General features: G+C 36.2%; 5 protein-coding genes and 2 pseudogenes across 7 annotated transcripts; 4 read left to right on the forward strand and 3 right to left on the reverse strand.

The window, feature by feature from the left end:
- Nucleotides 1-9138: 9138 nt before the first annotated feature.
- Nucleotides 9139-14700, forward strand: LOC129889390 (uncharacterized). The gene is made up of 8 exons (XM_055964669.1): nucleotides 9139-9302; nucleotides 9407-9490; nucleotides 10734-10814; nucleotides 11101-11240; nucleotides 11345-11459; nucleotides 11536-11611; nucleotides 13000-13062; nucleotides 13151-14700. The coding sequence occupies exons 1-8, from the start codon at nucleotides 9241-9243 to the stop codon at nucleotides 13223-13225; spliced, it is 696 nt and encodes a 231-aa protein (XP_055820644.1). The 5' UTR covers nucleotides 9139-9240; the 3' UTR covers nucleotides 13226-14700.
- Nucleotides 13763-14700, forward strand: LOC129889389 (probable CoA ligase CCL7; annotated as a pseudogene).
- Nucleotides 14701-15136: 436 nt separating this feature from the next.
- LOC129889391 (uncharacterized) lies at nucleotides 15137-27934 on the reverse strand. The gene is made up of 4 exons (XM_055964670.1): nucleotides 27682-27934; nucleotides 17792-17897; nucleotides 15640-15788; nucleotides 15137-15551 (listed from the first exon to the last, which is right to left on the reverse strand). Exons 1-4 carry the CDS (start codon nucleotides 27820-27822, stop codon nucleotides 15456-15458), a joined length of 492 nt encoding a protein of 163 aa, XP_055820645.1. The 5' UTR covers nucleotides 27823-27934; the 3' UTR covers nucleotides 15137-15455.
- An 18912-nt stretch (nucleotides 27935-46846) lies between these two features.
- LOC129889392 (psbP domain-containing protein 5, chloroplastic) lies at nucleotides 46847-56517 on the forward strand. 3 transcript variants are annotated; one of them, XM_055964673.1, is made up of 11 exons: nucleotides 46852-47013; nucleotides 47088-47245; nucleotides 49045-49153; nucleotides 49755-49804; nucleotides 50089-50156; nucleotides 50245-50343; nucleotides 50819-50878; nucleotides 50992-51054; nucleotides 51136-51190; nucleotides 54523-54572; nucleotides 55974-56517. In XM_055964673.1, exons 1-11 carry the CDS (start codon nucleotides 46937-46939, stop codon nucleotides 56070-56072), a joined length of 888 nt encoding a protein of 295 aa, XP_055820648.1. In that variant the 5' UTR covers nucleotides 46852-46936; the 3' UTR covers nucleotides 56073-56517. The 3 variants fall into 3 exon arrangements, with proteins under 3 accessions (XP_055820649.1, XP_055820646.1, XP_055820648.1); XM_055964671.1 differs by lacking the exon at nucleotides 54523-54572 and having other exon boundaries at nucleotides 46849-47013; XM_055964674.1 differs by lacking the exons at nucleotides 50089-50156; nucleotides 54523-54572 and having other exon boundaries at nucleotides 46847-47013; nucleotides 50249-50343.
- On the forward strand, nucleotides 51211-54515 carry LOC129889393 (uncharacterized; annotated as a pseudogene).
- A 6891-nt stretch (nucleotides 56518-63408) lies between the features above and the next one.
- LOC129889394 (protein TIC236, chloroplastic) lies at nucleotides 63409-113904 on the reverse strand. Its single transcript, XM_055964675.1, has 24 exons — nucleotides 113645-113904; nucleotides 110391-112588; nucleotides 109500-109698; nucleotides 109303-109362; nucleotides 108491-108595; nucleotides 108011-108151; nucleotides 107255-107317; nucleotides 105462-105692; nucleotides 105237-105320; nucleotides 96137-96294; nucleotides 94254-94782; nucleotides 92291-92458; nucleotides 92150-92209; nucleotides 88832-88954; nucleotides 87143-87418; nucleotides 86919-86984; nucleotides 86662-86793; nucleotides 85181-86005; nucleotides 84700-84980; nucleotides 82321-82577; nucleotides 80493-80731; nucleotides 80141-80332; nucleotides 79407-79679; nucleotides 63409-63890 (listed from the first exon to the last, which is right to left on the reverse strand). Exons 2-24 carry the CDS (start codon nucleotides 112481-112483, stop codon nucleotides 63744-63746), a joined length of 6702 nt encoding a protein of 2233 aa, XP_055820650.1. The 5' UTR covers nucleotides 112484-112588; nucleotides 113645-113904; the 3' UTR covers nucleotides 63409-63743.
- On the reverse strand, nucleotides 68113-70556 carry LOC129889395 (uncharacterized). Its single transcript, XM_055964676.1, has 4 exons — nucleotides 69730-70556; nucleotides 68939-69643; nucleotides 68739-68857; nucleotides 68113-68641 (listed from the first exon to the last, which is right to left on the reverse strand). Exons 1-4 carry the CDS (start codon nucleotides 70523-70525, stop codon nucleotides 68198-68200), a joined length of 2064 nt encoding a protein of 687 aa, XP_055820651.1. The 5' UTR covers nucleotides 70526-70556; the 3' UTR covers nucleotides 68113-68197.
- Nucleotides 113905-122659: the final 8755 nt, after the last annotated feature.

A 122659-nucleotide genomic window follows, 5' to 3' on the forward strand; every position in this document is an offset into this window, starting at 1 on the left:
AAAGAGAGAATGTAATAATTTTGGATCCCTACATTTATAGTAGGGAGAAAAAAGAGAGAATTAATATAGACTCCTAAAATATATGGAAAGAAGAATTAGAAAAAGACTTCTAATTATTATTTCCTCAACTATTATTTAATTTCATCAGATTATCGTAATTTTTTTATTTTATTTTTTCTTAAATAAATTAATAAATAAGGATACTAATTCCCCACAGACAAATGAAAATTTTCAATGCTCTCACCATTTAATAAAAAAAGAGAAGATATAATAATTTTGAATCCCTACATGTATAGTACGATGGAAAAATGACTAAATAGCTATTGTAGTTTTAATAAGATTCAAAAATAGCATAAAATAAATATGTATGTATGTATTTTTTTATGAGTTATATTTCTTAAATTCAACATAGGGTTTATATTAGACACAATAGTAATTTAACTAATTTTTTAATATATAAAAATATTCATTCAATTACTTTTCTAATATTTAGGACTTCAATTTTTAATGCAATTTAATAAAAAAATAACTGTCTACTTAATCTAAATTACTAGGATTATTTATGGTTGAATCAAAATTAAAGTCTAGCATATAAACAATTATGTGTACTATATAAGTTAAAGTTGGTAGCCTCCAATCAAATCCTGGTCATTAGGTTTGTAAAGTTCGAATATTGGGATATAAAGAGTAACATAAATTGGGAAACACCAATTCTGTTATAAATTAACTAACTTGAATGTTATAAATTAACTAACTTGACAATTTTATAAAGGAAGAAGAGCAAGAGAATATATATATATATATATATATATATAGAAAGTATTAATATAGAGAGAGTAATAGAAATTTTCTTCTATTTTTTTTGTGTACAATCATGCCAAAATCATGGAAATTTATAGAATGAAAAAGAGTTAGAAAGGAGAGGAAAAATTAGTGGAAAACTTGCCCACTATGTAGAAAATGACATCCAATTAACCTAACACTCTCTTGCCCACTATGCAGAAATGCAAGGTAAGACTGCGTACAATAGACCCTTGTGGTCGGGCCCTTCCCCGGACCCTGCGCATAGCGGGAGCTTAAGTGCACCGGGCTACCCTTCTCTTGCCCACTATGTAGAAAATGACATCCAATTAATCTTAACACTCCCCCTTGGATGTTCATGTGTAATGAAAAATTCTAGTAAAAGAATAAATATACATAGTTATTCTGAATATCCACAGATGTTGTGTCTCGTTCAAACCTTACTAGAAAAAACCCGGTGGGAAAAAGCCTAATTAAGGAAAAAGAGTACACACATCTGGTAATATGCCTTCGTTGCTGCCTCATTAAAAATCTTACCAGAAAAACCCGGTGGGATAAAACCTTGGCTAAGAAAAAAAGAGTACAGCGCGTATTTTGCTCCCCCTGATAAAAATATCACTTAACATCTCGAAGACGACGCATTCCAATTTTGTATCTCATTTTCTCAAAGGTTGAAGTTGGCAATGCCTTGATAAACATATCTGCTAAATTGTCACTTGAATGAATTTGTTGGACATCTATTTCACCCTTCTTTTGAAGATCATGAGTGAAAAAGAATTTTGGTGAAATATGTTTTGTTCTGTCTCCTTTGATGTATCCTCCCTTCAGTTGATCTATACATGCGGCATTGTCTTCATACAATATTGTTGGAGCGTCTTTTGTCAAAGAAAGGCCACATGTTTCTTGAATGTGTTGAGTTATTGATCTTAACCAAACACATTCTCGACTTGCTTCATGAATAGCTATTATCTCTTCATGATTTGAGGAAGTGGCAACCATAGTTTGCTTTGTTGAACGCCGTGATATAGCTGTACAGCCACATGTAAATAAATAGCCTGTCTGCGACCGACCTTTATAGGGATCAGATAAATATCCCGCATCTGCGTAACCGATCAATTGTGACGTGGAATCATTTGAGTAAAATAATCTCATATCAATAGTACCTCGAAGGTATCTGAATATATGCTTAATTCTATTCCAGTGTCTTCGTATTGGGGAAGAACTAAATCTTGCTAACAAGTTTACTGAGAAAGCTACATCTGGTCTAAAATTGTTGGCAAGATACATTAATGCACCAATTGCACTAAGGTATGGTATTTCAGCCCCAACAAGCTCTTTATCATTTTCATAAGGTCGAAATGGATCTTTATTAATATCAAGAGATCTCACAACCATTGGGGTACTCAATGGATGTGCTTTATCCATATAAAACCTCTTTAAAATATTTTCAGTATATGTTGATTGATGGACAAATACCCCATTTGTAAAATGTTCAATTTGTAGACCAAGACAAAATTTTATCTTTCCAAGTTCTTTCATTTCAAACTCTTTTTTCAGACATTTTACTACATTTGAAAGTTCTTCCGGAGTTCCAATAATATTCAAATCATCAATATATACTACTATTATGACAAATTCAGATACAGACCTTCTCATAAAGACACAAGGGCAAATTTGATCATTTTTATGTCCTTCTTTTAGCAAATATTCGCTAAGACGGTTGTACCACATTCGCCCTGATTGTTTCAACCTGTACAAGGATTTTTGAAGCTTTATTGAGCAATTGTCTCGAGAATCCTTGTATGCTTCAGGCACTTTGAACCCTTCGGGAATTTTTATAAAAATGTCATGGTCCAATGAGTCATATAAATAGGCAGTGACCACATCCATTAAGTGCATTTCAAGCTTTTCATGAACTGCTAAATTCATTAGATACCTAAAGGTAATTGCATCCACCACAGGAGAATATGTTTCCATATAGTCAATGCCAGGTCTTTGCGAAAAACCTTGGGCTACAAGTCGTGATTTATATCTTACGACTTGACCCTTTTCATTTCGTTTACTCATAAAAACCTATTTGTACCCTACTGGCTTGACACCTTCAGGTGTTCGGATTATTGATCCGAAAACTTTACATTTTTCAAGTAAAGTTAACTCTGCTTGAATTGCATCCTTCCATCTTGGCCAATCATTTCTCTGTCTGCATTCATCGACAGATTTTGGTTCAAGATCCTTATCTTGTTGCATTATTTTAATGGCAACATTATAAGCAAAAATATAATCGACCATAATATCATTTCGGTTCCACCATTTTCCTGTCGAGACATAACTTATTGAGATTTCTTCATTCTCATTATTTTCAGGTACTTGGACCTCCTTGGTGGTATCACCATTTGTTGAGTCTCTGGGTTCTTCTTGAGCACTCGCCTCCAAATTATGATCATCTTGATCATTTATTCCTTTCTTTTTTCGAGGATTTTTATCTTTGGAACCAAATGGTCTTCCACGTTTTAAGCGTGGCCTAGACTCATTTGCCTGAACAAGTTGTCCTACCGGGACATCAACTCAAACTTGAGCATTAGCAGTTGGGATATGCGATTTAGTAACCCGTGAAAGGTTAGTAAATACATCCGACAGTTGATTTGCAATATTCTGCAAATAAATCATCTTCTGAACTTCTTGCTCACATTGATTTGTTCGAGGATTTATGTGAGATAGTGACAATGAATTCCAATCTATCTCATTTTTCAACTGCTTATGTTCCTACCCCTAATGTTGGTATACTGATTCATCAAAATGACAATCAGCGAATCTTGCTGTAAATAAATCTCCAATCATAGGTTCCAAATATTTATAGTAGAAGAAGATTCATACCCAACATATATTCTCAACCTTCTTTGGGGACCCATCTTTGTGCGGTGCGGTGGAGCAATTGGGACATATACCGCACACCCAAATATTCTAGGATGGGATATATTTGGCTCCCTTCCAAACGCCAATTGTAATGGGGAAAATTTATGATAATTTGTTGGCCTTATGCGCACAAGTGCTGCTGCATGCAAAATAGCATGCCCCCATACTGAAATAGGAAGTTTTGTCCTCATTAGCAATGGTCTAGCTATCAATTAGAGGCGTTTAATCAATGATTCTGCTAGACCATTTTGAGTATGGACATGAGAGACTGGATGCTCAACTTTTATTCCAACCGACATACAATAATCATTAAATGATTGAGATATAAATTCACCAGCATTATCAAGACGAATTATCTTTATTGCATAATCTAGAAATTGTGCTCTTAACCTTATAATTTGAGCTAACAATCTTGCAAAAGTCATGTTATGAGTTGATAATAAGCACACATGTGACCATCTTGTAGATGCATCTATCAAAACCATATAATAATTAAATGGTCCACACGAAGAGTGAATTGGTCCACATATATCACCCTGTATACGTTCTAGAAACGCAAGAGATTCAATCCCAACCTTAGTTGCTGATGGTTTTGTAATGACCTTGAGGGTGATTTTCGAAAATTTGTACAAAACACGCGTGAACAGTAACACGCGTGAACAGTAACTTTTTGGGCAGAAAATGCCCCTTTCTTCCCATTTCAATATTTTTCATCATTTGTTTGAGTTCTTGAACTCCTTGAGGTGATTTGAGAAGAGATTTTCGAGGCAAAGTGTTGGGTAAGTGATTTTTGACCTAAAACCTTCCTTTTTCATTAAGTTTTTGATGATTTTAACTCTTAAATTTTAGTTTCAAACCCCAAAATCTTTGTTTCTTCCCTAATCCAAATTTAAGGAAAATTATGATTTCCAACTCATTTTGAGCTCTATTTTTATGGGTTTTTCAACCATGAGTTCCTTATTACCAATAGAATGGTATTGTTCAATAAATTTCCAGATTTGACCCTTTTCAAAAATAGTTAATTTTTGGACCATTTTACCCCCGGTTCCAAAACCTATCAATATGGGTGTCATTGGACTCCTTATGACGTGTATGTTTCATTGTTGATAGTGGGTTGTCATTTCGAGCGCTGAATTTGAGAGTTGTTATTCGAGTGCGGTTTCGACAATTGAGGTAGGTTTGGCTATCTTTCTTTGAGATTGAGATGGGGTAATTAGTCATTCATATGTTATAGACTTTGGGATGGGGTTGTAGTATGAGTTGAGAATGTTATATATATTGTGATGCCCATGGGGGGGCTTATTTATTAATGTGTTGCCGTGTGGGGGTTTATTCGTATTACATAGCCCGTGTGGGGGCCTTGTTTGTTATCTTATTTGCTTTGAGAGCATGTGATTTGTGATTTGCCTAAGAGAGAGGCTTGAGTATATTATTTGACTTGTGATGCCGCCTGAGAGATTGAGTTGGTTTTTTTTTTTAGCATACTTGAGTATTGAAATATTGTTGAGAAGGGTGAATATTTAAAAGAAAGTGTTTCCTTCCCGTTACTATTTATTGAGGGTGAATATCATGTGTAGGTTAAGTTTTGAGAACTTTGAACCTTATACCACATGTGAGTTGAATATTACTTCCATGCCATATGTGTTTTGATGCATTCATCCTCATTCATCATATCATGAAACATGGGAACTTGAGAAATATGGAAATTCTTTTTGAGAAAGAAAATGAAACACCTTTAAACCTTTGTATCTTGAGTCCCTGACCGAGGCAGTTTTCCGGCAGGGTAGTGAATACATTGTGATCTCAACCTTTGTATCTTGAGTCCCTGACCGAGGCGGTTTTCCAGCAGGATAGTGGATGCATTGTGATCCTTGACCACGAGGAGGTGGCAAGGATAATGAGATATTGTGATTGAGGTATATGGTCTGCGAGACCCCCATGGGCCCTGCTTGGTAGCACAGCTCAGCAGGTGTATACGACAGTCTGTGCGACAGTCTTGATTCCACCGTACCACCACATCATTGCATCATCATATTGCATTGCATTGCATTGATATTTGTACTGCTTGAATTATCTGGTTAATTGTGATTATGAGCTATTATTATGGGTTTACTTTACTCGCGTCAATATATATATAAACTGGCGGCACCGATGCCGAAGTGAGACTTTTCTGTATGCAGGTGGATGCGTTCCTTAGTTTATTTCATAGGTTTGATTAATTCCTTATACTCAGTCAGCTAAAACCTACTAAGTACATGTGAATTGTACTCACCCCTACTTCTGTGTCTCTTTTTGATGCAGATACTAGTCGGGGTACCCCACGTGGCAGTTAATATTCTAGCGGATTGTGTATTCTCAGATTAGTGGTGAGGTCCCAGAATTCGGATCGTCACTAGTCTATCTTTATTTTTCAGTCTTTTGTATCATTCAGAGACTTATGTTGTGTCTTCAGATTCGAACCTTGTATTAGATGCTCTTTATACTTATGACACCAAGTTTTGGGATAATTTCTTCATTGTTTTTTTTTCTTTTTATTTAAATCGTGGCATCACTTTCCCCTTTGGGAGTCTTGTATGAGTTTTATTTTAAGGGTTACACATCAGATTGGGTTTTGAGATGTGTGTCATCATGACCTCAGTTTTTGGGTCGTGATAGGTTTGATAATCAGTTTTCCTTGGGAACAAGCAACACAAGAGAATTCCTTAGATTGAAGAATTTTCTGATTCTTCAAAGTGTGTCCATGTGAATTCTCAACAATTCTGCGCATCATATTATAACCGAGATGGCCCAACCGATCATGCCAAATGATGAAATCATTAGAATCAGTAAACCTTTTATTTACAATGACATGTGATTCAACAGTACCAATATTTGTATGGGACAACCCAGAAGAAAGTGAAGGTAATTTTTCGTGCACAATTTTCTTCTCCATATTTATTGTAGTAATATAAAGGTATTCAACCTTTACTTCATTTGCAGTTTCAATACGATAGCCATTTTGGCGAATAACCTTGAAACTTAACAAGTTTCTTTGAGACATACTACAATACAATTCATTATCAATTTCCAATATCGTTCCTCCAGGTAGTAATAAGGACGTTTTTCCATAGCCTTCAATCAATTTTGTACTACCAGATATTGTATTGACATAGGCCTTTTTCATAATCAAATGACAGAAATATTTCTTTTCTTTTAATATCGTATGAGTTGTGGCACTATCCAAAAGGCACATATCTCCATTATTCATCTTGAATCCAATTGAAGTCTGAGAAATTTATTTATCTTCATAAAATAAAAATGCATTATAAGAAATAAAATAAGTAACAATATTGCTAGAAAAACATAAGTCCCCTTTTTTTTCTTAAAAGTTAAATTATGGTAATTTAGAATTTAAAAATTATATGATTCAATTATGATGAATGTTACAATAATTTAGTTTATGGAATTATATTGTAACCTAACGTACCAAATTATTAGAATAAGAATTAACAAACTGAGGTGTGACACGTTTATAATAAACATAATTTTATATAAATTAATAATTTACTAGTGAATTAGTTTAATGAACTTAGAATTCAAAATATTTATGGCAAAATATACTTATTAACCTTAAATAAATATTATACATAAGTATTCAAAATAAATATAAAATAAATAAAAATATAATATTATTCATCATGTATAGATAATTTATTTATTGGCAAAAATAATACAATCATTATATAATATTAATGTCTAAAACATTAACAAGAATAATCAATTAGTATAATGACATTAAATAAAGCGAATATTATTTTTAGTAACAATATGATATTAAGATTAAATAATAGCACACCAATAGTAATTAATTACAACATTGTAAAATAGCATAATGTAATAAATAATATACAATTATCATTAAAATGTGGCCCTGATTTTTTTTTAATACATAAACGTAAAAATACGATAATTCAATGTACATAAAAATGACAACATATTGAAAAACATGAAATTAAACATCAATTAAGATCCTTAAAAAAATCTTCAACCTTCAAATGAGTAATATCATTGAGGTCATTAAAATCATCATTCCTCAAAGCCAGATTTGCTTCAATATTATCATTATGCAAAGGTCTTGCCTCAACATTATTTTCGAACGTCAAGTGTGACTCTATCCGAGCATTAGAAGAAGAGACACCACCTTTATTTGCCTTTTTTGTGAAAGAATTTTGATAAATTCTTACAAAATACTCAGGCGTTCGACATTTATTTTTTTAGTGGCCTTTCATGCCACGATGATGACAGTTACTTCTTGAAGGGTCATTTTGAGAACTGATATTGTTCTCCCTTTTATGTTGACCACCACTACGACGATTATTATATCGTCTTCTGTCATTGTCACGCCACGCACATTATTGTGGTCATGATTTTTATTTTGTCTTCTTTCAGACTGGCCATGTGTTTTTACCATATTTGCCTCCGATAACGAAGCAGTTCCAGTGGGACGGGCTTCATAATTTTTCATTAAAAGGGCATTATGTTGCTCAGCCACCAGAAGGCATGAGATCAATTCAGAGTATTTTTTAAAACTTTTTTTACGGTATTATTGCTGTAATATTACATTAGAGGCATGAAAAGTAGTTATTATCTTTTCTAACATGTCCTCATCATTTATAGTTTCCCCACATAATTTTAATTGGAAGTTATTCTAAATACAACAGAATTATACTCAATTACAGTTTTAAAATCTTAAAACCGTAAGTGCATCCACTCATAACGAGCCATTGGCAATACCGTTGCCCTGAGGTAGTCATACCTCCCTTTTAAGTCTTTCCACAATTCAAGTGGATCTTTCACTATCAAGTATTTCATTTTCAGGTTTTCATCTAGATGATGACGAAGGAAAATTATAGCATTTGCTTTATTCTGACTTGATGCTGTATTTTCTTCAATTATAGCATTACCAAGACCCTTAGCGGTAAGGTGGATTTCAGCATCAAGTACCCATGACAAATAATTTTTGTCAGAAATATCAAGTGCCACAAATTCCAATTTTGACAAATTTGACATGATGAAAATTAATTTGAAAGTAACAAAGATAACTTAAAAATTAAATTTCTTTAATAGATATATCTAATATAGAAGTTAATTTTCTGAAAATTAGAGTTTCGTGCTGATAACGTGTTATAAATTAACTAACTTGAATGTTATAAATTAACTAACTTGACAATTTTATAAAGGAAGAAAAGCAAGAGAATATATATATATATATATATAAAGTATTAATATAGAGAGAGTAATAAAAATTTTCTTCTATTTTTTGTGTGTGTACATTCATGTCAAAATCATGGCAATTTATAGAATGAAAAAGAGTTAAAAAATAGACAAAAAATAATTAACCTAACACTTCCTTTGCCACTACGTAGAAAATGACATTCAATTAATCTTTGACAAATTCCACATTGAAGAAAAAGTGAAGAGAGAGATGGCTAGTGTTTCCCAAAAATATTAGGGATCATCTTGAGTTTCATATGAAGCCCAAATCCAATGCCTCGATACAAAGACGAGGCTCCTGCAGTCCGCGTATACACAGTTTGTGATGAATCCAAGTTCGTTTCGTTAACCCCACTTTTATCTCTCTCTCTCTCTCTTCTAAATTACTCCTTTCAATTCAAATTTATTTGATTATTTCATTATTTGGAGTTTTTCGCAGATATTTGATTGTGAAGAATGTTCCAGCATTGGGTTGTGCTGATCAGCTCTCTCAACTATTCTCCACTTATGGAGAAATTGAAGAGTACTCCTTTTCTCCCAATTTCTATAACAAAATATATTCTTGTGTATGGAGTGAGTATTTTGAAGAAACAGACTTGTCAAGAGATAATTTATCATTAATACCTAATTTACCCTTATTAAATGTAGTCATTGAATTTATTATATTGTAAAATTATCATTATGTTTATTTCTCCATAAGGTGTGCCAAGTTAATATTTCTCTTTGATGTTCAAAAGGTATTGTATTAATGTCCAGCAACCAGAAGGTGTTGTGGGGAATTTACAAGGGGTAGCTCCATTACATATTGTGTAATGAGCTCAAAAAATCTATCATGACCTCAGTATCATTTGCAATTGTCATGTTACACCCAAAAAAAAAAAAAACAGTTGGGATAAACATTTGTACTTTGTACTAACTACAAATATTGACCACCAAAGGTTATAGTGGAGTGATAAGTACTCCATCCTTAACCTGAGGTTTCAAGTTCTAGCCCGGGCTATGGAGTCGTCTTTGGTAAGGAGCGATATACCTCCAATGTTGGACTTTTTGGTGCGAGTCTAGATTAGTCAGGTCCCAAAGTGAGTAGCGGACACCGGGTGAGAAACCAAAAAAAAAAACACTACATATTCTTAATTGCTCTCAAAAATCCTTTCATTCCTTTCCTTCCAAATGGTCCACCATATTGCTGAAGGCAGAGTATTCCATGTTTTCATCTTTGTCTTCCCTAGACCTTTTGCAACTAATTGGGGATGTACTTGTATTTAAAACTTTTTGGCTTGTTTTCATCTTGATATACATAACTCAAGTTAACTGTGCCTTTTGTTTCCAAAGAGCATGTCATGTAAAAGTTAACAGAGATGTTACCTCAGCTAGTTCTATCTAAAACTTGGATCAAATTTTCTATATTCGAGAATTGGAGATTGAAAATGGAAGGTCAAAGAATAAAAATGAGAAATCCTTTTCAAAATGAAAGAGTTGAAAAAGTACGCACAAAGATAATAGAGGGACTAATACTGCATGTTGTTCTTTGTTCTCTATTTTGTTGTTTCATTTGCACTGAGGGGGGAAGACAGAGGGGATACCAATATATCTGCTTGCTGAAATTATGTATACGTTGCATCTTGTAGTTGTTAGCATTTTGCTTTACAAATAAACTTAGGGTGGTGATTGTACTTACCGATGCACAATTTGAAGATGAAGTTGGTGGTGTCAATAATGTCTTATAGCTTGTTACTTTCATCTTGACTGTTCTTCCGGTTTCTTAGATGTAAACCAATGGATGCTGAAGATTGTGAGCCATTTACGGACGTCTTCTGGATCAGGTTTTGCCGAGTTGACAATGCCAGGTGATTACAGTGTTCAGATCATAACCGTTATATCTAGAGATATTAATGAATATTTGTATTTTCTTTTATAGTATTGTGAAAGATTTCATTAGACTGCTACGAGAAAGGGCAAGATATATGTCTTGCCAGAGGACTCCAATACCTTTATAACACTATATAATTTTTTTGAAGGAACTAGTCCAGCATAGCATTATTTTCTGGACGATGGTTTCCATGCAATTTTCATGTACATGCACATTTTTTTAATGTTGCATCATGAGTGATGCTTACATATTCGCTACTCCAGGTTTGCCAAAAGGAAACTGGACGAGTCTGTTTTCCTAGGGAACAAGCTACAGGTCTCTTATGCACCTCAATTTGAGAGTCTGCATGAGACGAAGGAGAAGTTAGAAGCAAGGAGAAAGGAAGTTTTAGCACGATTAAACCGTAAGTACCTTGTCACAAAGTTAGAAATTACCTTGTCCAATGAGAAAAATTGTCTTTATTGTGTAGACCCCTAGTTTCTTATTTTGGAGTTGATGTCCTTTCAGCTGGAAGGCCAAAAGGATCTGCTACACATCGGTCAGATGTGATTGGTGAGCCGTCGATAACTTCCTCTCCAGCCCAGTTGAATTATACCGCACAATCAATTGGCTCTAATCATAGGTAGTTAAATACAGATGCTCTGAATTGACTTTTGAGTTTTATGTAGCAAAATAGATTAAAATCATTTTCATTGTAGGCAGAGCTCGAATTCTCAGTGTAACTCTGTTCATGACATACAGTGTTCTCCCATAACAATGGTTTCTTCAGACAAGGTTAGTCATAGCATAGCATATGTATTGCATTTATACCTCATATGATTTTGACTTATGGAAACTGATATTAAAATTATTATCAAATTCCATACTCAAGTTATGAAGCAGGTTAGTTGCCGAATAATCATTTTTCTGCAATGTTGAGTGTCTGATGGTTATAAATGTATCTATAAAAGTTAGGCAGATCTCCTTAGGCTGTGAAACTAGGAGACTTAGCACTCCTTAGTTCGCTTGTCATTGGTGGATTAACAAAAAGGCAAGAAGAATGCTGAAAGGGAGAAAAATCAACTGAAAATCTTTTGTGCTGTGTTCTTGGCAATATGGAAGCTGTAGACAGGTTTCAAGGGGTAGATTTTTCTGGCATGGATTGCAGTGACTTCAAATAAATACAAGATTTCTGTGCATAGCTTGTTAATTGCTTGATGGAGAATTACCATTAAAGAGATCATTAGTGATTGCTGGGATTGCACAAATTAGGAACTTTCATTGGTTGATCTGAACCTATGCCTGTGAGTTAAGCCTTGGGGCTCATAGAGTTGGTATCAAGGAGAGACTTAGGATTATTTAGATTGGGTATCATGTGGTTGCGCCTTATTTGAGTAAGCCTAATGGTCAATTAAGTGGGAGCCGGGAGGATAACCATAATCTCAGGTTCAAATTTCAGGAGACAAAAACACTAGGTGATTTCTTCCATTTGTTTAAGCCTTAGTAGACAGAGTTACTTAACTCTTGGTACCTGTTGGTGGTGAGAGGTAGCTGGTATCCCATGGAATTAGTCATGTGCGCAAGCCGGGCCGGACACCATGGTTATCAAAAAAGTATGGGTAAGCCTGCCTAGCTGGGTGGAGCTTGGATCCCATCATTTTGGGGTTAGTTAAATGCTTGTTTAGCTAGTGAGGGTCATGAAAGTTGGTTCATGAATGGTGTCAACTGTTCTAGTGCTACCTTATCTTCTTTTCTTTTATTCTCCCCTTCCAGTTCTCATGCAACAAATTATCGGGCAGAAAGGATCAATTGCTAATTTACCTAAGAGATATGACATTTTCCTTTATAGTATTTGCTCCTTTCTCATTCTACTTCTAGACATGAGGAACAACAAAGAGACCCTTAGAGAAGAGAGGGGAATAAACCTAGAGAAATAAGAAATTCTTTTTAAAATGATTATTCTGTTCTTCAGTTCAGTCAGGCCTCCACTTTCTAAATGGTCTAGTTGTAGAACTACCTTTTTTTACGAACTATCTGCGAGCAAAACTTGGTTTCAACTTTTCGTTGCAACTCTAGTTTGAACTCTATGTGCGTGAGTTTTGTTTACGTCATGCAGGTTATCAACACTTGGTTTTGAATTTCTGTAGAATGACTGTTTTTTCTCCCCTTTGGTATGATATCAGGAATACTTTCCTTCACAATCTATGAATCAAACTGTTAAGCTGGTCAGAGAGAAACTAAATAAGGTAACAATCATCACTCTTTTGACTTGCGATTTTGGATTTTAGATGTGCTTGTTTATTTTATTTGACAATTTATTCTGTTCTTCTTTAGATACAATCCAGTGTGGACCATTTAGAAGGTGAACCATCCAAGAGAAAACGTGTTGATAATAGGAGACGGATATAAATCCTATTCGGGTTTTGACAAGAGTATATGGCTATAGATTAGTATCCACCACCACCACCACCCCACCCCCAGAATATGTTTTCTTTCCTGTCAAAATCTTTCTATGGTTTCTTCCATTCAGAAACACCATCGCTTACTGGAAAACCAGCCCTTTTTGATGCTGAATCTGTAAACCAATACTTCTTCTGGGTTCTAGTCCATGGTGTCCAGAATCTCCTCTGACGACTTCACCAACTGGCCTTTGAGTATCAACTAAAACGATGCCGTTCTTATGTTTGCCTCCAAGTCTATCCAATTTCCCCCTTTGTTTCTTCAATGTTATTACCACAGATTCCATCACTATAACTGATAATGTTATGTATATAGTTTTCAGAATTTTCCATGCAAGTTAAAGATTGGAACCCAAAGCTTATTATCACTGTTCCTGAATTGCCTGATAAGGTCAATGGGTTTAATTTGCCTATTTTGCTTTCTGTCACCAGAAACATTCGAATTTGAGTGGCAACATTTACTGAGCTAGTTGATAAAGCAGGGTACATGAATTGTGATAACTGTGGGATAAAGCAAAGTGACATTGCAGCATTCTGTGTGTTGCCTATGTTTCATGTGTTTGGTCCTGTTATTTTTATGTATTCACAGTTGCAGAGGGCTAATACTGTTGTGTCTACGGATAAGTTTGATTTGGAAATGATTATATTGAGAGGTACAGGGTGATGCATTTATGGATTGTGTCTCAGTTGTTTTAGCATTCGCAAAGAATCCTGTGGTGAAGTATAATTTAACTTCATTGAAGCATGTTGGATCTGGTGCTGCACCTTTAGGGAAGGAAGTTGATGGAAGAATGCAATAAGAAATCCCCGCGCTGTTGTTGCTTAGGGATACGGTATAACAGAAACCTGTGAGATTGTTTCATCAGAGAGAATCAATACGTAGGCCCCAGACACAGGATCAGCAGGGACTCATAATTCCTGGGAACGGAAGTTCAAATAGTTAAGAGTTGATAAACTGAAGCCGTTTCCTCCTGGACAATTAGGGAAAATATGGGTGTGCACAAGGCAATTTCAACAATCCATACCGCAGATATTGGGTACTTTGATGAGGAAGGAATGTCCCATGTATTAGTTTGACAGGATCAAAGAGCTTATCAATTAAAAATGTATTCAGGTTGCACATGCAAAGCTTGGAGGTCTTGTGTTTTTCATCCCGAAATATTAGATGCTGTTGTTGTACCAATTTCTGATGCTGAGGCTGCTGAGATTCCAATTGTACCAATTTCTGATGCTGAGGCTGCTGAGATTCCAATTGATACATTGTTGGCTTGCCTAATACCCAGTGAATGAGCCAAGTATTGTAACAAGGGGATTCAAAGAAGTTAAAACAATGCCATATCTGAGATTTGAGCCTTTATTTATCTTATGTCAATGGGATTCGAAGTTCTACGTATGTATAAAAGATTATTTTTTTTACCCTATTTACATAGTATGTCTTGCTAATAATAATAAGGATTCAATTGAATTCCCTTGTACTCCGTCACTGCTAATATTGCGAGGTTGACAATCACAAACAGTGTTCCTAAGAGAATTAATTGAGAAGATCCGATCAAAACTATAAGATTTGCATAGTTTACTCTTGAGATTGTTAAATGCATATCCATTGATAGGAGATAGTTGCATAGACAGACAATATGATGTGAAAATGGGAAGAAACATGTATAGTAAAAGATTCACAATTGGAACTTGTAAATACCATAAGTATTGTTTATTTCACAAGGATATATCGCTATGTACTTGTAGAGATTTTCCTTGGTGTATTTTATGCTTTTTAATGAATGGCATAGAGTGGACCACGATGAGTTTCAACAGTATAATCTAGGCAACGAAAAAAGAGACAAAATACTTTACACACGACATCTTGACTCAATTTAGTCTTGATATAAAAAATGCAACATCTAAAATTGCAAAATTACGTGAAAGCTGGGCAGTGTTTTCGGCAGTGTTGAAAAGCAAGAAAGGCTATGCTGATTTCACCTCTACAAAGATAATTTAAACCAAAACTATGAAAACACATTTAAACGGTGAAAAGGTTAATGCAAAAGAAATCCTTATGTAACAGAGTGTTGGGGAATTCTCTTCACCAGTTGGTGTAGGGAGAGAATGTAGTAAGATGTCGTATAAGCCGCATTCCTCCCTCCCCCCATGCTTTAGTTGTAGCAGAGCAGCAAATATGTTTGTTAATCCTCCTTGTTGCTAGCTAGTCTTGCCCGGTGTCTAAGTTCAGCTTTTTTCCACCTAACAATCAAGTAACATAGTGAAAAGAGGGTATTAACCTGCAAGGAAGAAAAGTGTACAGATTAGAGAGTGAAAAACGATAGAAATAAAGAAAACAAAAAGATACGAATGACCAAAGATACTCACCAAGATTATTATTGCAATAACCAACAGAGGCCCAGACCAGAGAGTGGAAAGAAAAATGCCATGTGAATCAAAGTAATTCTGGCGTGCAAAGCTTTTCCAGTTTGCAGCTAATAGGCGATTAAGCCTCTCAGCACCATACACTCCTCCCACTGTATCATAAGGTAACTAAAAAGGTGAGGAAAGAGGGACATTTTCATACACTGCATTGCAAAAGATCAAACTTCTAACATGCAAGCTAGAAAGATGTTATCACTTCAGTTTCACAACACAAAGCTACTGGCATATGGAATGTAAGCTGCTACTCAACAGCCTGAAAACTTATGCTTTCAATTAAGCTCAATCATATGACTTCTCAATCTGAAAACTAAGACATACGTATTCTGCTAAACCCCAAAAAATAGAAGACCATGAAGACAAAATAGAGTAATGTCAAAAGTTTAGTTTTCTACCTAAAACTGAAGTTCTATGTGTCATTGTAAAAGGGGAAGGCTTGCAATCCATGTAGAAAGTTCGGACTGATTATTATGGTACTGTATTATGTCATTGAGCTTTAAGCGCAGAGCGCAAATAAAGTGTGGGCTTTAATGAAAAAAGGAGCAGAGGGAGAAAAAGATACAAATATATATGTTTAGTCCAAGACCAATAATTATAAACATGAAAGACAAATATATAACCAAAGAAATTTTAAAAAAAAGTATGATAAAGTGAAATATCAATTGCTTAGTGTCACTTCTTCAAAAGAGGTTCATTGAAAAGGAAAAGTTCGCCTTAGAACCTTGATGACCACACTGAAGCGCACATAAAGCGAGGCGAAGTGCTTAACACGTTTTGAGCCTTGCTTCAGGGCTTAAGAGCGATTAAAGCGCGCCTTTGACAACATTGATATACCCTTTTTAAAAAGTAATGCATACATACTCTCACTGTCTTACAAATGATGCATATATACCCTCACCGTCTAATAAATGGTGCATATATACCCTCCCGTCTAACAAATGGTGCATATTTTCGTTAACAAGCTTAATTAAAAGCAATCCTAAAATTGGTTGTTTAATTCCGAAAATTCACGTGGCTTTGAAAAATTACTTCACCCATTTTTTTTACCCCTCCAGACCCAAGCTAACTAAAAAAAAACTCAAACCCCTTTTTTATTCTGACCCGACCCAAACCCATTTTATGACTGGGCAGAAGAAGAATCGTTTTTGTTCCATTTGGATTGGGTCTGGGTCAGGTATGAAGGGGTATAAAATGGACAAGGTAATTTTTTAAAGCCACGTGACATTTTTGGAATTAAAAAACCACCTTTAGAATTTTTTTTAATTCAGTAAATATAGGTCTATTAATGAAAAGGGCAAATATGCACCATTTGTTAGACAACAAGGGTATATATGCACCACTTTTTTAACAAAGGTATATCTACGCTAAACCGTAAAGTTGAGGGGTATATTTGCCTCTTCTCTTCATGGAGACAAAATTATTCTACTTATTGCAATTTGGTGGCATGCACTTATAGGAAGAAATTGTTACGGGGAGCAGGCACAACTCTTTAGGCCCTTTATCGCATGAACTCTTCTGCAATTCTAGAAAATACATATCCAGCATTCTACATGTGTCAGACAGCCTAGAAGCAGTTAACCACTTGTTCCTAAATCCTTCATTCTTCAGTAGCCACAGATCTTTGGAACATGTTCCTTTCAGTTTTTGGAATTAATTGGACCCCACCCCAGAATATCAAAGATGCAGTTGGAAGCTGGTGCCAATGGAAAGTTGACAGCACCATCAAGAAGACCTGGCAGATGATTCCAGCATATATTTTTTGGCTTCTTTGTAAAGAGAGGAATCTCAGATATTTTATGGCATCTCAACTCCTAACAGTAGACTAAAATCCTTTTGCCTATTGAACCTTTTCAGTTGGAGCAATTTTATACCCTGTAAATGATGTTATTCCCCTTTATTTCATGAGCTCCCTATCTGTGGTTTAAAACCGTACTTTTACTTTCTGGTTTGTAGAGGAAGTTGTTGTATTAGAGTTTGACCATGATTTAATGTGTACTTACTTTGCATCTCCTTGATGCCAATTTAATACAACACTTGACTTCATAAAAAAAATCAACAAATATCAGAAACTGGATAACAGTAAATACGGTATACTTACGTGCAAAAAGGAATAAAAACATCTGGAAATTGATGTTCTTCCGAGACACAATACAAACTAGAAGAAACACGGCATGAAATGAAAGAAGACCTACCAACCAAGGTTCCTGCATAAAAAAAGGAAAATCATTAATAAGAAAAACAACCAAAAAAATTTGTCCAAGTCAAAATGCAAAACTCTCATATTTGACAAGCTCAAATCACATCATTTGTTTGCCAACGAGACCTCTTGCTCAAAATTTTAATACTAACGAATATATTTTGATAAGGCAATGATGTATGCAATGATGAACACGTTATCTCCTTTAAACATTACAATTTCAATTACCAAGCATATGCTAATATAGAGCTCTTAACTTCTTTCTAAAATTCTCCTTGTATTGCATTAGACAGCTGGCACCATCAACCACATGTCATATGACATCACTCCCCTTGAGGTTCAAGTAGAGATCTTAGAACCTCTTTCTCATCTTTAGTTTCAAAAGTGGAGGACCAAAAGCAAATTCAAAAAGTATGTAAAATGAAAAAAAAAAAAAGAAGAGGCATAACATGATTGGAACTAAGGCATAACATGATAGGAACTAAGGACCATATAGTAGAGGAAGAGATAACAGGATTGTAATGGAGAGAAAGGAACATATAACCAACTCTGGGTGACTGTAGTACCGAGGTAGCAAAATACTACTTAGCAAATTACAATTGAACCAATAGCCAAAGAATTTTCTTTAGAAGGTTTGCATAGCCTAGCATTAACACAGTACACCTTGCCAACAATATGCTTTGCCTGGCCTTTATCCAAGAAAATTCTTTAAACTATGGCAATCACATATGCTGGGATTTTTAATATTCTACACCAACTAAAGATCAACCTCTCATAATTAAAGAAAGAAAAAGTGGAATTTAGAAAGATGTTTTATTTCGCTGCACAATTTCACAAGGATGCAAGAATTCTGCCACTCTTCAACTGATACGGCTCCTTATATAGATGGAGTCCTACGTCAACACTGATCCAATTTGATTGAATCGGTACAAATATATTTAAAAGTTGTGAGCTAAATGTTTTGCTAAAAAGTAAAAACAACAGCTAGAATGCACCAGTAATGGCTAAATGGCCACTTATTTTGACATGGACTGTTAACATACCAACTACTAAAGACTACTAACTTTACATAGTGAAAAACTTCAATCATTACATGAAAGATACATCTCAAATGACAATTTATTTGTTGACACAATAATATAAGATTCCTGGAAATTCTGCACTAAGATAATGGATTGCACTTCAATAATGCATTAGGGCTGATGGGTGAAGTGGAAGGTGTAGATTGCTTGCTTGTGTATCCTTCATCTATCCACTATTCCTCCACATGGATCACTTTGAACAAAACTATTTTGCTTACCAAGCGGTGCCTACACAAGTTCTAACTTTTCATTATCATATAGGGACAAGATGAGTTCAACAGGAAGAGGCGACAAAAGGCCCAGAGATGACTAGTCACCCCAGTTAATGGTACTAGATAAGGCTCCGGTGTGTCTGCGAACATGGTATATGAAGGTCTGGGAAACCACGGAAAGGGAGTGGTGTTCAAACGTTTGGGATTTTTACGAAATCTCCTGTGTGTTGAGCCGCGCAAGGATGTGATAGAAGCTTTAGTCTACTTTTCAGATCTATGGAATAATGTCTTCCGTTTTGCTGATTTCGAACTCACCCCAACCTTGGAAGAAATAGGAGCATTCATTGGTAGGGGTAAAAACCTACACAAAGCAGAACCTATGATACCTAAGCATGTTAACAGTGAAAGATTTTTAGAACTGTTGCATATCAATAAAATTGAGATGGGCTGTCTTGATAATGGTTGGGTTCATTTGAATTTTCTTTACCAAAGGTATGGTCGGAGAGATGGATTCGAGCTGTTTGGAAAACAACTTCGCAACGGTGGGTGCCACATGACTTGGGAAGAGCATCGTTATGAAGCATTTGTAGTGGCTTTCTTGGGAATTATGGTGTTCCCAAAAAGGGAGGGAAAGATTGACATAAATTTGGCTGCAGTTCCTCCAGCTTTTGAGAAGAAGCCCAACATCACTCTCGTGCCAATGGTTTTGGCAGATATTTATCGTGCATTGACAAAGTGCAAGGAGGGATGGGATTACTTTGAAGGATGTAATACTTTATTGCAACCGTGGATGATGGAGCACATTCGTCATCATCCCTATGTTGTAGACTTCAAAGTGGAATGAAATGATTAAATTGGAGGCCACAAGTAAAGAATTAAAGTTCAGGCTTTCCTAAAGGGTATCGAAGCTTGGAAGATATATCTCAAGGAGCTGACTGCTGACAAAATTGTGTCTAATTATCATTGGTTTCCATCAGTAGAAGTGATCTACATGTCTTCCTTTCGACCGTTCATCCTCTTAATGGGTTTACGAGTTGTCAAGCCTTACGCACCACTTAGAGTCATGAGACAATTTGGTCAACGTCAGTTTATACCTCGAGTTGAAGATATGCGAGAATTTACGTATGAATTCTGCCACGACATCCCTCTTAGGAAGTTAGAAATATTCGAGATTTGGGGAGGATGTATACTCTCAAACCCCCATGACAGGGTGGGAAATCACGACAAGGGTGAGGTGGACTACTCATATTTAGAGTGGTTTCATGATCAGCCCCTCTGTAGGGTTATGCCAAAAAGGTCGGGAAAAAGAGCCATAGATCGAGAAGCAGAATTTGAGGTTGGAGTCAAACTAGCTCGACATCAGGTTGAAGAAAATTATCGGTCCACTCTGGATGGCCTAAGGAATGCTAGAGCAGAGTCGCCAGAGATGTCACACCCATTTTCGATGGATTTTTCCCAATTTAAGTGACTATTTTGAAAAGAATTGTTTTATTATTCAGAGTCGCCACGTGGAATTGAGTTTTGGTGTTCCAAGTCACCTTATTAAATCCCTAATCAAAAGGAAAATTGACTCTTTATTTTGTGGTCTGCGTACTAAAAATTTGGGGTAAGGAATTATGTTAACCGAGGGGAAGGTGTGAGGCACCCCTCGAGTTCCGTGGTTTTAGCACGGTCGCTTTTTTGACTTATATATGGCTAGAGATGTCACACTCCTTTTTCGACGGGTTTTTTTCTAATATAAGTGACTATTTTGACAACAACAACAACAACAACAACAACCCAGTGAAATCCCACATCGTAGGGTCTGGGGAGGGTAAAGTGTACGCAGACCTGACTCCTACCAATGTAGGACGGCTGTTTCCGAATAAGTGACTATTTTGAAAAGGAATTATTTTATTATTCAGAGTTATCACTTGAAATTGAGTTTTGGTGTTTCAAGTCACCTTATTAAATCCCTAATCAAAAGGAAAATTGACTCTTTATTTTGTGGTTTGCATACTAGAAATTTAGGGTAAGGAATTTTGTTAATCGAGGGAAAGGTGTGAGGCACTCCTCGAGTTCCGTGGCTTTAGCACGGTCTCTTTATTGACTTATATATGGCTTGAACCAATTTTAAATATATTATACTTGTTAACCTAAGAATAAAAAGTGCTACTTACCCGCTTTCTTTGATTTATTATAAACTAATTTAAAATTGTCTTCTTTTATTAGTGTGTGGTGTATTGGTAGCAGTGCCTTCCAACCTTGCCACGAATTATTTATTTGTATATGTGTAATCTAAAATTTGCTTAAAGCTCTTCATATCGTAATATTTTTCTATTATTATTATCGTCCTAATCATGCTCCTAATGTTTCAATTAAAGAAAAATAAATAACTATCAAAATTATTTGAAAACTCAAATCTTCTTTGTAAAAGTCAAAACTCAATTTCAAGTGGCGACTCTGAATAATAAAATAATTCTTTTCAAAATAGTCACTTAAATTGGAAAAAATCCATCGAAAAAGGGGTGTACATCTCTGGCGACTCTGCTCTAGCATTCCTTAGGCCATTACTTAGGCCATCCAGAGTGGACCGATAATTTTCTTCAACCTGGCGTCGAGCTAGTTTGACTCTAACCTCAAATTCTGCTTCTCGATCTATGGCTCTTTTTCCCGACCTTTCAGGCATAACATTAAGGGGGCTGATCATGAAACTACTCTAAATATGAGTAGTCCACCTCACCCTTGTCGCGATTCCCCACCCTGTCATGGGGGCTTGAGAGTATACATCCTCCCCAAATCTCGAATATTTCTGACTTCCTAAGAGGGATGTCGCCGCGAAATTCATACATAAATTCTCGCATATTTTCGGCAAAACCTATCGGTGGCCCCCTAAAGTTGGCACCAACCACTTAGACACCTCAACTAGGCTTTGTTCATTTTAGACACCTCAAGTAAGGCTCCGATGTGTCATTTTGACACTTTGTACTGACTTGGCACATTGCGTGTGCTGCACCCATTTTAAGCGCGTGAAGAGCGTTTTCTTAATTATTATTTTTTTCTATTCTTCTTCTTCATTTTTAGCATTCTTGTTCATCATTTGTTGTTGTTCTTCTGCAATAACAGTCTGGTTCAAATTCATTTTACAAAACACAATCTTTCTCCATTTTTTTCAACACCCATTTGCCCAAAACTCATAAAGAGGACCCAGACAGCCATAAGTAGAAAGACTCGAGGATTTGAACATCAAAGATCAGATCGACTTTTTACCATAGCAGTTCATTTTCTTGGTTCTTCTATTAACATCAATAGTACATAGAAAAAGAAAGTATTATCATCATCATCAAAAGAGTTGACTATAATGCATAGAGAGAATTCGCAACTATAATTGATTGAATTGGTAATCTGGGTAAAAAAAACAAGTTGGAAAACAAAGACCAAAGCGACAAGTACAATTAGTTTTCGACAGAAATGATTCATACTCGTAGTCGAGGCTTTCAATGGGGTTGTTTAAGGTTTGAATTCTTTAACAATTTCAAAGAAAATAATTTTAGATTTGTATTAGTCTTGCCGGAAAAAATGGAGGTTCGCCAGATTTTTTTGACCCAATTTGATTTATATTTTTAAATTAAATTCCCTTCTACTGCTGAAGAGTTGTTTGAGATCAAAATAATTAGTGAGTAATTTTAGATTTGTATTAATCTTGCCGGAAAAAATGGAGGTTCGTCGGATTTTTTTACCCAATTTGATTTATATTTTTAGATTAAATTTCCTTCTACTGCTGAAGAGTTGTTTGAGATCAAAATAATTAGTGAGTAATTTTAGATTTGTATTAATCTTGCCGGAAAAAATGGAGGTTTGTCGGATTTTATTCTCTATAGTGCATTTGGAAATAAAGACAAGCTTGATGAAATTTGAAAATCCTTATGGATGACTAATCAAAAAATGACTAGCAGAAATTATGTCTGCATACTCTCGTCATATCTCATGCTTCGACATATGAAGGAAGCCGGAGAAATTATCGATTAGTATAGAGAGAAAATAAACAATGCCGGTAAAGTAGTAATCTAGTTTTAAAATAGGGGTGGGTGGTGTTGGAAGATAGGGTGTGGGGGTGGGGGTTAATAGTTGCTAATTTTTATTTTTTAAAAAATTATTATTTGGATAAAAAAAATGTCACGTGTCATCAAATTATTGATCATTTTTTTCTATTCAATAGTCATTATTAGATAATTATTTTTGATATATATATATATATCACGTGTCTTTATTTAATTCGCTGCTTTTGACACGTTAGGAGAGTGCATTACACACACTTAATATATTTTGGTAATTGTCAAAAAAGTGTCAAAATGACACATCGAAGCCTTACTTGAGGTGTCTAAAATGAACAAAGCCTAATTGAGGTGTCTAAGTGAAAGTTGGTGCCAACTTCAGGGGGCCACCGATGGGTTTCGCCCATATTTTCAACTAGATCTATAAACTGACGTCGACCAAATTGTCTCATGACTCTAAGTGGTGCGTAAGGCTTGACACCTTGTAAACCCATTAGGACGATGAACGATCGAAAGGAAGACATGTATATCACTTCTTCTGATGGAAACCAATGATAATTCCACACAATTTTGTCAACAGTCACCTCCTTGAGAAATCTCTTCCAAGCTTTGATACCCTTTAGGAAAGCCTGATCTTTAATTCTTTCCTTGTGGCCCCCAATGTAATCATTCCATTCCACTTTGAAGTCAACAACATAGGGGTGATGACAAATGTACTCCATCATCCACAGTTGCAATAAAGTATTACATCCTTCAAAATAATCCCATCACTCCTTGCACTTTGTCAATGCACGATAAATATCTGCCAAAACCATTGGCACGAGAGTGATGTTGGGCTTCTTCTCAAAAGCTGGAGGAACTGCAGCCAAATTTATGTCAATCTTTTCCTCCCTTTTTGGGAGCACCATAATTCCCAAGAAAGCCACTACAAATGCTTCATAACGATGCTCTTTCTAAGTCATGTGGCACCCACCGTTGCGAAGTTGTTTTCCAAACAGCTCGAATCCATCTCTCCGACCATACCTTTGGTAAAGAAAATTCAAATGAACCCAACCATTATCAAGACAGCCCATCTCAATTTTATTGATATGCAACAGTTCTAAAAATCTTTCACTGCTAACATACTTAGGTATCATAGGTTCTCCTTGTGTAGGTTTTTACCCCTACCCATGAATGCTCCTATTTCTTCCAAGGTTAGGGTGAGTTCGAAATCAGCAAAACAGAAGACATTATTCAATGGATCCAAAAGGAGACTAAATCTTTTTTCACATCCCTGCACGGCTTAACATACAGGAGACTTCGTAAAAATCCCAAACGTTTGAACACCACTCCCTTTCCATGGTTTCCATACCTTCATACCATGTTTGCAGACATACCGAAGCCTTATCTAGTACCATAAACTGGGGTGACTGGTCATCTCTGGGCCTTTTGTAGCCTCTTCCTATAGAACTCATATTGTCCCTATATGATAATGAAAAATTAGAACTTGTCTAGGCACCGCTTGGTAAGCAAAATTTTGACACCTTCAATATTAAGAGAAATATTTTTAATTATTTATTATTATTATTTTTTGAAAGAGAGGTACTAATATAGTAATAATAAAATAATTCCTTTTCAAAATAGTCACTTAAATTGAAACACCAAAACTCAATTCCAAGTGGCAACTTTGAATAATAAAATAATTCTTTTTCAAAATAGTCACTTAAATTGGAGAAAAAAACGTCGAAAAAGGATTGTGACATCTCTAGCGACTCTGCTCTAGCATTCCTTAGGCCATTACTTAGGCCATCCAGAATGGATCGATAATTTTCTTCAAACTGACGTCGAGCTAGTTTGACTCTAACCTCAAATTCTGCTTCTTGATCTATGTCTCTTTCCCCAACCTTTCTGGCATAACCCTAAGGGGGGGCTGATCATGAAACAACTCTAAACATGAATAGTCCACCTCACCCTTGTCGCAATTCCCGCCCTGTCATGGGGGCTTGAGAGTATAACTCCTCCCCAAATCTTGAATATTTCTGACTTCCTAAGAGGGATGTCGCAGCAGAATTCATACATAAATTCTTGCATATCTTCATTTCGAGGTATGAACTGACGTCGACCAAATTGTCTCATGACTCCAAGTGGTGCGTAAGGCTGGACACCTCTTAAACCCATTAGGACGATGAACAGTCGAAAAGAAGACATGTATATCACTTCTTCTGATAGAAACCAATGATAATTCCACACAATATTGTCAGCAGTCAGCTCCTAGAGATATCTCTTCCAAGCTTTGATACCCTTTTGGGAAAGCCTGATCTTTAATTCTTTCCTTGAGGCGCCCAAAGTAATCAATCCTTCCCTTCTTTTATGCAATCAAGTCAAGCTAATTTTTTTTCTTTTTGCTGGTGACTTTCACTATGAAACCTATATGAGCAGGAGCGTGTCATCACTCTATTGGCAAGAATTTTCTTATGTTTGAGGTGGATTAGGTTCATGTGCATCTTGAAATATCAATTTTGATGCACAATATTCATTTAGGGCTTCTCTGACCCATTCTGCACAGAGATGGTCCGATGTGGAATAATACCAGCTTGCTAGATGACCTGGCCAAATTTCATTTTGTATGTACTTCTTTCCTGGAAGATGAACCTTTGCATTTTAGAATATTCTTCATAGTCCTTCAAGACTGAGCTCTTGTATATTAAAATATACTAGAACATGCTATGACACTGAACTTGCCACAAAACAACTAATTGGCCAATGGAACCAAAAGGTCATATAATTCTTTATTTCCCTGGTTGCCTGAAATGACAAATCCAATATTCTTTTGTATGAAGCCATAGGATAAAAGCCTATAACCATGGACTGAGTCTGTCAAAATGCTTGAATTTTTGCACTTGAATTCCATACACCCCCTATCACTGATGTTATTTATTCTAGTCATGGAAGTACTACGTAGGATGATGGATATAGCTGTTTTGGGAGGTTGCTTGAAGGGTTTCGACGCGGCGATAGTGGGTGCAGGGACAGTATCAGTGTTTCACCTATTATTCGCGGATGATACCTTGGTCTTTTGTGATGCAGATAAGACCCAGTTGGATATTTTAGGACAAGTTCTCACTTGGTTTCAGGCGGTGTTTGGCCATAAAATTAATTTGAGGAAGTGTGAGATTATTCATGTTGGGGAAGTGAATGACATCGGATTGCTCGCTTAAGTCAAGTCTTGAACTGTAGGGTTGAGGCTCTTCTGACTACATATCTTGGAGTACCGTTGGGCACGTCAAACAAGGATAATTAGGTGTGGGACTCGATTCTTCAGAGGGTCGAGAAGAGACTAGCAGGGTGCCAAAAAAGATATTTGTCCAAGGACGAAAAGGAAGTGCTTATCAAGAGTACTTCATCCAGCATCCCCACTTACTATATGTCTTTGTTTCATGCTCCAACTTTGATTACTGAAAAGTTGGAAGGAATTCAGAGAAATTTCCTATGGGATGCAGTGGATGGAGCAAGGAAATATCACCTGGTGTGGTGGGAGATGTCAGTGTCCTCTCTACTCTCCTTACACATTCTACCACCAACTCACTATAGCTCTCCTCTTTCTTTGATATTCTTCCATCAATTTGCATTCCTCACAATACAACACACGAAGAAATCAATCTTTGTCGTTGCTTTCTTGTACCACACTTTCTTCTAAACCTTCCTCATACTTCAATGCCGAATTCCTTATTCCTCTCCCATTACACATTCCATCTTCCCCATCATTCCCTCCATTTATTAGCATAAAGTTTATCACTTCCCCAATATTGTATGACCCTTCTAAAGGTGGAGAAGTTCTTTTTGATTTGAGATTTAAGAGAACCTAGCAAAGTGGGCCATTGCAGAATATCAAAGGTTGGTAGAATTGTTTCACAAACAATGTACTACACATGGTTTTCATGACGTACTACGATGAGGGGTGGGAAACAGTGGTGTATCTTTTGAGAAGTTCCTTTATGAGAAGCTTCTAGTAAAGGAGTTAGTTTCACAAGCCATCCCCCTCCACCGCCGCCGCCCCCAAACAAACAACAACTACTAAGCCTCAATCCCAAACAAGCTGGGATGTGAATCCTCATTAACCGTGTTTCACCGTTTAAGCTCAACACGCACACACACCCCTTCCCTCTCCGGCTGCCCCAAACAAAACAACAACTACTAAGCCTCAATCCCAATCAAGTTGGGATATGAATCCTCATTAACCACGTTTCACCATTACACCTCAATGACATACAGCACAGGCATTGCTGTAAGAAATCCATACCGGAGGACAACACAAAAAAAATGCAAAATACTGCAGACACAGAGTACTAGGCGCAACAGGAAAAGTCAAAAGTATAAAAAATTTCACAAAAATAATAACAGGGTCATAACAAAATCTGATTTTTACCAAGTTCTTAGCATTTGTAGAAGCTGGAAAGAAGGAAAAAAGGTAGAATTGGAAATACCGTCCAGTCAATGGCGTGGAAGAAACCGATGAAGTTATCATATGCTGGTCTAAGACTGGACCTCATATCTGCAGAGAATTTCTCAACGAGATCTGCCATTTGGTCCATATGTGAATTCAAAGCATTGCTTAATTCCTCCATTTTCGCCTCTCTAAATTCTTTGCTGCTTTGAGATCAAGAAAGTGCCGTCTCTTTCTCTCTTCTCCAAATCTTGACTGTAGCTCTACTGCTTATAGGGAGTATAGAATTGTTTGGACCTTTCTCTGTTATTGCTAAAACATCCCCCCTTTAATTTTGGAAATATTAAATTAACCCCATACTCTATTTTATTATACTCTATTTGACCCTTGGAACAGTTTCTCTATACACGTAAGGTTAACGTCAGCTTGTAACTTTACTTATGGATTATGTTGAATACGTTAGGCGTGTTTGGCTGCTGTATAAAGGCAAAGTTAATACATGAATACTATTAATTTTATACCATGTTTAGTTTTTATGTTTTCAATTTATACAATGTTTGGTTGGTGTGTTTTGAAATGTTGTATAAAAGTTATTTTTGTATTGATTTTATACGATTTTTGATTGATTTTTGTAATTCTACATAACTAATACTCACATAATTTATGAGAAAATTTATATATAATTTTATGCAAGGTAAAATGTGGAATAAGTGTTACACCTTAGAAATTTTTTGTCTTACTATGGCTATAGATGGTCTAACCGTGAGCTGAGATGGAGCCCACATAATGGAATTTTTATAAAAAAGGACATATGATAATTTATATAGATAATATATGTGAAGTTACACACAACTCAAGGAGGACCCTTGAGCCAAATTCATGTGTAAGCCCTCCAAAAAGATGTTTTTAAGTTACGTTTTTGGACAATCTGACTTGGGGAGACCATAACGCCATCATGGTTCGGGAATTTGGGAAACCTTATAAAATAAAAGTTGTAGATAATTGGATTATATTTCCAACCATAGGTTGTGGGAATTTATTCGATATCGGTATCAAGAGATATGACCGTTTTATTGAACAAAGGTGCTGACTGCGAATTTTTAATTCCAAATTTTAAAATGGCTCGACCTGTTTGCAAATTTCTATTAGTATAGAAATATTAGTCGAGATTAGGGATTAATTAACCATGGTTGGATTATTAAGTGGGAATTTGAGATTAATTAAGATGAATTAAGTTAATAGTGGGATGAAAAGTGATCCTCACTGCCACATGTTCAATTCTAATTTGCCCATGCTTTAGTAGGGGACAAGTAGGCCTCTTGGACAGCACATTTGGTCTTTTTATTGACTAAAATCTGCAGTCAATTCCTTTTTCAACTCTAGAAAGCTCTCCAAGAAGAGAGAAGCTCTCATATTCATCAAATGGAGCTAGAGAGAAGTGACGATAAAGAGAGACTGAGGGAGAGATTAAGGGGTCAAGGGTGGTGTTTTTCTTCAAGACCATGGCAGCAGCTACAGTGACGCGAAGCAGCCATGGAACAACCAAAAATCTTCATCCTTTCAAATCATCAAACTTCAGCAAACTAAGGAGCTAAGTATAAAGGTAAGACTTGAACATTTTCTATACGTTTTAGGGTGAGTCTGGACGTTTTGTGAATGTATAAACGTGAATTAGATGTATGAAATCATGTGTGTTGATGCTGAAATGTTGGTGAAACATTGGAGGCTGTTTTGGTATGAAAATGATAAATTAATTTTAATTAGTATTTGATTGTTATGAATATGAATTAAGTGATGAGAATAAAGAAAAGTAAATGGTTAAAGTTGAGGTTGATTTTGTTGTGGGCTGTTGTAGGAGTTAAATGATGTTAATGTACTTTTCTTGCACATAAGAAGGTGATGTTGTTAACATGTGGTTGCTGCTATGGCTCACAAAAACTGAAAGAAAAGTTAATACGACATAAGGTGTAAAATCGTATGTAGTCTCCTTGGTGTGTTCACAAGTCGTCGCAAGGTTTTGAGTCTCCTTATGTTGTTAATTAGGGGATATTTTGACATGTTATTGTTGTTCTTGTTGAGCTTGGAAGAGTAATGATAATTAAGATTCTATGTTGCATAATATGTTGGTTGGGCTGTTTTAGGATTGTTTCGATAAAACGTCAAGACTATGGATCATTAAGGATAATTGGAAGATATAGTAGTTGTATGTGGATTGGAATTTTTGTTGAGTGTTATGAATGTGGGATGCCTTAACGTACCAATAATGTTATAATGAAGATGTTAACTTGTGTTAAATGAAATTGGAAGCAAAAAAAACCCATGGTTAGTGTTGGTATTAAAATGGACAGATTTGAAGTTGTTTGAATTAGATTGGGTTGATTGTCGTATTGCTATTATTGTCATGAATTATGTGTTAAAAGTGAAGGGATTGTATATGTTAATGTTTGGGACATATTGGGGCTGTTCTAAACTAAAAATAATGGATGAACATTGATTAATGTGGTGGTTGTTATTGTTGCTTATTACAAAACAAAAATGAAAGCATACGACATGTCAAGTTGAAGTTGTAATTGATTTAAGGGCGGCTTATAGTGTATGGCTTTTTGTGTTAAATTGAAGTTATGATTATACATTGTATGGTTGATTGTTAGGCTGTTATAGATCACTTTAATAAGGTGTGATGGCTGCAACTTATTAGAAGTAATTTGATGGCATCATAGTCGTCATGTTGGTAATAAACGGAAGTTAAATATTATGTGGGTTGTTTGGAGTATTTTTGAATATCTTTTTGGATTGACTTGACATGGCATTTGAATGTGTCATTATTGATGTTTTTTGGTGATTGTATGACTGATTTGGAAAGTGGGGAAAGTGAGCAGTATAAGGGAGTTGTTGCCCAAAATTTTGTGTTTTGCAAACCCGTTTTTGGATGGTATTGCTATTAGTAATTTTAGCATAACTTCTTGTGTAAAGCTCCATTTTGAGTGATTAAAGATGTTTTGGAAATATATTTCATAGATCTAAAACTTTTATTTAGGATATAAAACCCAGTTTTTCTTTTATATACTCAAAAAATGATGATGAAGTTCAGGGGAGGTGCTGTCCAAATTTTCAGAAATAACCTACTAACGACGAAGTATGTTTTATGCTTCTCCATAGCCTAATCATAGTTCTTAACATATTAATATAGGTTGAGATCCTATAGGGCAGCATATACATGTTGTGTGCGGATAAATGCTAAAGGTATGTAAAGCCTATCCCTTCTTTCTTTTGGCATGATCCATATGAAATCAACGGACGACGAATGTATAAAATTTCATAGAAGCTCCTATTCTTAGAGACACTAGGATGGCTAATGTTCTTAATTCCTAGAAATTATATCATTATGAGAAAAGACATAGCTTGAGTAGAGTAGAGTGTTAACAAACAACCTATCATTAATGCAACAGTGTAATTTAAAATATCGTTTAAAATATATTTTATAATTTTGCAAGCATATGACAAGAAAAGTTGAGATGTAAAGATTTCAAGTAATTGAGCAAGGGCAACTTAATACCTTAGGTTTAGGTAGAGGGGAAAAGATGAGGGTATCTCTTAATCATATCCGCTTCCGCTTCCCATGTTGCACTTTCTATTTGTTGATTCCTCCAAAGAACTTTAACATATGCAACTTCTTTGTTCCTCAATCTCTTAACTTGCCGGTCCAAAATTTCCACAGGAACTTCTTCATAGGTCAAGTTTTCTTCAATATTCACTACTCCCATAGGTACAATGGAACTAGGATCACCCACACGTTTTTTCAACATAGATACGTGAAACACTGGATGAACCATAGCCATTTCCAATGGTAATTCCAACTCATATGCAACCTTACCAACACGCCTCACGATTCTATAAGGCCCTACATATCTAGGGCTCAATTTCCCTTTCTTGCCAAATCGAACCACACCTTTCATGGGTGAAACCTTCAGATACACCCAATCATCCACATTAAACTCAAGATCTCTTCTTCTAGTGTCAGAATAGGACTTTTGACGACTTTGAGCCGTCTTCAACCTTTCTCTAATGATCTTCACCTTCTTTAAAGCATCAAGTACCAAATCGGGGCCCAACAAGGTCATCTCGCCTACTTCAAACCAACCAACTGGTGATCTACATCGTCTCCCATACAAAGTCTCAAACGGCGCCATCTCAATACTTGAGTGGTAACTATTATTATAGGCAAACTCGATGAGAGGTAGATGATCATCCCAATTCCCTTTAAACTCTAACACACAAGCCTTTAACATATCCTCTAGTGTTTGAATCGTCCTTTCGGCTTGCCCATCCATTTGAGGATGGAATGTTGTGCTCAACTTTACCTTAGTACCGAGGCCTTTTTGAAATGATCTCCAGAAGTGTGAAGTGAATTGGGTACCACGATCCGAAATAATGGATAATGGCACACCATGCAACCTCACCAACTCTCGAATATACAACTTAGCATAGTCTTCAGCACTATAGGAAGTTTTAACCGGTAGGAAGTGAGCTGACTTAGTCATTCTATAAATAATTACCCAAATCGAGTCATGACGCTTCTGGGTATGAGGCAAACCCACTACAAAATCCATATTCACATCTTCCCACTTTCAAGTAGAGATTTCAATGTCTTGAGCTAGTCCACCCGGCCTTTGATGTTCGGCCTTCACTTGTTGGCAATTTTTACATTCAGACACAAACCTTGCTATGTCCTTCTTCATGCCACCCCACCAATACAACTCCTTTAAGTCTCGGTACATTTTCGTTGAACCGGGATGAATGGAGTATCTAGAATTATGAGCCTCCATCAAGATCAAACTCTTTAGGCCATCCACATCTGGAACACATATCCGACCTTGGTAGTATAGAACCCCATCTCCCCCTTGGGAAAAGACGTCTATCTTCTTTTCCTTTACCAACTTCTTTAACTCAATAAACTTTGGGTCAAGATCTTGCTTTGTTTTAACATCCACCACCAAAGAGGATTCAGACCTATTTTGAACAACCATACCCCCATCATTAGTACTACCCAACTTGACCCCTAATCTAGCCAATCGGTGAACATCTTTCACCAACTCCCTCTTCCTTTCATCCACATGGGCCACACTCTCCATAGACACTCTACTAAGTGCATCAGCAACCATATTGGCTTTACCCGGATGATAGTGCACACTCATGTCATAGTCCTTAAGAAGTTCTAGCCACCTCCTTTGCCTTAGATTAAGGTCCTTTTGGGTGAACACATATTGAAGACTTTTATGATCAGTATACACATCCATATGCACCCCATAGAGGTAATGCCTCCAAATCTTCAGAGCAAAAACAATGGCCGCCAATTCAAGGTCATGGGTAGGGTAGTTGCGCTCATGCACCTTTAATTGCCTAGAAGCATAGGTTATTACCTTGCCTTTTTGCATTAAGACACAACCTAAATCAATCTTTGAAGCATCACAATAAACTACAAACCCTTCTAATCCTTCTAGGAGAGTCAAAATAGGAGCAGAGGTAAGTCTATCTTTTAAGGTCTCGAAACTCTTCTCACACTCATCTGTCCATATGAATTTGGATTTCTTTTGGGTCAATTTTGTCATAGGAGATGAAATGGAAGAAAAGCTTTTGACGAACCTTCTATAGTACCCGGCTATACCTAAGAATCTCCTAATGTCTGAAAGAGATAATGGTCTAGGCAATTTTTGACTGCCTCTATTTTCTTAGGATCAATCTTGATTCCATCACCTGACACTACGTGACCAAGAAATGCTACCTCCTTTAACCAAAATTCACACTTACTAAATTTTGCAAATAATTATTTATCCCTCAATGTTTGAAGCACAACTCTCAAGTGATTTTTATGTTCTTCCTCACCCCGAGAGTAAATTAAAATATCATCAATGAAGACTACTACAAATGTATCAAGGTAAGGTTTCACACCCTATTCATCAAGTCCATAAACACCGCCGGTGCATTCGTCAACCCAAAACTCATCACCACAAACTCATAGTGACCATACCTTATTCGGAAGGCTGTTTTGGGAATGTCACACTCCCTTACCCGTAGTTGGTGGTAGTCGGACCGAAGGTCGACCTTAGAGAAGTGACTTGCCCCTTGTAATTGATCAAACAAGTCATCTATTCTAGGAAGTGGGTACTTGTTCTTAATGGTCATCTTATTTAATTGCCGGTAGTCTATGCACATTCGAAGTGACCCATCCTTCTTTCTTACAAATAGAACGGGAGCACCCCATGGCGAAATACTTGGTCTTATGAACTCCTTCTCTAACAAGTCCTTTAATTTTTCCTTCAGCTCTTTCAATTCTGCTGGGGCCATGCGGTAAGGAGAAATAGAGATAGGTTGGGTATCGGGGAGGAGATCGATACTAAAATCAACTTCCCTTTCGGGAAGGACACCGGGAAGGTCATCAGGAAAGACATCGGGGAATTTATTGACTATAGGAACTGACTCAAGAGAAGGACTTTTGGAGTTGACATCCCTAACCCTCACAATATGGTAAATACATCCCTTAGAAATCATTTTGCGAGCCTTAAGATAAGAAATAAACTGACCCTTCACCACCGAATCACGACCCTGCCATTCAATAACAGGCTCATTTGGAAATTGGAACTTTACTCGACGATTCCTACAATCTATGGAAGCATAAGATGCATGTAACCAATCCATCCCAAGAATGACATCGAAATCTATCATGTCAAGCTCAATGAGATCACAAGGAATAACTTTATGCAAGATAGACACAAGGCAACCCCTATAGACCTTTCTAGCAATAACTGACTCACCAATAGGGGTAGACACCAAATAAGGATCTAATAACATTTTAGGTAAAACATCAAATCTATTAGCAAGGAATGGAGTAACAAAAGATAAATTTGCACCCGGATCTAATAGTGCATACACATCAAAAGAAAAGACCTTTAACATACCGGTAATGACATTGGGTGCATCCTCAACCTCTTGTCTCCCATGCAAGGCATAAAAGCGGTTGGTGCGTTGGACACCTCCTTGGACTTGTTGACCATGAGCAATTTGTCCTTGAGTCCTACCACCACCATCTCTACAATCCTTAGCATGGTGGCCCAGCTTGCCACACTTAAAGCATGCATTGGAGCCGGCTAAGCATTCCCCTTTGTGAGTCCTTCCACACTTCTTGCAAGTGGGGAAAGTTTGAGTAGCAACATTCTCTCTTGGAATTATTGGTTTACCACTCTTGTCCTTGTTGAACTTTGGAGGAGGAGTATTGGTGGAACCTTGTCCCATAAATCGTTGCCCACCTTGGCCTTTGCCATTGTTACCATAATCGAACCTTTGAGGGTTAAACCCTCCACCATCCACTCTAGCCTTTTTGAACCCCCTTGATCTCTCTCTAAGCTTCTCTTCTTCAATTTGTTCTGCGTAAGTCATTAACCGAGAGATATCCATCTCCTTGACCAACATGGCCATTTTGCACTCCTTGGACACCAAGCTTGACACACCGGAAATAAACTTGCTCATTCTAGCTCTTGGGTCGGAGACCATGAAGGGAGCATACTTTGACAACTTAGTGAATTTGAGAGCATACTCCCTCACGCTCATACTTCCTTGACGGAGGTTGATGAACTCTTGGATTTTGGCCTCCCTTAGCTCCAATGGGAAGAAGCGGTCTAGAAAGGCACCTTTGAACTCTTCCCATCCTATCGACCCTATTTTTTCATCCCTCTCAACAATCCATTATTCGTACCACACTCGAGCCACACCTTTGAGTTGATAGGCCACTAGCTCAGCCTTCTCATTTGGTGGCACACCCATGATAGCCACAATCCGGTACACCTCATTAATGAACTCCATAGGATTCTCATCTAGTTTAGAACCATCGAACTCAGGCGGATTCATCCTTTAGAAATCCCGAATCCTAGAGGCTGGATTTTGCATTTGGAGAGGTGGAACACCTAGATTCCCTTAATTGGCTACGACTTGAGCTAACAAAGTAATAACACTATGAAACTCAGCATGGGTTACCCCATCCTCATGATGTTGGGCATTGGGAACCGGGGGAGTTTGGTCCTCATCGTCAACCCTTGCTCTTCGAGGTGGTCTTTCACGAGTCATTATCTAGAGCACACAAAATGGGTCGTTAGTTAAAGGAAAGCTTAGGATGCTCTAAGGCACGACATGAATTTGAAATAAGTGAAAAGTTTTCCTAAACGCCTTATAGTCTCCTATTCATAATTGTGGCGCGCTTCACAACCATGGACAAGACCCTATTTGACGCGGTATATTGGACTTCCAAGGATCATTCAAAACCTTGGGCTCTGATACCAAGTTTGTCACGACCCAAGCCTAGGGCCTAGATGTGACATGGCGAATGAGGAACTCGAAAGTACCTCAATCAAGTCTCTTAGCATTCTTTTAGCCTTTCATAGGTAATGATGATAAATAAATAAGCGGAAATCATAATAGTAAATCTTCAACTTACATATGTCCAACAATACCTCTAACTATTAGATTTAATGGGGCTAAGACAAGTCCCTAGCTCACCCTTAATTATAATAGAAAAAATGTCATAGTAAAATATCTTAACATATCATAAGCTAGAAAGATAAAGGAGTATTGTTCCCGGAACATGGGAACTCACCAAAAGTAGTCTTCAAACGAAGTCTCAACTAGCCACGTGGAGGAGAACGAGGAGGAGCACTGATCCCTACATGGTGATATCATGTAGGAAAAAGAGTATGCGTTAGTACTTTGAATGTACTAAGTATGTAAGGATGCATGAACATTGAGGAAACATTAAAATATTTATGTAATATGGAACATAATTTAATGTATGCATAATAAATCATATATATATCCTTTAAAACATTTATTTTGTGAGAAATTAATCATAACCGACATTTAAGACCATGCGAGCTATTACATGGAATCCAACATAACCCCCTATGTTGGCCGGGGAGACTACTTTCCAGGTAGAACTCCGTCAACTTCATTCATTTCTTTAACTTTAACTTTAAGGGCTATTTATGGATCCATTAGCCTAAGCCTACAAGGGCTCCTATGTTGGCACATAGTTAATGAGACAAGGGGTTGCTACTAGGATTCCCTTACCGAATCCCACCTCAATGCCTCATTCGGTGCTAAGTCAATCCCACAGAATAGTTTAATACTTTAAAATATTCATAGCATATAACTTGAGAATTCAAATATCATATTCGGTAGAATAGCTCATTAAAACATTTGATAATTCAAATATGCAAGAATTGTCCTTATTGCATAAAGAATCCATCATTCATATCATTTCATCATTCTTTCATTTCATAAGACTCCCTTTTTGATCATAAATATTGCTTTCATAAACATTTATTTGGAGTCAAAACTTTCAAGTCAAACTTTATTAAAAACATAGTAAAACTAGGTGGGTTCAAATGACTTCAACTTGCAAATATGTATGTAAATAAATATACATAAATACTTTGAAATCCATTAATTAAAAATCATGCTTTAAACAACCCACCATGAGTTTCAAGAATCTTTAAATAGATAAATAGAGGAATTACTTGTAAACCATCAATTCATACATATGAAATTATGTTACATCAAAATAGAACAATAATCATTAGTTTAACCATGATTCATACTATTAAGTAAAATTAAGAATTACCATAAGAAAATATTACTTGAAATCAAGAGACTTAATTGAAAGAGTTTTTGGACTACATGGGTGGAAGAACCCATGGATAAATACACACATAACTTAGAGTAGAGCTTAAAGAAAATAAATATAATTTATCATATAATCAAAACAATTTAGACATGAGAGTGGAAGGAATACTCTCATTAAAGTCTTACATACCTGGAAACTGAAGCTTTAGTTGGTACCGAAAGACTTAATGAACACTCTTGAGTCCTAGCTTCTCTCTTCGCCGGAACGTTTTGTGTACTACCCGGAGTATATGAATCACCGGAATAGTATTTCTTCACTACTAAGAACTAAAACTATATTTGAGAATGTGTAAAGAAGTGTATAGAGAGAAGATTTGCTTGAGAAAGCTTGATGAATAAAATGAGGAAATAAGGTGGATATTTATAGGTGGGAAAGAGAGACCTAACAATAAATAAAATAATTATAAAAAAAAATCTGAAAAGTTAATGGAATATATTGATGTCATGGATGATGTTAAATGGAGGACAATTTATGTAATGAGTGATGTCAAATGTATCTAGATCTTTCTATGGTAGGTGAAATGAGTTATCTTTGACAGAATACTCTTTTTGGGAGCTGCGTTTGAATAAGAAAAATTCCTTATTAGAATTTGGTGTCTTCATAAGAATTGTAGATATGGAAGTCTATTTTCATATCGTTCAAGAATCAACCAATTTGGATAAACCTACAGTGAGATATGATTTTTCTTCTATAAACACTCATTTCCGTCACAGCATCCTACCTTACAAAAATTAATTTATTTCACCTACTTAACATCCGAATCTTAAAGTATGGTCTTCATAAAAGTTGTAGGTAATGATCTTTTGGTTACTCATAAATTTGAATCACTCAATTTGGATATTCCTATGAAAAGTTATGACCAAAATACAGAGGCTTTATCATGTTTAGGCAAAAATTGAAACATCGTATACAACATTTTTAGGGGATGTTACAGGCGCCGAGCCCCATGATGGGTCAAATATGATACATGTATATGACAGATTCACCGAGTCTATAATGGGCCAGATATGATATATGATATAATCATGCATGATTTTATTTCATAAGGCACATGTACAATAATTTCTTGATTATTATACTTGTCTCCTGAATCTCTACTTATGGTGTGACCTTCTTTATGGTATTTTATACTTTATTTACTCAGTACATATGTCGTACTGACCCCCTCTCTTCAGAGGGCTGCGTTTCATGCCCGCAGATACAGATATTAATTTTGGGGATTCGCCAGCTTAGGATTTCCACTCAGCTATTTTGGAAGTGCTCCATTGTTCTAGAGCCTAGAATTTCGGTATAGATATTTTGATATATATATTTATTTATCCATGGATACGGCAGAGCCCTGTCCCATCATATATTACTGTTGATATTCTTAGAGGTCTGTAGACATATATGTGGGTGGTATATAGATGTTATCCAACTGTACTAGTATGACTTATATTTTGGGAACGTTCCTATTCATAGTGACAACCTTGTCGTCTTGCGTATATACATGTATATTTTGGAATGTGATGTGTAGTGACAGCCTTTTTGGCTTACGTTCTATGTTATCTTTCAACGATTGCGACTCCCCAGGAGACAAGTGGTTCTATATATGTATGACAGTTTTGAGGCGATGTTATGCCCGTATAAGTCCACTATCAAGTTTAGTTGCTGATTGATTATAGATGGCGGTGTATGTGCGAGTGTCTAGTTCGGGCACTAGTCACGGCCCACGGGGTTGGGTCGTGACAATAAGTTATGAGAGTATTAGTTATATATGGATTAAAATAGTAAATTATATGTTTACCCCTATCTATTTACTTTTAAATCTTTCAACTCAATATTTTTCATCATTTATCAAGACCTTCGAATTAGTTTATCAACTCAATATTTTAGTTTACGTCTTAATTAATTTAAGTCCTTTTCTTTTGCTTTCGTCCAATAATTAATTTTTAAGTGTTTTTTTTACCTGATGGATTTGTTACTTTTTTTATTAAATAAAAAAGTTTCATGTGACCATATATATGTGTGTGTATGGAGATAACGAATCAATAATTCATGGATTATATCCTCTATATAACTACATCCTACGTAAATAATACATGCATAAGTAATACTTTCATAATTAATACCTACATAACTAATAGTTGCATAACTTATTCCTACATAACTAATACCATATAACTTATTCCTACATAAGCAATACCCGCATGACTTATTCCTACATAACTAGTACCTGCATGACTTATTCCTACATAATTAATACATGCATAGCTCTAACCAGTAACCAAACAACCCCTTATTGATTTGATTCTTATGACTGTTTGAAGGGAAAAGGGTCTGATATACCCCCTCAACTTTATCATTTAGAATTGGTAATCCCTCGTTATCTTTTTTCTCTTTTTACATTCACACTTTTTTTTCTTTCTCTTGTTTTTACACTAAGGAATGAAATAAAAAATAAATGAAATAAAAATAAGAAGCTCAACTAATGATAATCAAAAAAACAAAAAATTATTCACGTACAAAAAAGATCAAATATATCCCCAAATAATTTACTAGAAAATTGGATTAAAATAATTCATATGTGAAAAAGATTAAATATATTAAATTATATTGTTCAACATATAACATAAATAATTATTGTAATGTAATATTTTAAGGGGTAAATTTTATAAATTTATATATGCAAGTAAGTATTTAATTTTATCCAAATAATTATGACAATGAAAATATTTTCTTTAAAAAATCAAGTTTATTAAAAATAAGAAAAATAACATGTCTAACAAAAATAGAGAATCTTTTTTTTACAAGCGATATTTTATATTAATAATATCCATTACATTCTCCAAAGCACCTTCTACTCACGCTCCACAGCTCCCATCCAACTACCGCACTCCCCTAAGTAAAAAAAGACTATCTGTTAAGTAGAATATGTGGAATGTCCATTAAACAAAATTATTTAAATAAGTGGGGCCCACTGAAAGTGGGCAGCCCACTAAATTTCTCCTATATAAATATGTCATATTGGCATGAAAAACTTAGAGCAGAAGAAAAAAAAAACGTTACATTGTCTTCTCCGTTATTCTTTCTACCTCGATTTTCCTTTTTTTACCCCCTCCGCTTTATTTCATTAAGATATAGAATATTTTATAACACGTTATCAGCACGAGGCTCCAGCTAATTTTTCAAGGTAACAAAAGTGGTAAGAGTTTTATTTAATTTTATTTTTATAAAATGGCAAATATTTCCAAAATTGAATTTACTGCTCTTGATATCTCTGGAAAAAGCTACTCATCATGGGCACTTGATGCCGAAATTCATTTAGAATCAATGGGTCTGGCAGACACCATTAAAGATGATAATATGACATCCAATCAAGATCGTGCTAAAGCCATGATATTTCTCCGTCACCATCTTGACGAGGGCTAAAATTACAATATCTTACATTAAAAGACCCCCTTAAATTGTGAAAAAATTTAAAAGAAAGATATGACCACCTGAAGTTGGTCATGCTTCCACAAACTCGTCATGATTGGCTAAATCTGAGATTAATGGATTTCAAAAATATAACTGAATATAATTCTGCTTTATTTAGAATTATAGCTCAGTTAAATTTATGCGGAGAAGAGATCACTGATCAAGATAAACTTGAAAAGACATACTTCATATTTTCACCCGCGAATATGCTTCTGCAGCAGCAATATCGCGAAAAAGAATTTAAAAAATATTCTGAATTACTTTCTCACCTTCTTATTGCTGAAAGACATAATGAACTATTAATGAAAAATCATGATAGTCGGCCAGTTGGTTCTTTGCCACTCCCTGAAGTGAATCAGGCAAATTCTAACCAATGAGAAAGAGGTCATGGCCCTAGTCGGGGTCGTGATCGTAGTCAAAGAAGAAATTTTAATCATGATGCTCGGCTGGCACCGAGAAATAAACAGCAATATAAAAGACAGGGTAAAAAACCAGAAGCTTTACCGAAGAATAATTCAGAAATAATATGTCATAGATGTGGAGGTGTGGGGCACTACTCGCGGATTTGCAGGTCGTCAAAACGTCTGGTTCAGCTATATCAGGCATCATTAAAAAGGGCAGAAAATAATCTAGAGACAAATTTTATCTCTGAAGATAATATTGAGCCTATGCATCTGGATGTAACTGATTTCTTTAATTTTTCAGACGAAAATATGAATATTGACAGGACTAATAATATGTAAATATTTTTTTTATCTGTATTAAATATGATGTTTGTATTTTTCTAATCAATGTAAATAAATAAAAATTTATGTAATATACCATGTGTTAATACGTATTTTATTTTTTATTGAAGAAAATATGGAAATGCCTCAAATCTTATTTGGATCAATGATAAATCACGAGGAAATTTGTGTAATTGATAGTGGAACAACCCATGCTATATTTAAAGATGAGAAATATTTTTCCAATTTACTTAGAAGAAACGCTAATGTTACTACAATTTCTAGTAATTCAAAAATGATAGAAGGCTCCGGAAGAGCTATTATAATTCTGCCTAAGGAGATAAAAATTGTTATAGAATATGCACTATTTTCTTCTAAATCCCCAAGAAACTTGTTAAGTTTTAAAGATATCCGCAGAAATGGATATCATGTTGAGACATTAAATGAAATGAATATTGAATATCTTGGTATAACCAAAAGTGTCTCAGGCCAGAAATATATTTTAGAAAAATTACCAACTCTGTCATCTGGCCTATATTATGCAAAAATTAGTGCAATTGAAGCAAATATGATCGTAAACCAGAAGTTTACTGATCCAAATACATTTGTGCTATGGCATGATCGAATAGGTCATCCTGGATCAATAATGATGAGACGAATTCTTGAAAATTCAACTGGACATCCTTTAAAGAACCAGAAGATTCTTACAAATGATGAATTTTCATGTGTTGCTTGTTATCAAGGCAAATTAATTGCCAGACCATCGACCCTGAAGGTTGACATCGAATCTTCTGGCTTTTTAGAGCGTATACATGGAGATACATGTGGACCTATTCATCCACCTAGTGGATTGTTTAGATATTTTATGGTCCTAATAGATGCATCATCTAGATGGTCTCATGTGTGCCTGTTATCATCTCGCAACCTGGCGTTTACGAAGTTGTTAACACAAATAATAAGATTGAGAGCGCAATTCCCAGATTATCCAATTAAAGCCATTCGCCTTGATAATGCTGGAGAATTTACATCCCAAGCATTTAATGATTATTGCTTATCAATTGGGATAAAAATTGAACATCCTGTTGCTCATGTTCATACTCAAAATGGCCTTGCAGAGTCATTTACTAAGCGCCTACAATTAATAGCAAGACCTCTATTAATGAAAATAAAATTGCCAATTACTGTTTGGGGTCATGCTATCTTACATGCAGCAGCATTTGTACGTCTAAGACCGACACATTATAATAAATACTCTCCGTCACAATTAGTATTTGGTCATGAACCAAATATAACCCATTTAAGAATTTTTGGTTGTACGGTATACGTGACTGTAGCACCACCAAAACGTACAACAATGGGTCCTCAACGTAGGTTGGGCATATATGTTGGGTTTGACTCACCCTCAATAATTTGATATCTTGAACTGTTGACTGGAGACTTATTCACTGCTCGATTTGCAGATTATCGGTTTGATGAAATATTTTTCTCGCCATTAGGGGGAGAGAAAAAAAACCCCGAAAAAGAAAAAGAAATTGCGTGGAAAGTTTCATCACTATCACATTTTAATCCACGTACCCGCACATGTGAGCAGGAGGTCCAGAAGATCATCCACTTACAAAAAATAGCAAATCAAATGCCAGATGCATTTACTGATTTGAAACGGATAACTAAATCACATATCCCTTCAGTGAATGTGCCTATCCGGATTGATGTCCCAAAAGGACCATCTACTAGTATCATAGCTTCTGAATCCCAAACACGCCTGAAGCGTGGTAGACCATTGGGTTCAAAGGATAAAAATCCTAGAAAGAGAAGTGTAAGAAATAATAAAGATGATACTACACAAGAACCTCCTGAAAAAGGTCAAGATTTGAGTATTCCTGATATTCCTGAAGAAATCAGTAAACCCGAGACTCAAGTGAATGAAGAACTTTCAATAAGTTTTACCGGTGATGGGATAAATCTAAATCGATCAAAAATTACGGTGGATGATGTTTTTGCATATAATGTTGCAATTAACCTTATGCAAGATAGTGAAAGTCTTGAGCCTAAATCCGTCGAAGAATGTCGACGTAGATGTGATTGGCCAGAATGGCAAAAGGCAATTCAATCAGAAATAGACTCACTTGCTAAACGTGAGGTTTTTGGACCAGTAGTCCGAACCCCCGAAGGTGTAAAACTAGTTGATTACAAATGGGTTTTTGTGCGAAAACGAAATAAAAAAAATAAAATTGTAAGATACAAGGCACGCCTTGTTGCACAAGGATTCTCTCAAAGACCCGGAGTTAACTATGAAGAAACATATTCACCTGTTATGGATGGAATAACATTTCGATATCTCATTAGTCTAGCTGTACATAAAAATCTTAATATACATCTAATGGATGTAGTTACAGCTTACCTTTATGGTTCACTTGATAATGAAATTTACATGAAAATCCCAGAAGGATTAAAATTGCCTGAAGCATGTAATAAATCTCGGGAGATGTACTCAATAAAACTACAAAGATCATTATATGGCCTGAAACAATCATGGCGCATGTGGTATAATCGCCTAAGTGAGTACTTAATAAATGAAGGCTATATTAATGATGTTATTTGTCCATGTGTTTTTATTAAGAAAACGGAATCAGAGTTTGTTATACTCGCCATTTATGTTGATGACATAAATCTCATTGGAACCCCTGAAGAGGTCCAAAAGGCAATTGAATATCTAAAGAAAGAATTTGAAATGAAAGACCTTGGAAAGACAAAACTTTGTCTAGGTTTGCAAATTGAACATTTAGCAGACAGAGTTTTTGTCCATCAATCTGCCTACACTAAGAAAATCTTAAAAAGATTTTACATGGACAAAGCACATCCATTAAGTACTCCAATGGTTGTTCGATCACTTGAAGTGGAAAAAGATCAATTTCGACCTCCAGAAGAGGATGAAGAAATTCTTGGTCCTGAAGTACCATATCTCAGTGCTATTGGCGCACTTATGTATCTTGCTAACGCAACTAGACCTGATATAACATTTTCTGTTAATTTGCTAGCAAGGTATAGTTCATCCCCAACGCAAAGGCATTGGAACAGTATCAAACATATTTTGCGATACCTGAAAGGTACTATTGATATGGGTTTGTTTTATACTAACAAAGGTTGCGCAGACCTTATTGGTTATGCAGATGCAGGTTATTTATCTGACCCACATAAAGCTCGATCTCAGACAGGTTATCTGTTTACACACAGAGGGACTGCTATATCATGGCGATCTACAAAATAGTCCATTGTTGCTACTTCTTCAAATCATGCTGAAATAATAGCAATTCATGAAGCAAGTAGAGAATGTGTGTGGTTGAGATCGATGATACAGTTCATCAAAGAAAGATGTGGTCTAGAAAATAATGTTAAAATACCCACAATTATATTCGAAGACAATGCCGCGTGCATAACTCAATTGAAAGGTGGCTTCATAAAAGGAGACAGAACGAAACACATTTCACCAAAATTATTCTCCACACATGATCTTCAGAAGAATGGTGAAATTGATGTACAACAAGTTCGTTCAAGTGATAATCTTGCAGATTTATTCACAAAGGCATTACCAACATCAACTTTTGAGAAGCTAAGGCATAAGGTTGGAATGCGCCGTCTCCAAAATATCAAATGAAGTTTTCATCAAGGGGAGTAAAATACGCGCTGCACTCTTTTTCCCTTAACCACAGTTTTGTCCCACTGGGTTTTCCTGACAAGGTTTTTAATGAGGCAGCAATCATGGCGTATTACCAGATCTGTGTACTCTTTTTCCTTCATTAGGCTTTTCCCACTGGATTTTTTTTCCTAGTAAGGTTTTAACGAGGCACAACATCAGAATAACTATGTATCTTATTTCTTGTAAAATGTTTTTATAGCGGCACATTACACGTGGACATCCAAGGGGGAGTGTTAAGTAGAATATGTGGAATGTCCACTAAATAAAATTATTTAAATAAGTGGGGCCCACTGAAAGTGGGCAGCCCACTAAATTTCTCCTATATAAATATGTCATAATGGCATGAAGAACTTAGAGCAGAAGAAAAAAAAACGTTACATTGTCTTCTCCGTTATTCTTTCTTCCTCGGTTTTCCTTTTTTTACCCTCTCCGCTTTATTTCATTAAGATATAGAATATTTTATAACACTATCTACATTATTTACAAATACTTTGAAAATAATGTCTTTTTTACTTATACTGAACACTTGGTTCCTTAGTTATACACATATTGATTTAATTCCTTAATTATACCAATATTAGTCCTTTAAGTATTTAAAAATATATCAGATTTGGTCTTTGTCTATTTTTATACAAATAACTTGAGTTTATATTATCAGAACCTATGACTTCGTGAAATTAAGTTTTGAACTCATTTTTCAGTTGTTTCTCTATCTCCGCTACTTTTTCTTCAAATTACTCTTAAGAATTGAACTCGATCCTCAATAATTCAAAATAAAATTATTGAGTAAAGAAGCTATAAGTCTTAGTTTTATTCAATGGATGATAAAATAAAGTATGTTGCTAATGGCTTGAATATGATATGTTTTAGAGTAAATTTTTTAAAGTTTATTTTTCATACAAAAGAGAAATAAGAGATTTGATCTTATTACTCAACTTTCTTTACGTAAAATAAAATCAACAAAATAATAAAATCGATCTATTTCATTTTTTTTCGAATCTACTATTTTATAAATTTCAACATTTAAAAAGTTAAACAAGTTTCCTTTAATAAAGTCGTTGGAGTACAAAATTTGGAATCAAAACATGTGAGTAAAAAACTTTTTTTTTCTCATTTCAAGAAATTCAATTCAATTAAATATAAATAATTTTTTTCCTCACCTAACGGGTAATAACATTTTCTTTTTATAATTTTTTTAAAGTATATTCAAGTAATTAGCAGCAATAATATGCTTTATTTTATCCTTTGTTGAATAAATTAGGACTTATATTTTTTTCTCGTGAATTTTATTTTGTATCATTGAGATTAAAGTTTTTTATGTTCATAAATGTAATTTGAAGAAAAAATAGCGGATGAGAGAAATAACTAAAAAAATAGATTAATAATTTAATTTCATTGAGACATGAATTCTATTTATATAAATCTAGGCTATTTATATAAAAAATAGACAGACAAAATCTGATAAATTTTTAAAAAACTTAAAGAACTAAAATCAATCAAATTTAATTAATTTTTAAATGGTTAAAAAACTAAATCTGTTAAATATGTAGTTAATGAATCATTTTAGACCTAATGTTTTAGGCAAGGAAATTTATCTTCTATTTGAACTCAAGCTCACTAGAAAAAGATCACTTTTTTATTTGGATTTGAGGATATGAGCTAAATCCAAAAAGGAGGCTTAACCATGGCAGCAACAGCTCTTCTATCATCTCCTCCATTGCCTTCTTCATCCAACCCTTCTATCTTTTCAACTCCCTTAAAGTACTCCTCTTTCTTTTCATACTATTTTCTTTATCTCTTATTTACTTCTAACAAAAAAAAATGGTTTCTTGTAGAAAGCAGAGCAAGATTCTGTGGAAGCAAAAAAAATGTGGGAAATTCAGGGTCTGTTCAGAGTTCTGCAAAGAACCCACTTTCCATTATGGGGTTTCCAGAAGGGACTTGACCTTAATTGCTCTTTCTTCTTCACTCTCTCTATTTTTCCCATATTCAGGTAAAGACCTATGAAGTTTGCATTTTTGGGTGTCTCTGAGTATCATTTCCATTTTTTTTTGTGTGTGTATGTGGGGGTGGGGGCTTTTGTGAATTTATTCTTACCTTATCTCTGCTGCTGTTTCAGTTTTGCAATGTTAGTGATAAAATGAATATCAGCATTGTCATTTGAGGTCATTGGTATTTTCCCAAGAAGTTAGACCCTTATGGCGGTATATAGATTTACAAGTAAAATGATTGAAATAGTTATGGTCGGTATTGACTAAAGGAGCAATAACTAGGAAGACAATTTTACTATATCACTGACTATAATATATTCAATGTTTTGGGAAATGCATTGAGAAATGACTATAGTTAATAATAAGGGTAAATTAGGAACTGAGTGATAAATTTATCTGTTGCTTTTCTAAACTTTCTAAACTGGACAAGTAAAAGTGGTTAGTACAGTGGATAACTAAAAGTGGATGGAGTGAGTAATTGACTCCTAATATAGTAATAGTGTCAGACAAATGATAAAGATTAGTTACCTGTTAAAGTGTCTAGTATATTATTTTGAAATGTTAAAATATGGAGTAGTTAGTCAAGGAGATATCAACCAAGTTTGAAAGTGTATCAAATTATACTAGTTTGTTTTTGTTTGAATTGCTGGAGGAAGAAAAGCTTTATTATCTTCATAATAGGACAGCCATTTATGATAATAACTTAAACATGCATGCTTAGGATGGTTATTAGAATAATCTGGATAAAGGAGAAAACAATATAGTTTTAATTTAGGAAGTGGTCAAGTAAATCTGGATGGACTAAGCACGAAAGCTAGTCATGTAATTAGGACTCAGCAAATAGTGTTTCACCCTAAATCTTGTTGCTGCAGATAAATCTATGCATTATTTGTGCTTTTAGTCTATATTTGGATGGCATGGAAAGAAAGGAAGGGAAATAAGGGATAAAGTGTAGCATTGGAATTTCCTTGTTAGATTAGACTACCTTAAAATGAATCAAGATGAAAGGTGGCGGACTGTTGGAGAGGAAGGAATGATAAAAAAACCTTGCTGATTCAAAATCTACGCCGAGTGTGTGGATGTTATTTGGACATCCAAGTCAGACAGTTACATTCATATGCTGAAAATTACACTAGGTCCTCTCCTAGTTAATTGAAATTATATATAATTTCTTTTTATGGTAAATAAAAGAATGATGAGTCTTTTTAACAGCAACAGTGAAGCAATAATGATGCTGAAGGGTATATTGTCTTTCTTCCACTTAAAAACTAAGTGAAAGAACTTGCTGGGGAGGATTCCTTGCAAGTTAAGCACATCATTTAACAAGATATCGTTCTGAAAATTATGTCCCACTGTCTTAAATTTTTAAAAACAAGTTAGCTCAATTAAACTTTTTGGACTCGTCGGCCCCGTGAACTCTCAAATTGGTGTAATTAGGTACTTCCTTCCAATTTCCTCTAAGTTTTAATACTTGTGAATTGCAAAGTAGTAGCTACTGCTTTTTCCAGAAGTATATTCAATAGTTGAGTCGTATAGATTGTCGTGGTTGAAAGTGGAATCTTCGGATGGTTAAAACTTAAAAACTTAAGTAGATAATTAAATACATGTCTTTGGCAACCGAATTCATCTGGGATTGAAGTGTTTGGTTCGGGGCAGCATGATTTTATCTATGAATATAGTTGAATTTTTATTCTTATAATTAGCTTAATGTAGAGATCCCTGTTTCAAGGGAAATTATTGTATTGCAACTCTCTAATTGCTTTTAGGTTTAGTGAAGAGAGACTTGCTTGGCTATATGCAGGTTTTACTGCTGAAGAAGAGTTGAAAATGGGTTCGTCTGTCGATGACATAAATGCCTATTCCTACTTATATCCTATTGAAATGCCATCTAAGAAGTTCGTCTTCAAATGGTAAGCAATGGCTTTGTTACTAGGTCCTTGTCTGCTTTCTATTTGTCATGTTTCTTTGAAATTGAAAAAAGAAAAGAAAGCCGTTTTAGCTTGCATTGCTGGTTTCTTATGGAGTTTTACACTCAGAAACAATGGGTGTGATAATTTTAGACCAAAGAAGCTTAGACCTTTGAAATTCTAATGTATTTGTCATCAAACTTTGGAAGAAAAAGACAAGTTGCTGAAGTACACATTCAAATCCTTCCATACATTTGGACAGTCCCAGGGGACTTCGGGGATACACTCGACTGAAATCCTATCCCTGAATTCAGTTTTTAAGATCTCATCACGCAAGTGAGAACTTCCAGTTCTTTTTTCACTTGCCAAAAAATCTGTATCCATTTTGATGTCCAAATCCACTTCTGTTCTATATAGTACAGTTTCCATGGACACCGTATCTGCAGCTCACTTAACAACCATTATGGATTTATTTGTTCTTGTGGTTTTATTTAATTTTATGCAAATGAGCTGTCCATGTAATTTTTACCGTATGAAAAAAAACCTCTATTTTCATGCACTGCATCCTTAATTGTAGGAACCTCACTCTTTTATCTATTTGAAGGGTGGAAACCAGAAAACCGGAGCGTTATTCATCGGCTGCGCCACTATCACGTAAGTCGGTGTAGCTTGTCTCCCGTTTCAAAGAAGATGGTACTAAAAATATACCACTATAATTTATTTGGTATTCTGGTTGGATGTTAGGGAAGTCACTGAACTAGGTAAAAGTCCTAACCGCGCGGCAAGTGTCTCTGAGCACCGCTGCCCTATTATAGTCTACTTATACATACTTCAGTTATCCCAAAAAAGGAAAAACAATACTTGAGTCACAAGCTTCTAAAATATGCTTTTTATTTTTGATTTAATGATTTATTTTCATGTGTTGACATATCATGAAGCTGATGCACGCCTTCGCATTGTGTCTGAACGAGTTGACATCATTGATAATCTTATCATTTCTGTTTCGGTAATTCGTCTACTCCTGAATTGATTCTTGCTAATTTTGACCATGTTTCCGTTCTTTCTTTGAGATTTAATGCAATATGTCTGTTCAGATAGGTCCTCCCAACTCACAGTTCTTGAAGTCAAAGGAGAAAAGTACATGGAGTGCAAAAGATGTTGCTGATTCTGTTTTGTCTGATAAATCTGCTTTGGTAGTTTACTCTATATCCCTTCTCAAAATTTGACTCTATGTCTCTTAGAGGCAGCAAATACCTAATTGAGTCTAGCAAGTATGACGTGGTTTTTGGTTTGCGTATCAACCCCCAGCTGTTTGTTAGAATATATACTAGTTTATTAGATTTTCAGCTTCTTCTTCTTCTTTGCTAATACAATATGTAACTTACAGATTGTTCGGTTTGAGAATAGATGATAGCAATTTTGAACTGATCACCTAGTGAAACCAAATAAGTTGTTCATGCATCACAAAATTTCTTGTGGGAGATTCAGTTACATAAACTCTTATGCAGATGGCACATTGGTTGGATCATTGTATATATTCTTCCACCGACTGCCTTATAAAACTTCCTGAAATGCACAGCCCATTCGTTATCCTTTTCTTTTGCATGGATTTCAAAATAAATCCAACATGGCATCTGTGTGAGGTAACATTTTCATATGTTTCTACAGCGTGTAACCTCAACACAACGATTGGCAGAAAGTTCACTTCTTGATGCACATGCTTCTGAAGTGAGTATCTTTTCACTTATGTGGTAACTGTGTTATACATTTTCATGAGTTCTTGGGCCCACTTTGTATTCGACATGCACTCAGTCACCTGTTCACTTTTTATAACAAATTAGATTGACAGTGAGCCCTATTGGTACTATGAATACCTTGTTCGGAAATCACCAACCAAAGCAGCAGTAAGTTTCCTCTTTAAGTTAAAAAAATCTAAATCCTGAATGATTTTCTACGATTCTCATGTTTCATGTTGTAATATGCAGGCTCAAGAACCAAATCTTTTCCGCCACTATGTTGCTTCAACAGCTGAACGAGATGGTAAAATTGACTTTTAGTTAGTGACTATCTTATTTTACTTTTTGCATGCATAATCTTTTGCTGAAAATGAAAGTGTTTTTTTTAAATTAATAGGAGGTACTTTTCCCTTTTGGGATGCAACTATGGTATTTAAAATCATAAACTTTCTAGTTTCTCCTTTAGTTAGTTAATGCAATATTTATGAAATAATTATTTCATTAGCTAAGTAGTCTTCAGTAAAACCAAAACAAGTTTGTGGTGATTCAAAACAAGACGACAATAAGCTTAAGGAGGGAAAGTTCATCTTATGAGCTAGGCGGAGTTTATGAAAGAAAGAAAGATATACTTTGGAACTTGTGGTCTTGTGGCTAGTTGTTTGGTTAACCTTTTTAACTGGGCTAACTTTTCCCCTGTAAATAACTTAGATCACTACCTGGATTTTGTCAGCTCCTTCGCTCTATAAGTTTTTTGTTCTTACTGAGCTGACAAATCCCCCTTTTGTATCTTTGCATCTACTGGATGCCTTAATGAAATCTCACTTCATCCAAAAAAAAAAATACATGCCATGACATTTTTATGGCCATTGAATCATGTTAGTAAGGCACTAAGGGTAAACTAAGAAGTTAAAAGTTACATTGTTTCTAAATATAGTGTCATTCTTCTGGAAGCATACTAAAAGGAGAAAGTAAAAAAGAGTGTCACATAAAAGGGAACAATGGGTACTAAAAATCTATTCCTTTTGTGGTCATTTGGTTTGTAAACAAGTTATACTGGGATTATAATATGAGGATTAAATAATGATGGGATTCTTTAGTGAATATACTTTTTATTGATAGAATCTACAATAGGGGACAAGATAGATAGAGAGAAGAGAAGTGGCTGGGGCAGATAACAGGAACAAATTTGTGCGATATTTCAGAATTTCCAAGTAAAAAAGGAAATATGTATCTATTTCAATCAGTCATGAATGCATGCAGAGAACATAAGAGAGCAAAGGAGGGGGTTGGATACTTAGAATCTCAACAAGTTTCCTATATCAATCCGAATATAAATATGAGATCCCTATAGGCTATAGGCCATAGGGATAGAGCAAATTGTTTGTTCTGATGCTGCAGCAGGTGGAGAAGCCGCCATCTGATGGTGTTTCCGGCCGCCGATGTGCGGTTTGTGCCGCCACTCGCCCCTTCATCCTCCATCTTCTTCCTTACAGAGGTCTCCCCCGCCATCTTTGCACTGCCTGCGTACTGGACACCCACCCTGGTTCCTTCTGTCCCATCTGTTTCGATGTCTTCCTCCACAACCCTCCTTCGCCTCACCTCCATCTCCTATGCTTAAAGTGCCCCTCTATCTCATACCTCTCTTGCGTCCCTGATGTTGCTTTCTCCTCCCCTGGTTACGTGTGCCCTCTTTGTTCTAACCTTAATTTCACTTTCTTCCATGTTACTCCCAATCCTGCTAATAACGCCATTGAAATCAACCCCCATTTGGCTAAATAGTTAATTTACACTGCTACCATTGCTTCTGAGTCTAGCCACAATGCCACTGTTATGGCCAGGTTTAATGCCGACATAATGGTCAAGGAAGCTCTGTCAGCTAAGGCCGAAGCTGCCCAGGTTTTGTATAGGCTAAAGAATCTGCTGGACAACCAAGATAGTCATCTTGGTTCCAAATTCGCTCCCATACTTGTTTCTGATACTTCAGATGACGATACAGGGGAAAACAGGATACATGAAGCAAAAGGATGCTTCTCTCAATCTTCAGATGCAGATGATTGTGATACCCTTGATGATTAGCTTAAGTAGTTGCAATTCTATAACAATGCTATATAAGGTTTTCTTTTTCTTTTTCTGTTGTGTGGCTGCTGGCATCTTGCAACTTCACTCTGTTTTTGAGTGCTCGGCTATTTTGGGGGCTGTTTTTTGGCGAATAGAGGAATTGGAATTATTCATTCAAATATGTCTAGCTTACTGTCAATGCCTCTCTTTCATTTTACATTTTCACTGTTTGAGTTTTATTAGTTGCCATGCTTTCTTCACTGCCATTTTTCTTTTTCATCACTACTTTGTTTTGCTTCACTTGAGACGAGGGTCTTTCGAAAACAACATCTCTACCTCCACGAGGTAGATATAGGATCTGCGTATACTCTAGCCTCTCCAGACCCCACTTTGTGGGATTTCACTAATATGTTGTTGTTATTGTTTGGTATGAACTATATCAACTTGGATAAACTTTTATTTTCAATTTTAATCTTGGTTTTCTTAACAGACTTTCGGAAGAACAGTTTTGGAGATGGGCAAATGTGTCCTTTTGTTGTTTTATCCCGGGATTGTTACTAATTTGGGGATGTTATCCCACATAGAGTGGGGTATAAATAATACCACAATTGTGGTATAAACAATCCTGGAGTTAGAAGTTCTACCAAATGTGGGATAAATTAATTCCAGATTTTATCCTGGGATTGTAATCACTTATCTTTGTAACCAAATAATGCTTTAACATTTTCAGTTGATAGTCAAGAAGGGCTTTAAAAGGTGGCATAGAAAGGTGTTTATTTTCTGGTTTGATCTGGTTTCTTGGACATGACTGATCATTGTTCCTCAAGCATATATCGTTGGGTTGGTACGAGGGTAGTTATGACTTCATTGCATTATACAGACTATTCTTGCTTTCATGTTTACAGAGTTTTGGTCTTTGGCCAAGAATAAAAGAATCCTATGTGAAAACATAGAGGACAATGACCAATCTTTTGGGTTTACATATTTCTGCACACATGAATTTATGAGGTGCATATCTTATATCTTAAATTTTTAAAAAATTAAGAATATGTTGTCATTTTGGTCTTAAACCTGTTTTCTAAATTTACTTTGTCTAATAAACAATTGATAAAGCTAGTAAGTCTACTTTGAATAGTTCAAAAATATAAATGTAAATAATAAATTCTAGGTATGTTGTACCTTTAACCAAAGTGATGTGTTTTAGTAATTGCATTAGCATATTCCTACATAAGATATTGACATAGTAATTAGAAGTAATTGCATCATCATATTATTTTGATGACTGAGAAATCGGTCTGGGCCCAACCCTTGGAACCAATTGTAGCCTTCAAAACTTGGGATAATGGGTCCGCTCCTCTACCCTTCTCCACTTAAATACCGGGCTTAGTTCGGATGATGCAGGGCTCGACCCTTGACCTAAGTCACAAGTCCCTCAACCTTTGCCACTTGAACCATGTTCTGGGGACGCATCAGCATATTCATACATTGACATAGCAACCTGACAACTGACAAGCTTATATTGAAATACATTTCAGTAGGTTTGCTGGTTCGCTTATTGGAGAATGCTTGTCATTTCAGGTTATTTGTATACTCTTAGTGCTTCCACTCTCGGCAAGCAATGGGAAAAAGTAAGTGGTTCTATCTTGTGATTTTCATTTGGAAATTTATCAAGACTTATAATATCACATAATGGTTATATCACTTAGTGTACCGTACTCCAGCATCACCCTTAGGGGTCGTTTGGTTGGGAACAAGTTATCCCAGGATTAATTATCCTGAGATTAGTTATCTTGGGATAAGGTGGGATAGCTTAACCCACCATGTATATGGGATAACTTATCCCATCACTATGGTATAAATGGTGGGATAAGTTATCCCAAACTTGCCAACCAAACAAGACACCAAAATTTTATCCCTGGACTATTTTTTTATCCCAGGATTATTTATGTTTACCCCTAATGCCAAACGACCCCTTACATACTTTATAACATTACAAGTAGCCATACATGAACCTGACAATTGAAGCAGATCAAAGATTTGCTCCTTTTTGTATTTCATTGAAAATGCTGAAGAAATATAAGTAGTTCAGTTGGTGATTAGACCACAATGTTTGAGTCATCAAGGGCACAATGCTATCTATAGATATTGTTTTTGACATTTCCTTACAAGATTCGATGAAAGACGTTTCTTTTTGTGATGATCTACATCACTGAAGCCTTCTTGTCTTACGGGATCAATTTATTGTTTCTTTTAAACAACATTACATGGATGCATAAGATTCTTTCATAAAGAAGAGCAATTCAGTGCACTAAGCTCCCAATATGCGTGGGGTCTAGGGCAGGGCCAAACCACATTGAGTCTATTATACATAGCCTTACCTTGTTTTTGTGCAATAGGTAAAACCCGTAATGCCTTTGTTACATAGCAACAACTCTAACCATTGCGCCAAGGGTCCCCGTTCATAAGATTATGTTTTCTTGACCTGATTAAAAAAGCACACACGTTCATATTGTCAAGTTTATTTAGTCTTGGATAGTCCTCCCTTCGTGAGTTAGCTTTTGGAGTTGAGTTAGTTCCAATTCCATTTCTTAACATGGTATCTATGTCAAACCCTTCAATCCTTCTTGGTGTTTCTCAATGTTGAGCCCCCGTGTTATATTATCCATGCTCGAGTTGTCCGGTTCTGGGTGTGTGAGGGAGTGTCAATCTCCCATTGGTTGAATGAATGAGTTGTGGTCTCCTTATCTATAGTCTTAGACAATTCTCCCCTTATGAGCTAACTTTTGGGGATGTGTTAGGCTCGAAGTCCATTTGTTGACACACACGCAAAGAAAAGGAAATAGATTCTGACTTCTGAATTAAAATTCTACATTTCTTCTTTTTAGGTGCACACTTTTGGCATGACAAGGTTTTGCTATATGCAACAACTAAAATCCCATCTTAGAAAACTCCTTTCACTTTTTTCTTTTCCACCCCCCTCCAATATTTATGCTTGCTGCAAAATTCACTACATAGTCCTTATTCTGCAGATGGGACCCTCCTTAGAAAAGACAGTGGCATCTTTCCGACTTCTTCCTCCTACGGAAAGCTATGTCCCTCCATACAAGGATCCATGGAGGTTTTGGTGATTGCAGTTCAAGGTGTGGTTAGGATTAACATGTTGCTCTTGATAGCAGGGAGTCAGAGATCCAAATGTGGTTAGCAAATGAGAAACAACATTGCAATTCTTTTTTATTTGATGAGGAAAATAGTATCAATCTGAGCTCAAACTTGCAACCAGACCTGTGCTAAGCAATTTTGACATGATGCTTGTGTCAAATGCCAATGCAGCTGCTACACGTTTGTGAGACAACATTGCAATTCTTGAATGCAATTTTGGTGCAGTGATTACTATAAATTCTTTTAGGATCTCTTTGCTTGACAGTAGATCATCTCCAGGCTTGAATTTTCTGCAGAATGCAGTAGCAGTTTGGATGGGAAGATCTATTCTATGTAATCGTTATGTTTCTCTGAAATGAAAACTATATTTTGAAAAAAATGAACTGCTTGTGTGCTCGAAGGCACTTTACTTCAGTTTCTACTTTGGCAAAGCCACTTCTGCTATATAGCGGATGTGGTTACTAGCAAGAACTTATTGAATCCATCGTTTGGGCTCATAATAAATTAAAAGTTGCTCTTGCTACTCAACTGAGAGCCCGTAGTTTGGGATGGTAATTGATTGATATAGTGCAATAATCTAAATTAATTTGGGGTTACTATGTATGCATATCATGAGGAACACAGTTAGGTAAGTTTACAAGCTGGTTAAATCAATTTATAAGCACTTTTTTGGGTTTATTTATGTGCTAAGCGAGACACAAATGAGCTGAAAATGCCTTTTTAAGTTTCAATTAAATAAAGGTGACAAGAGTATAAAAGACATTTAAGTCTTTAATTAAATAAAAGTGACAAATGAGTTGTTGGCACTACTCCTTTAATTGTCCAACTTTTTTCTTTCAACAACTACATAAGTTGTTGGACAATTGCATTAGTTATCCCACAATTAATCAGTTGACCAACAACTAATCAATGTTGTCGAACAACTTAAGAAGTTGTCCCAACAACTTCTATATTTGTCAGTCAAATATTGAACTATTTCTTCAAACAACTTTCATAGTTGTTTGGACAACTACAAAAGTTGGTTTAAACAAGGTCCAATTATTTAAACAATGTGTTATATAGCATAAATTATGAGTTTTAGTACATGTTTTACTTTTACAAAAAAAATGACAGTATTTTCTTACCCGAAATAGCGAAAGAACAAGAAGAATAAAAGAATCCTTCTCTCTCCGTTTTTTCTCTTTCTCCCTATTTTAAAAATAATAATTAATTATCCTAATTTAAAACTTAATTTTGGATTGAATATTACGGAAATGATGCTTTTACTACTTTTTAAATTAGATGATTTTTTTTATGTAAATCCATATATACTGCATTTCTAACATAATAAAAGAAATAAATATAAACGCTAATTGTAATACATTTTGAATTCAATATATTATACATATTATAAGCATGTTTCAAAGCATGCGGTGAATATATAACTAAAATATTTTTAATACAATAATATATTCCGTTAATAAGAGAAAAAAATAATTATAATAGATTTTGAATTCAATATATTATATTATAGGTATATTTCAATGCACGTAGTGAACATATAACTAAAATATTTTTAATATAATAATATATTTTAGCATTGTTAATAAGAGAAAAATTAAAAATAATTATAATACATTTTGAATTCAATATATTATACACATTATAGGCATGTTTCAATGCACGTGGTGAATATATAACTAAAATATTTTTAATACAAATGTATTATAAGTATTTTGTGTGAATTTCAAATATTTCAGTGCTATTCAAGTTAATTTACGTTGTTAGAAATGTATTATATTTGTTGGAATAACAACAATCGAATTCATAACAATGTATAATATTAAATTCAAATTGTATTGCAACTATCGTTTGTATTTAATATAATTTTAATACAATTGTAATACAACTTTTCAAAGCTTACCACTTGTCACGGGGCTATTTTCAACGCCGCGTGGGACAACCAAAAACTGCTTTGACAAGGCAAGTTAAGGCTAAGTCCTAAGAACAATCTTACAAACTGAAGGCAAGATTGACAATAATCGACTAACAGAAGTCCACAAACAGTCACAAGCAAAGAACAAGAGGAAGAGATATGTTTGGGAGGCAAATGCCAATTTTCTGGTGTGATATATATTTTCTGAATAAATATACAAAGAAGTCCAAGGGACTTATATACTACAAAAAGAGGGGACAGGAGGCCCACGAAATTATACTAAAGAAATGGCACTACAAAAAGTATGTATAAAGAAAGGGCACTAGGCTGCTGGCTGCTGTCCATCATCCTTTGTCTGGTGCCAATCTACCTGTCAAGCACTGACCAGTGAGTGATTTGCCTGCTGGCAAAGGGCCTGCTGGCAGTGTAGGGTCACAGGCTGGTCCCGATGGGCCAGAATGGTGCCAGTCCAGCGTAGACACGTGCGGGACGGCACACGCTCCCCCACCTGAGTTGGCGACGACCCCGGCGCCACAGCATAGCAAGTATTCTTGGACCTTGCGGCGGAACTGCCACAAGTCTTCATACCTCTCCCAAGTTGCTTCTTTTGGCGAAGTCCCTTTCCAGTGTACAAGGAACTGCGCACTTGAATTATTCCACCCCTTGCCGCGTACCAACTGATGGTCGATAATCGCCTCAATCTGCTTGTCTACGGCTGGTGGAGCAATAAAAATCTGGGGACGACTGCCTTGCCCTCGTCCCTTGTCTTCTTTATCTTCAAAGTAAGGCTTCAATTGACTAGCGTGGAAGACAGGGTGAATTTTCAAATGACGCGGCATGTCGACCCTATAAGAAATCTTGCCTGCCTTGGCAATGATCTCAAAAGGCCCTTCATATCGTCGAATCAGGTTCTAATTTACCTTTCTCAACGATTTGAATTGATGGGGATTAAGTTTGACCATCACCTTATCCCCAATACGGTAATCAGTGGGACGCCGCTTTCGATCAGCAAATTTCTTCATCTTCCGGGCTGCCTTATCAAGGTAGGACCTTGCTAGATCGATTTGCTCTTCCCAGGCTTTTGCCATGTGATAATCCCCTGGGCTTTTCAAGCCTGTGTTAACAGGTAGCGACTGAGGCGTGTTGGGCTGCTGCCCAGTAGCCAATTCGAAAGGACTCCGTCCTGTGGCCTCACTCCGCTGTAAATTATAAGAGAATTGGGCAGTGTCCAACAACTTGGCCCAATCCTTCTGGTTGGCGCTAACATAGTGCCGCAAATAGCATTCCAAGAGCCCATTGATGCGCTCCGTTTGCCCATCCGTCTGAGGATGGAAGCTGGTGGAAAAATGCAATTCAGAACCAAGTAAGCTGAACAACTCCCTCCAAAAGGCTCCAGTGAACCTTGGATCACGGTCGCTAATGATGTGCTTAGGCACACCCCAGTGTTTGACAACGTCCCTCAAAAAGAGACGTGCAGCCTCTTTCGCCTTGCAACTTGCCGTGGTGGCAGTGAACGTTGCGTATTTAGAGAACCGATCTACCACAACCATGATAGTGCCAAACCCCTCGGAATTCGGCAAACAAGTGATAAAGTCCATAGTGACGCTGTCCCATGGACGTTCTGCAATAGGCAATGGTTCAAGCAATCCTCCAGGCGCCCTGTTCTCAACTTTGTCCTGTTGACAAACAAGACAGGTGCGAACGTATATTTCAATATCGTCCCGCATTTGAGGCCAATAGTAAGAAGACTCGAGCAAAGCTAACGTTCGCTTCTGCCCTGGGTGGCCCGCCCAAGCAGAATCATGACCCTCCTTTATCAATGTACGCCTCAGGTTTGCCCACCTCGGCACGTACACACGCCTGCCTGTAGTGTACAACAGGCCGTTCTCCTCCCAAAATTTCTTTGTTTTGCCCTGCTGGGCTAGGACAAGGAGTTGCTTTGCTACGGGATCGTGCTGCATGCCTTCTTTGATATTCTCAGAAATGCTGCTGCACGTGGCTATTTTGTCCGTGCGGCGCCCCAAGATCCCCATAGCTTAGGGCCAGCCGTTCCATTTTGCCCAGGTTCCTCAGTACGATCCTTGTACCTGTGGGGAGGTTCGCCTCTTGGCTCGCCTCATGGTGCCGCCTGTGTTATACCTAGCCATGCTGCGGCATACACTTGACTATAGTGGCGCATCCTTGTAGGTTGGATCATGTCCATATGCGCCCCGGGACTTGGACACTGCCCAATTCTCTTATAATTTACAGCGGAGTGAGGCCACAGGACGGAGTCCTTTCGAATTGGCTACTGGGCAGCAGCCCAACACGCCTCAGTCGCTACCTGTTAACACAGGCTTGAAAAGCCCAGGGGCTTATCACATGGCAAAAGCCTGGGAAGAGCAAATCGATCTAGCAAGGTCCTACCTTGATAAGGCAGCCCGGAAGATGAAGAAATTTGCTGATCGAAAGCGGCGTCCCACTGATTACCGTATTGGGGATAAGGTGATGGTCAAACTTAATCCCCGTCAATTCAAATCGTTGAGAAAGGTAAATCAGAACCTGATTCGACGATATGAAGGGCCTTTTGAGATCATTGCCAAGGCAGGCAAGATTTCTTATAGGGTCGACATGCCGCGTCATTTGAAAATTCACCCTGTCTTCCACGCTAGTCAATTGAAGCCTTACTTTGAAGATAAAGAAGACAAGGGACGAGGGCAAGGCAGTCGTCCCCAGATTTTTATTGCTCCACCAGCCGTAGACAAGCAGATTGAGGCGATTATCGACCATCAGTTGGTACGCGGCAAGGGGTGGAATAATTCAAGTGCGCAGTTCCTTGTACACTGGAAAGGGACTTCGCATCTCTTTTTCTCCGTTGAATCACCACCACCAACAATCGTCGAACTACCTAACCAACCAAAAAACAACCACCACCCAGTTCACCCACCCACAAAGCAACCACCAAATTCTTTTTTTCCCAATTCTTTTTGGTGCAACACCACCACCACCACCACCGTACTCCACCCTTTCTGTCCTCTTTGTCTTCTCCGGAAAAGACACACGCCGAAGTGACCAACAAACGACGCCACAACAATCCATTACCCATTGTCTTTCCTTGACTTCACTGAATATGAGTCGTTGTTGGAGAGAGATTTTCCGGCCAAATCTAAATGCCAACGAAGTTCTAGCATGAAAAATAAAATAAAAAATAACATGAAAGGAAAAGAGAAACAGGGACTTGCCATCACTAATTTTAATGAAGCTCGCCGGAGCTTGTAATTTTTGATTGGAGTTTGATGTGTTTCCGATTTGATTTCTTTGTTATTTGTTGTTGTTGGGTTTATTTGGAAGTGGTGTGGAGGTGACAAAAGAAAATGAGAGTTGGGGTGGTGGTTGTTATTCGTTGTTTTGTTAGCCGGAGAAACCATCTCCGGTGAGATTAGAGGAGGAGGGAGATGAAGAGTTAAGGAGAAGGAGAGAGATGAGGGAACAATAGGTGATTTCATGGTAAATTATGTTATAGATTTTAATAAAAAAAATATCTCAAAAAGAATAATATTTAATCTAAAAAAAATCATTTATATAAAAATTCCTTGAAGCAATCAGATTTAGGCATATTTTGATATTAATGGTTTATTTATCACTATTACCTAATTTTTAAAACTTGGAGAACTCTCATTTAATTGACAAAAGTTTAATAATTTATACCCTAATATCTTTTGTGATCTTGAAAATACCTTTCAGTGCCCCTCAATTCAACTTCAATTGTTAGTCGTTCTTCTTGTAAGGATACCTTTTAATAAAGGCGGAATGACTTGGGAGATTTCTGTATTTAACTCCGTTTGTTAGTTGAACCCTCATACTTATCAGTTTTTGCCAACTGAACCTTTAAATCGATTAGAATACAATATTTCAAATCCTTCTGACCATTGATCGACTTATGTGGCGCTGAATTGGATAAACGTGTAAAAACACACGTTTAAAAGCGAGTATATACATAATTTTACATTAAAATTATTTTTAAAAATAATAATTAATTTAATTTTTTTTAAAAAACCTATCTTCTTCAACCACCCCCACCCCACGCCCATCTTTCTTCTTCTCCAATCCAACCTCTTCCGTACTCCAATCCCCAAAATTCTTCTCCTCCAACCCTTCTCTTCTTCGAATTCACCCATCACACCCATTCTCCTCCTCATCTTCTTCTTCACCCTCATCTCTTTCGCTACAGATTAGCATCCCATCCATAGCCCCTTCGTTCTGCCCCATACCCTTACCTCTCTTTTTTTTAGTTTTTTAGATTTTAAAAATATCGATACCATTATTTGTGTGTTAGTTTCAAAGAAGAGGTGTGTGTATGGATTAACATGAAGGGTGATGACGGATATTGAAAAAATTAAAACTCTATGAATGAATTTGAGAAAGCTTAAAGAACAATAAATGGTCTTGTAAATTTGTGAAATTAATTTTAAAATGTAATTGATGCTCGTTGGGTTTGTTTGGTAAACTTGGTAGTTGAATTTTCAAGTCAAATGGGAAAAAATTCACCTATTTGTCATGAATTTGGTGTTTAATTTGTGAGTAATACGAAGAACATGGCTATTTGAAATTCTTCAGAAATTGCAAAAGTGACCTATTTGATTTTTTTAAAATATAATTTCTTATGTGTCGTTAAAAAATGACGTGGAATGCCACATGTAATCGAGTGTATTACACACACAATGATCGGATGAGAAAATGGTTTGAAATGTTTTGTTCTAATGGATTTAAAGATTCAATTGACAAACTGATGAGTAGGAGGGTTCAATTGACAAACAAAGTCGAGTATAAGGGTCTCTCAAGTCATTCCGCCTTTAATAAATATTTCTTGAGGGCATTTAAAATAAAATTTGCATCATTATACGTTTCAACATTTTTATTTGAACGTATAACTACTTATAAAATTAATTTTAATGCTTAAAATGCTCTTTCATAAGCAACTTTCAATTAGTCAAGTTAGACATGCTCCTAATTTTGTATACCAATCATGCCAATAAGTATTTCAATTAATTGGAATGTAACTAAACATTATCTGAATCCATGCATACTAGTGGTATACTTACATGTGAATTTAGTCTAGATTTCATATTTCAATCACTTTTACCTTTGTGTATTAAAATAGTTAGCAAGCCCAAATTATACCAGCATACATACAAGCCTAATTTGAAGTTGATATTCTAATTTTATGGATACTTCAAGATATATACTAAAGTTTACATGAAGCATTCGTGTCGGTTCCAATGACTTGCTGAATTCAAACAGGGGAATTGCTCTCATTATGTCGTAGTGACAGAGCAAAAACAGAAGGGGTGGGGTGGGGGTTATTGTCTTGAGTGCAACTACTTTTCTTGAACCCAAACTGCCCTCACCAGAACAAGGAAAAATAGCTTAGGGATCAATAAAGAGATGCAACTGTTTACGTCGTTCAACTAAAAATTATTAGTGATGAACAAACATATATTACAGTCATCTTGCATATATTTGAACCAAAAGTAATAATAACCTATTAACATGCTCATTCATTCCTTCTTTTGAGCAAAGAATAATGGAATATACAACTAATTAACACCATCCAGGTGCAGCAATGAGGTCTCCTTTTCTAGTTCTCCGGTGGCTGACAAGTAGAGGGATGGTTCTGGGGGGTTGTTCTAGACACCTAGGTATCCTATATAAAGAATAAAATATGTACACTGTCAAAAGCCTTAGCTTAGTCTTGTGATGTTGTTGAATATTCGAATAGAAGACGTTTGGATGGAGTAGACTGTAAAAGCACTCGGAGACGGCTTGTCAGCTGATATATCAAGGTCCATTGCATTGCCATCTCAGAGTCCTTCATCTGCCTTACGACAGAGGCCTGGAAAACAGAGATGAAAAGCCTTTGGTTACTGATAAATTGGGCAAGAAACAATCAAACATAAAACTGCAGTATGACTAAATAGAAGGCTGCAGATAAATAGTGTCTAGCACTGAGCTATACTGTTCTCTGTTACTTCGTCGCTACTCTGTAAAATAAACACTAACATTTACTAGGTGGTACAATTCAACTGGAAATAACATTGTCCCGACAATTTTCTGATACATCATCTGTAGGAATGCCTTGATACTGCACCAAACTATTGTACATGTTAACACTGCCTCTAACAATTACATATCTCGACACATACTTCTGTGTATGATGTACCATCTCCCAAGTCACCATGGGCTCCGCTTTCAAGCTCCTTTGATTTCTCTGATCTCCTCTGGGCCACCAGTCTACACCCAATGAAGCAACCACAGCGGGTACCCACTTGTAGGCGCCACTTCCAACTCTAATATCCCTTCCTGAAGCTTTTCTCTCTTCTTTTCAAGCACCATTTACCCTAACAATGGCCCAACCATGTCTTGCTTTGTCGCAACTTCTACCCTGCATAAGCCCCTCCTTAACCTTCCCCCTATGCCGGTTTCCCTAGACCATCTCTTAGTGCCTGTGTGCCCAAATTGCAACAACCCCCTGCTTATGCCCTCCTCCCCCTTGACTTCCCGTGTTAGAAAAATGCATAAGAACAGCAACAGTCCAAGTTCTCTGTATCTATCAGAATAACAGTTATTTACTGTTTAGCAGTTAATTAGTTTCGTTCTTATTCCTAATCCTTAGGAGTTAGTTTCTTAATTTCAGTTGACTTGTAAACTCTATAAATTAGTATGGATCTGTAATGAAATATGTAGTTTCTGCTTTCATCAATATCTTTTTGCTGATTTATCAAACTTATGTCCTACTTGTTTAATAACAAGAAAGAGAAGATTTTTATGTTCTTCATTCTCTGAAAACTTACAATTGGTATCATAGCACTTATTTCTTGATGGATCTGTAGGTGTTTCATCAAAGTCAGGATTTAAATCAACAAGGCAAGTTTATCAATCATGGAGGCAGAATCAAGTTTTGCAGTAATGGTACCACCTGTTTTTAATGGTGATAACTATCAGATTTGGGTGGTAGGGATGGAAACTTATCTAGATGCCATGAATATGTGGGAGGCAGTCGAAGAGGATTATGAAGTTCCTCCGTTGCCTAACAATCCTACTATGGCCCAGATCAAGAACCATAAAGATAGGAAAACCAGAAGCAGTATCTTCTTTAATTTTCACTCGGATTATGTCTCTAAAGTCAGCCAAAGACATCTGGGATTATCTCAAGGCAGAATATGAAGGGGATGATAGGATCAGAGGTATGCAAGTGCTAAATCTTATAAGAGACTTCGAGATGCAAAATATGAAAGAAACCGAAACCATCAAAGATTACTCTGAAAGGCTCTTGAATATAGCAAACAGGGTAAGATTACTTGGTCCCGTGTTCAATGATTCACGTATTGTTGAAAATATTCTGGTAACTGTGGTTGAAAAATTTGAAGCAACCATAACTGCTTTGGAAAACACTAAGGATCTGTCCAAGATCATTTTCGCAGAGTTGTTAAATGCTTTGCAGTATCAAGAACAACGAAGGGTCATGAGAGAAGAAGGAAACACCGAGGGAGCATTGTTTGCCAAGCCTCAAGATGGAGGCAAAAACAGAAAGAAGAACAAAAAGAATGGTGAAGGCATTCCAACGAGTACTACCAAAGGAAAACTTGGAAACTCAAAGAGAAGTTATCCTCCTTGTAAGCATTGTAACAAGAAAGGCCATCCACCACACAAATGTTGGAGAAGGCCTGATGCTAGATGCAGTAAATGCCAGCAACTTGTGCATGATGCTGCCATCTGTAAGAACAATGTTCAGCAACAGGAAGCAGAGGCTCAGATTGTTGATAAAGAGGAGGAAGATAAACTCTTTGTTGCTACATGTTTTTCAAGCAGATCATCGAGCAAGTGTTGGCTGATTGACAGTTTATGCACTAATCACATGACAAATGATAGGTCTCTCTTCAAGGAATTAAAGCCCATGACCATTTCTAAAGTAAAAATAGGTCATGGCGACCATCTTCCTGTAAGAGGAAAAGGAAACATTGCTATTCCAAGTCATTCATTACTAAAACAATTGCTGATGAGCTTTATGTACCTGATATAGATCAAAACTTGCTTAGTGTTGGTCAATTGATGGAAAAAGGCTACAAATTAAATTTTGAAGATAAACATTGCTTGATTAAGGATGCTTCAGATCAAGAAATGTTTAAAGTAAGAATGAGAGGCAAATGTTTCTCATTAGATCCATTTGAGGAGGAGCATGTGGTTTTTTCAGCCAAAGAAAGTGTTCCAGAAGTATGGCACAAGAGACTCGGATATTATCACTATGAAGGGTTGCTTAAAATGCAAAAAACAAAAATAGTCAAGGACTTGCCTGTTTTAGGGTTAAATTCTTCAAATTGTCTTGCGTGTCAATGTGGAAAACAAAACGGACTTCCATTTCTAAAGACAACTTGGAGATCCTCGAATAAATTGCAACTAATTCATACTGATATAACAGGACCTCAAAGGACTCCCTCACCAAAAGGTAGTCTTTACTACATCATCTTTGTTGATGATCTAACCCGCATGTGCTGGATTTACTTTCTCAAACATAAGTCAGAGGCTGTTAAAGTCTTTCGGAAGTTCAAAGCAAAAGTAGAAAATGAGGCTGATTGTGAAATCCAGTCCGTAAGAACAGATAATGGAAGGGAATACACTTCTCAACAGTTCAACATGTTATGTGAGGAAGCAGGGATTCATCATCAACTTACTACTCCCTATACTCCACAATAAAATGGAGTAAGTGAGAGAAGGAACAGATACATTATGGAGATGACTAGATGCATGTTGCACGAGAAGAACTTGCCAAAGAAATTTTGGGCAAAGGCAGCAAATACATCAGTTTTTCTCCAAAATAGGCTTCTCACAAAGGCAGTGAATTGACTGAACTCCTTTTTAAGCTTGGTATGGATTCAAACCATCGTTAAATTTCCTTAAAGTGTTTGGTTGTCTCTGTTTTTCCTATGTTCCTCACGTTAAACAAGATAAGCTAGACAAAAAATATGTCCTAGGCATTTTTATTGGATACAGTTCAGTTTCAAAGGCATATAAGGTCTTCCAACCACAAACTGAAAATATAATCTTCACTAGAGATGTGTATTTTATGGAGAATGAAGAGTGGTGTTGGGAAGACTCAAAGAAATCTGTCCTTACCTCTTCTGACAAAGCAGAAAAGTTTCCTGCCAAGGTCTTTGTAAAGCAAATATCACCCTCATGGCAGGACGATATGGTGGATCATTCACCAGTTAAAGGTACTCGACAACTCGCTGATAAACATTAGAGATGCAATGTAGTGGTATGTGAACCTGCTGGATATAATGAAGCCAAAATGATGAAAAATGGGTGGCTGCATTGAAAGAAGAGTTGTTTATGATTGAGAAGAACATGACTTGGGAGCTTGTTGATCAACCTGAAGACAGAAAGATTATTGGGTTGAAATGGGTCTTTAGAACCAAGCTAAATGCTGATGGTTCAGTGAACAAACATAAAGCAAGACTTGTAGTTAAGGGATATGCTCAAATTTTTGGTGTGGATTATTTTGATACATTTGTAGCAGTGGCTAGGCTTGACACGATCAGGTTACTTCTTGCTCTTGCTGTACAATTGGGCTGGAAAGTGTACCAGATGGATGTCAAATCAGCATATCTCAATGGTTTTCTTCAGGAAGAAATTTATGTTGAGCAACCTGAGAGCTTTGTGGTGAAAGGAAAGGAGGACAAGTTTATAGGATAAGAAAGGCACTTTATGGACTGAAACAGGCACCAAGGGCCTAGTACGGTCGAATATATGACCGTTTGCTTGGCTTAGGCTTTGAAAAGAGTTTGTCAGAATCTATTCTTTATGTTAAACATAATGGCATTGATATCCTTGTTGTGTCTATATATGTGGATAATGTAGAAGTTACAGGGAGCAACACAAGGCCAGTGTTTTGAGAAGCGAGAAGCGGAAAAAAGCGACGGGGGCTCGCTTCACAGAAGCGAGAAGCGTGAAGCGAAGCGCATGCTTTTTTCAGAAAAAGCGCTATTTAGTATAAAAATATAAAATATAAAATATAAAATATGCATAGATAAATAATCAAGAACTCAAAAGACTTAGATTAAAAAGTAACTAGATAGTCAATAATCCTCATAAGTAACAACATATAAAGCAAATGCATAACCAAATCACAAAGAGAGCAAAATCCTATTCTTCAACAAGATCCTCAAACTCTTGAAGTGCCATCAACAAGGGTTCTACTTCTACTTGGTCCTCATCTTCTTCCTCATCGGAGGACTCATCAACAAGAGTTCTACTTCTATTTGATTTTGAACATGAACTTGAACCTGTAGCTACTCTTTTTTCCTTGCCCCTTAAAGTACTCCCCCTAAAACCATAAATATTCTCCTCCACACCACTAGCCGTAGCAACTTCACCATAAGTGAGACCTTCTCCTTCATATACTTCTTCATCTTCATGATTTTGGGGTGCTCCAGTTAACCATTCATTTGCATCATCAATATTATCCAATAAAATTGGATCAATGGTATTGCGAGCATTGTAGCGACGCACCAATGTTCTATTATATTTGATGAACACTAGATCATTCAGGCGTTTTAACTCAAGTCTGTTTCTCTTTTTTGTATGAATCTGCATAGAATATGTAGAAAGTAATTAATGGGAGGACTTTGGACAACTAAGATACATATACCATTTAATTTAGTAATAACGTAATATAGGTTCTCACATGTTCATACACGCTCCAATTTCTTTCGCAACCGGATGAGCTACAAGTTAAACTTTGCACTCTAATAGCAAATTGTTGCAAGTTTGGGACATTATGACCATATTGCATCCACCATTCAACTGTAGAAGAATTATTTTAAAAGTTAATATGTAATAACTTAAAAAGTTAAAGCTCTAATAGTTAAATGTTGAAATGCTCACCTGGTGACCTTAAGGTTCTAGCTCTAATGGCCGACTCAATTCCAAGTAGCCCATCAGCTTTCATGTACACACCAAGCTCATCCCCTATTTTGTCTTGCAAAGTTTTATCTAGGATCATCCTCTCAACACATGCATGATATCCCAACCACACTTCTTCAGTTAAAGTCTTCATCTCATTATTTTTATAATAGAGCCCCGGGTTCAAAATATGTCCAGCTGCATGTAAAGGTTGATGAAGTTGATCCGTCCACCTTGCATCAATGATTTTGAAAACATTCATATATTTCCTGTCATCATAATTGAATGCCTTTTCAATACTTTCTTTGGCCCTATCCATGGCTTCATAAATGTAGCCCATTGGTGGTTTTTTCTCCCCATCCACCATACGAAGTACATTAATTAAAGGACCACCAACTCTAAGTGCTTGAACAGTGTCATTCCAAAAATATGGACTGATGATGTGTCTCGCAACTTCTTTCCCAAGAGTTTCCTTTGCATAGACACTCTCATTCCATTCATTGGACATAAACAAGGTTCTCAAATTTTTCTTTTGCATATAAAAACTATGCAATGTCAAAAAAGCTGTTGCGAATCTTGTCTTAGCAGGTTTTACCAAGTTTCTTTGCTTTGTGTATCTCCTCATCATATTCAACAACAGTGCCCTTTGACTGATATAAGAATGTATCTTAATAGCCTTACCAAAAACTATTCAAAAAAATTTAATAGTTAATAAGTAAGAAAACTAACATGAAGATTAAAAAAGAACATTAAATATCAAGATTCAAGTTCACCTGTAGAATACGGGGCCTCTTTGAAAATGTCACCAAACATCAAGTTGATACAATGAGCAGCACAAGGAGTCCAGAAAATATGCGGGAACACTCCCTTCAACATGTCACCCGCTTTTTTGTTCTCACTTGCGTTATCGGTCACAACTTGTACCACATTTTCCTTGCCTATTTTCAAGATAGTCTTCTCAAACAAGTTAAACATCTTATTTGAATCAGTAGAAGAGTCACTAGCATCATGAGATTCAAGGAACACACTCCCTTTTGGAGAATTCACCAAAACATTGATGATCATTTTCCCATTCCTTGCTGTCCATTTATCCATCATAATAGAACAACCATACGTTTTCCATTGAACCTTATGATCTTCTACAATTTTGTTTGTCTTTTCCACCTCTTTTTTTAAACAAGGAACTCTTACCTCATGATAGGTAGGGGGCTTCATTCCAGGGCCATATTGGCCTACGGCCTCTATGAATTCACCAAAACTTTCAATGTAGTTAACACAATTGAAAGGCAATCCTGCATCATACATCCATCTAGCAAAAGCAGATACAGCACGATCCCGTAAAATCTTGCTAGAAGCCTCTAGATCAATAGGTCCACCTTTTCTCTTTTCATTTGGTTTTTGCGAGAAATAGAGATTAAGAGGACCTTTGACATTACTAGCGGTGGATGACCCACTTTCACTAGTTGAAGGTTTCTTTTTTGAGGGAGGTCCCATTGGCATATTCACTTCAACTTCATCATCCATTTCATCATTATCAACAAGATTAACCATGGATGCTTCAGGATTCATTTGAGTTTTAAATTCATTTTTTTTCGTAAAATACTCCTTTATTTCAAATTTAAAATTTTTGACTAATAAGAATTTTCATACATATAGCGAAGGCCATAGATTAATGTGTCTTGATTTGCAGCCTATGGCAATAGCTGGTAGGATCTCTCTTGCTCAATTAGAGTAATTTGCGATTTTGCATTCCTAATGTATGTGCTCTTTTGTGACTCACACCTAGGGGTGTTCACGAGTCGGTTATTGGTAAATACCAAAACCAAACCAAACCAAATAAAATATGCATCAATCGGTTTGGTTGTTATCGGTTTCGATTTGGTTTGATTTGGTTATTCGGTTATTAACCATACATAAAAATAAAAGAAACGATTTATTCAAAAGAGAAAAAAAGACAATAATTCATTCAAATTTTTTTGGTCTTCGTGCCATCTTGGATCTTATAATTCTTATATCAAAATTTTGATTATGTTTAACTTCCTGCTTATATTGCTAGCTAATTCAATGTACTAAACAACATAAACTTACTGAATAATGCATAAAATGACATGGTTGTACAAATAAATGATGCATCATACCTTACTATTTTAAATTAATGTGTTGCATTTTTTGCATAAAAAAGTGTTCATAAAAAAATAGTATTTTCTGTATATATGATTATAAAAAAATATGTATATAATTTGTCAGTTCGGTTATTTCTTCGGTTTTTTTGAATAAAACCAAAACCAAACCAATTATTATCGGTTTTAAAAAATGTAAAACCAAACCAAATAAAAAATCGATTTATTTGATCGGTTTGGTTTGGTTTTTCGGTTTGGATCGGTGTTTACTTAAACCGTGAACACCCCTAAAGAGCACATCTGGATACTTCTTTAGTCTCGACTTAGGAATTTTTTCGTGGTGCTCAAAGAAGCAGGACATTGTAGCTCAATCCACTGCAGAGGCAAAATTTGTGGCTGCAACAGCAGCAGTGAATCAAGCATTGTGGTTGAGGAAAATATTTGTTGATTTGCATATGAATCAAACAAAGGGTACTGAAGTATTTGTCGACAACCAATCTGCGATAGCAATTTCTCATAATCCTGTATTTCATGGAAAAACAAAACATTTCAACATCAAGCTTTTCTTCTAGAGGGAAGTACAAAAAAATGGTGACGTGATTCTGATCTATTGCAAAATTGAGGAGCAGCTGGCAGATATCTTCACCAAACCTTTATCGGGAAATAAATTTCAACTTCTCAGGCAAAAACTTGGAGTTTGCAGCTCTTAAAGCAAGGAGGAGTGTTAGAAAAATGCATAAGAACTGCAGCAGTCCAAGTTCTCTGTATCTATCAGAAGAACAGTTATTTACTGTTTAGCAGTTAATTAGTTTCATTCTTATCCCTAATCCTTAGGAGTTAGTTTCTTAATTTCAGTTGACTTGTAAACTCTATAAATTAGTCTGGATCTATAATGAAGTATGTAGTTTCTGCTTTGATCAATATCTTTCTGCTTTGACTTGTAAACTCTATAAATTAGTCTGGATCTATAATGAAGTATTAGTCAAAAATTTTTGACTAATAAGAACCAAAAATTTTAAATTTTGAACCAAGCCTTCGAGATGACTGATCTTGTTCTAATGTCCTATTTTCTTGGTATGGAAATCAAGCAGGGACAGGATGAAGTTTTCATTTCCCAAAAGAAATATGCTAAGGACATTCTCACGAAGTTCAGCATGGAAGATTGTAAGGAGATGAGTACCCCTATGAACCAAAAAGAGAAACTAAGCAAGAATGATGGAGCAGAGAAAGTGGAGGAAAAGTACTTCAGAGGCTTAGTCGGTTGTTTGATGTATCTCACAGCTACAAGACCCGATATTTTGTATGTTGCAAGCATTCTATCGAGGTTCATGCATTGTGCTAGTGAGGTGCATCTAAAAGCAGCAAAACGAATTGTCAGATACATCAAAGGTATCATTAATTATGGTGTCAAGTTTCAGAAAAAACTACATCTGAAACTACTTGGGTATTCTGGTAGTGATTGGGCTGGATCCGCAGATGACATGAAGAGCACTAGGGGTGTTCACGGGTCGGTTTGGTCGGCTATTGGTCAAAACCAAAACCAAACCAATTTAATCGATTTTAAAATTATTAAAACCAAACCAAACAAAATAAAATATACATCCATCAGTTTAGTTGTAATCGGTTTTGATTTGATTTGGTTCAGATATTAATCATACACAATTTTTTTTTTAAAAAACGATTCATTGAAAAGAGAGAAAAAAACAATAATTCATTCAAAAAAAATTGTCTTCGTGCCATCTTGGATCTTATAATTCTTCTAGCATAACTTTAATTATGTTTAACTTTCTGTTTATATTGTTAGCTAATCCAATGTACGAAACAACATAAACTTACTGAATAATGCACAAGCTAATGATATGGTAATACAAATAAAAGACGCATCATACCTTACTGTTTTAAATTAGTGTGCTGCATTTTTTGCATAAAATATGTTCATAAAGAATAATATATTATGATATATAATTATAAAAAAATATGTATGTAATTTGTCGGTTCGGTTCGGTTATTTCTTCGATTGTTTTGAATAAAACCAAAATCAAACCAACTATTATCGGTTTTTAAAAATGTAAAGCCAAACCAAATAAAAAATCAATTTATTTGATCTGTTTGATTTTGTTTTTTCAGTTTGGATCGGTTTTTACCCAAACCAAGAACACCTCTAATTCGAGATACATATGATAGAAATTGTAATATTAAAAACTCATGAAAAGATATGAAACCCTAAATTAATGAGATTTGTGTTGTTTGTCCTGCTAAATTCTCAACCCAATAGTGTCTGTAGCATTTTTAGGTTCAATACTTTCTTGTTAACATTAATTGGTTATAATTATATATAAGCCTATATGACCTACTTTTTTTTCTTTTAAAAACCTATTCATATTATTATTTACTAATATTGTATAGCTTTGTTTAAAATTTTCGGAACATCCAATCATTAAAAAAAATAAAGGAGAATTATTGGTTCAAAATTTAAAATTTTTGACTAATAAGAATTTTCATACATATAGCGAAGGCCATAGATTAATGTGTCTTGATTTGCAGCCTATGGCAATAGCTGGTAGGATCTCTCTTGCTCAATTAGAGTAATTTGCGATTTTGCATTCCTAATGTATGTGCTCTTTTGTGACTCACACCTAGGGGTGTTCACGAGTCGGTTATTGGTAAATACCAAAACCAAACCAAACCAAATAAAATATGCATCAATCGGTTTGGTTGTTATCGGTTTCGATTTGGTTTGATTTGGTTATTCGGTTATTAACCATACATAAAAATAAAAGAAACGATTTATTCAAAAGAGAAAAAAAGACAATAATTCATTCAAATTTTTTTGGTCTTCGTGCCATCTTGGATCTTATAATTCTTATATCAAAATTTTGATTATGTTTAACTTCCTGCTTATATTGCTAGCTAATTCAATGTACTAAACAACATAAACTTACTGAATAATGCATAAAATGACATGGTTGTACAAATAAATGATGCATCATACCTTACTATTTTAAATTAATGTGTTGCATTTTTTGCATAAAAAAGTGTTCATAAAAAAATAGTATTTTCTGTATATATGATTATAAAAAAATATGTATATAATTTGTCAGTTCGGTTATTTCTTCGGTTTTTTTGAATAAAACCAAAACCAAACCAATTATTATCGGTTTTAAAAAATGTAAAACCAAACCAAATAAAAAATCGATTTATTTGATCGGTTTGGTTTGGTTTTTCGGTTTGGATCGGTGTTTACTTAAACCGTGAACACCCCTAAAGAGCACATCTGGATACTTCTTTAGTCTCGACTTAGGAATTTTTTCGTGGTGCTCAAAGAAGCAGGACATTGTAGCTCAATCCACTGCAGAGGCAAAATTTGTGGCTGCAACAGCAGCAGTGAATCAAGCATTGTGGTTGAGGAAAATATTTGTTGATTTGCATATGAATCAAACAAAGGGTACTGAAGTATTTGTCGACAACCAATCTGCGATAGCAATTTCTCATAATCCTGTATTTCATGGAAAAACAAAACATTTCAACATCAAGCTTTTCTTCTAGAGGGAAGTACAAAAAAATGGTGACGTGATTCTGATCTATTGCAAAATTGAGGAGCAGCTGGCAGATATCTTCACCAAACCTTTATCGGGAAATAAATTTCAACTTCTCAGGCAAAAACTTGGAGTTTGCAGCTCTTAAAGCAAGGAGGAGTGTTAGAAAAATGCATAAGAACTGCAGCAGTCCAAGTTCTCTGTATCTATCAGAAGAACAGTTATTTACTGTTTAGCAGTTAATTAGTTTCATTCTTATCCCTAATCCTTAGGAGTTAGTTTCTTAATTTCAGTTGACTTGTAAACTCTATAAATTAGTCTGGATCTATAATGAAGTATGTAGTTTCTGCTTTGATCAATATCTTTTTGCTGATTTATCAAACTTATGTCCTACTTGTTTAATAACAAGAAAAACCAGATTTTTATGTTCTTCATTCTCTGAAAACTTACATCCCGCCCCTGAACTCAAGCTCCCATTTCGTAGATTTGGAAAGAAGCTATGTTGCTCGAACTCTTCAAAAATGTCAACAGGTGCGTGTCGGATTCTCCAAAATGCGGCATCAAAAGTGAAGAGTCCACATAACATAGGAAAGAAGTGATCGGTGCCGGGCAGGGAGGTTAGTTGTGGAATCTTATATGCAGGTTCAACTTTTAGGAGGTGGCTATTAGAAATGAATAAAGCAAAAGATGTCCACTAGTAGTCCATGATGACATGGCTGGAGTTGGTGACTTGGCAGTAGTTCTTTTTGATGCTGGAGAAAAGGCCAGAAGAAGGAAATGGTGTGGAGAAGAAATCAGCAGGAGGGTGATGCGGTGTAAAAAGGAGCTAGACCCATTACAGGGAAGTGCATTTGGATTGATTGTTACGTGCCTTATCACAGTGCTGAAATATTATATTATGAGTAACCATAATTTTTCACTTTTAATAGCTTCATAGCACCAGTAAAAAACACAAAATAGGAGTTTTACTGAATACACATAAAGTATTTTTCTTGATAAGTGTACAAGAACATAACCCACAAAATTATGCAAGCAGGTGAGAAGGGGCAGGGCTACGAACACCTATTTGACCTTTCTAACGACATGGAATCTAACCACTTTGACACATTCTCTCTCTCTCTCTCTCTCTCTCCCTCTCTCCCTCTCTCCCTCCCTCCCTCCCTCTCTCTCTCTCTCTCTCTCTCTCTCTCTCTCTCTCTCTGAAGTATAATATGCTTGTTTTTCTTTTAATAAAGATGATGTAGTACTATGTTTAAAAATACAGTACAAGACATGGTATGGTTTTGGCTACGGTAAAATATTTCTAAGAAACAAAGATAAGGACATGGACTGAGAAAACCCTATCCTGTCCATCTTTTTGAAGGTTGAGTATAAGATTATTCTCTGTATCCATTGCAAACTCAATGGAAAAAGAACTTGTAGTTTTTCTATCGCAGGTTATGCTAGGGCTTACACAACTGCACTTCACACAAAACAAATCACCAAAAATTCTCCTCCAAATCTTCATCTTTCATGAAAAAATTGCGCATATTCACGATCTCCCATGACAAGTCTATTTGCCAGTCAACTATGTCATAATATCATAGGTTTGATATTCAATTATCATCCTTTTTTCTGTTATTCATTAAATTTTAAGGACTGAAAATGTCACCCATTAAAATGAGAGGCGATAAGCATTGAGCAAACATTGAAATGGGCCGTGAATGTGTAGAACGTTTCTCCCTGTTGTATCTACTTCACAGTCCAGCAAGAGTATTTGCTCTGAATGGAAGATGATTCTTTGAACTATGATATTTCCTAGGTAAGGAAGATAAAGGAGAGAGAAATGGGCGGCATTACTTCACTTAGGTCCCGCTTTGATGCACAATTTTGGCCATTGAGGAAAAGCAATTACACTCTCCAATACTCATGGGGTGGATTCACTTTTGAGGTCGGGTTAAGCCCTGTTCCTATATCTATCATAGTATCAGGGCCAGACCCATCCCAGTTCTTGTACTTCACTGGTGTCGTTCTTGATTCACGCACCAGGCTTCTAACCTTGGGCGTGACGCGGGTGTTAAGTCTCCCACATCGGTGGGGGATGGGTCATTTGGTCTCCTCATATGGAATTGGACAATCCTCTACTTACGAGCTAACTTTTGGGGTTAAGTTAGACCTAGGTGTCATATTTTTACAATTACACAATATAATGACCACCAATTCTTACCTTCCCCTTTGAGCTAACTTTTGGGGTGTGAGTTACGTCCAAGACCTAATTTTACATGGTATTAGAGCAGGTAGAGGTCGTGAGATCAAATCTCACCGCTACCCATTATCAAAAAAGAATCTTCTCGTGAGGGGCTTTATTGAGAATACAATTAAATAATAAAAGTGTGCTTTTTCTAACAGCTTAGGCTTTTAGATGAGATGGATACAGACTTCAGTATGATATCAGAGCAGGATTCATCTTACCCGATGTTGGGCCCCATTTATATTGCCCACGCTCCAGATGTCTAGCCCTGGGCATGAGATGGAGTGTTGAAGAATGAAAAAGTCCCACATTGGTGGTTAATGGGATGGGTGATCTCCTTATAAGGTTTGAGTAATTAAAAGGTATCTTTTCAAATTATTTTGTTCTTTTTTTCATATAATGACAAAGGCTTGTGAAACTAAGTGGCCTTTTCCTTTTTGTTTGAATAACCCATTCTCATTATCTTTATTAAGTAAAGTATATATTATTCTTTTTCTTCAAGGACTATTTCTCTACCATTTCTTTCCAACATGGTGCTTCCCTTCCAGGTACTAGTACTTTGCAACTTCTCATATCATCTTTCTTCCTTGTTTTTCAATTGCATATTCAAATTTTAGCACACTAGTACTAGTGGTTTGTAGGTTGGTGTTTTGGTAAAGGTGATGAAAGAAGTTACTTTCTATATTGGAGTTTTTATCAATTAATTCGAGTTAAAATATTATTTATTTGGAAAATACATATTAACCTTTAAGTTTAGAAATAAGAATATCTATGTAATTACACTTGTGCAATCAAACATGACCCTCGAAATTTCACTTTAATTACGTAATGAAAAATTAATAGGTCTTTGTAATTACTACAAGTTGTAAATATTGCAACTAGACAGTGATTTCCAAACACACCCTTAGGTGTAGTAGTGATGATTTAATATTAGATATACTTGTCCCTTCTATCAGGTTTGGGGGGATTAATTATTTTTTTTCGTGGAGGAGCTCGAAATCCCTTCAGGTCTACTCCGCCTCCTCTTTTACACAGAAGTTAGAAGTGATATATTTCTCCCTTCTATCTGGTTTGGGGGATTAAAATATTTGTTGTGGAGGAGCTCAAACTCCCTTCAGTTCTACTCCGCCTCCTCTTTTACTCACTTATCAAACAAGAGATATGATTAAAATGATTCTTATTGTTCTCCAACCCTTTCACTTTTCAACCCAATGCAAGAAAAAGTAGCAACAACGACAAGAAGATATATATATATATGGTCTTCTCTTTCTCTCTAACGTTCTCTCATTAAGCTCAATCAAAATGGCAAAAATAAAAGTCCTGTTGCCATAACTGTTCATTAATGCTACATTTCTCAAAACTATTTTTTTCCCTTAGAGAATTTTTCCATTCTGAAATTTTGAGGTTGCCTCCATTAGAGCTCCCTTGCCACTTTGCTCTTGAAAATTTGTTGCTTCTTGCTTAGAGTTTACCAACAATTTTTTCATTTCCTGCTAATTAATTTATGGGTTCTACTACTGAATAAGAAAGTCCATTTGTATAAAAAACTCCAAATAAAACAAATGAGAATTGCAGATGAAAGTGTAGTTATAGAAAAATTCCTCAACAAATGGCAGAGTCAGTTTCTGACAAAGAACTTTTCTACCTGGAGCAGATGGAAGATGAGTTTGGGAATTATAGAGGGAAATTGAGAATTTCGGGTGAAAGACTAAAAAGTCCCTGTTTCAATTAACTTTTAATTAGTTGTTAGGGATATTTTAAGAAATTAAGAAATGGGTACAGGGATATTTTAAGAAATAAAGAAATGGGTACAATGCTAACCTACCACCTTCATGTAGTAGGGTAGCAAAACCCATATATATATGTATATATATATTTGATAGGTAAGAGTGACGAAGATATTACAAACATACTCTTAATATGTCCCCACCATCACAACGATAAGTTCAAGTGATTCAACAAGGAAATACTAGTACTGAAAGATGAATTAGTAATTCAGGTTCTCGTTGTCTTTCAGCTTAAGTATTAGGAGTATGATATTCTTCATAGATAGTCCTACAACTACTGGTTTTGCTGCTTTTTCCATATGAACAGCTAGAAACATGTGATGGTATATGTTCCAAAGTTTCATTGTGGTCACGAGTCATTTGATAGCCTTTTTACTGAATGAAATCCAAAAATATAGAGTAATTCATCTTCCTCACCCAATTTGACTAGATTTAATGAACAGTGAATGATTAGTTTGTCCTGTAATACGCTCATCATTTAGGGGCGACATTTGTTCTACTGAAGGTTCTGTTTTTTCCCCGAAAGGAACGAACCAAAGAAATCAGTATTTTAATGACGTCCAGAACAAATGTCTATAGTTTCATTTACATTCACCTCAAAATCACTTTAGTTGGACCAATGGACTCCACTCCTGATGTATAGAGTGTCCATCTTCCAAAATCCTCAAGCTAATGTAATTTATCTTAGATTTTAAAAATCATTAATGAAAAGTTCTAGCACAGAATCTAAGGACCGACAAACTCAAAGAAACGGAAGGAAAAAAGAATCATTCAAACCTGGAGGCGCTTCCCTAGTTGGACTTCCACTTCTGTACCAAATGAAATATTGCTGGCCAGTGACTTTAGAGGATCAACACTGGGATCAACAGAAAGTAAGTTGGGTATCTGCGGTGCATACACCAGCCTCCATCTGGCCTGTCCAAACTCTCCTTTCCCCTCTATTCGTGGCATCAATGTTTCAAGCGTTGCAGTGGCAAGCTTCTTAAAGGCAAGCTGACCATCACCTTCTAAAATAGATTCAGCTAACTGACTCTCAAAAACTCTAGCAGCCTGTTCGGTCAAAACCATTTCAAAGTTGGTTAAGCCATGTATACATTTTTTGCTATTTAAACTGAATTTGTAATTGTACATATAGATATTTGTACTCATGCAGTTTATCCTTCCCAAAAGCATTGATAGGAAGGATGCTAGAGTCTATAGTATTTCCAATGCAGGAAACATAAATCATGGCTCAATGGAGGGATGTTGGCATGTTCATTAATTTAAAGTCTACCGGCGAAGCATGCCAAAGTAATATTAAAATATACCACTAGAAAAAATTTTGTTCCCTCCCCACTATCCCTTTTTTAAGTCATTCTTGTGGGAAGCATGCTCGCGTATTCAACCTTGAGAATTTAAGATTGTCAGAAACCAATAAGATATATTTCTAAATAGTTTACATAAAAAGTCTGCTAGATTTTTACTGCTTAATTATTTGTGCATTAAGAAAACATTGGCATCTAAGTGACAACCTCAGTAGGTGACAAGACATCTTGCTCCACAGAACGCGTCGATGTTACCACTAACTTCTCCTGCCATTTGCTAGCACGACTTTGTATCCTGAATTGCCACTCTGATCCAACCAAAGCCAAGTCTAGCATTGGATCAAGTCCATTATCAGGCTCAAATTTGGCTATGTTTAGATGATCTCGCTTCAGTCTCACCTGAACTTGAAGACAATAAGGATATCAGGTGAAGAGAAAATAAAATCTCAGAGTTCCCACAAGGAGCCAAGAACGCAACCAAGAACAAAAAGCAAATTAAAAAAGAGACAAAATAATTTCAGAACCTTCCAGGACGAGAAAAGAATTCAAAAAGCTTAACCTGTGTTGCAACAAGATTGACATCTCCATTCTCAAACATTAATATGCCTTTAGGCTTTATCGACTTGGGATGAGCAACACCATTTAACTCAAGTTCTCCACTGACAGCAGAATTGAGAATCAGAGGATAAACTATCCTCAGTTCTGGTCCCAGAACAAGTTTCAGGTCAGTGAGGCGGATATGCAGCTTAGGTTTGCTCTCTACTCGGACACTTTCCTTAATATCTTCAGCATCTTTACCTGAATATTACAAAAAAGTTGGACTTAACATTCGTAATATTGAACCCAGCAATGTCACCTCATCTTAAGCAAAAAAAGGAAACGCCTTAGGCAGCTGCTGGACCATTTGGTATCAAGTTCTAAAGCCAACACGTTCAAAATATCCCCATGTCTGTTTCAAAACCAAAGTTAAAACCTTGGGAAATTAAGACACTGGTATATCTAGGCACATATTTTTCAAAACCAAATACAGGTGCTTGACTTCAAATCCAACTTGGATACCCAAGTTGGCCAATGAGACTATTTTTTGATGGAGTAAGGAAATTTCATTAAAAGCCCTCAAGAAGAGGCAAGGCAAAAAATTACAACAAAAGAAGTTGTCAGCTCCTATACAAGAACATACTGAATAAGTAAAGAACAAACATAATCCAAAAAAAGCTTAACGCCTGGTTGAACCAGCTATATAAGTTGACCAAACAGTTGGATTTAAGAATATGGTTAGGAGTTGAAATCCCATCAAAAGATCTAAGATTCCTTTCATTCCAGATGCACGAAAAGATAGCAGAAGGCACCATACATCATGTTCTTTTGATGGGTTTCGTTTACGCACTGATCCCTCTATGATGGCATGACCAGCTCTCATAGGCTTCTTTAATGGTATTTGGCATGACCCAAGCAAGTCAAAAAACTGATAGGAACATACTCCATATGTTAGTTGCTACTGCACAATGCAAAAATAGATGCCTAACACTCTCCAACTCCATCTGGAACATATAACATCTATTTACAATCTGAATTTTTCTTTTGCTGAGATTGTCTTGAGTAAGACATGCTTCATACACTGGGTATGTTGTTGTTGTTGCTTCCATGGCCATTTGTCAATCAATTCCTTATTAGAACATAGATTGTCATATTGCCTTGGTTTTTTTTTTTCAAAAATTTAGAATTCAGTCACTTCTTCTGTTTTACGTTTAGGCCATCACATTTCTAAACTGAATTTTCTTTTGATTACAAGCTGCATGAGCCTTATAGCTGGACAGGCCTCTTTTTTCCTCTCCAGCAATCCAATATCAGTTTAGTATTCTCATAACTTTTAAAATATGAAGTGTCTGATGTTTTAAGAATCAGTGATATATTTTAAAAAGTTAATAAACAAAATCCAAACATAACAGTTTTCCAAACCAATTCTTCCAAAGCTAGAGTCTCTGAGAGGTTTAATATGTGTTTCAAACTAGAAAGTGAGTATTCACATGCTCTCCATGAGCAAAAGAGAAGTCTTTGGACTTCACAAAAGTGCTAAATCCAAATTGTAGCAAATGACATGACCCAAAGATCAAGTATTTAAGAAGCACTACGACTGTTAAGTTTAATGAATGTGCATTTAATAGTACTTTCTACAAAGAATCAGACAGTCAATTTTGGACATTTCTCTTGTAAAATCCCTGTTATCTGTAATGAGGACAGTAGTTCTATCACGTAGAAAACAGAGCCTTAAAGAAATAGCTAACCTACGTCAACAGAAAATCTCTGGTTCGACCAGATGGCCTGAACTCAACCAGGCAATTGATGAAGAAACCCAATTATATAGACTGAGATCATACTCAAATTACCTGATGATTGATTGAACTGAATGTCTGAAGTGGCAGGCTTTAAACTGAGGAAGCGTGAAACATACTTTGATGCAACTATACGATTGTAACCTCCTGCTGGAAGTCTTGATTGATCAGATGTCTCTCTACTGAAAGGAGTAGTTCCACTACCCTTGTCATGTGGCAGGTATGCTTCCCCATGACTCAGCTTCATCTTTCCAGAAATGTTTGGTTGCAATATGGACCCACTTACTTGCAATTGAGTATCAACTTGCCCACTGTTGTTTCAGTCATCATCAAGTTTCAGAAGGAAAGACGAGATGAAAAGATTCAAATGTTTTGCTAGAGCTAGAAAAACTTAAAAATGAAAATAACTGAAGAAAATAACAAAAAGCAGAGTGTAGAATGCAGTACAAGTAGTGTATGTCTACATAGATTCGTCAGGAAAGCAGAATACAGTATTTAGAAAAAAAACTCCAATTTAACGTTAATGAAGAAAATACATGTCGTTTGCCTTTAGGTGTTAAAAGTAAATCCAAAGATATTGGTCAGGTACTTTAGAAAGATGTGAAAAGATTGGCAAGATGGAAATCTCAGTATCTTTCTCTGGGAAGCAGGTTGACCTTGATTAACTCTTGTCTTGGATGCACTCCCTACATTTATGATGTTTTTAGTTCCTACACCTGTAAGAGTGGAAAAGAAGATGGATGATCTGAGAAGGAATTTTTATGGCAATACAACAACGAGAAGAAAGGTTTACACCTAGTTAAATGACTAGGAACTCCCACTAAAAGTATAAGTTTGATATTGATACTCAATATGACATAGACCCTTGCTAGGCACCTCCCTCATTCTACGGTCTTTTGGTGAGCCCCATTCTATCTCAAAGAATTCTGTTGATAATACTAATATTTGTATTCTTTTGGGTGTAGTCGGGTCTTGTCATCGGCATTTCTTTTTTCATATTGTCCTAGAGGCTCCATAGACACATAATGTTATATCTTTTGTCATTCTAATGAGGTCTCATATGGCATGTATGGATAACTATTTGTATCTAGAGTTTTACGAGTTACTTGGAGTGCAAGTTCAGTGATGTAACGCTTGAGGTGGAGGTGGAAGTGAAGATTGATGCACAAGTCATACCCAAGAGAAGAAATTTGAAGTATCTTGGGTCAATAATCCAAGGAGACACAATAATCCAAGGAGACGGGAAGATTGACGATGATGTCACACATCGTAATTGAGTAGGGTGGGTGAAATGGAGGCTCGTCTCTAGGGTACTGTGCTATAAGAACGTGTTGCCAAGGCTTAAAGTACACAATGATAGTTAGACCAACATTGTTGTATAGGACAAAGTGTTGGCCAATCAAGAACGCTCACGTTCGGAAGATGAAGGTAGCAGAGATGAGGATGCTCAGATGGATGTATGGTATACTAGGAGAGATATGATTAAGAACAAAGTTATACATGGCAAGGTGGGAGTGGCCTCTGTGCTGGAGAAGATGAGGGATGCAAGATTAAGATGGTTCGGGCATGTGAAGAGAAGGTGCGTGGATGGGATAGTAAGGAGGTTTAAGAGATTTGTTGTAGCAAAGGTTAGAAGAGGTAGAGGTAGGCCGAGAAAAAATTAGGGGGAGGTGATTAGACCGAACATAACACAAATACAGCTTATTGAGGACATGACCTTAGATAGGAAGGCTTGAAGGACGAGATTATGGTAGAAGGTTAATAGTAGCGAGTGTTGTCGCACTTTATGTGAGAGAGGCAGGGGGCAAGTCGCCTCCTCTCCACTTCTCCTTATTAGTAGTATTACTTAGTAGTCGCATAGTCTCTCATTCTCCATTGTGTATTACTATCTGTTGTTTCAATTGTTTTGTATCTTACTATTTTGCTATCATATTTTCCTTGCAATCTTGCTTCGAAAATATTTCTTTTGGCCGAGGGTCTATCACAAATAACTTCTCTACCCCACAAAGGTAGAGGTAAGGTTTGCATACAACCTACCATCCCCAGACTCCACTTGTGAGATTACACATGGTATGTTGCTGTAGTTTTTTAAGGTTAATGAAAAGAAAGTGTTCTATGAAAAGCTTTATGTTTTCTAATTCATGCATGCACTATGTTTACTAAATTATGTTAAGGATGGTTCGCGCTTGATCAAAGTTAAGGCACCGGGTGTCGATCCGCCCCTCCAAGGCTTGCGGCATGACAGGACAAATGTATTCTTTAACAAGGTGAAACAGGAGAAGAACTCCATGGTCTTAGAAATCAGAGAAGGAATCAGTGCCTCAACCAACTTTAACAATATGTTTGTTATTACACCGAGACAGATGAATACACGGTATCCTTTACAGTAACACATTTAAATATTTTCTATAGACAAATGCATATAAAATATACCTGAAGATATTCTTTGCTCGTACTTCCAGTACTTCACATTTCAAATCAATTTTATCACCATCAGATGCCTCAACTGTTCTGAGTGGCAAATTTCCCTTCACGGAAAGTTTCCCTTTTCTGCTTACTCTACCTTCCAATGAACTAATACTTAGTCTGTTTGAGTTCACTAGAACTGAGCCGCCAAAGTTGGTCAGAGGTTTACGAAATACAGGAGAAGATACAGTCGCCCTATGGAACGATGCAGACCCATCGAGTACCGGTTGTTCAACGGTACCTCTAACCTGTATGTTTGAAGAAGTGATGTATATCAGCACTAAGAAAAAGGGAAACGGATACATAAGCAAAAAACAACTCCATATTTTCTCCCTCTTTCTTTTCCCCTCTTTTTCGAAAATCAGTTTTACCCAACTTGAAATAGTCTGGCGCTTCATACTTCTATTTTGACATTTCTGCATGTAATCTTACAATTAAGTGAACCTACCTGAAGCACAACTTCAGCATTTCCCTGGAGCCAGTTTGCATATGGAGACAAAGCCGTCAGCAACATCATGCCGGCGTCTTTAATATCAGCATCAATCCTGACTTCCCCGGCATCAAGTAGGTTCCAGTTCAACCCTTTAAGGTTTTCAGCTAACTGAGTGTCCCAACCCTCCTCATTTCTCTCTCTGGAGCTTCTTTTATCACTAGCTTCATCTACAGGTGCCTTGCTCTTCTCCGCGCCCCAACTACGAATCCAGGATGCTTCACTTTTGTCCCTTTCTGAATTATCTTCCTCCAATACATTATTTTGGACAAAGGTCAGAGGAACACTTCCTTGAATGTGTACATGACCATTTTGGATGATTGGTTCAAGTTTTGCATTGAACAGGAAACGGCTGGTTGGGGTTAGTGAAGCAACAATTTCAGCTCGACCAAGGTCAATACCCCCAATGGCACCATCTAGGAGCCTTACTTGTACATCACATTCTGGTTTAGCAAGATTTCCTCTAAGATCCCCTTCCATATGTAATATGCCTCTAATTGGAGACATAAATTGCCGCAAAGAATGAACTGCTTCAGTGGCAGTTGATTCAATAACCTGAACTAATGTAGGAACTAAACTAACAGGAAAGTTTAGAACAGCAAAATGTAGATTAGGCTTTGCCCCAACCAGAGTTCCATCTGCATGTATTGTGGCATTATCCTTTTGGATAAAGATTCTCTCAAGACGCAAACCATCATCATTGCTGTATGCACCAGCTGCCAGAACACGCTGAGTCTTATAAGTACCCCATTCCCATTCCTCCCCATGAAAGTCGAACTCAGCCTAGAAATTACAGAAACCAGGACATAAAGTAGGCAATAAGAAGCAACTTGGAAGATTATTATTCTAACATCTGAGGGCATTAAAATCTTTAGAAAAATCTGTAGCTACATATCAACTACATGTTTCCTGCATTTTCCAATCCTACTTAAAAGAAAATATCTCAGAGGAAGAAAACATCTCAGAGGTCTCGCATTGTTTCTAGAGGAATGAGTTCAAAAATTGACACATCAAAGGATCGAGTCCATAGCCACCCTAGTAAATAACATATCAGGTGGGAGGAAATTAGGTTGGAATATTTGCATGTAATACAATCAGCAGATAGGAAGGGGTGGTCACAAGTACAGAATCAAAGTAAAGAAGCAAGAATTGCATGCAAATTAGGGATGGAACATAAAATTTAACACAAAGACAACCAGCTCTGGAAAGGATAATAACTTTTAGCAAAGACAACCAGCTCAAACATAAAATTTAACACAAAATCAAATGCTAAAGGATAATAACTTTTAGCAGACACTACTCTGGAAAGAGACCGAAATAGCACCTATTCTCACGAGGTTTGTAGCGTTAATTAAGGTGAATAAGAATATATAGCAACACAAATACAAGAAGGAGTATCCCATATCGGAGTACCATGACCATATTGTAGATTTATTTACCATTGTGTCTCCATTTCCTCCACCACTTGCATCTAAAGAGCCACTCCAGTGACCCTTAAGTTCAGCTAAACCAGGAAGATTGAACTCTTCAAGGATAACTTCATCTGATAGAGTAGAATGACCCCGAATTTCCTATGTTTGTTGCCATCAAGAAATGTAGAGCTTGTCTTAGTATAATCTCCATTAACTGGAAATCCAAGAGTAGCAGAACTAACAGAGGTTTCCAGAATTTATCATGGTAATTTATCAATAAGTACCTCAAGCAGCTTCTGGAGGCTTTCAGTATACAATCCGATTAACTGTAAACTTTGCATGAAAAGGTCCTGCAAGCAAGTAAAAGAAGGTTAAAATTTGTATTTAGTGTAAACCATTCTGCAACCAATTCAATCAATTCCCACGCCCTCCAATCCTGTCTTCTTTAATTATCTCTTTATGAGAAACGGATGCTTCTATTATTTAATTATTTAATTATTTATTCTACCTTTGACCTTGATTGAACAGCAGGGTCAGAACTTCGAGACAAAAGCCTTGCAAGTGGAAGCATCTCAGCAATCTCAGCTCTTGGAACCTCAAGCCTCATTCTCCATCTACCCATGGAGGATATAACACTGCCCAGATGTCCAGTCATTGCTCGGTGAAACAAACTACCTCTCTCTTGGCCAGATGGCATCCGATCTCGTGTGCCTGGCAGTACATATTCACCTTGAAGCTCATACTTACTATTGCTTTGCTCCAAAATGGACTTCTCAATGGTAATCTAAGAAAAAAGGTAACAACCAGAAAATACTCTAGGATGTTAATCACATTATTAAAATTCGGTACTGTGAAAACCTAAATCAACAACACCAACATACCCAGTGAAATCCCACTAGTGGGGTCTGAGGAGGGTAAAGTGTACGCAGACCTTACCACTACCTCATGGAGGTAGAGAGGCTGTTTCCGAAAGACTCTCGGCTCAAATGTATCAACTTCAAGCGAGACGAAACAATAGATATAGCATAGCGTCTAAAAAAAGAGTAAAGTAAATACTGCACCACACAAACAATAATAGTAGCAAAATAATGTGGTAATCGAATAGCAACAACATCAACAACACAACCATAAAGCCCAACTAGTCCTATGGCCAACCTAAAAACTTCCTACCCTACTAGTCTTCTACCCTAATACGCAACCTCCACACCTATCTATCTAAGGTCATGTCATCGGTGATATGAAGTAGCGCCATATCTTGTCTAATCACCTCCCCCAAATACTTTTTAGGTCTACCCCTACCCCTCCGCGTAACCCCTACAACCAACCGACCGCACCTCCTAACTGGGGCATCGACACATCTCCTCTGCACATGCCCAAACCATCTCAATCTCACTTCTCTCATCTTGTCTGCCACAGGAGTCACTCCCACCTTCCCCCGAATAATCTCATTTCTAATCTAATCACTTCTAGTATGGTCACACATCCATCTCAATATCCTCATATCTGCAACATGCATCTTCTGAACATGTGAGTTTTTGACTGGCCAGCACTCCACCCCATATAACAGCACCGGTCTAACCACCGTTCTGTAGAACTTACCTTTAAGTTTAGGTGGTATCTTCTTATCACACAACACTTCAGAGGCAAGCCTCCATTTCATCCATGCCTCCCAATACGATAAAAATCATGGTACTGAAATATTGAATTCATCATTTTCCATCCATATAAAAATGCAGATAGAAATACACATTCCAAAAAGCACAAAATTACAACACTGCGTAGATTTATCCTCGTATTAAACAGAAGAAAGCAGACAATTTTCTGTTGTCACTGAAAGTCTTTTTGAGTTATAAAACAAAAAGATGTACTCCCTCCATCCAAATTTATGTGGTACAATTTGACTGGGCATGGAGTTTAAGCAAGAAATTTGAAATTTGTGGTGCAAAACAAGCCTAAGACATTTTGTGTGCTACAAACCATCTCAAACACCTTTTTTTCCCGTTATAAGACCAACAGTTTTTAAAATTCAAAGTAGTTCAAAGTTGACTGTAGTGTTAGCGCTGCAAAAATGTGAGCACAAAAAAGAGACCAAATAACACCAATAAATATACAGGTGAAAACATATACACTTTCAACATCCCCACTTATCCACAAAGAGAGAGAGAGAGAGAGAGAGAGAGAGAGAGGAGGTACTCACAACATCTCCACTCCATCTGGCAGCAACATCTAGAGCTTCACCCAACAAGCCGCTGAATTTTGGCCGGAGTACTGACAACACCCCATGACCTCTTCTTTTCTGAAAGTTGAGTTGAATTTCTGCCTAATAGTAAAAGTAAGAAAAATTACTAAATCAGCAACATTAATATTGGCAGCAGGAAGAGAAGAAGTGTGGAAGCCAAGGCAAGGGGGAGGAGATTAATATTGGATAAGCTATCACTTCTACTCCTTATTTTTATGAATAATGTAACTTGTTTGTGCTCTTGTTTTTCACGTTCATAGAGACTGGCATCAACGTTTCAAATTCCTCCATGACTGCTTGTACCTATCGCACGTAAGTATACATATCGGATTCCTGTTTCTTTAAGTTGGTCATCCGAGAATCACATCATAGAAACGAGATATGTCATTAGTGTATAAAGCACGAGTCTTTTCCCAAACTGAATAACATGTCTGTAATGGGAGAAACAAGGACATCAACTTGAAATCAATAAATCATCATAGGAGACTACATAATTGAGCGTCAATCTTCTCCCATTGTGCTTTGGCTTTTGCATCTTCCTCACTAGCCTTTGCCTTTTCATCTACCACACAAGCATTTTCGTTAAGTGGTCTTGGACACCTTGACCCTGGCACCACAACTCAACCGAGGAAGCCCAAGCTAAACAGTTTGAGCTTTCCACTAACAGTTCTGAAGTGATCACAAGGCTTGAACTTCCAATTCCCGTAACTTTGTAGCCAAAAATATCAACTCCAAAAGACATCTTGTGAAATCAGAATTTGGTGGCCTAAAATCTGGAAAAAAAAACATAAACCGTTGCCAGAATTTTAAAGTAAAACTTGTTTCTGTCGTCGCATGAATCATGCATGCATATGAATGACATATGGAACTGAAACGTAGGAGTTTAATCGGTTTGATCATTATCAAATTAGTACCTTTAGGCTTGAGTGGAAGGAAAGAGATACGGATAATGCTTCATCATGTCCACTTCTGCTTCCCACATAGCACTCTCTACTTGTTGATTCCTATATAACACTATGAAGGATGCAACGTCTTTATTTCTTAACCTTTTTACTTGCCGGGTCTAAAATTTCCACCAGGACTTCTCATAAGTCAAATTCTCTTCAATGTTCACAATTTCCAATGGCACAATAGAGTTTGGATCACCCATAAATTTCCTCAACATTGACACATGAAATACCAGATGAACCATGGCCAACTCAAATGGCAATCAGTTCTGGCCGTTGGAAAGTGGTCAAAACCAGGAAACAAACTATGAGTGGGGTCAGAATGATGGGGGGACCCTACTAGAAGATAAAATCTTCCAAAAAAGTGGCTGGAAACAGCCTGAAATTGTCGGAAACAGTGCGGACGTCGCAAGAACAGTGATTCCCTCACCGGAAAGTGCTTAAAATCAGGTATAAACTGTATGGGCCGTCTCGGAATCAAGAGACGATCTTGAACAAGAAAGTTTCCATAAACTGGACGGAACAGGCTCACACGCCGGCGTGTGGTCAGATCTCATCGGACAAACGAGCTTCTTGGAGGCGCATGCAAGGCCTACTGCCAGAGCGGTTGACTGGGGGTTTGGTCGGCAGAGGGTATGGGAGTCTGTAGTGGTGTTGGTTTTCGCTCAACACCGACGGAAGAAGAAGATGACGGAAATAGTCACACCGGAAAATTGAGCACGGTGACTGTGACTTTGTTTTCTTCCTCCAATTTTTCTCACCAAAGCTTTGATACCATGTTAGAAATAAAGGAGAAAAATATTATTGAATTGTGCATCTACATATTACACAAAGACCCTATTTATAAACATTATATTATAATTATTTTCCAAGTAGGATTTTATATCCTTTTCGACTTCTTCCTTTAGAACTTCCTGTAAAGTGGAAGCGTAGGCCTTTGGCGCAAGATAATGACAAAAATTTCAATGTCTAGAGAACCCTAACAACAAACAACAACAACATATCCAGTGAAATTCCACTAAGTGGGGTCTGGGGAGGGTGTACACAGACCTTACCACTACCTCGTGGAGGTAAAGAGGTTATTTCCGAAAGACCCTCGGCTCAAGTGCATCAAACTCAAGTAAAAGAAGAAGAAAACAATGAAGAAAGCATAGTAGTTAATAAGAAAAGTAGTGTAAAGTCTACAAGAAAAAAACAATAACAACAATAAAATAGTGTGATAATCGAAACACAACAAACAATGTATGGCAAGAACTTCAAAGGTACGACTAGTACTACAATAGGCACTAACAAGCCTAAACCTTCGCTAAAAAGGTAAGACAACACTCTACCCCTACTAACCTTCTACCCTAATACGCAACCTTCACTCCTTCCTATCTAGAGTCATGTCCTCGGTAATATGAAGTTGCGCCATGTCATGTCTAATAACCTTTCTCCAATACTTTTTGGCCTACTGCTACCCCTCTGTGTACCTCCTACAACCAGCTTCTCACGCCTTAATGGGGCGAAGATTAAGGTAAAAGGTTAGTAGGTAAGCGTTGTCTAGTTTTTCTTGTCAACAATGGCCACCATATAGAGAAAGGATATGGTGTAGGCTTAGGTCACCTAGCAACAAATTGTGTCAGTACCATAAAAAGGAAGAGAAAAGAAGGGGAAAATTGGTTTGTCAGGCGGCGTAAGGTCGACCACCGGTAGGCCAAAGCTACTTGAGACTTTACCAAGATCATAAAGGTTCTAATACCAGGCGAAAATAGAAGAGCAAACTTATAGTTGAAACGATATACAAGATGAGCTCCTTATATACAAATCTTTGGATACCAAAAATATGGTAGATAATCATTCTCTATGCCCAATAGGGTAAGTAAATGTTCTATAAATAAATATATAATATCCAAACATATCCTACAGAGTAATTACAGAAAACATTGGATGGAAAAATATTTGAATAAATGGTTTCGGATAAAGAATCTTTTCAAATTTTAATAGAGGGACTCTCTGAATCACTTCCAAGTATTATATGTAAGAATACCTGATCCAGGAGATTAAGAACAATGAGCAGAAAAGTCAGACAAACACTATTTGATCCCTCAACACCTACGGCATAACGTAAATTATTTTCACCCAAAAGTTCAGCAGCTTAGTTTCTATAGTTTCTTTTTTTTACCTTTTATCAAAAAGTAAAAAGAAATTCTCTAGTCCTTTTTCTTTTCTCTTTTCCTGACCTATAAAAAGCAATAATTCAAATTCCTTAATATGCATGTATGAAAACCAAAAATTCCTGACCAGGAAGTCAATCAAGGAACAAATTATTTCCACTGAATCAGATTACCCTTTGAATCATTCCACGAAGTGAAGCCAGCTCCAATTCATCCAAAGGCAAATGTCGCACCTGGTAAGCAAGTAAATGCAGTATAAGCCATTTAATCAAGCATCTATATGATCATTCAAGACATGGAATAAATGGAAGTACCTCTAAATTAGCTGAGTGCAGCGGCCGGTAGCACACATTAGCTTTTAAGTGTCCCTTCTGGAAGGAGAACGAGAACATTTTGCCGATCATATTCTCTTCAGAAAGAGGATGAAATGGGCCTCTGACCTCCAGATTAAGACTTTCATCTGGTCTACCCATGGCATCCAACTGAATAGAAAAATAGAATCAAAATTCATCCACTACAAAATTCATCTCATTGAGTACAAATTACTAGCATTTGTAAAGAAAACAGACCATGGACTAACTCAACCTCAAAAGGTAACACATGAGGTGAGGATTGTCCAAGACCATAAAGGGAGACAATGGTCCATTCCCTCAACCAATGTGGGATGCTCTAACAGAACTAAAGCAACCTATGAGGAGCCAAATACCTCCCACCCCCACCTTCCAACAAACCCACAAAAAAAATGTCTATGACCAGAGCATAGCCATTCTAACTATCTCATGCATTTAAAAGTCTACAAATTACTCACTTTGTTCAGGCAATCACTCATGACTAGCCACCAATATCTAGCAGTTATGAGCACAGTAACAATATATCTGTATATTTAGAGAATATCATAATTGACTAGCATTTGTCAAAGTTCCTACAGCATTATTGTGGAGTAACTTACATTTTGTGAAAGGTTTTATGCATTAGTAACATCACATGCTTAGGAACTTGACAACCCCATAATTTTTGCCTGATCAAACAAGAGGGATAATAAGGCCAATAAGACATCAGCAAATATGCTTATCAACTGGTCATTTCTGATCAAACGATGAGAACCCATACATTGAGTCCATGACTTAATTATCAAATTGGAACACGAGACAGAGAACTTGCAGAATGGGACATTGATACCAACCTACCACATCCTAAAATTCTTTTATAACTGTAGTGCCCGGGCTAGCTTGTGTGCACCTCGCTAATTCCACGGAACATCTGCTACTTCCCACCAACACAAGTGCCAGGTAACTCTGTCCACGAAGGATTGGACAAACAGGAAAAAATCACCTGGTGTTTTTGCCTCCGCTTGGAATTGAGCCTAAAACCTCATGAGTCTCAATCCACTTTATTGACCACTAGGCTACAACCTAGAAATTAGTTTTTCCCGGTACTTAGAATTATGGTATAGGATGCACTTTTGTGTCCATCCCTTTCAACAATAAAAATAGAAGTTGTTTTTTATCTGAATGCCAGAGATCACCCCTATATAGATGAATAGAAATTAGACAATATACCCTTATATGGATGAATAACTGTGAAATCAGACAATCTTTTGAAGGAGTGTTGACAGACTAACAAGGAGCTGACAGAAGGATAAACGGGAGTGAGACCATTCAACGGAGTGGGAAAGGACTTTGACTCTAGTAAATGGGAGGACCGAAAGCTCCATTGCTTTCATTGTGATAATGGAATAAGAATTCAATAGAAAATTTCGTGGCATGCAAATAATTCAAGTGGTCACAAAAGGTTCATGCCAGTCATTCTGCATGTATGCCATATCATCCTTCCGTAGAGATGACAATTCAGTTGGAAAAGAGAACAACAGTATGAGCAAAACAACAACTAGACTAAAGCACGCGAAGCCGACAAGTCAAAATTCAACTAAGAAAGGAGAAGGATTCTTTTAACAGAATCCCCAGACACAAAACCTTGGAACCAAAAGAAAAAGGGACAGGCATATAGAAAGATGTACACTTTTCTGTAACAATTTCTTATTTGGTTGCATCCTCTTTGGATGGATGCATTCTCTTTTTCAACCATGAACTCAGGTATTCAAAAGATAATAAAGAAGATCCCATGAATTCTTTAGATGAAGACAACCTTGTCTACCAATACTAGAGGTAGGTAGAAATTTAGACACGAGCTAAGGCCTAAGCTAGCAAGGAATATTCAAATGTTGTTTCAAATATAACTTGGGGTAAAAATGATAAGGAGAAAACTTGTGCGGCATACCTTAAGACCCTGCGATGTGATGCTCAATGCTCCAGCCAGCTGAGGTGCCAGCATCAGTTGATTGAGCTTGAGGCCTGAGATTGAAACGTCACCAGAAAGAGTATCTGTAGGTTCATTACATTCAACTGGAGCATCTTCTGATCTCTTTACAGAATCCACAAAATGCTGGTCAGTGATGCCGGAAGCTTTAACAACCTTTCCTTGAAACTTTATCTTTCCAGTAGCTTTCAGGTGCACGGGTCTTGGAGAATCCAAAGCATATGAAGAGACTGAACTGAAAAACTCAAAACTGCGCATTCTCAAATCCAGCTCAACTCCTTCCACAGTAAAGGGTAGGGGAGCATTCATGTGATAATCTCTCAGGTTTAACAAGTAATCATCACAATAGGAGGTCAGAACTTTTGAAGATAAATCAAAAGCAACTGATGAAGAATTAACAGTTATCTGATCATGAGAAATTATGATATCTCCACGAGCATCTGTGAGTGATCCCTCAGCTTTGGGCGCAGTCCATTTGATATCAAACCGTCTGCAAACAGAATATTGATCCATCAGACAATATCATGATAAAATTTTATCGAACTACTGCAAATAAAACCTCCTTAAAAAACATAAAAGTATCAGATAGGGGAAAATTACCTACTCTTTCCCAAGAAAGAAAGTTTATTAATTAGAGAGCTTGTACAGAAAACTAGATATCCTCATCTCTGAAAAATGTTAACATCAGATAAACAGAGCCAGGATCCCTCAGCTTTCGTGTGAAGATTGCAGGGGATAAAACACGAAAATAGCTTATTGCCTTTTTTGGGACACTTAAAATCCCACCACAAAGAAGCAGGAAGATTAATTTATCCTGGAAACCAATCTTCGGTAACCATGATGTAGACTGAGAAACCAATCAACAATGCTAGCTACCAACCACATAATAGCCAGTCAAACGCCTTGCTAGACAAACTTTCCCCTCTGCAATAGACCCGATATTTTTTTTGAAAATGAAAAACATAAAAATATATTAACATTTATAAATTCACAAACTGAATGTGAAATCACAAAAGATACGCCAAACAGCCCAAATCATCTTCCTCACAATCCTTTTGCAAACGAGCAATGGAGAAAAGATATAATTGTTCTTTCACATAATGCACCAAACTTGACTTGTGATTCTCCAGATTATTCTCCACAGTAAAATGTCATTGGTGCTGATCGCTTCTTTATGGAGCAAAGATTAAGCTTTGGTTCAATGACGGGAAAATAAAAGAGGCCAGGGGAGAACTCCTTGAAGGTTGCGGGTGACGACAGGAGAGCTTTTTCTTTATATTAACCATGGTGTCCGGGCCAGCTTGTGCGCACCTCGACTGATTCCACGAGATACCTGCCACCTCCCACCAGCAGCAGGTATCAGGTAACTCTGTCCACCAAGGCTAGAGTAGAAGGGAAGAAATCATCTAGTGTTTTTTTCTCTGCTGGGAATTGAACCGAGACCTCATGGTGCTCAATCCACTTCATTGACCACTAGGTCACACCCTTGGGTACGAGAGATATGTTTATCTGAAGGTCTCAGCTGAATCTAGATACTGGATGTGCTACGAATACAAACTATTACCATTCAGAAAGTAACTACAGAACTGTCTATCTAAAGACTTAAGACAACCATTAAGAAGATATGTCTAGAAATTCCCTTTTTTCAGAAAGGTAACAGTATATTCATCTGCACAAAGACCGTGCTGGAAGCCATATTTACAGCTCAAGAAGTGATCAAAAAACACCTTTGTTGATCTACATAATTTTCATCACACCAAAATGCAAAGACAAAATACAACTCATGATCCTCTGTATTGAGCTACTTCTATCTTCACATGAAAAGATGTGTCTAGAAATCTTACGGTCTCAATAATGACCCAGAAATCTTTGTATCTCCATTTAAATGACCCAATTTAAGAGGCATCAGCTGAAGGAAACCAGGTAGATAGCGATCCATGATCTTATCAAAGCTAAAATTACCAGAGAAGTTCACATCCATAGCGGTGTCATCATCCTCTCCCTGCATAATTTAAAATGTCAACACCAACGCTATGGACATGATAGAATTTGAAAAGTTGGACATTCAAGGTAATTTACTGCTCTCTAAGATTTAATATGATGTCACAAAGGCAGTCCAAAGAATGTTTTTGTGTTGTGTAATCTAAACAATAAAAAAGGGCCCTTATTCATACTTGTCTTCTGTGCATTTGTCAGGTAAATACAAATTCAGGTATTAAATTAGTTGATCTTATATTTTTCAACATTAATCCCAAGAAGCAAAAGCTTTGGTCTGTGTAAACACTAAACACAAAAGAGAATGGGGTGAACAGATAAGAGATTTTTTTTTGGGCAAGCTGATCAGAAAGCAATAAAAGATATTTCTCAAATACAACCTTGATAATAAATAACACAATATGTAACTAGTTCAATTCAATTGAGGATATTGAAAAGATTTATCAATATTGACTAAGAAAGAGTACGCAATTACTGCAATTCTCAATAGCATCCCCTCAACTTAACTAATTATAATTTATCAACATATATCTTGGCTAATTATTAATCATCCTAGAAAGACAGATTCGTACATGCACATATTCACATACTCTCAGCAGATAGAGAAATGAAGATTGATTGTTGTCTTTCATGGATAATCTAGTTATTAAGAGGACATATGATATACCAATTCTCATTTTTACTTTATCTAACTTGTTCATGTCCCACATCAGTGGGATACTGGGAACTTGGTCTCCTTATATGGTCTTTCCTCCCCTCATGGCTAGCTTTTGGGGTTGAGTTAGGCCGAAGGTTTAGTTCTTTATCATGGTATGAGAGTCAAGCCAATCCCAATTCATTGTTACTGATGTTAAGCCCCCTATTTATATTGTCCACGCTGTAGATGTCCAATCCTGGGCATGCGGAGAATGTTGGAGTCTCACATCGGTGGCATAATGGGAACTTAAGTCTCCATATATGGTATTGGGAAATCCTTCCCTCGTGTGCTAGTTTTTGGGGTTGAGTTAGGCCCAAGGTTCATTTCTTTATCATGGAATGTGAGAAAGCACGGCAAAATATTATTAAGATACATTATTACATTGAGCCCTATTTATAGACACTACATTACGATCCTTTTCCATGTAGGAATACTATGTACAATCTTATTCATGTTCTAACTCTTATTCTTATTCTAACACTCCCCTCAAACTGATGCATATAATTCATATGTATCGAGCTTGTTACAGATGTACTAATAATATGGCTTTTGAAGGACTTGGTGAAAATATCTGCTAGTTGAACACTTGATTTCACAAATTTGTAATAATTTCTCTTGAGAGTATCTTTTCTTTGATAAAGTGACAGTCGATCTCAATGTGCCTAGTCCTCTTATGAAATACCGAATTTGATGTAATATGTTATCACACACAAGTTTGACTTCCCCAAATTTTATTTTATTTTTAAATTAAAAAAATATATAACAAATTTGGGGAAGAAAGTCAAACTTGTGTGACTTCCCTAAATTTAATTATTTAAACAACTATTTGATCCCACCTAGCTTTGACGTTGCTACAACCATTACTTGATTTCTGCTTCTTCACTAGATCGAGCTACCACATTCAATTTCTTAGAGCCCGTTTGGATTGGCTTATAAGTTGCTGAGTTTTCAGCTTTTTTGAGGGTTTGGCTAGCCAACTTAAGCCATTTTGTGCTTAAAATAAGCCCAAAAAAATAATTGGATCAGTTTGGCTTAACTTATCTAAAGCAGCTTATAAGCTGCTTTCAACTTATAAGATGTTTTAGATAAGCTAAGCCAAACAGACTCTTACTCTTTCCAGACAACAAACTACCTACTACTAAAACACAATATCCACATGTAGAATGTCTATCAGAGGTGATCTTGCCCAATCAACATTAGTATATCTAATGATCTGCTCATGGCTCGATCCTCGAAGAGTAGTCCTTAACCTGAAATTAACTTCATATATCGCAGAATGCGGGACAACTACCAATGACTATCATAGGGAGAATCCATAACCTGACTTACAACACTCACCAGGAAAATAACTATCATGTATAGTCACTGTGATTCTGTGAGATAATTCAACTTACCAACAAGCCAACTATACCTTCTAGGATCACTGAGTGGCTCCTCCTGTCCTGGAAGGAGTTTAGCATTTGGATCCACAGGAGTGTCAATGAATCTACATTTCATCATTATTGTCTCTTCAAGAATATCTAATGCATACTTTGGTAGTGATTTGTGAAATACCTAGACAAATACTTTAGTCTACCAAGATATTTAGTTTGAAATGTTGAAAGAGATGTTGCTTTAATAGTGATACAATCTTGATCATTGTCACTGATAACCATATCGTCAACATAAACCACTAAATAAAACACAGAGTGATCAGCTTCACTACGAGTCATGCCAAACTCTTAAATTATTATGTTGAACTTCTCAAACTAGACTTGAGGAGACTGTTTAAACCATAAAATATTTGGCGCAATGGACATACAAGGTTACTAGACTCCCCCTGAACAACAAAACCTGGTGGTTGCTCCATATAAACTTCATCCTCAAAATCACCACGGAGAGAATCATTCTTCATGTCCAACTGATAAAAAGTTCAATGGTGGACAACAGTCATAGATAGAAAAAGATAGAAGGATACTATTTTACCCACGAGAGAGAAAGTATCACCATAATCAAGCCTAAATATCTAAGTATACCCCTTTGTAACAAAGCAAGCCTTAAGCCAATCAACCTGGTTGTTCGAACCAACTTTGATAGCATAAACCCAACGACAACTAAGAATAGATTTACCTGAAGGAAGAGAAACCAACACCCAAGTATCACTCCCATCTAAAGTAGACATCTAGTCAATCTTAGCATGTTGCCCTCCTAGATGAGAAAGTGTTTCGCCTATAGACTTACGGATAGAAATAGAGGACAAAGATGATACACAAAGACTTAATGAGTGGATGACAAATGATGATAACTTAAAAAGGTATAATGGTAGTTAGTATTGCGAGTAGATCGTATAGCTTTTCGAAGTGCAATTGGTTGAGTAGGAGGAGACAAGGTAGCAGTAGATGCAAAGTCCGGCGCAAAACGTGAATCATTTGGGCCTCATGATGGACGTGGACGACAATGATAACTTCGAAGTGGTGACGCTGAGGCTGGAGATGTAGAAGTAACCATAGATTCCTTAAAATCGGTATAGTAAGACCTCAAAAATATCAGGATGATTAAAAGATGTAAAGTAAGGTTGAGACTAAAAAAATGTGACATCAACTGACATGAAGTATCGACGAAGATCAGTGAATAGTAACGATACCCCATTTAAACCCGAGAATAACCAAGAAAGACACATTTGAGAGCATAAGGGGCTAATTTATATTTTCTAGAGGCTAAATTCGCAATTACTGGCATCAACCTCTCAAATTCCTCCATGATTGCATGTACCAGGAGCGAAAGGCGAAGTAAACGAGAGAATAGTTCATCAATTGTGGGAACTATAGGACTTGCCAAAATCTTATCACACACTGAATCAAGATCGGCAGGAAGTCCAACAAGTGTAAGAACTAGAAATAATGTCTAGCTTTGCTCCTATTGTTTTTCCAATGTTCGCAATTACTGGCATCAACCTCTCAAATTCCTCCATGACTGTGTGTACCAGTCCCACGTAGACATACCTAATTCCTGTTTCTTTAGGTTTGTCATCCAAGATATCACATCATAAAATCGAGATGTCATTAGTATAAAAGCACAAGCCTTTTCCCAAACTTAATAACATGTCTAGAATGGACAGAACAAGGGCATCAACTTGGAATCAATCGATTGCCCTAGGATACTACATGATTGAGTGTCAAATTTCTCCCACTGTGCTTTGGTCTTCTCATCTATCTCACTGACTTTTTTTGTTAAGCGATCTTGAACACCTTCCCCTTTGCACCACAACTCAATCAAGGAAGCCCAAGCTAAATAGCTTGAACTTCCCATTAACTATTCAGAAGTAATCATTAGGCTAGAACTTTCGATTCCCGTATTTTTGGAATTACTTAATTACAAAACATCAAATCCGAAATAAATGGCTCAAACTTCAGGACAATCTAACCAAAGAGAAAAAAACCAAGAATCTGCCGAGAAATAGTAGTCCAGAAGCTTAAACAGGGCTGGATCTTGCTGGAAAACTCACTGGAAAAAATGGAAGAGATCAGGATTCTAAGAAAATTGTATGGGCGAGCTCAAAATTGATGGGAAACCCTAACAGTAGAAAAAAGATCTCGAAAAAAAGACTAGTAACAGCCTCACGCGTCGTCCACTTCAGGACAATCTGACCAGAGAGAAAAACACCAAGACTCTGCCGAGAAATAGAAGTCCAGAAGCTTAAACAGGGCTGGATCTTGCTGGAAAACTCACTGGAAAAAATGGAAGAGATCAGGATTCTAAGAAAATTGTATGGGCGAGCTCAAAATTGATGGGCAACCCTAATAGCAGAAAAAACATCTCGAAAAAAGACTAGTAACAGCCTCACGCGTCGTCCCATGAGACAGGCGCGCCGCCGGAGTTGTTGTCGGAGCGTGCAGGCACGTGGCATGAATTCAGCCGGCGGAAGCCTTGAAGTAACTGGTAAAGTTGTTGCCAGGTGACCAGGAGGTCACGGGTTCAATCCTTGGAAACAGCCTCTGGCAGAAATGCAAGGTAAGGCTGCGGATAATAGGCCCTTTTGGTCGGGCCCTTCCCCGAACCCTGCGCATAGCGAGAGCTTTAGTGCACCGGACTGCCGTTTTTTTAAAGCTTTCCAAGACTGACGGTTGTGTTTTTTTTTTTGCAAACATGGAAGAAAATAAAAGAAGATTATGCAAACAAAAGCAAGTACAATCGTCAGAATTGACGCACGGAGACTGACTGTATTTTCCAGATGCTTTTTACCAACGCTCTGATACCATGTGAGAGAGCACCAAGAAATATTATTAAGATACATTATTACATTGAGCGTTATTTATAGACACTACATTATCATCTTTTTCCATATAAAAATACTATGTACAATCCTATTCATGTTCTAACTCTTATTCCTATTCTTCGAACATAACTAACTCTATCCTTCGATCTACTATAAAAGCTAGTTTGGTTAGGGATTTGTTGGAACTTCTTCTTGACGTATTCAGAAAGCTCCCTATTGTTTTATGCTATCACAAAACCAACAGTCTCCTTCTTAGACCTTTCTTAGATTAGCTATTTGATCAACTCGATAGCAGTATTCGGTTTCGCACTTCCAATCCTAACTATGAGAAAGCTGCCTTGGTGAGACCTTGATGTTTCCTGCACATTGTTGGAGCGCCCCCTATCAGTAATTTAGTATAGATGACTAACTTATATTTTTCTCCAAAATACTGTATGATTGTAGACCTTGTATACGGGGTTGTCCCCTCCTTATGAATGAAACTTTTACTTTATCAAGAAAGGCTTCTTTAGGTGGTGTCAGCCTGTCAGCAGAAGAAATGATGGAGAACATTTGGTGGACAGTTTGGAAGGAAAGAAATTCCAGATGTTCCGAGAGTACAGGTAACTCTATATATATAGAAGATAAAGATGAATTGTAAATTGCTTTTTCTTTTTGGTATAAAGAAAGTTCTGTTAGTGATCATAGAATCCCTGTAAGTTTTTTTCTAGGGGGAACTTATTTTGCTATTCCGAAGGATGTACACCGGTGACAGCATAAGCTCTGTGCTGCTGTTCATACATACATGAAACATGTTACCAATTTCAAAAAAGAAAAAGGCTGCCTTAGGGAAAACAACCCTAAATTCTCTGATCCCGACATCCTAGCATTTTCCTACTTCTTTCTTCACACCCAAACTATCTACCGACAGTGTTATATGCTCACCCATCACTGCAAGTGTGAACCTATCATGAGCATGGTCATAGTCTGTCATAAAACTTCTCTCCAGTTACTTGTTTTACTCTAAAGGTCTCGGCATATACTTCCAACCTAGAACGCTAAGTAACTCTTCCATGTTCTCAAGACGAAAAAGGTTATGTGATCTGAAAACCACTGATTATCTACATGGCATTCTGCTCTTTGCAGAAACGCCAGTGTCTTTCTATAGCAAGGAAACTGGGCTGAGACTCCAACTATAAAATGAGAAAAAGGATCCCTTTCTGAAACCCTCTAGGATTGATCATCCCACCTGATACCAAGTATCTATCACAAAGACAGTTACAGGACCCAAAAGCCCAAAAAATGATTGCCCAAGACCATATAAAAGAATCATGTAGCACTTCCTTGACAATAAAACACCTGCATAACTAGGTACCTTATTGGATTAAAAATTGTAGACTTGACTTGAACGCAGACATCCCCTAGAAATTCATCTGCAGCTGGCTAAAGTTATCTGTGCAAAGTTCAGGCTAATTTTTTTGGTTTAATATTTGCACCCTTAAAATTGAAATATTCTGGAGGCGAGTAATTCTCTCCTTTAGACACTCTCACACTCATTATGGTGTATCTCTTATCTAGGACCCATTTGTCCATAGATATTCCCAAAAAATAATTGGGAAACAACAACAACAACAACCCAGTGGAATACCACAAGTGGGGTCTGGGAAGGGTAGGATGTACGCAAACCTTACCACTACCTCATGGAGATAGAAAGGTTGTTTCCGAAAGACCCTCAGCTCGAAAGTCACAGTTCCAAGTTCGAGAGAAGAAAACAATATATATAGTATAAAGAAAAAATAACAACAACCCAGTGAAATCCCACAACGTAGGAAAAAAAAATAATAAATAAATAAATTTTAAAAAAAAAGTAAAAATAGAAATAAAAATAAACAAAATGCAATGCAAAATTTACAAGACAAGAACAATAACTATAGCAAAGTACTGCAATAATCAAACACAATAGCAACACAACTATAAAGGCACACCTAGACCTACAACCACCCTAACTCGACACACGGTAAGACACCATTCTATCCCTACTAGCATTCTACCCTAATCCGCGACCTCCACTATTTTCTATCTAAGGTCATGTTCTCGGTGATATGGTGTACCACCATATCTTGTCTAATCACCTCTCTCCAATACTTTTTCGATCTACCCCAACCCCTCTGCATAGCCCCCAAATCCAACCGCTCGCACCTCCTAACTGGGGCGTCAACACCCCTCTTCTGCACATGCCCAAACCATCTCAGTCTCGCTTCTCTCATCTTGTCGACCACGGATACCACTCTCACCTTCTCCCGAATAACCTCATTCTTGATCTTATCACTCTTAGTGTGTCCACACATCCATCTCAGCATCCTCATCTCCGCAACATGCATTTTTTGAACATGAGAGTTCTTTACTGGCCAGCACTCCACTCCATATAACAACGCTGGTCTAACAACCATTCTGTAGAACTTACCTTTAAGTTTAGGCAGTACCTTCTTATCACACAGGACTCCAGAGGCTAGCCTCCATTTCAACCATGCTGCCCCAATGTGGTGCGTGACAATGTCCCCACTACGCTGGATGATGGATCCAAGATATTTAAAACTTTTTGTCTTGGGGATAGGTTGGGTGGCAAGCCTCACTTCCCTGCCCTCTTCATCCATCGCAACACTAAATTTGCACTCCAAGTATTCTGTTTTGGTCCTGCTCAATCTGAACCCTTTGGACTCCAGCGTTTGTCTCCAAACCTCCAACCCATCATTAACTCTATCTCGAGTCTCATCAATCAAAACTATATCGTCCGCAAATAGCATACACCATGGAACCTCCTCCTGAATAGACCGTGTCAGCTCATCCATCACCAAGGCAAAAAGAAAAGAGCTCAACACCGATCCCTAGTGTAGTCCCACCTCAATAGGAAAATGTTCTGAGTCACCTCCCACCGTCCTAACCCGAGTCTTGGCTCCAGCATACATGTCCTTTATCGCCCTAATATACACCATCGGGACACCTTTAGCCTTCGGACACCTCCAAAGAACATCCCTCGGAACTTTGTCATAAGCCTTTTCAAGGTCAATGAACACCATTTGGAGATCCCTTTTTCTTTCTCTAAATTTCTCCACCAGTCTCCGCATAAGATGAATTGCTTTAGTAGTCGACCGTCCCGACATGAATTCGAACTGTTCTCTGAGATTGACACTCCTCTCCTCACCCTCATCTCCACCACTCTCTCCCAAATCTTCATAGTGTGGCTTAGTAGTTTGATAACCCTGTAATTATTACAGTTTTGGATATCACCCTTGTTCTTGTACAATTGAACCATAGTACTCCACTTGGCAAATATTGTTTGGACATACAACTTGCCATTATTTGGAAAATATTTTTGGCAAACAATTCAAATTCCCAAATACTAGAAAAAACTAGTATATGGGCTAAATTATATTATTTGGGAACTTTTAAAAATTCATAAATTACCCAAACTTTTATATTTAATAAAAACACCCATCATTTATAGTTTTGGACTGAATTTCAGCCCCAGTTCGTTGTACAAAATTCATACAGTTATATACATATTTTATACAGTTTTTATCCGAGATTGCTTTCCGAAGTCACTTCAAATTACAAGTAGTACTAGTAGTTTTTTGTATGCAAATTAATGGTATTTTCCTTTTGTTTTCTTACTCTTTTTTCAAATTCATATTAATTGTGTTCGTTGTCATGACTTTTCACGGAACATGTTCATTATAACATAATACAAATTTATGAATATTTTTAATAATTTTTAGAACTTATGGGTATAAATCATATTTCTTTAAAAGGTCAAATATATCTCCCATAATTTATGGCCAAACGCACGGTAAAACTTCACCCGAAACGTCACCCAAAAATGACTTGCCAAAAATTTTTGAGAAACTATAGCCAAAAGCTAGCCTAGTGACTTGATAATTTTTTTGAATATTCGGTCCAGAACATAACTATATTTACTTGATCTTCAAGCCAAAAAATAGTCTCAGATATATACACGTACCTCAGGGCAAATCCATGCATTTCCTGCACCACGAATTTCACCGCCATCAATAAGGCTAGCTCTAATGCCGTACAAGTCAGCCACCTGCCACAGACATGATGAATTCCATAGTACAGAAACATTTCGAAAACTGGAAATATTTATAGCTGATTTTTCTCACACAGTTATCCGTGTTGAAAGTAAAGTTGGCTGAAAACTGGAAATATTTATAGCTGATTTTCTTACACAGTTATCTGTGTTGAAAGTAAAGTTGGCTGAAATATAGGAGAATGGAACACGATCAATTGCTGCCACTGCACCAGCCTCCTTGTTATTAATCACAGCTTCATATGCCGCAGATTTAGGAAACTCATTGGCCAAAGTGGCTATCTTCCTTGACACCAATGCACTCCCCACAAATATGGGGATATCCAAGGGGCCTTGACAATTGAATACAGCTGTTACCGAGCCAGCCAACTGAAATAAATCATCAGCGAATTTTGAGATCAATAAGGAGAGAGAGAGAGGCCAAAGAGTAGCCCGAATCATTGTGCCATCTTAAACGAAACAATAAATCAGAGAACGATAACAAACAACAACATACCCAGTATAACGCCATAAGTGGGGGTCTGAGGAGGGTAGTATGTACGCATACCTTACCCCTACCTTTGTGGGGCAGAGAGGTTGTTTCTAATAGACCCTCGGCTCAAAAGAAGAGTAATCAAAGTAGGATCGAAAGGAAAATAACAGCAGACAATAGCAAAATTCACCGAGTAAATGAAGCAACATGTACAGAGAACAATAACACAGTTCATAATTTGATCAAAAATGGTTGACCGCTTAGTTTAAGTAGGAAAGGACCTGTAAGAATGTTTATCGTCCTCTTAATAGAGTAATGAAGCACATTATTTGGCAACAGAAATGTGGACAGAGTCACATATTTATCATACTAATGGCAAAACCCCCAACCAATGTCGCAAATAATGAAGCTGAAGGACACTGTCCCATTAATCCTCTGTTGTCACTGATCTGGGATACAAGACTGTGTTTCAGCAAGACAGAAGGAAACCAATTCCGATTTATCCTTTGAAACATTCTTACTCTTGAGCAGAGCTTCAATCAAAATAGTTTTTTGATAAATGAGTAACATGTCATTAATTAAAACATGATCAAGTGTTGGACCGTCTAAAGGGTGCATACTATAAAACCCACCAGTAGCTTAAAAGGAATTTTTTCCCTTAATACAACTTCATACTCTGTTAAAATTCCTTGGATTAGGAGAAACATTCTGATAAAGAAAGGTCTATTAATAGCTTCATTCTGCCATGGCACATTAAGCATTAAGCTACTCTCTAGTACATTTTTCAGCTCAGCCTGCAAAACTGAAAGCACATCCCTGATAATAGTTGTTTTAGGTTCCAACCCAAATACCCCAAATCTACAAAGACAGCACATATTTGTCAAAGCACTTTGCATTTTACAACGCAAAAGCCCCAAGATGAGAGATTATTACTACCTTAATCAAACACTGAAGATACTTATAAAGAAAGGGATATATTTGGTTTTTTAAGGCAATAAATTCTATAAATATTGTAATTGGAAATGGCTAAAAACTACAGTTTATGTACAGTAAAATATATATAAATGTGGAGCTACATATTGTTCTTTATTTTGCAAAGAATATAATGGCTAGTCAGGCTACAGTTTCTTTCTTTTTTTGAGTATTCATGACAGTAGAGAAAAGTACTGTGAAATTTAACTTGTGGTGGCCAATGAGTGACATACTTTATTTGCTGCTAGTTACTAGAGTAGATATTAATTGGATGAAGGCAAAAGAAGATCAATCTTAGTTCAGACAACAAAGTTTGGAACAGGAAGGGGCTCATAATTAATACCTAGGCAACCCAAATACCAGGGTTACTAGCCTAGAGATATAAAATGTAATTTTACAGGAAGAATTGCGGCCATAATAAATCTAGGCTTCAAGGGCTCAATATAGATGCAACTATGCAACCGTGGAGAGGTGAATAAAAACAAACCGGAAACAATAGGGGCTTCATCTTGAATGTTTTCATTAAGGCATTCACTTCAACAGATGGAACCTGAAAAAAGTGACGATACAAAATCAGAACTATACGAAAGTTGAAGAAGAGAAGAGAGAGACCACCAGACAAGCCATTACCCACCTTTCATATTCCCATCACAACTGTTTCAAACACTTATTGGTAACGCTTCTAAAGCTAAGACAAACATTAGTGAACGTCACATGACGGCTTGGAAAAGAATATCTTACATACAGAGGGAGCAGATCATCACTGTTGTAAGTGTAAAGAGCCCAAAAAATCTATCATGGCATCTATATCATTAAAGAGAATATTATTTGTATCAATTAGGATAAGTATGAAGATTCCATTCCTGCAACTATACATCCTTTCCTACATGTCTAAATACTATTTAAACCCGAATAGTTAGACGGAACAATCAAGCTGAACATTCCCACAATTCTCTTCTTTTCTTCTTCTGAAACAACAATTCAGCTAAACCCGTTGCTCAACATGGGTCCACCCATACTATTAAGCCCACCTGGACTTTAAATGGTTCAATTTGAGGCAAACAACAAAAAGACCGAATTTCTTCCCCTGCTAAACGGGGTGGATGTCAAAGATTCTCATAGTATCTCCTATAAATAAATCTTAACATTTAAACTTGGTAACAGAAGATAATTCAAACACCACTCAGATTTAACTAGACATGGTCCCTAGTAGCTACTTACTAAAGAAGCCCAGATAGTATACCTGACACATAAGATGGAATTCTCCTTCCTCTGGATTGATGCCAAAATCTCCAGAAGCTTCTAAAGGAACATCACCAAACCAACCACTGGTATTGTGCAAGAATATACGTTGAGCACGAAAACATAAACTGGCAGACATGTCCTACATAAGAGAAGGAAAGTGATAAAAATGCCCAAGGGCATCAACCGTCAGAAATTTAAATGGGTCATCAACAGTTCAGCACACCTCACCAAACATATGGGTTTGACTTAGAACATGTAGGGCTATGAAAACTCGACACTTCTATAAGGCTACCCAAGAACAAAAAGATCTACACAATTCACAAGTTAAGAGAAGCAAATACCTAAAATTACTTACGCTACTTGTAAGTGAAGTAGCAGACAACTCAGCACAAATAATAGACGGATAAGAATATGAACTGTGAGGGAAATCATAAAAAATTGTTTGGTTCACCGACTCCAATGCTGAAAGACAGCTTACCCAAAACCCAGAAGGAGCATCATATATTTGAAATGCCAACCCTGTTACATCAAGCTGCCCATGAAGATTTGGAAAACTCTCCCCCTTTTCCATGCACATGTGCACCTTTCAACAAATGTTTGCGAAGTCAATACTAAGTAGTAGGTTCAGACTTAAAATTAGTAGAACATAGGATCTTCTGCAGAGGATAAATGTCAACCATATCCAATGTTAACATGCAAAAGGAAATATACAGAGGTTACAAATAAGTGCACATGCAAATATTTGGATCTGATGGAATAAATCAACAAAAACAAACCCGACATACAAAGTCAAAATTTAGCATTACAATACACGAGGAATTTCAGGACAACAGTATGCGTCCAGCTTTAGTTTTTTGGGATATGTGAAGTATGTGGCCGGCTTGAGTTTTATGGGATACTGAAATATGCATCCAGCTTTAGTTTAGCGAAGAAAAGGTCCACTCCTACATCAATGGTCAAATGCTTTACGATAGTGTTAATTAACCTACATGCACTACTGAGAACCTTCATTACTGGATTCTTTTTATTACATTTATTGTGAGAATGAGAAAAGAGATTGGGAGAAGCATCAAAACAAGTTTTTACGTCTATATCAATTTATAGATACTTCAAAACGGTATACACAATTCATTCTTCCAACGATACAGTGATGCATACACATGTCGCTAGTGTGACTAGTTCCAATCTAACAACTAACCTAACATAATCAACTCATCCAACAATTGAGCTAACATGAACTGTTAAAGAACTGAAAAAGTTTACAGAATACATCCAGAGTTAGGGCAGCACCTCGCCAGTAGCTCTTCCTTTGGACCATATGATTGGAATTTCCAAAATCCTCTCAAAAAGCTGCATCCAAGAGATAAAACAATACATGACACATAAAACAGTAAGAAGTAACAAGCCTTTTTGCAGTCTCGTTGTGGAATAGAATTCTTTTGGATCTTTCAAATTTCATAAATCAAGAACATGGCAATGCACCTTACCGGAACAAAGAGGTTCACAATCTTCAGATTCGCATGCCATTTCTGCTCGGTTATATCAACATAAACATCTGTTGATAACCAACCACCATTGTCAGATCTGATGTCCGATCGCCACATCTTACAATTACCATCTAGCTGTACATGCACGCGTCCATAATGGTTTTGAAACTTAACATGCCCCGTGACATTTTCCATCTCTCTATAAAGACAGACAAGGATAATACTGAATGCATAGACCAGCATGAAATAAACCCAAGAACGAGGAAAAGATTGGGATTAAGATAACTCCAGTAGCAGAGCATGCACACATCAAGAATGTATCTCCCATCACCACAGCATTTCAACATGGCCATTTGGCTTTAATCATTAAGCTAGCTACAAAAATTTTTTAAAAGGTAACTAAAAGCTATTTCATATTCCCATAAAAAAAAAAAGGGCAGCCCGGTGCACTTAAGCTCCCGCTATGCGCAGGGTCCGGGGAAGGGCCCGACCACAAGGGGTCTATTGTACGCAGCCTTACCTTACATTTCTGCCAGAGGCTGTTTCCAAGGCTTGAACCCTTCCAAGGCTTGAACCCGTGACCTCCTGGTCACATGGCAACAACTTTACCAGTTACTCCAAGGCTCCCCTTCTCTATTTCATATTCCCATCAACAAAAAAAAAAAATGCTGTGCAAACAAATCAAAACAGACGAGGATATAAAAATCCATATCAACCAACTATAGTTGGTGGAGATGAGTGTGTGTGTGTGTGTGTGTGTGAGTGAGAGAGAGAGAGAGAGAGAGAGAGAAAGAGGGGAATTATTAAAAGGACGAATTAAAATTAAAAGAAGTTCTCAAGAAAATTATTTTTTGGACAGGTTCGAAAACTTTTAGCGGGTTTGAAGTTTACCTTGGCTCAGAATCACCATATGCAAGCAACATCAATGAGCCTCCACTGAAATGTACAGAATCCAGAATTACCGGAACCATCTTTTCAATACTGGAGACATGGTTTCCTTCATCACCATCAACAAGTTCAGCAACAATATCCTCCACTGTTGGACTCATCTCGAGCTTCAACCTTTTCAGCTTTGCAATTGAATCAGCCCCGAGCTGACCTAAATTTTTCACAAAAGAACACATAGCTGACTTCGGGCTCCAGGACTGTAGACTTTTTGATGGATGGTGCAAAGGTAATGGCTCAAGCACTGTAAATCCAAAACCAAAAGAGGTATGGCCTTTTCTAATATCTGAAATCCCCCAATGAGACTGGTGTGCCTGCTGCTCGAATCTATGTGAATCATCTCTGCTATTGGCACCTGTACTCATAATATCAGCTGCAATTTCTTCACTACTTACTCCAGGCCCATCAGCTGTTCTAATCCCCATGACATTGGTGGAAGATATTTTTTCACTGAGACTTAAAGCTTTACAAAGTCTAACCAAAGTAAACAGAAATGGATCACGTAGAACGGTTAAACTATTGATGCAATCATTCTCACATTTATCTACAGGTAAGGGATATGTTCCCAACATTTTCACACACATAAGATCAAGCTGGCATCTTTCTACTGGGTCTGAGATTCCTTCAGTTGAAGAACCACAATCGGACACCGTAGATTTTGCATTGCTCGTAAATAAGCTCCCCTCAGAATTATCTACAGAGTTTACAACTTCTTCAGATATTGTTGGTGAAGAAACAGAAGGTAAGGTATCACCCTCGCTTTTGACTGGAAAAATAGCAGAATTTGCAATATCATTAACCTCAGATGGCGGACAACAGGCACTGAGATTTGCATTTCCCTTGAAATACAAACAGGCTGCTGATGCACTAAGCTCAAGAATTCTTTTTCTAGTTGCAATACCAGCTGCAGATAAATCTCTGCCATTAGCCTTCTTGAATCTTTGTCTTAAAGCGACTGGTATGATTTTAGACCAAAACCTAGCCCCTGAAGAAGAAACTTTTGCACCAAATGTTTTCTCTAAATCTGCGTGCTTCAAATCATACTCCCCTCCTAAATCCATGTGATGCTGATCTCTCCAGTGTAGTTTCTCATCCATACAAAAGAAGGACTCTGAAGTAACTATCCTCGCAAGAGAACTTGCAGCATTCTTTGAGAAGTCATCATCTAATAGAAAAGAATTTCCTTCAGGAAGAACATAACCCCTCTCTGCTGCTTCCCTTGCTGCAACATCTCTCTCCCTGGCCCAGCGAGTAGCTGCTTCCTCTCTGGCAATCCTCCTTATTTTTGTCCGCAAATCAATGCCTTCTTCATCTGGCAAATGGCTCAGCTGATTGTCTTCAGAAAAAGGAAGCCCAAGCCATGTATAGTTTTTCTTTTGCATTACCAGAATACTTGGATTTGACAGGACCGCATCAATCACAATCTTTCCCCTACTCAGACTTGAAAAAGGAAGAATTCGAAGCTTAACAGTTGGCAACTCCCCACAGGAGAACTCTTCACTATGAGGACCAATAGAGCATGACTCTAATGTAATACTTAAAGGTGATATTCTTCGAACCCTACCAAAATCAAGTTCGCGCTGAACATAATCACTCAATAATGCACATACGGAAGGCAAAAGCTTTGCTTCAATATAACTCTTTGCTTTCAACTGGCCATACCATAGAAGTAAACACACCCCAGATATTACAGCACAAAAGACTGAACAACGGAAAAAGAATAACCCTTCTTCCCAAACTGGAACTAGTGATTTCACCAAGCCCTTACTTCGAGCTAGTGGCTCCCTCACAGAGCATACTAATGTGCCACTTCTCAATGCAAAACTCTTCCATAACAGCTCCACGTTTCTTCCACAAAAATGTGTAAATTTGACCCCTTGAGTTATCCAGTCACCTTTCTTTGAACATTTGCACTTGGAAACATCTCTTCTTAATGATCTTACTCCACTAATATAACTTCCCCTTTTCCTTCTGTTAAGGTTGCATTGAAGTGGAAGCCCAAGAAAGGGGCTATAAAGCTTAGTATGCATTATCTCCATTATGAGTCTTCACTTGATATTCAACATAATCACAGGGGACCAAGAGCCTACTCTTAGTCCCCCTAAAAGCTTCAAGTTACAAGGCAGTTCCCCAACATTCAAGGCCTGGTACGGTTAAGCATAAATTAACCATTAACATTCTTTTAGTCATTAAACTGCAAAAGTATCAATATTTAACATATCATACAGAGAGTAGGAGGCGAACTACAAGCTCAAAAAACATGGTAAGGAATTACAACAAGATTTTAAAAGTTCCTACATTCATCCCACTCTAATCGACCTGATCTGATTTCCACAGATCTTAAGACTAAGATGCTTGCATTGATTTTTTATCTGTTATGTTTCTTATATATGCAGTGCTTCTTATATCTGCAGTGCATTGTAATTTGTAGCTATGTATTTATTGAACTTGCTATCAAAAAGTTCAAGATGTGAAAAATAGGAAGCTAGTTGATAAGTGGTCATATCAAAATTTTAATATGACATAGTTGCAGTATATTTCTTTACATTACTTTACAATAGTCTATAATCTTGCAGCAGATAAAATTAAAATTAGGTCAATCAAAATGGGAGAGAGAGAGAGAGAGATTACAAATTTATTCACAAAACCTCTTTTTACTGAACCACCATGTTTTATGATTTCCCCTTATAGAACAAACAACAATTACCAAATAATAAGAGCTTCACATTTCAACAACAACAACATACCGAGCGTAATTCCACAAGTGGATGTGGGGAGGGTAGAGTGTACGCACACCTTACCCTATCTCGTACAGATAGAAGGAATGTTTCCGAAAGACCCTCAGCTTAAATAAATAGAGAACTTAAACGACAACAACATACCCACTCTCACTAAGTGGAGTCTGGAAAATGTAGAATATACACAGAGCTAACTCATGAAGGTAGAGTAAATAGGAGAGCTTCACATTTCAGAAAAACAGAAATGAATTAGGTCATTTAACATCAATCCTATAGTTCCCATAAGTCAAGCTCTGATATTTACACATAACCAACAAATAAAACCAAAAACAACTACCTAGTTCAGAATTGAAAAGGAAAGGCTGAGAAGCAGAAAAAGACTATAAACAGAGACACCCAGATGAAGAAAAACAGTTACAAACAAAACTAACATGAATTCAACTAAATGGTCATGAGTCTTACTGCATGTAAGCACATAAAATATGTCATCAAAACCTCACTGTGCAGATTCAATGAGCGCAGAATCAAGAAGATGAAACTCTTTATTTGCTATAATTCAAATTTTTCTTTGAATCTTGAGATTGCGTGTGGCTATCGTTTTTCAAACCCAAAAAAAAAAGTTTTGGAGATTGCGTGAGCTCGCTCAGCAGACTCAAATTTCTAAAACTTCTAATTTCTGAATGGAATGAAATTGCAAATTACACTGCAAGTCCTTTGGAAGTATCTGGAAAATGCAAGCTAGTCCTATAACAAATCAAATCACCATGTTTTCTCCCTATTCAAGGCACCACCTTATTTAACAAGTCCTAGTGAGTTTTCATTAAGATTAAGGGTGTGTTTGGTACGAAGGAAAATGTTTTCCTAGAAAATGTTTTTTATGAAAATAGATTGATTTTTGACTTATTTTTTTATATTTTATTTGTAAGTAGAAAATATTTTCTATTGTTTGATTTGTGAACGAAAAATATTTTCAAAAAAATATATTTTATTATTAGCTAGAGAGTAAAAAATATTTTTTTAAAAAATAATTTTTGACTTGAAAATCAACCCCATTAATTGATTCGGGACCTGACCTCGTCCCCCGAATCGGAATCCGACCTCGACGATCGATTCGAGATTAAACCCTGATGATCGATTTAGAATCTGACCCCAATCTCTGACGTGGGAGCTGACCCGACTCTCGATTCGAGAATCAATATTCAAACTGGGTTCCAACCCTTAATCCTAACTTTCAAATCGGAATTTTATTTTTTTAAAAGCATTTTTTTAATTTTTTTGTTTTGTGAGGGGTGATAATAGGGTGGTCGGAGTATGGGTTGGTAAGAAAAATAAAAATTTTAAAATTTAAAATATTTTTCAAAAATAAATTTTTTTTTTTTGGGGGGGGGCGGGGAGAGGTGAGGGAGGGGGGTTGGTAGGGGAGATGAGATAGGATTGGGGTAAAAAAAAATAATTCAAAATTCAAAATATTTTTCAAAAATAAACTTTTAAAATTTTTTTGTGGGGGGGGGGGGCTGATAGGGGGTTGGAAGGGGGGCTGGGGTAAAAAATATTTTTTTTAAAATTTAAAATATTTTTTAAAAATAAACTTGTAAATATATATATATATATATATATATATATATATATATGGAGGAGCTAGTAGGATAGAAATGGGTAAGAAAATGAAATTTTTAAAATTCAAAATAAATTTTAAAAATAAACTTTTAATTTTTTTTTGTGGGGGAAGGGGTGGAGAGGTTGGTGTGGGGGGTCGGGACAGGGTGAGCTAAAAAAATAAAAATTTTAAAATTTGAAATATTTTTCAAAAATAAATTCTTAATTTTTTTATTATTTTTTGTATGTGGAGGGGGGTTGTGGTGGTAGGCGTGGTCAGGGGTAAGGGGTGGGGGTGGGGGAATTGAATTTTTTAAAATTCAAATTATTTTTCAAAAACAAAATTTTAAAATTTTAATTTTTTTGGGAGGGTGGTGGGGTTGGGGGTGTTTTGGGGTAGGGGTAAAAAAATCGAAATTAAAAAAAATGGATGGGTGGGGTGCGGGTGGGATAAGAAAAAGATTATAATTTGAAATTGAAGGAGAATTCTGAAAAATATTTTCTTAATTTTGGAGGGAAGTCATTTTTCTTAAATTTGAGAAAAATAAGTTGATTTGAAAAATACTTTTTGAAAATAGAAAAATATTTTTTGAAAAGCACTTTCCTTCGTACCAAACACTCCCTAAGATGTATGAATTTAAATATACATTTGAATATTAAATGTACATTAAGATTTAGATATCTGAATTTAAATATTAATCTAAATATTAAGATATTGCATTGAAATCTGTATACTAAATAGGTAAAGACTATTTGTTTTCTCAATATCTGAATGTATAAAAATTATCTTATTTAAAAAATAATAAATATAAAAGTTAAATAAAATACTAAATTGATCTAATATTATATTAATAAAGTATTTTGAAAATTATATGGAAATTGGTGATGCTGATAATTAATGATAGTGATTGTATAAGTCTATTAGGATGGTATTCACTGATGATTATGGTTATAAATAATATCTTATGGTAAAGTGGTTGTCGGTAGTGATTAACTATGATAGTTGGTGGTAGCGGTTGTTATTTAGTAGTAGAATGATACTGATGGCGATGGTGAATGATGATAGTGGTTAGCGATATATAATATTGATTGTTAATGATGGTAATTATCGATAGTGATTAGTGGATAATTTGTTGGTGGTGATGATTGCAAATGATGACTAATGATGATGACGAATGATTTTGGTGATTGACGATAATGGTGGTTGTGGTAGCGGTGAGGATGGTGGTCGTGGATGGTAGGTGGTGGCTATTGATGGTAGTGGTAATTGTGTCTGAAATTGTGTTTAATTTGTGGGCGATTAGTGAAAGTTGATGGTGGTGAACTGTCATATTTGTAGAAATTTTTAAATAGACATCTTAATAATATTAAGATTTTGTCATATATCTTAATCATTTAGATCCATTAAGTGATTGTAAAATAAAAAAAACAAACGCACTCAATGGTTAATATTTATATCTTGAAAACAAACAGATTTAATATCCGAGATCTTAATCATTAAGATTAAGACTTTCATTAACCGCAAACAAATGATGCTTTAGCAAGAAACAATTCCTATCTTAGGGTGTTCTGTATGAAAAGGAAATGATTTTTCAGAAAAATAGGTCATTTTTAAATTTATTTGCTTGTTTTGTACGAAAGTAAAAAATATTATTTTAAAGATATTTGTATATAATTTGAACAAATATTATGAGGGTTATGGGGTAGGAAAGAAAACGAGGTATGTTAAAGAGTGAGGAAGACATAATCAACTTAAATATCAATTATTAAGTTTGTTTTCTCTACTTTTACTAGGAAAACCATTTTCCTCATTTTTAAGAAACTTGTTATTATAGAAAAAATATTTTTCAAAAAATTTGACCAATCGAATATGAGAAAATTGAAAAATATTTTTCTGGAAATTTTTCCTTCCTACCGTACACATCGTCAATCAAATTTATGTAATTTTTATTTTTAAAATATGTTCAAGCAATTAATTTTAATTAATTAATAATATATTTATTTATTGGTAAATAACTCATTTTGTTCCTAAAAGTGGACATTACAAAGCTGAAAAGCGAGTACTGATAGCATAGTAATAGCACATACCCATCACATCTAATCTAGCTTATTAAAAGAAAAAGGGAACTAAGTTTATGCCTCATAAAATTAAATAATTATAAATAAATACCTTATTGTTATAAAATAAATTAATTTAACAAATTAATAATAATAAAAAGAGATAGTAAGAAAATGAGAGAATTGAGAGAATTCCGTATATTTTTTCTTCTACGCATAAGGCTATTTATAGCCTGAATTATTAAGAAATAAATGAGAGAGTGCAAATTTTCTCCTAAAGTGGGTCCCATAACACGGACATCCACTACTACTTTTCATAACGCCCCCCTTGGATGTCCACGTGTAAAAAAAAAATTCTAGTGAAAGAACAAATATACATAGTTATCCTGAACATCCATAGATGTTGTGTCTCGTTAAAACCTTACTAGAAAAAATTTAGTGGAAAAAAAACTTAATGAAGGAAAAAGAGTACACACATCTGGTAATACACCTTGATTGATGTCTCATTAAAAACCTTACCAAGAAAATCCAGTGGAACAAAACCTTGGTTAAGGGAAAAAGAGTACAATGCGTATTTTACTCTCCCCGATGAAAACTTCATTTGATATTTTGGAGACGACGCATTTCAATCTTATACCTTAGCTTCTAAAAAAATTGATATTGATAATGTCTCTGTGAATAAATTTGCAAAATTATCATTCGAAGGAACTTGTTGTACATCAATATCACCATTCGTCTGGAGATCATGTGTGAAGAATAATTTTGGTGAAATATATTTCGTTTTATCTCCTTTTACGAAGCTATCTTTCAATTGAGTTATGCATGCGGCATTATCTTCGAATATAACTGTGGGTACTTTGACATCATTTTCCAGGACGCATCTTTCTTTGATGAATTGTATCATCGATCTCAACCACACATTCTCTACTTGCTTCATGAATTGCTATTATTTCAGCATGATTTGAAGAATTAGTAACAATAGACTATTTTGTATATCGCCATGATATAATAAATCCTCTGTATGTAAATAGATAGCCTATTTGAGATCGAACTTTATATGGTTCTGATAAATAACTTGCATCTGCATAACTAACAAGGTCTTCACAACCTTTGTTAGTATAAAACAAACTCATATCAATAGTACCTTTTAGGTATCGCAAAATATGTTTGATACCGTTTCAATGTCTTCGCGTTGGAGATGAACTATACCTTACCAGAAAATTAACAAAAAATGTTATATCTGGTCTAGTTGCGTTAGCAAGATACATAAGTGCACCAATAGCACTGAGATATGGTACTTCAGGACCAAGAAGTTCTTCATCCTTTTTTGGAGGTCTAAATGGATCTTTTTCCACTACAAGTGATTGAACAACCATTGAAGTACTTAATAGATGTGCTTTTTTCATGTAAAATTGTTTTAAGATTCTCTCAGTATAGGCTGATTAGTGGACAAATAACCTGTCTACTAAATGTTCAATTTGTAGACCCAGACAAAGTTTTCCCTTTCCAAGATCTTTCATCTCAAATTCTTTCTTTAACTATTCAATCACCTTTTAGACCTCTTTAGGGTTCCAATGAGATTTATGTCATCAACAAAACGGCGAGTATAACAAATTCTTATTCCGTTTTTTTAATAAAAACACATGGATAAATGACATCATTTATATAATCTTCATTTATCAAGTACTCACTAAGGCGATTCTACCGCATAAACCCTGATTGTTTCAGACCATATAATGACTTTTGCAATTTCATTGAGTAGATCTCTCGAGATTTAGTACATGCTTTAGGCAATTTTAATCCTTCTGAGATTTTCATGTAAATTTCATTATCAAGTGAACCATAAAGATAAGTTGTAACTACATACATTAGATGTATTTTAGGATTTTTATGTACAGCTAAATTGATGAGATATCGAAAAGTTATTTCATCTATAATAGGTGAATATATTTTTTCATAATTGACCCCGGGTCTTTGAGAGAATCCTTGTGCAACAAGGCGTGCTTTGTATCTTACAATTTCATTTCTCTCATTCCGTTTTCACATATAAACCCATTTATAGCCAATTGGTTTTACACCTTCAGGGATTTGGACTGTAGGTTCAAAAACCTCACCTTTAGCAAGTGAGTTTAATTCTGATTGAATTGCCTTTTGTCATTCTGTTCAATCACATCTACATTGACATTCTTCGACGGATTTAAGCTCAAGACTTTCACTATCTTGCATGAGGTTAAGTGTAACATTATATGCAAAAACATTATCAATCGTGATTTTCGATCAATCTAAATTTATCTCATCACCGATAGAACTTATTGAAAGTTCTTCATTCACTTGAGTCTCGGGTTCATTGATTTCTTCAGTAATATCATGATTACTCAAATCTTGACCTTCTTCATGAGGTTCTTTTGTAGTATCAATTTTGTTATTCCTCACGCTTCTCTTTCTAGGATTTTTATCTTTTGAACCCAATGGTCTACCACGCTTCAGGCGTGTTTGGGATTCAGAAGCTATGATACTAGTAGATGGTCCTTTTGGAACATCAATTCAGACAGGCACATTTACTACAGGGATACGTGACTTAATTATCTATTGCAAATCAGTAAATGCATCTGGTATTTGATTTGCTATTTTTTGTAAGTGGATGATCTTCTGGACCTCTTGTTCACACGTGCAGGTACATGGATCAAAATAAGATAATGATGATACTTTCCATGCAATTTCTCTTTCAGGTTCCTTTTTCTCTCCCCCTAATTGCGGGAAAGTTGTTTCATCAAACTGACAATCTGCAAATCGAGCAGTAAATAAGTTTCCTGTCAATGGTTCAAAGTAGTGAATTATGGAGGGTAAGTCAAACCCCACATATATGTCCAACCTTCATTGAGGTCCTATCTTTATACGTTATGGTAATGTTATAGGCACGTATACCGCACAATCAGAAATTCGTAGATGGGCTAGATTTGGCTCATGACCAAATACTAATTATGACAGAGAGTATTTATTATAATTTATCGGTCTGAGACATACAAATGTTACTTTATGTAAGATACCATGACCCAAACAGTAATTGACAATTTCATTTTCATTAGTAGGAGTCGTGCTATCAATTGTAGGCGCTTAATAAATGACTCTGCAAGGCCATTTTGAGTATGAACATAAGCAACAAGATATTCAATTTTTATCCCAATTGATAAACAATAATCATCAAAAGCTTGAAATGTAAATTCTCTAGTATTATTAGGGAGAATAACCTTAATTGGATAATCTGAGAATTGCGCCCTTAATCTTATTATTTGTGCTAACAATTTCGCAAATGCCAGGTTACAAGATAATAACATGCACACATGAGACCATCTTGATGATGCATCTATTAGGACTATAAAATATCTAAACAATCCACTTGGTGGATGAATAAGTCCACATATATCTCCATGTATAGATTCTAAAAAGTCAAGAGATTCGATGCCAACCTTTAGGGTTGATTGTCTGGCAATTAATTTGCCTTGATAATAAATAACACGTGAAAATTCATCATTCTTAAGAATCTTCATGTTCTTTAACGGATGTCCAGTTGAATTTTCAAGAATTCGTCTCATCATTATTAATCCAAGATGACCTATTCGATAATACCATAGCACAAATGTATTTAGATTAGTAAACTTCTGGTTTACGATGAAATGTGTTTTAATTGCACTAAATTTTGCATAATATAGCCTAGACAACAAAGTTTGTAATTTTTCCAAAATATATTTTTAGCCTAAGACACTCTTGGTTGTTATGTCGGAAAAAGACGATTTAAAATTAATTTAAACATTATAGAAAAAAAATTAATTTTAGAATAGAAGAGTCGTCACTTAATTTTTTAAAGAAATTAAAAAAACTTAATTTAAAAGATCCAAACAGATTTAAGTCTTAAAACTTCAGAGAAAAAAGTATAAGGTTCTTATTTCCACTTTGAGAAGGTGTTAAGCATTTAAAGTGGCCGTTAATGCGCGGTTATCTGACGATTTGAAAATTATTTCACTAACTTTTAAAAATATTAATTTAAAAGGAAACGAAGACATTAAAATGATTTTTTGAAAAAAAAGATCAAACTTAAACTTTGAAAATAATATACATGTATAAAAAAAGAAGTAAAATCTACCAAATGCCTAAGTGAAGGTAAAAAATCACCTAACTAGTAAATTAACATGAATTGGTTTATCTTTAGAGGAATCTAATTAAGTTAAAATAAATTAAAATTAACATCTAAGCAAGCATAAATAACATAAGTGAATAAATTATTACAAATCGAATTAATATAAATAAACAATAAATAACACATGAAAATATTGTCCGACACTTAGTTTTTGTACGCCTAGACTAAGTTGTTGGGCCATCTACATTTTGAGCTTTAAGCACAATCTCACTATATATCGCAACTGTATACACACTATATATCGGAATGTATATACAATGTATATAGTGTATATAACTTTATTTCTGTATATCGAACTGTATACACAAAGTATACTACCTGTTTGTTTTATATATCTGCTGTATATCAAAACTGTATATCAGTCTATACAATATTATTTTCTTACATATCAGACTATATAGATACTGTATATCAGTGTATACGGCACTGTTTCCACCCGTATTCCGTGTATACAGCCCAATATCAGTAAATAAATCATGAATATTTTCTTAATTTCCATTTATCAACTTTCCAGCAATTCAAACAAGAAGATGGGAGACTCAAAACTCAACGATATGCAACGATGAGGTCCAAAGATGGACTCGAATTGATATCACATGCACCAAAATAAAATTACATAAGCATTTATTCATTTTAAGCTAAACCAAGGAATATATCATGATATTTTAAGTTATTCAATTGATGGCATCCTAGAAGTGACTAACAACATGCAAATATGTAGACAAAGGAAAGGAAAGAAGAAATATATTCAAGTAACTAAAGAACACGGATTTAATATATACGCTATACTAACTCAAATTTTAAAGAAAGAATTAAATCAGTTAGGCCATGAAAGTTCTAATTAACTAATAACTTTAAGCATATTTTTGTTATCTAAAGCATGTTAAAAGAAGAAATTAAAAACATGAAAATCTATATTGTCAAAGAAAAACTATTTGGAAAAATAATGAACAAAACAAAGATCTTTCATGAAATAATTCTAACACATGATAGCTAATTAATCCTAACACATGCTAACTATAAGAAATTTCTATCATTAATCTAATTATTCTTAATACATACTAACTAAGAAAAACAAGACTACGAATCAGCTAAATAAAAAACATAAAATAATTAAATAAAATGAAGCTGGAAAAAGATTTTTTTACCTCTTTCCGGGCAGCGAGACTGAAGACGATGAACGGAATACAACTTCACCACCACCCAAGAGCTTGATGGAACTTCAATCTACAAAAAAGAAATGATTAAAAATTTAGACTCGAACCTTCGTGGGTTCAATGTTATAAAAACACTGTTCTTAGCCTAAATTTTTGACTTCAATCTCCTATTTTCCTTGAAGAAAAATATAAATTGAAAACTAGAAATTTTCACAACTTTTAAGCTGGGGACAATAGTCCAAAATCCTAGCCAAGTTAAGAAAATTTCTAACTTTGGGGTGACTAAAAAACCTGTCACTTCTTCTCTCTTCTTAATAAGAATATGAGCCTCCAAAAATTTCAAATTTTCACACAATTTTTGATGTGGGAGATTGAAGATTTTTTTTTCTAGAAAAAACTAACATTTTCAAAAATGCCAACTATAATTAAACTAACCTAACTAACATTGTATTTAGTTAAAAATAAAATCTT

This window comes from Solanum dulcamara, chromosome 5 (genome assembly GCF_947179165.1).
Source record: "Solanum dulcamara chromosome 5, daSolDulc1.2, whole genome shotgun sequence".
Lineage (NCBI taxonomy): Eukaryota > Viridiplantae > Streptophyta > Magnoliopsida > Solanales > Solanaceae > Solanum > Solanum dulcamara.

Coding starts and splice junctions, on each gene's coding strand:
- LOC129889390 (XM_055964669.1), top strand. CDS start 9,241: ATGCCTCGATACAAAGACGAGGCTCCTGCAGTCCGCGTATACACAGTT. Junction 9,303..9,406: donor ACAGTTTGTGATGAATCCAA/GTTCGTTTCGTT, acceptor AGTTTTTCGCAG/ATATTTGATTGTGAAGAATG. Junction 13,063..13,150: donor TCAGAGAGAAACTAAATAAG/GTAACAATCATC, acceptor GTTCTTCTTTAG/ATACAATCCAGTGTGGACCA.
- LOC129889391 (XM_055964670.1), bottom strand. CDS start 27,822: ATGGAGGAATTAAGCAATGCTTTGAATTCACATATGGACCAAATGGCA. Junction 17,898..27,681: donor TCCACGCCATTGACTGGACG/GTATTTCCAATT, acceptor TTTTTTATGCAG/GAACCTTGGTTGGTAGGTCT. Junction 15,552..15,639: donor TTATTGCAATAATAATCTTG/GTGAGTATCTTT, acceptor TCTTCCTTGCAG/GTTAATACCCTCTTTTCACT.
- LOC129889394 (XM_055964675.1), bottom strand. CDS start 112,483: ATGGAGATAATGCATACTAAGCTTTATAGCCCCTTTCTTGGGCTTCCA. Junction 92,210..92,290: donor TGCACTCAGCTAATTTAGAG/GTACTTCCATTT, acceptor CTTGCTTACCAG/GTGCGACATTTGCCTTTGGA. Junction 84,981..85,180: donor ATGCTGAAGTTGTGCTTCAG/GTAGGTTCACTT, acceptor TCAAACATACAG/GTTAGAGGTACCGTTGAACA.
- LOC129889392 (XM_055964671.1), top strand. CDS start 46,937: ATGGCAGCAACAGCTCTTCTATCATCTCCTCCATTGCCTTCTTCATCC. Junction 49,805..50,088: donor ATCGGCTGCGCCACTATCAC/GTAAGTCGGTGT, acceptor CATATCATGAAG/CTGATGCACGCCTTCGCATT. Junction 50,879..50,991: donor TTGATGCACATGCTTCTGAA/GTGAGTATCTTT, acceptor ATAACAAATTAG/ATTGACAGTGAGCCCTATTG.
- LOC129889395 (XM_055964676.1), bottom strand. CDS start 70,525: ATGAATCCTGAAGCATCCATGGTTAATCTTGTTGATAATGATGAAATG. Junction 68,858..68,938: donor TAGAACCTTAAGGTCACCAG/GTGAGCATTTCA, acceptor ATTCTTCTACAG/TTGAATGGTGGATGCAATAT. Junction 68,642..68,738: donor ATTGGAGCGTGTATGAACAT/GTGAGAACCTAT, acceptor TATTCTATGCAG/ATTCATACAAAAAAGAGAAA.